Below are 144,179 nucleotides of genomic sequence, written 5' to 3'. Positions count from 1 at the left end.
GATGACATTTGTAGGCTGTGAGCTGAAAGGTCAAACTGAATGCAACTCTTTCCCCCAGTGCTGAGAATTAGTGTGCTTGGAGGGCAGAGCTGGGTAGATTACTTACAAATTGTAATTACATGACAAAAATTATAGTCAGTAACGTAATCTGTTACATTACACATTTTAGTAAGAAAACTTGTTCCATTCATTGTAATTTCAAGTACATTAAACTTTATATTACAGTTTCCCAAACTAGGGTTCGTAAAGGAACTGCAGGTGGGTTGTGAGTTTAATGAAAAGCTGACAATTAATTAAATCATAAAAAAATAAAATTAAAATAAATCATTTTAAAACAAACTCCCCTTTTTTATTTAATTTGAACTCCCTTTCGAGGAAAGTCTCTTCACTTGGCGGCCATATTTGCAACGCAAATATGGGGAATCCTGAAATCTCAAAAACTGCTCGCTGAACTCACATTGTGTCAAATCAGCAACAAAAATCTGAAATTAATTGCCCCATGAATGTTGTTTCTTATACTCAAATAGCGTTTAAAAAGCTTATTTTTCAGGCTAGACCAGGCAATGTGCATGCTGAATCATAACCTGCTTATACTGTGCATGTTGATTGGCAGGTCTAGTCAGGTTTCTGTGGGAAATTTGACTCTTTCATATCGAAGGTGGGACTATTCCTCCATATTGCGTGTTGCAGTTTCTCCCATTCATAAGTATTGGAGTGAACAGTCTTTGTGTTTCTATAGTCTTTGTTTTAAATAAAACACTTACTAAAAAAGATTAAATATTTGTATTTACCTGCATGCCATGTCATCATTAATCAACATCAAAGAAACCGTGAACATGCAAATGTGATACTTAATTATTGAAATATTTATTTTAAAATCTCAGGGGTACTTAAAGCAAATATATTTGGTGAATAAGGTTTAGATGACAAAACGTTTTGGAATGCCTGCATTACATGTATCTAAGAAATAACGTGAATATGTGCATTTTAATTAGTTATAATTAATAATACATGGTTAAACAACCTACAGAGTAATAATTCAAATAAAAATGAATGTGTTCATCAGTAGTTAGCTGATGAAATGTTGAAACCCTTCTTAAACCTGAAATGATTTTTGTAAATCCAGTGGTCAAATGCTGTCGCCACCCGAATATTCGGTAGACTATTTTAGAAAGGAAAATTTAAAAGATGAAAAAGAGAAATTAGGGGGAATCAATGATTTATGAATAATTTATTGCTATTGTGTGAATAATATGTAATCATGTAATCCATAAAGTAACTGTAGTCTGATTACGAGTATTTTAAAATGTAATTTACTCTGATTACAAGTACTTAATTTTTGGAATCTGATTACGTAATCCAGATTACATGTAATCAGTTACTACCCAGCTCTGTTGGAGGGTGACTGAGTGAGTGCATTGGGCCCTTGAAAGACATTTTTGTTTTCTCTCTTTGTTGGACATTTTTGTCAATAGGTATGCTTACATGCTGTAATTTTCATCAGTCTGACTGAATAGGATCTGTAAGATAACATAAAATGTTTAGGAAAAAAGTTCTATCACTAACCCTGAATGAAATCATATGAATTTATTTGAATTAGCCACCAATTTACCAAAATGTAAAATAGTTAAAAATTGCCATGAGATTTTGTTGGTATAATTGGTATAATTTTTAACAAGTATTTATTTAATATTTTGTCTCCTCCACTTTTGTAAGAAGTAAAGCACGTGCAAACAAAGATCTTAGCATAAAAGTGCTCTGGTAAACATTTTTAATCTTTTTCAAAATTGTCAATTATTTTTTGAAGGATTTAAAATTGAAGCACAGTGTTATTGTGTTGAGCACATCTCATTGAAGCTTTGAACATGTGATCAGGAGACAGTAATAGAGGTTTCTCTTTAAAACTGTAGCTCAAAGGACCAGATGTTTTAGTTAACATTGTGTTTAGAGCTATTATTTTAAATATTTGTTATGTTTTGATTGAGCTTTTTTACTCACCAAATTGCATTTATTTTATTAAATATACAGTTAAAAAGTAATATTGAGAAATATGAATAATTGTAATGTAATTTTGGGAATCGAAGGCTTACTTAAGAGGCCTAATTATTGTCTGCTCCTCTGGCAAAAAGAAAAAAAAAATCAGTGTCTACTATATTCTCGAATGAGTAGGAATAGTCCTTATCTAAAGATGATTCTGTGCTTAAAAGATTAAGCACGTTGAAGCAGTGAGGAGTATGACATTCTTACTAACAGAGAGCCAAAAGAATCAAACAATGCTAGTATGAGAATGAGGATAAAATAGGAAAACTGCTCACTTGACAAATGCGCAGAGAAAATTCTGTTCTTGATTCTTTCTTTTTTTCAGATCTTTTGGAGTTTATACAGTTTTAAAGATTATAGCAGAATCTACAGGACAGAAATCAGTGTGAACACTTTCCATTTTACTTGACAAAGATGGAAAGATGAGATTCTCTTTCCATATTATTGTTTGATCATGTTTTATTTTATATTAGTTTTAGACTCTCTGAACAAAGTTCTTCTTGGTGTAGAGGCATAGATGTGTGTAGAGGTGTAGATGGACTCACCTCCAGATTTGTTTGGAAAGGGAACATTCTACAGGTTAAGCTGAAATCTCAGCACAGGCCATTCTGTAAAAGAGGGCTGCAGTTCCCCAATTTCTGTTTATTTTACTGTGCAGTCCAGATAAGAGCTGGATGGATTTGGCAAGCAGAATATGCTGACTCTCCTGTATGGCAACGCTTAGAAGAATCGCAAATTGAAGGTGTCCTTCTTACTGCTGCACCATTTATTCCCCTGAGTTACTGAGTAGAAAGCTACTGCCAATCCATTATTATTACTTGTAAGGTTTGGACAGATATCAAGAAAAAGTTCAATTGTAAGCAAATTCTGTTTACAGTAGATCTATCCCATTTGATTCTCATTATATTCTTTACCACCTGCTCTTACAGATGGAATAAATCAAGCGGTTTTATCTCATACCTACATAGAAAAACAGAACAACTTTTATTTTTATTTTTATTTTCGTATTCGTTTTGGTTATTTTTTTTAGTTACACTCTAAAAAATGCTGGGTTAAAAACAACCCAAGTTGGGTTAAGTATGGACAAACCCAGTGATTGGATTGTTTTGACCCCCCAATTGGGTTAAATGTTTGGCCCAACTTGGGTAGTTATATTTAACTCCACTGTTGTTTAAAATTACTATATTTCTTGCTTCAAATAAACCCACAATAGGTTGGAAATTCATATTCATTAATGTTTAACAAATGAACATATTAGAAATAATAATTAAATAATAATTGTTTATTAAATTGCTTACTAATAAGTGTTCACTTTTTGATTACTACTGAAGCCTTTAGTAATTATCAGATTTTTAATTTCCACAGTATTCTGGGCTCAGCTAGAGTCGTTTTTAAACAATAGTTTAAAAAATAGTATGGGAGAGAAGGTTCTTGAATGCCTCTAGATATGTTTTTCCATGTAATTGTAAAATCGTAGTAAAGAATAGTACAGTAGTTATAATGCTCCAATAATAACAAAAGCTTGGCTCTCCAGTTGTTTTAGTGTTTTTGTTAGTTTTTCTTGTTTTTTGTTTGTCAAACACGATCAGTTTCACCAGGGAAGAACTGCTGAACATTCGGCAGAACACACCACAAAATCTCCAACATGTTTTCAATTATTCGGATGTTTTGCTGAACATAGTAGTCGGCAGAGCTGCAGTGCTCTTTAGACGCTTTGGGACGCGCAGACGGGGGAAGTGAGCCGGCGCGCTCATGAAGCTCAGACAGCGTGGATTTTGAATGCCTTTGCCTAGCATCCATTTGGCGAATCTCCGCTCTCTACCCAACAAAACGGACAAACTCCTTTTGCTTTCCCGGTTAAACAAGGACTTTTCAAACTCTGCTGCTCTGTGTTTCACAGAAACCTGGCTGAATGACGCCATCATGGACAGCGCGATTCATCTTCCTAACTTCACGCTGATCAGAGCAGATCACGACGCGGAATCAATGGGGAAATCGCACGGTGGCGGGACATGCTTCTACATCAATGAAAGGTGGTTTACAGATGTAACAGTGTTAAAGAAGATGTGCTGTTCAGATCTAGAAATGCTTTTCATCAACTGTAAACCTTTCTATTCTACTCGTTCATTCTCGTGAGTGTCTACATTCCACCGCAAGCGCACGTGAGCTCAGGTTTACAGAAACTCGCTGATCTGATCACAGACACAGAACAACAATCCCCAGACTCTGTTTTAATCTTTCTAGGGGACTTTAATAAGGCAAATCTCTCCCGTGAACTGCCAAAATACAGACAGCATATTACATGTCCCACCAGAGACAGTAATATACTGGATCACTGTTACACAACAATAAAGGATGCATATCACTCTGTCCCACGGGCAGCTTTAGGACTCTGTGATCACTGTTTGGTTCATCTTATTCCGACCTACAGGCAGAAACTGAAAACAACTAAACCTGTATTAAGGAAACATAGTGGGTTTTACAAGCCTGTTTCGACCTTACTGATTGGAGTGTTTTTGAAGCTGCTGCAAATGATCTGGATGAGCTCACAGAGACTGTAACATTTTATATCAGTTTCTGAATGGATATGTGCATTCCTACCAAGACTCATCTAACTTACAACAACAACAAACCATGGTTCACTGCAAAACTCAGACAGCACCGTCAGGCCAAAGAAGATGCTTATAGGAATAGGGACAGAGTCTTGTATAAACAGGCCAAATACACACTGGAAAAGGAGATCAGAGTGGCAAATTATTCCGGTAAGCTAAGGAATTATTCCGATAAGCTAAGGATCCAATTATCTTCCAGTGACATGGCTTCAGTGTGGAAAGGTCTGAAATACATTACCAATTACAAGACACCATCCCCCAGCACTGTGGAGAATCAACAACTGGCAGATGATCTGAATGAGTTCTACTGCAGGTTTGAAAAAACACCATTCACACCTCCTGCAAACCCCCTTCCCCCCCTCCTGCACTGCAGATAAGAGAAGATGACGTGCGCCAGGTCTTCAAAAAAAAACAAGAGAAGGAAGGCACCAGGCCCAGACGGTGTGACACCAGCTTGTCTGAAATCCTGTGCTGACCAGCTGGCCCCCATCTCACGCAGATCTTCAACAGATCACTGGAGCACTGGAGTGTGAAGTCCCTTCATGCTTCAAATGCTCCACCATCATCCCCGTCCCAAAGAAACCCAAGATAACAGGACTTAACGACTACAGACCTGTGGCTCTAACATCTGTGGTCATGAAGTAATTTGAAAAACTGGTTTTGGCTTATCTGAAGGACAACACTGGACCCCCTGCAGTTTGCCTACAGAGCAAAAAGGTCTGTGGATGATGCAGTCAACATGGGACTGCATTACATACTGCAATACCTGAACAGACCAGGGATTTATGTGAGGATCCTGTTTGTGGACTTAAGCTCGGCCTTTAACACTATCATTCCAAACCTCCTCCTGCCCAAACTAACTCAGCTCTCCGTCCCCACCTCTGTCTGTCAGTGGATCAACAGCTTCCTGACAGGCAGGCAGCAGCTAGTGAGGCTGGGAAAATACACATCCAGCACCCGTACGATCAGCACTGGAGCGCCTCAGGGCTGTGTTCTCTCCCCACTGCTCTTCTCCCTGCACATCTAAAGACCCCTTTGTAAAGCTCCTGAAGTTTGCAGATGACACCACACTGATCGGAGGTTCGACCTGCCACAGGAGCTGCTGAAACAGTTCTACTCTGCCATCATTGAATCCGTCCTCTGCTCTTCATTAACTGTCTGGTTCAGCTCAGCTACAAAATCTGACCTCAGAAGACTACGGACAGTAGTCCGGACTGCTGAGCGAATCATTGGTACAACCCTCCCCAGTCTCCAAGAACTGTACTCATCCAGAGTGAGCAAAAGGGTTGGCAAAATCACTCTGGACCCCTCACATCCAGCACACTCCCTCTTTGAACTGTTGCCATCTGGTCGACGGTACAGAGCTCTGAGCACCAGAACGACCAGACACAGAAACAGTTTCTTCCCTCAGGCAATCCATCTCATGAACATTTGAACTCTTAACAATAAACATGAAACACACAACACTATCATACTTTTTATTTTTTATTTAACACACATACTTATTACATTCCAAAATTCGCACTTAACATACCTGTACATACTGAATTTTCCATATTGTATATTTGCACATTATTGTTATTATTATTATTATTATTATTATTTAAAATTATTATCTGTGTCCTGTCCTGTCGCTGTCATTCTGTCGCACTGTGGAGCATCTGTCACTAAAACAAATTCCTTGTATGTGCAAACATACCTGGCAATAAAGCTAATTCTGATTCTGATTCTGATATTACATCTGAATGTGGATTTGCTGCCATTTGTTGCAACCACAGAGATTACAACTCTGATGTGGCATCAAATTTTGCTTTGCGAAAGCAGGAATGCATCAACAGGGCAACAAAACAAGCCCGACAGCCCAGCTCAAACCGAAAACCTCTGTAGCATTTTCAATTAAAAACTTGAAGAGCAGCCAGCTTGCAATGATTCCATTAGCACCAGCTCTGGCATGAAAATGCCATGAATGTGGCCTGGCATGATTACATTGGTGCTGTTGTATTAAAAATAGTTATATCACAATGAAGCTACGGGGTGCGTGAATCATTAAACTGAAGTTAGTCTTGCGTGTGTCTAAAGAAAACTCTACAGCTTCCTGCTGTTTTCATATTCATCGTTGTCATTATGACGGAGTGTAATTGCTTGAGATAGAACAGCAGATTTGCTTTGCTCCAGGCCCACACACTTGCACACTGGGCTTGCGTGACTCACTCAGGCATCCAGAGGTGAGGAGAAGGTCTTGTGGGGTCAGAGGAAAAGCTCGGCAGGCATGCCGCTGTGGGATTTAAGCGTAACACAGGCTTTGGGTCATTACTGCTCTAAATGAATGACTTCTTATGTGTGTGCTTGGAGGGAGTGTATTTTACTTAATTAAAGCGATGTTTGTGTGTATGTCATTATGCTTTGGGATTCTTATGTGTGCTGTCCCTTTAAGCTAATGTATCTGGGCTTCTTAGATGAGACTAAAGGGTTGAACTAGGGTCACAGGGCTTGTGTGGTCACATGTTTCCTATTTAGGGAGAATAAAAGCCAAGCCTTGATTGGCGAGAGACTGAGCTGGAGGCAAAGTATCTGTCTGATTTGTGGACAAGGTGAGGGGGCATCATTTTATCTCAGAATTGTGGGACAAAACTGTGAGGCCTGTGTATGTGATGCTACTTTGAGTGTGTGATGTTTTTAACAAAGAAAAAAGTGATTTAAGCATCTTTTATTTTTTATACTCTGTGTATTTGTTTTAGCTTATATCTTAGTTTTTGCCTAGTAAGTATCACAAGTGGAACTGCACAATTTGGCCAACAATTCATATGCGATTAAATGTCATATATTGCATATTGAAATATGATGTGCAAAATTTTTTATGAATTAAATGCCAATTTGATGATAATAATATTAATATTAATGAATTCAGTTATTATTATTTATTATACAAATACAATATTCTTATGTATAAAATATTTTATTATATAATAAATATATCTTTCATAATTAGTGGTTGGCTGATGTAGATTTTTTTATTATTTATTTATTTAATATTATTTTATTATTATTAATATTGCACCATTATATAAAATATTCCATTATTTAATTTAAAGATAGTAAAAACACATGCATAACAATTGCTGAAATTACATTTATATTTATTTTACACAATATTTACTAATAATTAGAAATTGTTTTTGAATAATTAAATATGAAAAAAATGTAAACTTGACAAAATATATCTGTAAAATAAAAAGTTCTATTTAGATGGCAACTGCTTGATTTTTTTAAATATGAATAAAAAGTAAGTAAACACTGTAACCAAAAATGTACTCAGTAATCTAAGCCTGTCTACTGGGAATCTTTTTTTTTTTTTTTTAAATAAAAACATGCAGTAGAGTGAACATGACATGGGGTCTAACTGCAGCATTAATTTGAAATAAAATATTTAAAGTTTGAGGGAACTTTTTGACCTCGTGTGTGTCCAGAGACAGAACTCTCCTGTCCAAATCCAATTTACAGAGAAAGGGTGCTCAGGTGCTGGAATTTTCAGCGCAGTCAAAATAAAAGTCCCATTTCTGACACATTGGCCAAACAGAAAAACCTATTGACGATGCCGATAATAAAAAATGACAAATGTAAGCCAATATATATATGGGCCTTGGATGGATGGATGGATGGATGGATCGATCAGGAAATATAGATTATATAGAGTATTTTCAGCATTTTCACTTACAATGTGGCATTTTCACTTATAATGTGAACAGGCAAATTGCTTGTCACCAAAATCTTGTTGCATCGAATCGTTTGGACAGAGTATTTGTTCAGTTGTAGTGAAGATCCCACAGGCTTGGCCTCCTTCTGAAGAAATAAAAGTAGTAATTTTTATGCAGAGGCTGTAGAGGAAGGTTGTCTGTGTGCGCCAGCAGTGATGATGTGCTGGAAGGCTTTGCGTCAGTGAGGTGCCAGTCTGCATGCCCACTCGGTGGCCACCACCGGCACTGCGCTCTCTTACTTATCTCTAACTGCTGGAAAACCAATCTCATTCAGGCTCTACAGTTATTTATGTGTCCACAGTCGTACTTACCCGAGCATAGCACCTTGTAATGGAATTATCCATGTATACCTTGGTACAGTATGATTACCATATTTATATGTCATGATATTTAAAAGGTACCCTCAAGGAGTTGAGTTTTGGCTGGTTGTCATGGTCTAATTCATCCCTTTTGGTAAATGTCAAAATAAATGTATAATGACAGTTTTACTTTCCCAAAAACATACACGTAGGCTATCGTTAGTATTTATTTATTTTTTAGCAAGAATGCAAACAATCAATAATTACAGTAAAGATGTTCATTTGTATTTCTTTTTCAAATAAATGCCTTTCTTTTTAACCGTTTCATCAAAGAATTCAGATAAAAATGTAGATTGAGTATAATATTAATAATATTAGGCAAACCAAACTGTTTTCAGCATTGATAATAATAAGAAATGTTCCTTGAGCACCAAATCAGCATATGTGACCCTGCACCATAAAACCAGTCTTAAGTGTCAATTTTTCGAAATTAAGATTTATACATAATTTGAAAGCTGAATAAATAAGCTTTCATTGATGTATGGTTTGTTAGGATCAGACAATATTTGATCAGATAATAGTTGTCCAAATGAAGTTCTTAGCAATGCATATTACTAATCAAAAATGAAGTTTTGATATATTTACAGTAATAAATTGACAAAATATCTTCATGGAACATGATCTTTACTTAATATCCTAATGATTTTGGCATAAAAGAAAAATGGATAATTTTGACCCATACAATGTATTTTTTGGCTATTACTACAAATATACCCCAGCGACTTAAGACTGGTTTTGTGCTCCAGGGTCACATTAGAATGATTCCTGAAGGATCATGTGACACTGAAGACTAGAGTAAGGAACATAGGAACAAATTACATTTTAAAATATATTAAAATAGAAGACAGTTATTGTAAATTGTAATAATATTTCACAATATTACTGTCTAGTGTATTTTTAATCAAATAAGTGCAGCCTTGATGAGCATAAGAGACTTTCAAAAATATTAAATTTTATTGTATGAATGTTTTACCAGTGGTGTTTTTGGAAGGCCTTTACAATTATTAAATGCGCTTAAAATCCTTTTCGTATTCAAAAAGCATGAAACCATATCCAAAAACAATTATGATACCATGGTACCTTTTTTTTTTCCTCTGCTAGTTTTGACTTTTAGCAGTTCTCATTCTTTTAACTAAATGAAAAATTGCATTCTTCTGGTATAAATCTCCACTGAAAATGTATTTAAATACTTCAGTCTTTGGCATTGTTTTTGAGCTTCAGTGTGGAGGCTGTATGTCCTTGTGTAACAGCGTTTGTGAGATTTGTCTGCTGGCTGAATGACTCTGTTGTAGCCAGTGCAGTGCTCTCGTGAGCCACTCTAGTGACTGCTCTCCATGAGAGGCCTCCATTTTCATCCTCATGCCGTTTTAGCTGAGAGGCCCATTGATCCTGAAATCACAGAGCACTTCCCTCTGGAGAGGTCGTGGGCTGTCTCTCTTTACACCTGTCATTGGTGCATGCTGACCATTTCACCATTAAACTGATTGAATTTTCAATATTTAAATAAGCTCTATTATGAATAGAGCTAACACTACTAGTGGAGTTATTATATCCTGTAAATAATAGTATTTTTAATATATTTACATCTCTGTGTCTTGTCCTCTCATCCCATTTTGTCCTGCTCTTTCCTCAGCTCTTTCAATATCTTTCAAAATCTTTCCGATTCTGCTTATCGATTTCGATTATTATCGATTCCCAGTTTCAGTTTTAATGTGGTTAAAAAAAAATGAAGTCAAACATTTAGATATCAAACATATTTATTCTAACTCTCATTTCTGCTGAATACCATGAACAAAAATCAGCCAGCTACATAAAATCTAGTTTAAGAGCTGTTTGTGTGCAAAATAGAGCTGCATGGTTCTGGATAATTTGAGGCACTTTTTTTAATGAAGGTTACAGTTCTCTCACAATTCTCAAGAAAAAACATTAGACAACTAAACAACATTTACGAATGGAACGCTTCAGTGACTCAAGATTAACTTGTTTCATTACTCAATGAATCAGAATGATTCATGAATGATTCAAAGACAAATACATTTTAACAGCCCCTTTGTGGGAAAAAATAAAAAAAAATGACACAGGAATTAATAGGTGGAATTGAAATTGAAATTTTACAACAAGTATCTGATTCCTCACCATATGTATCAGATTCCAGAATTGGAATTTATATTCGATTCCCAACCCTATCCTTAACCCATTCCACCTTCTCTCAGTCCTTGATCACTTCTTTTTCTTCTGCTCATCTTTTTCCAGGGTCTGTGATTTCACACGTGGCCCAGTTAATCCACAGAATGTCATGATAGTGTTTAGTAAATTGCATTTCCTGAGCTTTGTGCATTAGTACTTATCCAGCGGTTATCAATATGATTATATTTGACAGCATACCATGTGCTTTTAAGGATATAGTGTACCTCTTGCTTTACGGTTAACCAGAATCTTGGATACAAACAATTATATGTTATTACAAATATGCAAATATTAATACAATTTAAAATAACTGTTTTCTATTTCAATATATTTATAAATGTAGTTTATTCCTGTGAATTTTCAGCAGCCATTACTCCAGTCTTCAGAGTCACATGATCCTTCAGAAATCATCTAATATGCAGAGAGTGAGTGTGTGTGTGTACAAACCCAGAATTGTAGCATTTCTAGTAATGAAATAGCAATGAAACAGTGCTAATGAGCAACTAGAAGGCATACTACTACAGATCCAGCCACCTCACTATCTGACTGACTGCATGCTTCTTTGCAAATGATTCAGGTAAAATGATTTCTCTCTCCCTCTCGCACACATGCGTACTGTAGTTAGCTATAGCCTGCTGAAAAGTGAAGAACAAAGCACATGCAACTCTATCAGTGGTCCTCAGTGATGTGTTGATTGTGTTTAGGTTTCAAATTTGGGTTCACACCAGTGTCATTGTGTCTGTGCTGCTTGTTTGAGATCCCATTGTTGTAGCTCATTGTACATTATGAAATTCCACATTCAGTACTATGTAAATATCAGTGTGAATATACAAGTATCAATACTGCAAAGTAAACCACTTAGTAAGCAGATGAGCCAGTAGAGGTATTGCTGCTTTCCGTCTGTCTTTCATCTGTGTCACATGATCAGGCTAGGTGTCAGATGAACTGTGCAGTGCTGTGAGATCTGAGCTGCTTCACTGCAGACGCCTGGAATGAGGTTCAGAAAACATGGGTGAGGCCTTACGCAAATGCTTATTTACTTAATATGCACAAGGAGACAGAGACTGTATCTGTTACCATTGACTGTGTTTCTAAGGACATGAGTTTCACTGTGAAACTGCTTTGACTTAGCCTTGCTTTTTAGTAGCACTAGAATTACATGCTGACTGGCATGACATAGCAAAATTGCCTCAACTAGGATAAGTTTGAGAGCGACTTTGTTTTCTTGACCGATGGCTGACGGGGGAGTGTTCCGGGAAGCCCGTTTTTTTTTTTTATATATTTTGTGACGCTAGTAGCTGAAGGGCGAAGTAAATAAAAACTAAAAATAAGTATATACAGTACTGTGCAAAAGTCTTATGCCATTAGTATTTTTGCTACAAAAAAATGGTTTTAATGTTTTTTTATTTCTTTTTTTGCCGTAGTGTGTCTATAGGAAATATCAGTTTACATTTCCAAACATCCCTTTTGCCATTAATTGTAGTAATCCAGTGAGATTTTTGTACGTCTGTATGCACAGGGTTTCTTAAAGCGTCTTTGAGAGGTTTAAACAGTTCTTTTTGTTTTATTTTATGATTTTTTTTTTCTGATTCTGTAATCTCATACGGACTGAATGATGGTGAGATCAGGTCTCTGTGTGGAGCGCTGGCTGTTGTCAGACTCCTTGTGCATACAAAAATATCACTGGATTGTTAAATGTAAATGTAAATTCCTACTCGTACACTACAGCAAAAGATAGAAATAACTGGCTTAAAACCCTTTTTTGTTAGTGAAAATACTACTATTTTAAATATATATATATATATATATATATATATATATATATATATATATATATATATATATATATATATATATATATATATGGGTAGTTGACAAATAAAAATTGGACTGTGTCTAATGGTGTGGCACAGCAAAAATGTAGAAAAAAAAACAACTTAACATACAAATGAGAAAAATGTATCTTCATTCTTAGAGTTAGAAATGGCATGAGAGAGGTTGATCTTCAATGTTAGAGGTTGTTTTTTTTTTTTTTTACATTTTTGCTGTCACACCATAGGACATAGGACTGATACGTCAACTACCCATATATATATATATATATATATATATATATATATATATATATAATTCAGGGAGGGAGGTACTTCAAAATAATTGAATGAATGAGTAAATGTTTAAATACGTAGCAGACAGTGTTATTTTACTAGTTTTTGTTCATATTTTGATTTTGAATACACTTTCGTTTTTATTGAATTTGTTAAATATTTAATTTTTTTTTTTAATTTTTTCAAATTGTTTATTATTATTTTTACATGTCCACATAGATTTAATACATTTTTAGTTTTTCGATTATTTAGTTTTGCTGATTTTACAAATAATTAACCTAAACAAAAATTTAAAAAAATGTTGCCTTGGCAATAAAGTTAGTTTTTTTTTTTTGTTTGTTTGTTTTTTTTTATTATTATTTAAGTAATTTTTTTTATTATTTAGTTGTAATGTTATGTTATGTATTGTAGTTTAGTAGTAATGAAAAGTTTTATCATTTTAATGATAATAACCCTGATACAAATAAGTATTTACATACTGAATGAATGAATGAATGAATGAACGAACATGAAAACGGTAAGGTGATTTAATTAATTAATTTATTCATTATTTATTAATGTATTTTTTCAGTGGTGTATGAACAGAGTCATTCCTATCCAGCTTTGTTTATAAGTATCTCTAATGTATTTGATTCCCTGATTCTTGATTTCAGCTTCAGTTCCTAAGTACAGATATAATCTGTTTTTAGCTGTAAAATTTCAAACAAATTAGCCTTTGAGTAAAAAGCCCCACAGATCTGTACAGATGATGCATGTTGCCAGAGTTCTGCTGCCTGTAAAGTGAGGCGTGATACAACTCCAATGAGCCCTGGCAGCTGTTTCGAATGCCGTTTCTCTTTCACTCTCCCTCTCTGTCTCTCTCTCTGACCTACTGCACACTCCTCCCCTTCCACTCACAGACTAGCACAATAAAATGACAAACTAATTAACTTTAAAAATCAGCTATCTTGTGCTCTCAGGTTGCTGTTGCTAAGTTTTATTCAGCGCACTATATGCAACATATAGAAAAGATTACATTTTATGACCTCATCTCATCTGTTCCCTAGAAACATTTCATTGCCCAAGTGGCAATATTAAAGGGATAGTCCACCAAAAATTGAAAATTCTGTCATCATTTACTCACCCTTATGTCGATCAAAACATGCATGACTTTATTCTGAGGAACACAAAAGAAGATATTTTGAAGAATTTTTGTAACCAAACAGTTTTGATTCCCTTTGACATGTAATTTTTTTCCCCTCAATTGAAGTCAATGCTAACCGGGATTGTTTAGCTGCCATCATTCTTCAAAATATCTTCTTCTGTGTTCCACAGAAATTATATAGGTTTTGAATGACATGAGAGTGAGTAAATGATGACAGAATCTTCATTTTTGTGTAAACTATCCCTTTAAGGCTTCAATCAGTGCTGGTTTTAAAACAACAGTAGCTATGTTCACAATTCCCCCTCTGAATTTCTAAATGAGTTTGACTGCTGTGTGAAGAACAGCAATCTGAGCTGCTCTAAAAGTGAACATATTGCATTAGCATGGGTTAGTCAGTTGCCAGGTAGCCTGAGGCGGTGCCATATATCAGTGAGACTGGCTGCTCAGGTTCCTGGCCTCTCCAGCGCTCAGTGTTCCCACCACGTCCCTGCTTTGATATTACTTCACACAGCGGCCCGCATCACAGTAATGGATGTAGACTCATTCATTATCTCCATCAATCACAGGCGCTTACACACAGGAGCTGGGTGTAAGAAGAGCCTCTAGTATGGGGACTGAGAATAGCAGACAATTGAATTAGGCTAAGCTCTATATGCGGCCCGTCAAGACAGTAATTCTCCTGTATTAGTGAGGCAGGAGGGCAAAGGTCATCTCGAGAAGATCTGCGGCTGCTGAAGATGTATTTTTTGGTGGTGTAGCATTGAAATGCTGAGATACTGAAATAAGTTTAATGTGCTTTTTTTTTTGGTCAAGGACATTATGAGAGGTTGTTTATGCATGTGAGTGTATTCCACTGTATACTGTACTGTATGCTAATATATTCCTCCATAGTAAATAGTTTGTTTGTGCCTGAGGCACTGGACTGTGTAAGTGTGATCTGTATGCAAAGTAACATCAGCACTTTATTATTATGTATGAAAAGACTATAATCACTTGATGGCAGGAAAGTAAAGTTCAAACACACATTTTAACCACTAGGTCAAACTATATTCAATTACTAAAACAATATATTCATATATTAATATAGACAACAAGAGTTCTTTAATCTGCAAACACTTCCTTGCGGGGGTGTTTTTAAATCAAATTTGATTTAATTTGATTTTGCTTAATGTATTTTAATGTAATGTAATTTAATGATTTTAATTCAGTTCAATTTCATTAAAATAAAACAAAACAAAAATAAATCATTTTATTTTACTTTATTTTTTCCATCATTTTTGGTGATGTCCAAATTGAAATTAATTTGAAATATCTGACACATGCAAATATCTGTGATTGAGACATTTCTTAGTGAATAAATTACATTAAGTACACATCTGCTCCTGCCACTATTAATATTTGTGGTGTGGTTTTAATAACTGATGATCTGAAAATGTGACCATTAATAATAGTAGTTGAACATCAACTACTGTGGTATTGTACACTGTAAAAAGACATTTCAAAGTTGTAAATAAAACAAGATTTTTGGAGTATGTTATACAAGAAATATAGAATTGCTTTTGCTGACTTTTTTAATGAACCTATTTGCTTATGAAAAGCTGATTTTATCTATTATTTCAGTATTTCTGCTTTAGAAATTCACATTTGATTCTGTTACTTGCCATTTCTTTGTTAATATTTATTACATTTATTTAATTTCTGAGTGAAAATTGTTAAATAAAAAGTATTTTAATATCAACATGGAATATATTATAGTTTTGTTGGTATTGTTTTGTTCCATATGCCTTAAAGCGATAGTTTACCTAAAAATGCAAATTCTGTTATCACTCACCCTCCACTTATTCTAAATTTATATCTCTTTATACTGCTGAACACAAAATAAAATATTCTGAAGAATGCTTGTAACCAAACAGTTGACAGTAGCCATGGACTTCCATAGTATTTCTTATTTTTTTTTCCCCATACTGTGGAAGTCAATGGCTACCGTCATCTTTTTGGTTACCAACATTATTCAAAATATCTTAATTTGTGTTCAAGTGTTCAAAGAAACCCATACAGTTTTAAAACAACTTGAGGGTGAGTAAATTATGACAGAATTTAAATTTTTAAGGTTCAGCCTTGAAATTATCCAGTACACAGTGGTAGTTATTCAATTGAGAGGTTGTTTAAGGACTTAATCTGTGTATGTTTCACTTTAAGAGGAAGTGTTCTCTCTATAATAACTCTGGATCACCTATGGGATCTATAGAGAGGGTACAGGGCAGAAATCCTCCATAAATTCAGTTCAGCTGGTGAATCAAGACAGCGCTTCCCACTCATTACGTCTCACACTCAGCCGACAGTTTACCCGTTTGTGTTACGGAGTTTCATCAAAGATAACATCTAATGATCAAAGCCAATGATGCTCATCTCTGTGAATAATGATGCAGAGGAAACAGCTTGTCTTGAGCTGCATCCGGAGGCTCAGGAAGAGCCCACTTAATCATACAAATGCTCAGTTGATTTTGTGTGTGTATGTGTGTGTGTGTGTGTTATCTCATGATACATCCATGGCTCTCTCTAATGCTTTGACGACTGCTACTGTGGAGGATCTCATAAAGAGTTCAATATGCAAATGTGGGGGGGAAATCATAATATTGATCTGATATCTCCCCATGGAGCTCATAAAGGGCTCTTTGGAGTCTCAGTTAAATGACATGACAGAGTGCTATCCTTGAAGTGCTGTGAAGAATTTTTATTTTGAAGGGTGGTTTGATATTAAACTTGTCAGAGATGAGAAACGAAAGCCTTTGTGTTCTCCATGGCAACAAAAATCTGTGGTTTACTTGATTATAAATTAGTGAAAAGCATCACGTTCTTTCAAGGCAGCAAGATTGTGTTTAGATGCATAATCTCAATCCCAAAGTGTTACTGAATTTAATTCAGATAAACAGATTTTATGTTGTAGATAGGGTACACATGAGCTTTTGTGCATTTATTTTTGAAAATGTTATACTTTACAAGAACTGTTAAGTTCAAAATTCAGAACTTTCATTGAAACATGAAACATGAAAATCATTTTGTTTAGCAGTATTTTGTCTTGTTTTCCTGTAAAATATCTAAACATCCTTGAAGCAAAATTACTTTTTAGTCGTAACTAATAAAATAACAGATTTTAGTGAGGTTTATGCTTAAAACATTTTGCTAATGTAATAAAATTAATTTATTAATTACAGTACCTCTTGAATCTTAATTATTTTTATTTTATTTTACACAAATTAATTTACTGGTACACAAGATCAAAAAAAGTAATTATGAAAATATAGTCAGTCCAAAATATTCCATTACGAGCGTCATCCTTATACCTATCTGGTCTCATGGCATAAACGTACCTGGGGGCACTTTTTAGCAAGACGCGAAATACGTACCAATAAGTAGACTACATAACACTGCAGTTTCCAAAAGAAATGAACACTAGAGGCAGTAAAACTCCGATGCCTTTTATTCATTTTCACACAAATTTACAGAGTTTGGATTAATAAAGTGTAATTTTCACACAATTACTTGAAGAATATCATGTTATGACTTCAAAACAATAGTAATGCTGGGAGATTTGAAAACTGATGCTTTTGAACGTTAACATCGCACATATCCTGCTTCATATCAATGGGTTTTCATGGACGGTAGGTTTGTTCAGTAGCTCACGGAGTATGGAGATGTACTTGAGAGGTGAGGAGCTCCGGTCTGACAAAACAGTTCAAAATCTGCATATAAGGAAGTTCAAATAGCATGGTTGCATCAACAAATGCGTTTTTATTTCAGTTTTGCATTTTGCAGTTTTGTTTAGGGTTGGGTTTGGTGTATGGCCTATTTCCAACACGATATTGTTTTATTGTTTTATTAGGATCCCCATTAGCGGCCCATTTAATGGCAGCTAATCTTCCTGGGGTCCTCTTTAAAATATTCACAACATAAAATTACACAAAACAATAACAACACAAATTACAATCAAGAGAATTCAAACATTGCAATTACATTCAGAATATTACCAAGTGAAAGAATATGACCATTTCCAGCTTTCACGAGGTCATTTGCAGCATTTGCTGGGTTATTGTCCTCTTAAATTTGTATTTGTTCTGAATTCTGCGTGATGAGACAGAGAGTCGATTCCAAATAGATATTGCTCTGTAAAGTGATGTGCGTTTCAAAACATTTGTCCTGGGAAGCGGAAGTTTTATGTCACCACCTAGTGCCTGCCTGGTGGCATATAGGTGTCCACTTCCTATAAAAACAAGCTGCTCAGAGAGAAACTGTGGCTGTTTCATAAATACTGCATTCCACAATATTAAAGTTAATCGTAATTTGATTTTGTCGTCAACTGTGAGCCAAGAAAGGCGTGTATGCATCAGGGCCACGTTAGTCTTAAGAGAGCACTGGAGGACAGTCCTCGCTGCCCTATTTTGTGCCACTTGAAGCTTATGAAGATCTTTTTGTGATGCAGACGACCATATAATTGGACAGTTTTCTAAATGGCACAGAACAAGAGACTGGACAACTTGTTTAGCAATGGACATAGGAATATATGAGATACATTTTCTGGACATTGCAATACCATTCCCCATTTTAACTATCATTCCATCAATATGAGCTGACCAAGACAAGTAAGAATCCAAGGTGACGCCCAGTAACCTGGATTGCATCACTTGTCTTAGCTGCAGCCCATTGACTGACAAGTTCAGAGAGGGCTGGGTAGTTAGTTTTGATCTTTTCCAGAATATCATAGATGTTGATTTGTCTACATTTAAAACTAATTTGTTATCTTTTACCCACTTGCTTATATTCTGCAAGTCATGATTTAATAAATTTGAGACATCATGAGGAGTTTTTGCAGAACAGTACAATAGAGCATTCATTTTTAGCATGGGCCCCGGATATTTGAATTCTGAACCGCCGCAATACGTTCCTGAAGCAACGAAATAAAAACACAGCAATACGTACCTATATCAACATAATAAAAACGTGCCAGGGTTTACGTACTGAACCCATGTTTTAGCGCCACTCAGTGGACATTGGTCTTTGAAACTGGCGAAACGTGCAGTAAGGAATGTAAAAAGTGCTCGCTAAATAGTGCCCCCAGGTATGTTTATGCCATGAGACCAGGTTGCCTTATACAGTAAATTCACACACTTTACACATTTTATTATCTAATCTATATGCTATATGTGACTCTTATTTTAATTTGAGGTTATAAAGGTTTATACGTTTAACAAAGAAAAATCTAAATCCTTGTCTATTGCCTGCTCCCTGCCTTTTTTAACAAATTCTGGGTGGTGTGAAATATGTTTAATTTATTATTTCCCATGCATATTTCCATGGGCAACATCTGGCTGTCTGTAAATGCACTTTATATTTGTTTAGTCGTGTTTGTTTACAAGCCTGTCTTTTGTCTGCTAGCCTTTAAAAAGTGTGTCAGGAAGAATCCTCTGCTAGTTCTCTCTTACCCCGTGTTTTTGAAGTGCCTTTGCCTTCAACCCTCTCTTTCTGTCTTCATCTCGGATAATAAACACGCAACTACTTCTAATGAGAATCATAAAGCCTCTCCCATTTTATTCTTCTCTTGCTCAAATTAGGTAGCGGTATATTTTCTGGCTTTGTGAACGTCCCTGTTGGTACTCTTGCTAAATTTAATAACCTCAGTTCTGTTTCTCTTTATCCCCGTCAGGCTGGTGTGGAGTTTTGTAACAAAAGGATTCCTGTGTGCACTGGAATATATCAGCTGAAAATGAGGAACTGTTGAGCGTGAGTATGATTTCATATGTTCCCCAAATATCGTGTGTTATATTATGAGCTTTGTGGAAATCCGCCTGGTTTGCTAATGCTGTTTGTTTGGTATTATTCAGATTAACCTCATTCTTGACCTGATTGTAATATGCATAATAATAATTTAATTAGATGGGACATTGTTTAATATGCTCCCTGTTGTTTGGTGTGTTATTGTGGACAACATGGAAGGACACAAAGTTGTCCGTGAGAAGCCACAGACAGATGGGGTAGCACACACACCTACGCTCACACACACTCATCTCTTGTCAAGGAAAACACAGTCTGGTTAATAGATGAGGACAGGAGGATTAGGCTTTCACGTGGTTCATGGTTGATATTCTGCTGCTCTTAAACATGCTATATATTTTTAAATCAGTCATTTATCTTGTTTTTCAGAAAATATTTCCAAACATCCTAAAAGTTAACTTTTTAAGAAAATTTGCATTAAAATGTTAGTTCACTCAAAAATGAAAATTCTGTCATTAATTACTCACCCTTGTGTCGTTCTAAACCAGTAAGACGTGCTTAAAAATTTGACATGGAAGAGAAGTCTTTATTTTTGTTTTCTTTGTGCACAAAAAGTATTCTCGTAGCTTCATAAAATTAAGGTTGAAACACTGATGTCGCATGAACTGTACTACCTTTCTGGGCCTTGAACATGGTAGATCCGTTGCTGTCTATGCAGGTTCAGAAAGCTCTCAGTTTTCATCAATAATATCTTAATTTGATGAAAGTCTTACGGGTTTGGAACAACATGAGGATGAGAAATTATTGACTTTTTAATACTTTAAATGAACCCCCCCATTCTCATATAAGGACTGTTGTACCACTGTTTTTTGTACTTAATGCCTGGACAAAGTATTAAAATACATTTTAATACATAAAAACATGCACAGTCATTGTATTTACAACAGAGGTCTTCAACCCTGCTCCTGGGGACCCACGCTCCTGGAGAGTTTATTTACATCCGGCTTCAGCACACCTGCCTGCAATTTTCAAACAGTCTTGAGGAGCTTGATTGGCCGCTTCAGGTGTGTTTGATTAGGGTTGTAGCTAAACTCTTCAGGATAGTGGGTCCCCAGGAACAGGATTGAAGACCTCTGATTTACAATATAAATTTGACTTCTTTATATAAATTAGCAGAATAAGTGAGCGTCATGTCATTGACACTTAACACAGTTTTGCTCCTCAAGTAAAAATTGCATCTTGTTTAAGGTTGTTTAGATTAGGGTTAATGTTTTTACCAGAAATCAACAACAACCTATTATGACATTTCAGACGTTCACAAATGACTTCCAGGTGTCGTAGCTTTAGCTAGCAGCTAAACGCAGTGCTTTCAGATAGAGATCGACCGATATATCGATTTACCGATATTTTCCCGATATTTAAGCATTTTTCCATAATCGAATATCGGTTTTGTAATATCGGATTCCCCGATAAACAGAATTGTTTTCAGAATTGCGCGCAGGATCGCAATTGCAGCGCATCTGAGGGGAGACGAGACAGCAACGGCGTGCAGGTACTTGATTTGCTGTAGTTAGTAAACTATTTAATATTACAGGCATTAATGCACAAATTAGATGTATTACATAAATGCCTGATATATAGTTTAAATGCAACTTGGCTCTAAGAAATATGATAAATAAGATACTCTGTCAAGCCCTGTCCCTATAAAGATAGGCTATAACTTTGCCTGAAATAACACAGCCATGAATTAGCACATGCTGAATTTAATTCTCTCTGTGGTCTATTAGTCTCGTGAAGTCGGAGTCACATAGATAATCCGTCAAGTCCTCTCCCAATAAAGACGTAACTTTGCATGAATTAAATAATACAGCCATGAATGATTGCATGTTGGAAAGAAAAGCATTGAATGTAATTCTCTCTCTGTTGTCTATATGCTCATCATTAGTCTCGTGAAGCCGCTTTCATATTGCAGTTCACTCAGCGGGTTGATGCTCAAGAAATGCTCAGCACGGCCACCGCATGTAACTTTTAACAAGATTCACTTTTTTGAAGCACCCTAAATTGTATTAACACTTACTATATAACCATTATTTCGTTTATAAACATCTAAATTAATACAACTCTATGGAAATTAATTATTTATTATCTCCGCGATCGATCGCAGTTTGAGTAGCCTATAGTTCTGTGTAAAGGCATTGATAAACCGCGCTGTCAGCAGCATAATTTAGAGCATGCCAGTTGAGAAATGCAATAAAATACAATGCTTGTTATATTCCAATATTCCAGAGAATATTATTCCGTGAATTAACATTATCCAGTGAATTATTCTTCACTCTTTATCCTATTAAACAGCTTATAAACCTACTAAAACTGTAGTTAAAAATGAAGTTGATATGACTCCTTTCCTTTATTTTCTCCATTTGAAAACATTAGACTTTCTATGTTCATTTTGCTTACTGCTAATATTAGTGTTGCTGCTAAAGCTTTTTATAAATAAAATGTTTTTTATTGTTGTAATACGAAGATTAAATTTAACATGACAGGGCTCTAGACTGCGACCAAAATGGTAATTGTTTGCGAGTTAAAATTTGACGTGGTCGCATTTGTAGGAGTGCCAGGTCTGCGCTACTCCAAAGCGTCTGCTTCATACAGCGCGCGCTGCCAGCCGCAGCACATTATAGCAGGAGTCAGATTTCACTGATCACGTGAAGAGAGGTGCTTTCAGCACGAGCGCTTAGTGGGTAGAGCCTGGTTTATACTCGCCGCGTCAGCACGAGCGTGAAGGTGTGCGTCGCGGATGGAGCGCAACGGATGGATTTGTTTTCAAACTAAAGTAAAAGACCGCTTCTTAAACCAGAGAAGGTGAACGTGGTGGTATTCTTGTAGAAAAAACATGCAAGTCCTGTCAGCTACAGCCAGTTTAGTTTTACTTTTCTTTTTGTTTTCATTTTGAGAAGCTTGTTATCTTTGCTGTTTACCTCAGGTTATGCTATGGAGGCTTTCCTTAATTAAAAAAAATATATATTAATATGTATTTGCTTCCTCAGAGTTTGCTAAACATTCTGTAATATACTAGGTATATAGTACAGCATGTGGTGTGTCCTATGCCATGCCTCGTCTTATTCGTTTTTGTTGATAAATGTTATGTAAGAGTTTGTCATTGTCAACGTACTGTTTTATTGTTGTTGCGCTTTTTAATTAAGAATAACAATGAATCCATCTTTTGTTTTAGTCTTAAAAAGTTAAAGGTGTATAGATATAAGCAAAACAGACAATTATCTTTTCTTGTAAAATGTGACACCAAGATCGCAAATTTGAAAGTAAAAAGCGCACGAAAAAAGGAATTCCTGTTCACAAAATTTAAATCACAAATAATACAGATGAAAAAGAACGAGTTGAATGTTGAAAACGTTCGTTACCATATAACTATAAACTATGATAAAAGTTCATCAGCATGCATTGATTAATCAAATGTTGTAGCAAAAACAAAAAACAAATTGCAACCAAATTATGTGCTCGTGCGCAAAAGTGAGATCAGTGGGAAGAATGAGTCTAGAGCCCTGCATGAAAGACTGCTAATTCTCAAAACATGTTTTGTTAAGATGACTGAAAGGAGGAAAAACCAAAGTGAAGTATGGACTTACTTCACGCAGTCATTTATTTACTTTATAACAGTAAATAAATATCGGTTCTGCATATCGGTTATCGGACACATAGACATGCAAATAATTGGTATCGGTTATAAAAAATCAATATCGGTCGATCACTACTTTTAGACACATAGCAGGTGCAGTTATAGCGAGTATGGAGGAACCATGAGCCACCCTTATGTTTCTCCCAAGGCTGTGGCTCCTGTGAATCAGCAGTGTACTTGGATTAACTGTCCTGCACAGGACTATCATCTGATACTGCAGCTCCAGCACTCCACACACAGTCTGCAGGTTCACTGGATGAGAATGATGGCTGTTAAGTTATCTAGGAGTACTCTGTAGAGGACTAATCTGACACACACTTCTGGAGTGCTGCAGCCCGGCCGCTTTCATTAGGACAGAACTGTTTGCTGCACAGGAACACCAGTTAAATGGAGGCAGTGACACGGCCTAATTTAATCACACTCATGTGCTGCATGAATGTTCAATCTACAGCTGCCATAACGTAAGCAAAACAATATTTCCACTGCGTAGTAGGTCTGCAGTGTTTGATAAGATGTGATTTGATTTTAAACACTTATTTAGTTTTTCTCTTCTAAAGTGCTTTTGAAATCTATGGGAATGGATGTTGAAATATGGAAGAGCATATGAATCATTCCTTCTGAATTTGTATTTTCAGTGCGGTTGTAACAGCATGTACCCAGTGCTAAAAGGAACATTGGAAATGAGAGGTTGTTAAACTTGCAACCATCGATTGACTAGATCATCCATACATTTTAATAAACATTAGAATCCCACGCAGAGTGACACATAATGATGGGAACACTTAGGAATAAATGTGGATCTAAAAAGAAACATAATTTAGTCCACAACAGCGTCTGAGTATAAGTCGATCTGAAGAGCAGTACTTGATGACTAATCTAGAATGACGTCCATTGACTGCGAGGTGACAGTCATGAACCAAGGAAGTTTTTTTTTTTCTGACTTTTTTTAAATTAATTTATTTATTTTTTTGCTGCTGAGGGAGAACAGAGGACTAAGATTGGTTTTCTTGATCTGAAATCAGTATTGTTATTTTCTTTTAGGTCATGACATTATGAGTTATACAACAGAGTTAAACAGCTACAACAAGAACATATGAATGTAAAATGTAGGTGGGGCGGCATAGTGTTAACCTTTTCAACTTGGCTCATGAATATTAATTATGATATGTAACATGCCTAGTAGTCCTAACTGTTTTTTTAGAGAAGAATTCCTCATAACTTTAGTGGTTATGCTTCTACTCATTTACTTTCATCAATTACTCATGTTTGAGTTGTTCCAAACCTGTATGAGGTTTTTGTAACAATATTTTTTTGTTTGTAAAAATTAATAATATAATATATTTTTTAAAGTTTTAACTTTAATTAATTAATTAATAATAATGCTAAAATTTATAATGGTTGCTTGTTCATTGCATGTTATTTAGTTTGGTAAAATTAAAGTTGTGAGTATAAAGTTGTAAAGTGTGAGGCAACAGAAGTAGCTAGAAACCTTTCTTCTGTGTTGTGAATAAAACAGGTTATCAAAAAAAAAAAAAAAAAATTAGTATGGTGACTTGGTGGACTTTAAGAAAGTGTGGTTTTAAGTGGACTAAATGATTTGAAAAGTGTGGCATGTCACTAGTCTGTCCTTTTACTAGAGACTGAGAAGTGTCTTTTTTAATTAAAATTACAGGGTCCAAAAAAAAAAAACATATGCATGGATGAATCGTTCAGTAAGATCAATAACATGCATTTAGAAAGCAGAATTTGTATTTCACACTGACCTTAAAAAGGTTTTTGGCACCAGCGAGCATGTCACAGCAGAAGGTGAAACACGTGGTGGGAGATGCACTTTATCAGAATGGTGGCTCTGTGTTGCCCGTGGCGAGAGCTCTGCTAATTAAATTTTCAGTTTAATATCTCCATATTTCCCCTCTTTTTCTATGTTCTGCTCCCCATTTAAAACAGCTTTATCTGATGAGAGCATGAGCTGAAAAAGTTGAAAAAAGAGGGATTTTTTGCCAGTTTTTCTTAGTGACACATCCTGAATCACACAGGAGCGATAAGGAAATGTGAGACACATTTGTGACCCTCATTTTTAAAACGGCAGCAATGCACTGATGGGGATATGATGCTCACGCTGAGTACAGATGACGCATTGTAGTGCAAATCCCACTACTGCATCAAAATGACAGATGATTCAATCATTATTTCTTCTTGAAGAAGAAAATCACTGTATACTCAAATATAGAAATAACGTGCTGTCATTGGCTTCCATCTTTGTTTGTGTCTCTTTTGAACTTTTAAGTTTTGATTTACTTTTTTTTCATATGTATGTGTGTCTTATGTAAATGCACTAGAAGGTGATTAGCCTTTCTTGTTGGATCGGAGAACTTTACGTAATGTAAAGCATGACATTATGAAGTGTATGTAGTGCATGTAACTCCAGGATATGCTGTTGATACACTTAATGGTGATTATAGATATCTTCATGCTAACATTTCTCTTCAGGCAGTAGTTATTCAGCATGCTCTCAGCACAGAGTGACTACAAAACCCCATCAGCTGCCTCAGGTAGGCAAATTAATTGTTGTCCCAAGATACCTTGCTTTGGCCATATTCAAAGGCAGCATCGCATGTATCTTAAATGGAGAAGGCAATTCCAGAATGAATTAAGTTAAGCAATTTAAGATGGTGGATATGAGAGAGAAAATACTTAATCACTTAACAAATTATGTTATATGATTCACGTTTTCTTTTTTTTTAATTTTGACAAAAAAAAAAAAATGAAAAGATGTCATTTTATTAGTGCTTAGACAAAATGTTGCATATTTCTTTGTGAAATTGAAATGTCATATAACAAAACTAAATTGAAATTTTTTTAATTTAATGGCAAATTTTTGTTAAAACAAACCTCAAAACAAATAAATAAATAAGCAACACAAATAAAATAATTTTCTTTACATTTAAACTTTGAGGCAACCACTGTATTTTAATCATAATCCAAGCAAAGATGCAGCATGAGCAGTTTTTAATCTAAATTAGATTGTATAATTTCAAAATTGGAGCAAAAACAGAATGGCCCGACTTTAGTTTTGTGAAACTATGCTACATTAAACATATCTGCATGAAACAAAAACAGTAGACAGGCTGAATGAGAACTGCAAATCCACTCTCTGCCAGCAGGTAGCGCTTTTGGAACAGAGGAAATATAGTGTTTCCCTGGTTGCCTTTGTAAACAAAGCAGCGCTGTGCTTATAAACACTACTTTAATATGCATTCTACAGTGGCAAGATGAAAAGAAAATAGCATCTACACTTTTCTAAAGACAGTCAGTAACCCTCAGAGAAACATTTATATAAACTCCCACCCCCAATTGTATCACGATTCACATTATATCTCAAACATATTTGTAGGGCTGTCGCGATTCGTCGATTTTAGAAAAAAAAAATTAAAAATCGCAGACTTCATTTTGCTCGCGTCGACTAACCGGCAAAATACCAGAAGTGGCGCATTTCACGGACGAGAACCCCATAAAACTAATTTTTTGACTATTTTCCCAGGCTGCATGATATATTAAACCCATTTAAAAATTATTAAGCATAATTGTGAATTCACAAACGCTATGATTTAATTAAATAATTATATGCGATGCAGTTCACACAGTATATGCGCTTTAATTATTTACATGCGTGTAGGTTAAGTTCGTGCATCTCACAGTGGCTCTGTTCACAGTAGCTCCACAGAAACTGTTATCATTTACATGTGGAGCATCTCAAACTCATCTCTGCATGATGTTGTGAGTTTGTGTTTATTATAACGTTCATCTGGGAAAGCATCAGATTTGTAAGGTAAATCATTTATAAATCTACACAAACACGGGAGAATACATTGCGATTTCAAAATAAAAGCTCAAACCCTCACTCTGAGTTTACACGGTTTGATGTCCACATATTCATGTAATTACAGCGGCTGTAGCCTTTCTGTCCTAAAGAAATGGACAAATATTAAAGATTAAGTGTATGTTTGAATTAAATGGTGCTTGGTCAATATTAAACGGTAATGTGTAAAAATAATCGTCAGGCCGTCGGCGCCTCCTGCAGGCCTTTGTTGTAATGCGTAATCTACATTATTTCTATTGTTTATAGTACATTATGTATTTTAACAGTTTTGTTCAGTAAAGCCATATGATTTCTTGCTTTTGATACTTTATTTGAACTAATTATTATTGCATCATTGCTATTATATATGTATTTTAAGTCATTTTAAAAGCTATTGTTCACTTAAATCCATTTTTATTACCACAAAAAAAAAATATTATAAGGGCCCTATGAAATCAGTTTTATTTCCAAATTCAGTTTTAAAAATTGTATTAATCAAAAAGCTTGTCTAATTAATTGAGTTTTACAGTTTTATCTGTACCAAATTCTGTTTTCCATTATTTCTGGATTCCATTTTAATTGTTCCATTAAATTTTAATAATAAAAAGCATCTCCAATTAATTGATTTTATATAAAAAAAAATACATATTTGTATTGATTTTCAACTGGTTTGGGGTGCATCGTTACATCCCTAATAATAATAATAATGTTTCCTGAGCACCAAATCAGCATACTGGAAGGATTTCTGAAGGATCATGTGACACTGAAGACTAGAGTAGTGACGGATGAAAATTCTGCTTTTTCATTGTAGTAAAATTACATTATATATTTTAATTAATATATTTTAAAATATATTCAAGTAGAAACACAATATATTTCACAATATTACTGTTTTACTGTATTTTTAACCCTTTGACGCGTACGATCACACCGGTGTGATCAGTCTTTGCTGGTCCCTGAAGTGTACGGTCTCACCGGTGTGATTAGAAAGTTCAGTGCGTCACGTCATCAACCGCGGAGTTCAAATCTGCTTTCACGCTTTGGCTAGCTCAAAGCCAGATTCGACGTGCTGAGCGCTTGTCCTATTATCACAACTATTCAGTGTTTTCAACCATATAATGCTTATTTTAGGTTTCAGACATTTAAATACACAAGTACTAGCAGATTTGCAAAATACCGCACAAATGTACAGTGGTGTGAAAAAGTGTTGGCCCCCTTCCTTTATTTATTTTATTTTTTTTTGCATGTTTGTCACACTTTAATGTTTCAGATCATCAAACAAATTTAAATATTAATCAAAGATAACACAAGTAAACACAACACGCAGTTTTTAAATGAAGGGTTTTTTTATGAAGGGAAAACAAAATCCAAACCCACATGGCCCTGTGTGGAAAAAGTGCTTGCCCCCTAAACCTAATAACTGGTTGGGCCACCCTTAGCAGCAACAACTGCAATCAAGCATTTGCGATAACTTGCAATGAGTCTGTTACAGCGCTGTGGAGGAATTTTGGCCCACTCATCTTGGCAGAATTGTTGTAATTCAGCCACATTGGAGGGTTTTTGAGCATGAACCGCCTTTTTAAGGTCATGCCACAGAATCTCAATAGGATTCAGGTCAGGACTTTGACTAGGCCACTCCAAAGTCTTCATTTTGTTTTTCTTCAGCCATTCACAGGTGGATTTGCTGGTGTGTTTTGGATCATTGTCCTGCTGCAGAACCCAAGTTCGCTTCAGCTTGAGGTCACAAACAGATGGCCGGACATTGTCCTTCAGGATTTTTTGGTAGACAGCTGAATTCATGGTTCCATTTATCACAGCAAGTCTTCCAGGTCCTGAAGCAGCAAACCAGCCCCAGACCATCACATTACCACCACCATATTTTACTGCTGGTATGATGTTCTTTTTCTGAAATGCTGTGTTACTTTTACGCCAGATGTAATGGGACACACACCTTCCAAAAAGTTCAATATTTGTCTCGTCAGTCTACAGAGTATTTTCCCAAAATTATTGGGGATCATCAAAATGTTTTCTGGCAAAACTGAGACAAGCCTTTATGTTCTTTTTGCTCAGCAGCGGTTTTCGTCTTGGAACTCTGCCATGCAGGCCATTTTTGCCCAGTCTCTTTCTTATGGTGGAGTCATGAACACTGACCTTAACTGAGGCAAGTGAGGCCTGCAGTTCTTTAGATGTTGTTGTGGGGTCTTTTGTGACCTCTTGGTTGAGTCGTCGCTGCGCTCTTGGGGTAATTTTGGTCAGCCGGACACTCCTGAGAAGTTCCATGTTTTATCCATTTGTGGATAATGGCTCTCACTGTGGTTCGCTGGAGCACTTTTTCACACAGGGCCATGTGGGTTTGGATTTTGTTTTCCCTTCATAAAAAAACCCTTCATTTAAAAACTGCGTGGTGTTTACTTGTGTTATCTTTGATTAATATTTAAATTTGTTTGGTGATCTAAAACATTAGAGTGTGACAAACATGCAATAAAATAAAAAATCAGGAAGGGGGCCAACACTTTTTCACACCACTGTATATGCAAAGAAAGAAGGCAGAACTATTATTCTCGCTGTAGTATTGTTGCTGCCGCCGGCGCCATTTCCTGGAGACGCTGTGTTTCATTGTGAAAGTGAAAGTACTTTGTTTGGGCTTCCAAAAGAGGACACAACTAGAAATAAGTGGTTAAGTTGTATTTACAACACTGTTCCAGAACAGTTCAACACAAATATTAGAGTGTGTACAGCGCATTTTACAGAGGACTACTTCCTGAATCTGGGAGTAGCCTGCCAGCTATGCACAAAGGCTGTTTCTATAAAGTGGGGCAATTCCAACAGTCCGACAGTCTGGCGCTTCTGATTCACAGCCTGTAAGTATGTTTTCTTATTTAAAGAATTTGCCACTCACCATTCAAACGTGAGTTTTGAGCAGTGTAGAGTAGTGCTTTTTGCTTATCGTTTCTCCGATCACAAATGCAGACATGGTAATGTTTACGTGGTGCGATGCAACGCGATGTCTAAAAAGACAGTATAAGTCATTATAATCAGTAATTATGGCCCCACTGGATGCAACAAATGCCTCGTTTATAATGGGTTTTATTGTTTTTGTGTCGTCGTGCCGGGACACGGCATTACAATACGGTAAGGGGCGTAACATTTCCGTCTCACGCTTGAGATATTCGGCCAATCACAATGCACTGGATAGCTGGCCAATCAGAGCACGCCTCGCTTCTCAGAACAATGAGCTTTGTAAAAATAGACGCATTTCAGAGAGGCGGAGCATAGAGGAGCAACAATAATGTACAGTATGTGGAAAATAATGTGTTTTTTGAACCTTAAACCACATAAACACATTGCATTACACCAACTACACAAAATAATGTTCTTTTTAGCAACGTCATATGATCCCTTTAAACTCACGTGTGAAAGGGTTAATAAATGCAGCCTTGGTGAGTATAACAAACTTCTATCTTACTGACCCCAAACTTTTGAATGGTAGTAGTGTATATTTTTGTGTGTTCTGTCATCAACCGTTTTGAAATCAATTGTGAGTCAAATCTCTACATGTATGACGCACAGAGTCGCTGCCTATCTAGAGTGTTCCAAACCAGTCACTTATGAAGATCTATTTCAGTTTGGATTCTGTCATAGACGGCAGCTGTGTATGTAGGCAGTAGGTAGCGAAGCAGCTCACTAGGTTTTGTAACAGACTTTTCTTTTTCAAATTTCCTTCCTGCCATACGTATCTTAATGGAAAATTTTGCCTTGTGATGATTCACTCTCATTGTTATATTTTTAATTGTGTGCGTTCACTTCATATTAACGTGGTGCTGTCTTATTAAGCATATCCTGCATCTTAGCATCTCATGTCAGATCTTTTGCTACACGGCACCTTGAATGAAAAATGGTTGCGCACTCGATGAAACCCCGATGAGAAACAATCTTGCAGCAGAAGCTTCCTTTCCCCACCATTACCTCTGACCTACAAACACACGTGGGAGTGAAGCTAGTAGTTACTAGCGTCACTGATTCAGCGCTCACATGTGAGGCACGAGCACTGTGAACACCTCTTTTTCAGAATCGGAAGCTTTATTTGCCAAGTATATGCTTATGTTTTTTGACTTGCATTGCTTACAGAGAAAACCTCTAGACACAATATTGAAATTAAAGTTCTTACCTCAATAAACTCCTAATTACTGGTTATCGATAGTAAATCAGTAGTTGTTGTTGTAGTTTAGGTATTGGTAAGGGATCTAAAATATGGTCATAATAATAAGGCATTAATATGTGCTTTATATGTACTAATAATCAGCCAATATGGTAGTAATATGCATGCTAATAAGCAACTAGTTAATATTGAATAATGTTCCCTAATCTAAAGTGTTACCAAATAATATACACTATTGTTCAAAAGCTTGGCATCATTAAGATTTATTTTTTTGTTGTTGTTGTTCCTTCTCTGATCTAAAGTGAAGACATAATGTCACAAAAGACTTTTTCAAAAAAATGCTTTTCCTTTGAACTTTCTATTGATCAACGAATTCTGAAAAGAATGTTTCATGGATTCCACAAAAATATTAAGCAGCACAAATGTTTCCAACATTGATATTAATAAGAATTGTTTTTGAGCACCAAATCAGCATGTTAGAATATATGTTATACGAAATGTCCCGAAGAGACTACAGAAATCAGAAATCTACAGCTGCACTTAAAGCCAATGACTACCTTTTATGATTTATCAATTTGTCAGGTAGCTGGTTGATGCGGTTGTATCCACATTATTTTTACATTACGTAAAGTGGGGGCTTCCAGTTATTTTGCCGTGCAGTCTGTTAAGATGTTTGATGTTGCAAATTTGTCTTTGTTATCGTATTGATTTAATTTGTAATCGTAATCATATATATTTTATTTATATATTTTATTTATATAATATATATATATATATATATATATATATATATATATATATATATATGTATATATGTTTTTTTTTTTTTTTTTTTAACATACTGGTTTGTAGTTTCACCAGTTTCACCATTTACTGCACTTTGTTAGTCCTCTGGTTATTTACATACACTGGCTAATGAATCAGTGTTCCCACCTTAAAAAGTTACAATGGACAACTTTACAGCTCAGATGATAAAAATGCTTGTGCTGAATTATTCATAATGTGAGCAAAATGTGAGCTTTACATTTCTGCTTTTGAACTGTCCTGAATACTGTGAAAACATAATGAGGCTATTCTCTTTTCCATCATTTAGAAGAACCTTCAGTTCAGTCTGCACACAAAACAAACCTCTTCCAAGAGACGATGACTAAAATTCACAGTTCAAAGGCTTCTTACAGACCTGATTGGCATCAGATTTGAAAGCACTGTTGAATAACACATTCAAAAGACAAATTAGAAATTACAAAACAAATTAAAACAGCAGTTCCTCCCCCAATGAGAAGAGAGCAGAGTGTGAAAGGGCAAATTGATGAGTGTTTCGCAACACTGTTACTGGTGGATTCAACAGAGGGTGGCATTTTAGCACCCTGTGAAGGAAAGTGCTGAAGCTACTGTAGTACAGAGCAGGCCACCTTGTGTGCTCTATATTGGGGGAGCTGACCATGGTGCTGAACTTAGTCTGATGCCTGTGTGAATATAGGAGCTGTCCATGGTGTCACGGACTGTTAGAGATGCAGTAACGTAGTATGGGAAAGGGGGAAAGGGAAAGGGAAGTGGTGTGACCCATACTCGGAATTTGTGCTCTGCATTTAACCCATCCAAGTGTACACACTAGTGAACATACACCCGGAGCAGTGGGCAGCCAATGCTGCGGCACCCGGGGAGCAGTTCGGGGTTCGGTGCCTTGCTCAAGGGTCTCACCTCAGTCGTGGTATTGAGGGTGTAGAGAGTGTTGGTTAGTCACTCCCCCACCTACAATCTCTGCCGGACCTGAGACTCAAACCCACGACCTTCAGGTTACAAGTCCAACTCTCTATCGATTAGGCCACAACTAATGGATATAATTTCTTTGATGAATGTGTCTCATTACATTTTACATTTGTGTAACATGGTTGTCATAAAAGTAGAATTAGCCAAACAAACTCAGACATTTTCAAACATCATTCTCAGTAAAATTAAAACAAGACACTCATGTACATCTAATTTCAACAGCTCTATGTTAGATTTCCCACAAGACTTTACAGTCTTACAGTGCAGTTTGAATCTGTTTATGCAAATTGCATGAACTTTTATCTTCTCCCAAGTCATCCAACTCAAGGCACTAAACATTAACAGAGGACATTTGCATCAGGAAAATGTGAAGAGGGCGCCCGTTTGATATTTGTTTGCTTGTTTCTTTTTACCCTGCTTTGTCTGTGTGTGTATGTGAGAGACAGAGAAGCACATTAATGAAACAGTCATGCCCTGAAGAAAAAAATTCATGGGGGATGCAAGTGGCTAATACCAGCTGCATGTGCTGCAGAAATACTGGCAAGAGATTTTCCCAGCTGAAGACACACTCCCTCATATAACCTGTTGGAGTTTTTATCAGTATGTACTGTCCTTGAACTATGAGAGTCTGATTTTTTATAATTTTCAATTATGGCAGGATTACAAACAAGGCATGTGGGGCACATGCTTCAGGACTCCAGCCTTTATTTTATTTTATTATAATTTTTTTTATTATTATTATTTGAATAAATGTATTTATTTTGCTATCAGGCTAAAATTACAATGTCGGCATGTAGAGTAAATGTAGTTTTGGCAGACTTTTTTCATGTAGTTTTTGTTCTGTTCATAAATGACAACAGTCACTTACCTAAGATGCTCTGCATTTGAAAATCAGATGAGAACTTGCATTATTTTTAAATCAACACTTCTATAGAGTTCTTGAATATTTTTAATTCACCCACATTTTACGTCAAAGCAGTGAATGTCAGACTATCTTGAAAACCTAAAGCAGTTCTTAATAACATACTTTTTTTTTTTTTTTTTTTACTTATGCTTAGTAACTTTAGCAACAAGCAACTTAGGGCTTTGTGAATGTTGTTTTTGGACTCAAAAACCAACCATTTTCTTTTTAACAGGTAGAGATACTTACACAGTATCATTATTGCCGGAAAATATGTTTCACATTGAGGGCGTCATGTGGCATCATGGGTGGGTTGGGTGACATTTGTGCCTCAGGGGCCGATGATCCTTTGATCCAGACCTGTTTGCAGTGATTGACTAAAAAATGTGAAGAGTTATGATATTACAGTGATCTATGGGGACACCTCACTGGCAGTGAGAGGCCCCACCTGACTCGGACTGATGTTACACCTGTAGTCTGTCAGGAAGAGACCTGTCATCTTGTGTTCTTGCAAATCTGTTTAACGACGTGGATTTTAGTGTAGTTTTAACAAGCCCACACTTGAATAAACTGAATCAGTCGGGTTTACTTGATCATTCGAGTCTCCATTGACTTTTAAAACCTAATAGAGCACCACAATTCACATATTACTCATACTTGTTGTGAATCAGTTGGCCATGTTTTGGATTTAAAGGGATAGTTCACCCAAAAATGAAAATTCTGTCATCTATGACTCACCCTTGTGTCGTTCCAAACGTGTAAGACATTAGTTCCTCTTCGGAACACAAATTAAGATATTTTTGATTAAATCCAAGAGTTTTCTGACCCTGTATAGACAACCAAGCAACTACCATGTTCAAGGCCCAGAAAGGTAGTAAAGAAATCATTAAAATTGCCTTTTTTGTATATGTCTTTTGTCCTTCTTCTGGCTATACTATCGAAACGGTGAATATTTTAACATTTTATTCATCCTATTTGCTTCCATCGTAAGTAGCTTACCTCAGTTTAACCCAGATTTTTGAAAGAAAAGCATTGACAAGTGGAAGTAATTCTCCTAAGACATGTCCTGATGAGCTGAAGCCATCAGGATACCTCAAACCTGCCCAACTCTCCCCATCCTCGGCCCAGCAGCCTTTCTCCTCAAAGCACTGCCTGAACACCAGCTGAAAGGAACATTGCAACATAGCAGTGAGTGGATAAAGAAACACACTCTCACTCTCATTGCATCTCCTTTGCTTGCTTCTCTCTCTTCTCCATGTCTCTCCTCTCTCGCTTTCTCTGAAAGAGAGCTCTTTCTCTGTCGCTCTTTTTCTCTCTCTCAAGCCCACGCCTGGTGCAGGCTCAGTTGAATCATGGGATTGAGTGGGTGGGAATGTGCTTCTTTTCTCCCAAAGACACGCAGACATACATACACACTGGAGCACACAAACTCACACACTCTGACGTATCCCAGGCGGACTGGAGGATGCAGCCTGCGGCTCAGCTTTCTGAAATTTCTCCTCCCTTATCTCTTCTTTTCCTTTGCATTTCCTCGTTTTCATGTGCTGATGCATAATGGATTTCTGCATACTGCCCAATGTGTGACATAATGAGCCAGTGCTTGCTAACCTTTTGATTCCATTAAAACTGCGTTACAGATGCTTTTCCTTCCCCCACTCTGTGATTTCTCGTGCACGGCAATTGAAAAGCAGATTGATGTGAGAGTATAAACAGCATTACTCAACATATGGTTTCATCAGGCCAGCCACAACATATGCAATGCAGACACTATGGAATTGTGATTTTGATTAGCCAGTTGTGGCATTCTGCAGTCAGATATTTGGTGTAATGACGCTAAAGTGTAGATTTGCCTGTTGTCCCTGGCAACAAATTTCACTCCAGAGTCTTTCTTCCAGCACACTAAAATAATTTCAGCTCAAATCAATATTTCATGCCCATTTTATTTATAAAAGTTGCAGTGTATTAAGCACCGTCTGCTTTGTATTTGCGTCCTGATGATCTTTGTAAAAATTACCATCACTAAAATCATCAGATTTAAATTACAATTAAAGATTGTCTCTTTGTGTATTCAGATCATCCTGGGGAGTTCATATTTATGTTTTCTAACCGAAAAGCCCTAAACTTGGAAAATGATCTTTCAGGCATAACTTGAATGATTTGAAGTGAAAATGAAGCTTATAGTGAAATGCCCTTCTGTCTCAGTTAGGGGTCAAAATGTGGCTAGTTAGCATGGTTATGTTAGTCCCTGCTGGTATATTGTATACCATCTGGGCCCAAAAAACATCGTTATCAGTCAATCATTCAAAAGTAGCCATGCATTTTGTCTAAAGAAACTGTCAGACTTAACACCAGCATGAAAAGACCACTTTAGTATGAATTTCAATGCCTGGATTGTTTATGCTTGTTTGATTCTAGTCTAGTCTGATTCTAGAGAAGCTGTTTGACTAAAAGTCTAGCTGGATAAAGTAGATAAGCTAAGCTTGGTAGGCAGTGGCACACAAGGTTGATTTTGTATATATGCATGCAAAAATGTAGAAATAAATCAGGGAAGACATAGGTTGGCAGACTGGCATTTGGCCTAGAGTTATTTTCTGTCTGTGAATGGTATAGCAGACAAAGCGTGGGTCAGTCCCACTGTTTGATTAGCCTGCACCCAAATAGCCTTTATCAATACTTACCTGCTTGCTGACTGAACACCTGAGGCTTCCTTTTTGAGTTTGGAGTTACATGGACTTCCTTCTGGAGATACTGTAACATCAAAGCCACATTGTGGAGGAACAGCCCTAGAAACACCTTTAAATGATATGTATATGTTAAAGACTTTTTGGTATGTATGTTGGTAATATTGTTTTAGTAACTTAGAGGATAGATGCTGGAAAAAAAAAACTTGAAAAATCTTTCTTTTGACATGACGTCTTTTCTTTACTTGTGAAAGCTCAAACTTGAGTTCTCAGTTGATTGGCTAGAGAGGGGTCTTTGTGGTCTGTATTTCCCAGGATGTAATCGGCTTGATTGAAAGAAAAAATGGAGTAGTGTCACGAATGTTGGGCCTGGGGAGAATGCTTAAGCCCTGTGGGACAAGCGGCTAATCAGTGGAGGATGTGTGTTGACAGATAACATCTGCACTGACTTTAAACATCTCTCATGTGGACCTCACTTCAATTTTGTCAGATAAAATGGCTTACAGTTAATATGATAAAACACAACCAGGCCTTTCTCATTGCTAAATCTACACCCTAATGCTTCTTTTATTGTTTTCCACTTTTCATTTGCCTTCTGATATCAATATATAAAGTGTAAAAAAATATAAAGTGGCTAAAGATGTGTTTCAGGGTCAAATGAAAAGAAGAGAAGATATGACAAGCCTTGACTTCCTGTGTTAAATTTCTGTTGTAATACATTTAAATTTATTTGCTTGAAGTTGGTCACTTCTTCATTCAAAAATCTAGAAAAAGTCTACAATCAATATGGGGGGGGGGGCAAATAGAGTATACTGACAATATATTCACAATAAATTATCTCTGTATTTTGCATCTATGCTTCTTTTAATGGCTTTAAATTTACTCTATATTAAGATTCTGGTTGTCATAGTATATTTGGGAAGCAAAGTACTTTTGTACGTGTTTTGTACTTTTATTATCACTAAGAAACTGAGTTTATTTTATGTAAACAACATATTGCAAAGAGTAATGTAATGAAGTAATGTGCCAAACATTCAGTAACACAATGGGAGCATTGATACTACTCAGATAAGAGTCAAGTCAACAATGCAGTACAGTATGTACAATGCTTATCCTGAATGGCTTCACAACTCAAGTGCTTACATTTAAAGGATGGAACCCACCAGAAAAATACCACGCCGTTGGGGTTTTTGTCCTGATTTAGCAACATAATCTCTCTTATCACTCCACATAGTTGCTTAGAAATCCAATCCAATAGCTTTTTAATTAACCTCATTCAAATTAGGGCTGGGCGATTAATCGAAATCGACATTCAGAACCTATAATCGATCAAATTTTTCCAGGTCGATTATTTCGATTACTTTCCCTTTAAAACACTACCGCGTGTGGAGTCACGTGACCCCGCTCCCTTACATTACGTTATCCCGCCGACATGTCGAGCATGAAGAGCTTAATCACTGAGACAACTGAGCAACAAGAGCAGCTTATACCAAAGAAAAACGCAGTCTCTGTCATTTGGACACATTTTGGCTTCAGTAAGGATGACATCGAACAAAATGAAGTCAGATGTAGACACTGTAGAAAAACAGTTTCGACGTCCAAAGGTAACACCACCAATTTGTTTCAACACTTGGAGCACAATCACGTTACTGAATATGAAGAAGAGTTATTTTATTTAGAAGAGATACTGCTTATAAAACATTGAAAATAATTTATTTTGTTTCCAAAAGTGCAAGTTATTTATTTTTACTTTTTTTATAAGAACAAAGTGACTGTTCGTTTTAGGCAATGTGTGCTTTAATTTCAGTTGTTTAACATTGATGTTCAATAAATAATCATAGATAGTAGATAGTGTGTGTTTCCTTCAATTATTTTAAAATCAAGTAATGCACCCTTCATTCAAAAATCTCTCACTTGTAATATGTGAGCATATTTACTGTGCAAAACTTGTCAGTGAACTATGAGGGCAAAAAAATAAAATAATCGTTCATTAATCGTAATCGAGTTAAAATGTTCAATTAATCGAGATTTTGATTTTAGGCCAAATCGCCCAGCCCTAATTCAAATTCTTGCTCTATCATTAAAAGGTCATTTGGCAGTCTGAAAACCCAGTGGTATGCCCTTTCCTTTTGTACGTTCACACTGCTTAGGAGAGCTCATCGCTTACTACACTAAACAAAGGGCGACGTTATGGAGCCGTATTAAACAATTAAAGTCAGATGACCATAATGACCTGCAATTCAGAGAATGTATAATTGTAAACGTGTTGCAGATGAATTTGTACCTGACACTGCATTGTGATAATTTAAAAGCCTCATATTACATACATAATGCAGTTTTTTCATTTATATCATAAGTATGATCAATAAATAATTAGCTAAGTAAACATTTAAGTTACCCCTGTTAAAATTGGACTAGATTGAATAAGAACAGTTAATTAAATACATTAAATAATTAAGAATTAAACACAAAGGGGTACATCTGTGAATTAAAGGGGTAATTGGTGAATTAAATATGGTAAAACAGAGCTATGAACAGGGTTATTCTATGAAACTTTCCTTTTTCAGTTTGATGAAAAGTGCCATCTCAAGCAAAAGTTGTAATATAATTATAACTTCAAAAAAGTCACAGGGTTGTACATTACGTTAGAGCTTTAATTACTCACCCCAGTCATGTACTTTTTCCTTTGTGCTTGACAGCAGCTTAATCACAAATTATTATTATTGTGTCGTGCATATCAGTTCTGTGCTATAGCACAGAGTGCATTGTTGATATTAAATAGTTAACTATATAGAGAATTCAACTGTTGAAAAGGAAATATAAAAAAAAAAAAACTACTAAACAAATAATAAATATAGTTCTATATAAGGAATAGTGGGCATACTTAGACATGACTTAAAAGAACGTTTAAAAAACCTTTTACACATTAACAATTAATGCATTCTAGAAGTGCGCTGTGTAGTAAATGCCATACAGAATAGTAAATAAAAATCCATCCATCCTTCTTCAACTGAATTGATCCCAAACAGCTTACAGAAGAAATTTAGTTTTTACTTTTAAGTACCTTTACTATATTAATTTGTCTAATTATAACCCCCTCAAAATAATAAAGACATACACTACAAAATAAATCTGAAAGCTGAACTGAAGTCATCAACCCTATCCTACAGTTGCTTTCTGTATATCCTCTAAACACAACACCTTGTTTCCCACAGCTGCTACTGTCCTTGTGATGGAATCCTTGCAATGCAATTTTCCGGATAACTTGTTTTAATCAGCTAATGCCAATGTTTTGCAGACATGACATTGAAACCGTTCAGCTATAAAGGAAAGGACTCTTATTTATAACTCTACCATTTTTACATAATTACCTCTGTATACTTTTTCACTGCAGTTTCATTCAATACTTGGGAAAGATTTGAATTTGACAATCATTTGCATGTAGTGTATAGTATTTCGTAGTTATGTGTGTGAATTTATTTCTGTTACAGCTTTCTCAGATTTAACCGTCCTTTAGAGGTCAATTAATAAAAATCAATTGAATTTTAATGTTAAATGTTGTTTTGCTAGTTCATTGGTGTTTTAACAGATGTCAGTGCCTGGTACATTTCATGGAGTCATGCCCAGGCTGTTTTTAAAAGGAGCAGAAATGTTTTGTAGAAGGACTGCAGCAATTTATATTAAAACCATCTGTTACCATGGTGACATTCACCCCTCATCTTTTGAGATATTTCTGGAACAGAACATATTTGTGCACATACACACTGAATTCAGAACTAAACACAACCACGCAGTATATGACTCAACTGTATGGATTCTGTTGATATTTGTCTGTCCCTATTTAAGTTTAGAAACTTGACCTGTGAACATAAAAGGGTAATGTCCTGCACTGTCATACAGTATATCAGGGTTTATTCAAGGTCACATGGAGCACAACTATCCAGTGAGAGTCAATATGAAAGGCTTAAAATACCCACATGACGTAGTAAAACCTAGTCAGATTATTGTCACGGTGCACACACAAGGAGAATACAGGAACACTCGGACAAGGATGTAAACTCAAAATAACAGTCTTCAATCAAATCCAAACAAGGCAGGGCATGACAAGGCAAGGCTGACACAGACAGGAACACCGGGGAGTAACAAGTAGACCAGACAAAGTCAAACTGAATGGGCAGGACTATAAATACACAGGATAATCATAGATAATTAGACAAACACAGCTGGACAAGAATTAACTAATAATCACATTAAGCAAGGACAGGAAACAAACCAAATATGCACACAAGAGGCGGGAACACATGACACACAGGACAGAGGTCTGACAATTATAAGCAAGGTCTAATGTGTAATTTCACACTTTAAAAAAGATTTGTGAGATAACCTTAAAGTGTGCTTCTTGTGGTAACGTCTAAATTAATTGGTGTTATGTCAAAAATATTTAATAGGGCTGGGTAAAAAAAAATATTTTTTTGATTTTAATCTATTTTCATTTTAACAAAACAATATTGATTCTTAAATCCCAAGAACCGATTAGTCTAGCCTGTTTTCAGTTAATGAACTGAACATTGTAGCGCCCATCGCATCGCAAATTCTTAACATTTTATTACAGTATTCAAACTGTAAATGCTGTTTTGGCACTGTTCAATGTGGCGTGTCAGATTGCTATAGCAAATCAGTTCAAGAGAAGCGGCAGGGCGAAGAACTGCACTTGAACTCCTCCGCTTTAATACCAATTTCAGCACAAAATACATGAATTAACATCTGTTGGTATGTTAAAAGAACAAGTACCGAAATCTATATCCTATCTCATGTAATTGTTCAATCAGTGATTCAGCTGCGGAAATGTGTATATATATTGTAAACAATGTCACATGATGCCACATTTAGCTGTCACATATTTGGTGACCATAAACTCGTTAGTCAGCTAGAAAAATTAACTCTAGAGTGGAGCATTTTGCTAAATGTATGTACCATATAACTTATTCATTATAACTTTTACTGTTCTTCAAGATTTAATTTGTTTGAATAAAAACATCAATTTTTATAACAGCCATCATTTAAATGTTTGTTTCAAAAAACAAATTGGAGTAAAAATATAATTGTGATTGTAAATGTATTATTATAAAAACTTAATTGAGTGTTATTTAAGCATTTGTATATACTGTAAATCAGTTAATTTTAACCTTCAATATTATAGTAATGTAGTACCAAATGACTCCTTTATATTTTACATTAGTTACATTAGCACTAGTTGAGAGATTTGTTTTGAGAAAATCTGGCATGTACTGTACCTGATATTGATATTGAATTGATTCTAATCGAATCGGAAATCGAATCAAAAGCTTGTGAGTCAGAATCTAATAAAATCATTAAATTTGGGCCAAATCCCAGACCTACTATTTAATATGACTGAAGCAAACTGACTACATTAGTTTACACAAATGAATAGTTAGCCTGATATTTTAAGAGTCAAATAAGGCAGAAATAGCTCATTAATGCAATTAAAATTGTGCCATGATGTACAACTGACATGTTGTTCCAAACCTGTATGACTTTATTTCTTCTGAGAAACGCATAAGACATTTTCTACAATAAACTGGTCACACTTTTGTTTTTTGTTTTTTATGAAATCTCAATGAATGAAGACTGGAACTTTTAAGCTTCTAAGGGGATGCAGAAGCACTATAAAAGTATCAAAGGTCAACAACAAGACTTGTGCACTATATTCCAATTATAGCTATACAATAGCTTTGTCAGCCTGACATTTAAAGGGATAGTTCACAAAATGATTTTACTGACCCTCGTGTTGTTCCATATCCGTATGACTTTCTCTCTCTTCTGTGGAACATAGAAGATATTTTGAGAAATGTCTCAATAATGGAAGTCAATGGTCACCAAACATTTTTGGCTACCAACATTCTTCCAAATATTTTATTTTGTGTTCTGCAAGCAGGTTTGTAACAACATGAGGGTGAGTAAAAGATGGTGGAATTGACATTTTTGGGGTAAACTATACCTTGGCTCATTTTTGCTGACAATCTTGTTCTCCATTGAATAATTAAGTCAGTGAGTCTTTGGGGATTAATAATTATTTAGATTCAAATATAATCTCTGGCAAATTTGTTCACAAAGAGGACATTACAGCTTCTCATGTGATTCTAAATTGTTTCTTTTTTCCGTTATGATACATTTTTGGTCATTTACTTGTATAAAATTATTGCATGTCTTCAGAAGTCTAATAAGTTTGAAGCTTGACTGTTCCAGTCCTCATTGACTTTCGTTACAAAGAAATTAGTGACCAGAATATTCTTTATAAATGTTGTACTTTTAAAAAGCCCTCCAAAATTGTGCACAGTGGAAAAAACATTAGTGATATATCTATAAAATTATTCCATCAGAATACATGGCTACTTTTGAATAAGCGTCAATGGATACACTTGATCTGTCAGCGGGTGCTAAGATTGCAATGCTAACCTGACCCGTTAAATGCATCTGAGCTCTTCGAAGATCCATTAAGCATGATTCACAAAATAAATTTTACAATATAAACGACCCACAAGCGAATCCATAGTCTACAGAGTCATATCCGGTAATGACACATGACCTTTCCCATCTTAAGAAATGCAGGCCCATGAAAATGAGATCCTCCTGACAGCTAATGAAAATTACACCCCTTCTCCTCTCTCTCTCCTCTATCTCATTCCCTCTGCTTCTCTGATTCCTGCGTGGGAAGAGAGGAAATCTATTCAAGTTGAGTTTATTTTTGGCTCGCAGGAAGTCTGCAAACAGAGGCTCTTGAGTCACCAAATGCACAATAGGCCTTTGCATCGATTCAGTAGCTCTGCCATCCTCACTACAGCTAAAGCTGTGCCAACTAATTACACAAGTCTTGATACAACTACAGCCGCTTCTAAAACCCTCTTCTCTTGGCACAATAACTCAGGATAACCCAGACGTACAATGCGATTTGTCAGAAGGTTCATAGATTATGAACCTTTTTTTTTCATGCATTATCATTGATCATAACTAATGCGTTTGTTCTCATAGGCTATTCCGTTAATGTCAGATGAGTATTGTGTTATGAACAAATCAAATTTCAGTCTATTATCCTGGTCCTTAGTATGCTATCAATCACACTGCCTCCAGCGGTATACCACCGGTCTGGGATCAATATCGCTCTAGCCCACATCTTTACCGGCTCATCATTCTCTGCATGGGGACACGAGTGTGTGACTATACTGAGTGTGTGTGAGCATGTACTGTAAGTCCATGTTGGTCATCTTTATATTGGTATGTGCACCTCCATCCGTCTGTAAGTGATAAATGAGAAATCGAGGACAGTCAAGGCTCCAGTTCCCTGCTGAGATTGGGGGTTTTGAAGGCCATAGGCGCCCAAGTCTGTCAGCCGATGGGATAGAGAGATGGGTGGATGGAGACAAAAGTAGCTGGTAAGGAACAGAAGGGGTCACAGATCTTTCTGGGGTTTGACTCAGGAAGTCAGGAGAGAAGTGGTGATGGATCACATCTTCTGAAGTGGAACAGAGAGGGAAATATTAGCACTGTGCTTTCAGTCATTTTTTTCAACAGAGATTTGACCTATTGTACAGTATGTCTATACAGCACTTCTTTTGGAGGATTTCTTGTGTCAAGAATGTTATGAATGCAGGTCTGAATTTTTTATGCAAAGTTGTAATTATTCCCTCACTGGTAAGTTGCTTGAAAAATGGAGAAAAACGTGTTGGCTCTCCATACGCTTGTGGATGCCCACAACCACAGCAAATCAGGGGGAAAACACTCCCAATTCATCATAGTAATCCCATTCTGTCACAACTGCTGTCTGTACGAGAGCTCAGAGTCAGCTGTGATTTCAAGCATCACCAAGATACAAGAAACTGTTTGGAGTAACAGTTCAGAACTGTAGTCGTCTTATTCTATGATCAGGACATGTGAAAATGAATCAAAGTGCTAATTAATTTGCAAAAAAAAAGTGTTGTGAATTGTGCGTACAGTATATTGTATATATGTATATTTCAACAAGTATGACCTTTGAATGTGGTCATAACTGTGTATCTTGCTCTACTTTTCAAGTATGTATATATTTTTGGGTTTTTTTCCATCTGTTCAGCCACTGTGTGGCGACCCTTTTCCCTCAGAGACTAATTATTCATGCTGTGTAACCTCTCTCGTTAATACTCACGAAAAAGACAGATGGACATTGCCCATGCAAGACTGCAGCAATTAAATATACTTTTTGTCACCCATAAATATATGGCCCAACACACATTCCAGCACAACGTCTGTGCTTATGCTTAACCAGCATATAAAAGTCAGTGGAATCAGATTTCCATGTTAAAGTAGTATTGTGATTCCAATAATTCAATAAACTCCTAATTATTAATTGGCTGCCCACTGCTCCGGGTGTGTGTTCACGGTGTGTGTTTGTGTGTGTTTGTGTGTGTGTGTGTGTGTGTGTGTGTGTGCATTTGTTCACTACTCACTGCTGTGTGTGTGCACTTGGATGGGTTAAACGCAGAGCACTAATTTCGAGTATGGGTCACCATACTTGACAATACGTCACGACTTTACTTTACTAATAGTTAGTATGGTAGTTGTTAAATTTAGGTATGGACTAGGTTTAAGTCAGGGGTGTCCAAACTCGTTCCTGGAGGGCCGTTGTCCTGCAGAGTTTAGCTCCAACCCTAATTAAACACACCTGAAGCAGCTAATCAAGGTCTTACTAGGCGTACTAGAAGATTCCTTGCAGGTGTGTTGAGGCAAGTTGGAGCTAAACTCTGCAGGACACCGGCCCTCCAGGAACGAGTTTGACAGCTCTGGTTTAAGTTATCTAAAATATGGTCATGCAGAATAATGCATTACTATGGGTTTATAAGTACTCATAAATAGCCAATATGCTTGTAATATGCATGCTAATAAGCAACTAGTTAATACTGAGAATTGGTCCCTATAAGTGTTACATTACATGAAACAAAAGTATTATATAACACACATTGTTTCGTGAAAGCTGAAAGCCAGCCAATTTTGATCTGGTGAAATACACTGTGTACACATTAGTATGTCGTTCTTCAAAACTCTGTAATGTTCATCTTTAAAGCCAGTGATGTAGCCACCAAAAAAAGAAAAAAAGCTGATATTGCGATTTGACACTGTAAAGTGTGACACATATAATGACGTAGTACTGGGACACAGTAGAGATTCACAATCTATTCTCAAGATAACTTTACTAATTCTTTGAGTGATCTCATATTTTTGTATATTTATTTTTACATTGCATTACATTTTTTACACTGCACTGGGAAAAACAACACTGAGGGAGCAATGAATTGGCGTCACAGTCTTATGAATGGTAGTAGAGGATTCACCAGTATTAGGGGAAGGTGGGTGGCAGGTGTTAGTCTCCGTTAGAAAGCTTTTACAGGGAATCACATCATGGCCAATCCACACTCCACCGGTCACAATGACATATTTGTGCATTATTTCCCTTGCAGACGGAATATAATTCCAAGGTGTGAGCCGCAGGAGCTGTTAAGTTTTTCTCATTTGGCATCTCTCCATAGACGACTGAGGGGAATGGCTTTATCAAGATGCATATGACATTAATATGTCAGTTTTATATGCACTGTAAAATGAGGGCACACGTAATGGCTTGGTCCACAAAGTGCTTTCCTGTCATCTGTGAATGTTTACGGCAGGTATAATACATTAGTTCACTATTGTCAGAGTTTATATAATATTGTGCTAATTAATAACTGCCAATTGGAGAGTTGTTTCTCATCAAGGCTAACGCAATGGCACACTTGTACTGCTCTAGTGTCACAATAAAACAGTGTTTTTATTTACTGGCTTCATTATCAAAGTCATCGATATCAAACTCAGAACTGAGTGCTGAATGCAGTGAGTTAATCTGTGGTATGCATTATATAATTATATCAATCAATCAATCAAACTTTATTTATAAATCACTTTAAAAACACCAAAGTGGACCAAAGTACTGTACAGAAAAATAAAACTCATACAAGACATAAAATAAAACTAAAACACATTAAGAGACCATAGAAAAACTAAAATAAATAACCAAATATCAACATCAGGTGTCAAAGGCCAAGGAGAAAAGATGTGTTTTTAGAGACGATTTAAATAAAGACAATGAAGAGGCCTGCCTAATGGGTAGAGGCAAATCATTCCACAATTTAGGAGCTGCCACAGCAAAGGCACTATCCCCTCTAAGCTTATGCTTTGTTTTGGCACATTAAGGAACAGCGGATCAGCTGACCTGAGAGAACGGGTGGGCATGTAAGGGTGTAGCAGCTCAGAAATGTAAAGCCCATTTAGGGGTTTAAAAACAAATAGAAAATTTTTAAATTGAATCCTAAAATGTACGGGCAACCAGTGAAGTGATAATATATTATAATTAATAATATATAATACCAGTGCGGTATTATATTTTATAATTAATAAATTATTTATATAATTAAATATATGTATACATATTTACACGCTTGGGAATTTTATAGAAATTAAAGGTGTGTTCACGCCATATCGTAATTACCGTAATTACGATATACCAACTTGTAAAAGGTGTTCACGTCCTCGTAGAACTCGTAATTTCAATTTGTGAACTGGGAGCTTTCTGAGAGCTACAGCTTGTACCATATTACCGCTGCACCTCACGCGGAACTAGTGAAAAATGGCGGCGCTTGCAAAGAAAGCTATTACTGTTCAAAAAAAGGGAAAATAGATACATATATAGATACTATAATGTACTAAAATATAAAAACATTATGTAAGTGTTCATACTGTTATTATTTTGTTGTTCTCAACATTCTTTCACTCGGGTTCATTTTGTTGACTGTCGATATATAAACGGATAATCCCCAGTCCGAGGACGTGAACAGCATGGAGTTGAACGTAGTGTTCAACTCAAACATAGTTGACGTAGTATTATGCTGCGTTCACGCCATATCGTAATTACGTGATGTGTTGTCATCTCGGAATTACTGTAATTATGATATGGCGTGAACACAGCATAATACTACGTCAAGTCGTGTAATGCTACAAATGATTTATATTTCATGCTATTTTTTAGCTTTCTATTCATCAAAGTATACTCAAAAAACTTATCAATTTCCTCAAAAAATATTAAGCATTGATGATAACAAGAAATGTCTCTTGAGCACCAAATCAGCATATTAGAATGATTTCTGGAGGATCATGTAACACTGAAAACTGGAGTAAAGGCTGCTAAAATAAGTTTTAAAATGTATTATATAAAACAGTTATTTAAAATTGTATTGCTATTTTACAATATTAATCCAAAATTCTGTCATGAAACTCAGATGGCACAGTCCGATAGGTCAAACTCAATCTGACATAATGACATCATCACATGGCGCAGCTGATTGTTCTTTTTTATCAGCAGCCAATGAGCTCACTGCTCAACATTCAAATACTTGGCTAGTGCTCTAGCAGTTGCAGTGTGCTTCAGAAACCCTCCACCTTCCCCAGCTCCACCTGCTACAGGGTGATTCATGTATACTAGGGGGGTTATTATTATATGTGCAGCAGCAGTATTTATTACATGCCCACAGCAGCATGTCTGTGAATGTATTGGCAGTAGCAAGTCTCAGTACTTGCTCTGCCACAGCAGCAGCAGCGTAGCAGATCTGTTCTACCAAGACCAAACACATTAACATTGCCATTTAAGTTACCATGCCAATCCCTCCAAGAGTTGTCACATAACTTTTAACTGTAATTTTGAAAAAAAAAAAAAAAAAAAAAAAAAAAAAAAAAAAAAAAAATATATATATATATATATATATATATATATATATATATATATATATATATATATATATATATATATATATATATATATATATATATATATATATATATAATATACATACATACACACACACACACATATATATATATATATATATATATAGATAATGTGTATGTATGTATATAATATGTATGTGTGTATATATGTGTGTGTGTGTATGTGTATATATGTATGTATGTATGTGTATATATATATATATATATATAGTGCCCTCCATAAGTATTGGAGCAGTAAAGACAAAATTACTCTGTTGGCTGTTGAGTAAAGACATTTGCAAATATGATTAAAAGATGTACAGTATATGAGACAAAACTACAGAATGTCACATTTTATTATTAGCCGTTTCAACACATATATGTTTTACCAAATAAAAAGAACAGCACTTTTAGAGTTCATCCCACTCATTGATGTGAGCATAAGTATTGGGATAGTTGAACATAAGGCAGATATAAAAGATTAAAAGCTATTATTTAGTTGCAGATCCCTTGCGCACAATCACAGCAGTGAGTCTGTAAGCCATAGACATCACCAGACTCTTGGTCTCATCTGTTGAAATGCTTTTCCCAGCCTTTAATGCAGCCAATTCCAATTGTTGCTTGTTTTGGGGAGTTTCTGCCTTTACTCTCCACTTCAGCTGGTGAAATTCATGTTTAAATCGGATTTAAATCTGGAGATTGACTTGGGAAATCTAAGACTTTCCATTTCTTTTCCCTTATAAATTCCTTGACTGAACTAGCAGGGTGTTTTGGGTCATTGTCCTGATGCACTTCCCAATGAATCTGGTAGCATTTTCTTGAATATTGGTAGGCAAGCTGGTTTTGTACCCTTCCAAATTCATTCTGCTACTGTCATCATACATTAAGTCATCAGTAAAGTTGAGAGGGCCTGTTCCAGAGACAGCCATACATGCCCATACCATGACACCACCTCCACCATGCTTTACAGATGAGGCTGTATGCTTGGGATCATTTGCAGTTCCCTTTTTTCTCCACATTTTTGCTTTCCCATCACTTAGATAAAGGTTCATCTTTGTCTCATCGGTCCATAAACACAGCTCCAAAACTCTTCTGGCTCACCTTTGTGCTTTTTTGTAAACTCTAATCTTGCCTTTCTATTTTTGGTGCTGGTCAGAGGTTTGCATCTTGCTGTGTAGCATCTGTAATTCTGTGTCAAAGTCTCCTGAGGACAGTAAATTGTCAGAGCATCACCTCAGCTTTCTGGAAGTTGTTAGTGATTTTACAGACACGTCCTTTAGGGTTCATTTTCACAGCTTTTATGATTTGTCTGTCATCAACTACTGTTGTTTTCTCAGCCGATCAGGTCATTGTTGGTTGCTGGTGTCGATGGTGGTTTTCAAACTCTTGATTTCTCCATGCCCTTTGTTTTTGCTAGAGCTCTAACTGACTTCCTCTTTTCGTTTAGCATCCAAATTGCTTGCTTTTCTCTCAAAGTCAGCTCCCTCATCTTCATCCTGGTTTGTGTGTGTCATCATCGAATGCAAGATTCAGAATGCAGAAGTAATGGATATACATAACTGATACGACACATTCCCTGCTTTTAATATCTGAAGAATTAATGCAACAGGACACAGCTGATCACTTAGAAAGATCTGTGAGGCAACTGTTCCAATACTTGTGCTCACATCAATGAGTGGGATGAACTCTAAAAGTGCTGTTCTTTTTATTTGGTAAAACATGTATGTGTTGAAATGGCTAATAATAAAATGTGACACTGTAGTTTTGTCTCATATCCATCCTTTAATTATATTTGTAAATGTCTTGACTCCACAGCCAACAGAGCAATTTTGTCTTTACTGTTCCAATACTTTTGGAGGGCACTGTATATATATTCCAATACTGTATATATATATATATATATATATATATATATATATATATTCCAATACTTTTGGAGGGCACACTATACGGAATACGGAAAGTATTCAGACCCCCTTAAATTTTTCACTCTTTGTTATATTGCAGCCATTTGCTAAAATAATTTAAGTTCGTTTTTTCCCTCATTAATGTTCACACAGCACCCCATATTGACAGAAAAACACAGAATCGTTGACATTTTTGCAGATTTATTAAAAAAGAAAAACTGAAATATCACATGGTCCTAAGTATTCAGACCCTTTGCTCAGTATTTAGTAGAAGCACCCTTTTGATCTAATACAGCCATGAGTCTTTTGGGGTAAGATGCAACAAGTTTTTCACACCTGGATTTGGGGATCCTCTGCCATTCCTCCTTGCAGATCCTCATCAGTTCTGTCAGGTTGGATGGTAAACGTTGGTGGACAGCCATTTTTAGGTCTCTCCAGAGATGCTCAATTGGCTTTAAGTCAGGGCTCTGGCTGGGCCATTCAAGAACAGTCACGGAGTTATTGTGAAGCCACTCCTTCGTTATTTTAGCTGTGTGCTTAGGGTCATTGTCTTGTTGGAAGGTAAACCTTCGGCCCAGTCTGAGGTCCTGAGCACTCTGGAGAAGGTTTTCGTCCAGGATATCCCTGTACTTGGCCGCATTCATCTTTCCTTCGATTGCAACCAGTCGTCCTGTCCCTGCAGCTGAAAAACACCCCCACAGCATGATGCTGCCACCACCATGCTTCACTGTTGGGACTGTATTGGACAGGTGATGAGCAGTGCCTGGTTTTCTCCACACATACCGCTTAGAATTAAGGCCAAAAAGTTCTATCTTGGTCTCATCAGACCAGAGAATCAGAGGCTTCCGTAACTTTCTCCCATCTCCCGACTGCATCTCTGGAGGTTAGCCACAGTGATATTTTGGTTCTTCTTTACCTCTCTCACCAAGGCTCTTCTCCCCCGATAGCTCAGTTTGGCCGGACGGCCAGCTCTAAGAAGGGTTCTGGTCGTCCCAAACGTCATCCATTTAAGGATTATGGATGCCACTGTGCTCTTAGGAACCTTTAGTACAGCAGACATTTTTTTGTAACCTTGGCCAGATCTGTGCCTTCCACAATTCTGTCTCTGAACTCTTCAGGCAGTTCCTTTTGACCTCATGATTCTCATTTGCTCTGACATGCACTGTGAGCTGTAAGGTCTTATATAGACAGGTGTGTGGCTTTCCTAATCAAGTCCAGTCAGTATAATCAAACACAGCTGGACTCAAATGAAGGTGTAGAACCATCTCAAGGATGATCAGAAGAAATGGACAGCACCGGAGTTAAATATATGAGTGTCACAGCAAAGGGTCTGAATACTTAGGACCATGTGATATTTCAGTTTTTCTTTTTTAATAAATCTTCAAAAATGTCAACAATTCTGTGTTTTTCTGTCAATATGGGGTGCTGTGTGTACATTAATGAGGAAAAAAATGAACTTAAATGATTTTAGCAAATGGCTGCAATATAACAAAGAGTGAAAAATTTAAGGGGGTCTGAATACTTTCCGTACCCACTGTATATTGAAAGTGACGCATTCATTTATCCCACACACTGTGAACACACACCCGGAGCAGTGATTTATGTTGCGGCGCACGGGAGCAGTTGGGGGTTCGGTGCCTTGCTCAGGGGCACCTCGGTCATGGTATTGAGGGTAGAGAGAGCGATGGTTATTCACTCCCACCACCGACAATCCCTGCTGGTCCTGAGACTCGAACCCACGACCTTTGGGTTACGAGTCTGACTCTGTAACCTTTAGGCCACGACTTCCCCATATATATATATATATATATATATATATATGTATATATATATGTATGTGTATGTGTATATATATATGTATGTGTATATTATGAGGTGCCAAACAGGAAATAATTATATAAGAATCTGAATATATAGATATACGTCTGAATATATAAATGTAAATTGTGAATATATAGAAGTAAACCTGAATATATAGTTATAAGTCTGAATATATAGAAGTCTGAATATATATAGAAGTAAATCTGAATATATAAATGTAAATTGCGAATATATATTTATAAGTCTGAATATATAGAAGTAAATCTGAATATATAAATGTAAATTGCGAATATATATTTATAAGTCTGAATGTATAGAAGTAAATCTGAATATATAGCAGTAAATTGCGAATATATAGAAGTAAATCTGAATATATAAATGTAAATTGCGAATATATAGAAGTAAATGTGAATTTATAGCAGTAAATTGCGAATATATAGAAGTAAATCTGAATTTATAGTAGTAAATTGCGAATATATAGAAGTAAATCTGAATATATAAATGTAAATTGTGAATATAAAGTTATAGTTATGGATATATAAGTGTAAATTGTGTGTGTATATATTAGTAAATCAGAATATATAAATGCAAATCTGAATATATGTTTATTGTCTACATCTAAATAAATATATCTTTATTATCAGGCATGTCAAAAGACTATGGAAGCCCGTTTCCGCCAATGAATAAAAAATAAAACAAGGTAATTGCGACTTTTTATCTCGCAAATTCTGAGATATAAACTCGCAATTCTGACTTTATAACTCGCAATTCTTAGATATAAACTCGCAATTCTGACTTTATAACTCGCAATTCTGAGATATAAACTCGCAATTCTGACTTTATAACTCGCAATTCTGAGATATAAACTCGCAATCCTGACTTTATAACTCGCAATTCTGAGATATAAACTTGCATTTCTGACTTTTTTTCTCAGAATTCTGACTTTTTTTCCTCGCAATTCTGACTTTTTTTCTCACAATTGCGAGTTTATATCTCACAACTCTGACTTTCTCGCACCATAGCAAACCACTCTCCGTGTAAGGCTTTTGGACGCGGTTGGACAGTACCATTACTGCCGGGCTTTCAGACACAACATTCTTAATTTCTTTAAAGTTCTGAGTTTGAGGCAGCTTCTATCACGTTATTTTAATAACAGCTGTCAAGTAAAGCGCGTATTATTGTAACACGAGAGTGGATATATATGAATGCACGCAGGTGGATTTCCTTCACTTTCCATAAAGCCCGCTTTCATCTCTATGTTCTTGCTATAGAATTATCTTATCTCCTGTATTTAATGTTGTAAGATATCAAGCAAGACATCCCCAATGAAAATTATAAATAAATTATAAATAAATGAAAATTATTTAGTCAATTATATATGAAGAGTTCAGATGCAAAAGCTTAAATGCCATCTGAAATTCTCTTCTAAAATTAGTATTTTTCATTTATATTCAATTATTTTAATTTAACCCTCTGATGGTTTAGATCTCTGTACCCTATAGTTTTTTTGGGGGGTCTCCAGAGACCCCAGACAATAACATTTAATTTTGTAACAAGATAATAGTTTTTTTTTTTTTAAATGTAATTTTACTCTGTTTGTTAATGTTTTTACTCAACATTTATGCAGTTTTTGGAGGATTTATGATATCTTTTAAATTTCTATAAATAAATAAATATTTAAATTACAAATTTACAAAAAAACAGCATTTGATGTAAAATTCACTTTATAAAAGGCCCAGATTTCTAACTTTCATTCATGGGGATAACATGGATCATTTTAAATGATTTAATGTAACATTTATACCCATTTTTTTGGAAAATGCAGTTTTAAAATAAAGAAAATCACTTTAACCACTAGATGGCCATAGAGCTCCACTATATGCTATTTGCTATTTGAGAGACATGAAAGATATCTTTTCACAAGTTGGATTCAGTTGGATTCATATCTAAATATTATAAAATCACAATTATAACAAAAATAAAATATTTTTTGTCAAAGTTTAGTATTTTTTGTACTGAAAACCCCCCAGTTTTTCAATAATGTTACATTATGATTAGAATCAAACTAATAGAATGATTAGAGTCTTAAGATTTTATCATTTATTTCAATTATCTATTTTTGTGCCACTTTTTTTGTGCCAATTCTGTCGATGTGTTCTGCGTTGTTTCTGATTTTGATGATGAATTTTGTCTATTTTGATTGCGGGGTCTCCAGAGACCCCGAAAGCCACGAGTGTCACAAATTTTGTCACGCTAACATAAAAACAGATATCATTCCAATTATTATTTTTTTGTAGATCTAGAAAGTGTTGAGAGCCATAGAAGGTTTCATACCATTTGGACAAAGGGAACATTTTTTAAAAATTGAGCAAAAGTCATTTGGGGTAAAAAAAGACCCCGTAAACAATCAGAGGGTTTTAATGACAATGAAAAGAACCTGTACCTGAGAAAAATGCTCATTTTAGAATAACATTTCAGATGGCACTTAGAGGCTTTTGCATCTGAACTCTTCATATATAATTGACTAAATAATAATAATAATAATAAAAAAAAACTTATTTCAAATTAATGAATCCTTAATTTATTTATAATTTTCATTGGGGATGTCTTGCTTGATATCTTACAACATTAAATACAGGAGATAAGATAATTCTATAGCAAGAACATAGAGATGAAAGCGGGCTTTATGGAAAGTGAAGGAAATCCACCTGCGTGCATTCATATATATCCACTCTAGTGTTACAATAATACGCGCTTTACTTGACAGCTGTTATTAAAATAACGTGATAGAAGCTGCCTCAAACTCAGAACTTTAAAGAAATTAAGAATGTTGTGTCTGAAAGCCCGGCAGTAATGGTACTGTCCAACCGCGTCCAAAAGCCTTACACGGAGAGTGGTTTGCTATGGTGCGAGAAAGTCAGAGTTGTGAGATATAAACTCGCAATTGTGAGAAAAAAAGTCAGAATTGCGAGGAAAAAAAGTCAGAATTCTGAGAAAAAAAGTCAGAAATGCGAGTTTATATCTCAGAATTGCGAGTTATAAAGTCAGGATTGCGAGTTTATATCTCAGAATTGCGAGTTATAAAGTCAGAATTGCGAGTTTATATCTCAGAATTGCGAGTTATAAAGTCAGAATTGCGAGTTTATATCTCAGAATTGCGAGTTATAAAGTCAGGATTGCGAGTTTATATCTCAGAATTGCGAGTTATAAAGTCAGGATTGCGAGTTTATATCTCAGAATTGCGAGTTATAAAGTCAGAATTGCGAGATAAAAAGTCGCAATTACCTTGTTTTATTTTTTATTCATTGGCGGAAACGGGCTTCCATAGTCTTTTGACATGCCTGATAATAAAGATATATTTATTTAGATGTAGACAATAAACATATATTCAGATTTGCATTTATATATTCTGATTTACTAATATATACACACACAATTTACACTTATATATCCATAACTATAACTTTATATTCACAATTTACATTTATATATTCAGATTTACTTCTATATATTCGCAATTTACTTCTATAAATTCAGATTTACTTCTATATATTCGCAATTTACTGCTATAAATTCAGATTTACTTCTATATATTCGCAATTTACTGCTATAAATTCAGATTTACTTCTATATATTCGCAATTTACATTTATATATTCAGATTTACTTCTATATATTCGCAATTTACTACTATAAATTCAGATTTACTTCTATATATTCGCAATTTACTGCTATAAATTCAGATTTACTTCTATATATTCGCAATTTACATTTATATATTCAGATTTACTTCTATATATTCGCAATTTACTACTATAAATTCAGATTTACTTCTATATATTCGCAATTTACTGCTATAAATTCAGATTTACTTCTATATATTCGCAATTTACATTTATATATTCAGATTTACTTCTATATATTCGCAATTTACTGCTATATATTCAGATTTACTTCTATACATTCAGACTTATAAATATATATTCGCAATTTACATTTATATATTCAGATTTACTTCTATATATTCAGACTTATAAATATATATTCGCAATTTACATTTATATATTCAGATTTACTTCTATATATATTCAGACTTACTTCTATATATTCGGACTTATAACTATATATTCAGACTTACTTCTATATATTCGGACTTATAACTATATATTCAGGTTTACTTCTATATATTCGGACTTATAACTATATATTCAGGTTTACTTCTATATATTCGGACTTATAACTATATATTCAGGTTTACTTCTATATATTCACAATTTACATTTATATATTCAGACGTATATCTATATATTCAGATTCTTATATAATTATTTCCTGTTTGGCACCTCATAGTATATATATATATGTATATATATATACACATATATATATATATATATATATATATATATATATATACACATACATATATATATATATATATGTATGTGTATATATATATGTATATATATATATGTATGTGTGTGTGTGTGTATATATATGTGTGTGTATGTATGTATGTATGTATGTATGTATGTATGTATGTATGTATCTGGAAATAGTTATGTATACAGTTTGAGCTATAGATGATGTGTATCTGGTTGATGCCTGTTGTTATGAATAGGATAGGTGATGTTAACACGACAGTGAAGGACATTCACAGCACCAGTGTGAACCCCAGTGCTTCAATTGGCTGTCTAAAGATTTGCTGTAAATGAGCTCCTCTCTTCCTGTTTGTGTATGTGTGATATGAGTGTGTGGCATGTAGGTGTTTGAGATCTGTGGCTTTGCACTCCAAGCTGCAACAGCCCCCTCCCATTAGACTGTCACAAGGCCCAATAATAACCTCTCTAATAACAGGGTTGGCTCTCTCTCGCTCTCTCTGCTCCTCTCTTTCTCTCTGTCGTGGAACAATTGTTCTTCTTCATATCCAACGTCACGCAATTAGTGTGGCTGAAAGAGGATATGCTAACCATCTGCAGTTAGCCACATTTGGCTGTATGCCTTACAAAAAGACCAAAATTGGGATTACGATGTAGTTCACATGAGGGATTCAGTCACATCACCTATCTGACGAAGGGGTTTATCCCAGCTAATTTTTGCTTACAATAGATATCCTTACGGATAAAAAGGACAATCAGTCTTGATTTTTGTGAACTTAGTTCAAGCAATTACTGAGTGTGAGCTTTCCAAGAGGAGCCTTTATGAAAGCCTGGGCTCTGACAACATCTGAAAAGACATCGGTATAAAAAGGAAATTGAGATTTTCTCAAATCAGAGGCTCTAGGAGTAATGATCAGGCTTCACGCTGAAATAGTGCCCCAGTAGATGTAGCGCTGCCCCTGTGTCCCATTAGGCTCAACTCAACTCAACTATTTTATATCGTCTATCTATCATCTGAATCTTAGCTTTCTTCCCCTTCCTGTAAGAAGAACAGAAAAGTATGTCAAGACTTCTCAGCCTTGAATAATCCTTTCAAGTACTGTCAGACAAAAAAAGCCTGACTGTTGCTGGGTAATGTCAAACACAGATGTTCATTGAACTAACAGGGTATTTGATCAGATCAGCTCTGCTTGGTTAGGTTTGAGTACATATTATTTTGTGCAAAGTGGTTGTGGTTCCACTTTGCAAAGGACAAGACCTTTTATTGAACTGTTTGCTGCTGGTGAAGGGGTTAAAGGGATAGTTCACCCAAAAATGACAATTCACCCTCATGTCGTTCCAAACCCGTAAGACTTTAGTTTATCTTCGGAACACAAATTAAGATATTTTACATTAAACCAGAGAGCATTCTGACCCTCCAGACAGAAAGGACACGTTCAAGGCCCAGAAAGGTACTAAGGACAGTATTCTTGTATCTTCATAAAATTAAGGTTGAACCACTGATATCACATGGACGACGTCCTTACTACCTTGCTGGGCCTTGAACGTGGTAGATCCGTTGCTGTATGGAGGGTCAGAAAGCTCTTGGATTTGATCAAAAATATCTTAATTTGTGTTCTGAAGTTGAAAGCAGGTCTTACAGGTTTGGAACGACATGAGGGTGAGTAATTACCAACAAAATTTAAATTTTTGGGTGAACTATCCCTTTAATGAATACTACGAGTGTCCAAGATAAATAAAAGGAAAAATCTTTAAAAACATTACATTCATGTTGATTTCATATGATTTATATGAAACTTAACTTTTACTTGATTTAATTAATAAATAAATATTATTATGTTTTGGGGGAGTCACACCACATTTTGATATTATTCATGGAATTTTAATTCAGAATTTAATTCAGAGATCAGGGAAAATTCAAGTCATTATGTCTGAATTATATTTTTAAATAAAGATCTAGGCAAAAAAAGAAATAGTATCCTATTATTGACCCACATAGCCAAAAAACATGAGAACATTCGCACAGAATGCTCACGGTCAATTATGTCTTTCTATGTATTCCCTGCAGACCGTCAGGTCACTTTGGAGCCGTACTGTGCGTGGATGCCTCTGACCCTCGCTGGATGATTCCATCTCTGTGATGAAAGGCTTATCCAGCAGCCGCAGCCACCACCACGTGGTGACCTGTGACCCCTCTTTTGACTCCATGGGTCACCACTTGGACCAGAAGCCCTACCTCATCAGCCAGATCGACAACCCCCACCAGGTCGACCACTCTTACTACTCCCAGAGAAGCCCCTACCAGCCCGACTGCGTGGTGCCTTACGGGACCTTCCCCCGCCGACACTACAGCTCTCAGCACGAGCTGAAGGATGAGACCGCTGTGGTTCCCTACACCGGGGGAGGGGTTTCAACCAACAAGGGCCAACAGCGTCTCCCCGTCGCCCTTTTGGATCAGTTCGACCGGCAACTCCCAGTGCCTCGGGACGGCTATCACACGCTGCAATACAAGCGTGCCGCTGCAGCCTTGGAGCAACGGAGCGACAGCCCTGGCCGAATCCGTCACCTGGTGCACTCAGTTCAGAAGCTCTTCACCAAGTCCCACTCACTAGAGGGCCCACACCATGGTCACGCCCACGGCAAGGGCAGCATCAACGGAGGCAAAGCCAGCCCTGACGGAGAACCCCCTGCTATTCGGCACCGCAAGCGCAGCAAAAGCCGGGAGCGCTGCAAGTCGGCTGAACCCAAGAACAGGACACCACCTTCTGGCTACTGGAGCTCGGATGAATTGGAACGCGAGGCCTGCCTGTTTCACCATGGACCACCGGGTGTCATGACCATGGGCCGTCACCCGGATAAGTCACAGTCGCAGTACTTCTTGGAAGCCTACAACACCATCAATGACCAGGCACTTAAAAACTCCCGCAGCAGCAATGATTTGGGCAAGTGCTCGACGTGCACGAGCATCCCGCTGAGCGTGGACGCTTCACAGCTCGTGAAGAAGAGCTCGTGGTCGTCCTCTCTCACGGTGAGCAGAGCACGTCAAGTCTACCAGAAGGCCTCGGTAAATGTAGATAAGGCTCTAGTGAAAGCAGAGGCTTGTCAGCAGGAGCGCTCATGCCAATTCTTGCAGGTATGCAAATTGCCTTTCGATTCTCCCCTACACCCACATGCTCACCTAACCCACCTCCACCTTTCCACCACCCCTCCTCTTCCTCCTCCACCACTGGAGAGAGCCTCCAGTTTTGATTTGAGTTCTGCCGAGAAGTAAGTGCAACCCACTAGCTGCCTTACTTTCTGTTTAGCTGACAAGCATCTGTTTGGATCCATTTGATCTCTGACTAGTATTATTTCCCTCTCTAAACCTAAAAATCTAATTTTTTACCAATATTTTTACTAAGTTCTTATTTTGTTGGGTTCTGTGTGAGTTTGTATGTGTGTGTGTGTGTGTGTGTTGTGTGTCTGTGTCTGTGTAGGTGGTGGGATTGGATGGAGCAGACTGGATGAGCGCTGTTCTTGTGGATGTGTATGAAGAGGATAGACTCCATCCTTAAATGGTGTCATGAACCGTTAAATCCTAGTTTAGCATACCGTTTGCAGATTAGCCTGCTTGCTTGACCTTAGTCTTGCGTAGCCAGACCTTCTGACTGACCGCTGGCATGGCGTTATTTTACTGCCAAATGACGAGAGCGCTCAAACTTTGTCTTGTGCACTCGCACATCTCTCCGTGCTCTTGCGCTAGATATTAATTCTTTTCACACCTGGATTAAACGTCAAAAGTTATCAACCAATCAGATTTTTCTACGACTGACCCGATGAAAATACTAGGCCTAAGAGAAGAGGGAACTGATCCTGGAATTTCTCTACAATTTAATAATATTTAGTCATATCAAATTTATATTAGAAATGGCTAGGAATTGGGTGCTTGGATGATTTATATATAAAAAAAAAAAAATAGTTTGTCTAATCGTTTGGTCAAACCCCTCTGAGCGATTTATCTAAACGAACAAACAAACAAAAAAGTATATGATTCTTAAAGTTCCTGTGGCCATACGTGTATTGTGTACTTGGGTTGAAATAAATAAATATACATATATATATATATATATACATACATACATACATATCTTCTGATTTAAGACAGAACTAGGGTCAGGTGCACTATTTCCTAAATAGCCTACTTAAGATGTGGAGACCAAATATAACATTATAATGAATTGATTATATTTGTGATAACATCGCTACATTAGATTCTATGGGTTTAATGCATTTGCAGACCATGTCATTACCATAACTGTCATATAACTATATTCACTGTTTTAGATGAGAGTGCCATTGAATGTGTTGCTAATATGAAGAGTTTTCATTAAAAGAAAATCTAGCTAAAATCAGAACTAAAAAAAAAAAAAGGATTTAAAAAAAATAAACAAACAGATAAATAAAAAAAAACTCCCAATAAATGTCCAAACAATGATTCTGTCAGAGCATTTAGTGTGTTATGATATCATCGTTTACAACTATTTTTGCATCTGATGTTGTTTGATAGGATTTGTTACTTACTATTGCCAACAACTGAGAATTAATTGCAATGATTTTAAATTCAGTTGAGATATCTGACATAATATGACATAACACTGAGCTTTTATATGAAGTCTTTAGAGGCATGGGCTGTTTTTAGATAAATCGAGGGGTTTGACCAACCATAGTTGGACAGAGGTCATTTATACAAATCATCCAAGCACCTAATTTCTAGCCATTTCAAATATACATTTGATTAACACTGTTAAATATTATTAAACTGGAAAGAAATTAAAGATCCTTCTTTGATTGTCAAAATATTTCACAGAAAAGAACAAAATACAAACATAAAAGATATAAAGTAAATCAAAGTAGCCTACAATAACCAGTGTGTTAAACCAAAAATGCAACAATTAAAAAAATCAAGGAAAGGCTCTAATGAAGAAATCTGTTTCAAGATATTTTTTAAAAGTGCATGATGATAACTTTTGACAATGTTTAATTCAGGTGCGAAAATAATTAATCTTCATATATATATATATATATTTATTTCATCCCAAGTACAAAAAACATGTATGGCCTCATGAACTTTAAGAATCATATACTTTTTTGTTTGTTTGTTTACATAAATCGCTCAGAGGGGTTTGACCAAACGATTAGACAAACTAGGTTGTTTTTTTTATATAAAAATCATCCAAGCACCCGATTCCTAGCGATTTCTAATATACATTTGATATGATTAAATATTATTAAATTGTAAAAACATTCCAGGATCAGTTCCCTCTTCACTTAGGCCTGGTATTTTCATCGGGTCAGTCGTAGAACAATTTGATTGGTTGATAACTTTTGACGTTTAATCCAGGTGTGAAAAGAATGAATATCTAGAGCAAGAGCACGGAGAGATGTGCGAGTGCACAGGACAAAGTTTGAGCACGCACACACACACTTGAGCGAGAGGAGAGACACGTTCTGAGTGCGCACACTCTCTCTGCGCGAGAGCAGCTTATATCCAAGAACCTGTGTCCGGTTTTGTGCGAGAGCAAAGGTAATCCGCGTTATATTAATCTAGTTTCGCGCTACAGAAATGCGCTCTCAACATTTGGCAGTAAAATAACGCTATAGCTGATGGTCTGGGAACTTTGGCCGCTTTGAATGGCCAAGGCCCATCCAAGAGGCCATATGACTGACAGGTAAAGCAACCAATCACGTTTCATTTTGTTCCGCGTCATGTTTAGGGGTGTGGAAATGTCGCCACAATAACAGACCTGTGTGTAAAACTCTCGGACATATAAACTTAAAAATTTTCACATACTTTTGAAAATCCAGCGTTTAGTTGATCCTGACAAGCGCTCATTATAAACACAACGGCTTTCTTCTTTCGTGAGAGGGTTTTTGTTTCCAGGCGGAACATTAAAGAACGCGACACACACGTCTCCTGGAAATCTTGTATAATTCAACCAATCCGATGACGACTTCGAAACTCCTGAAGTGTTTCCAGATAAGAGTGCCATATGCATCAGACGTTCAGCCAACGGTCCGTGAGCGTGATGTCTGAGGTTGAGAGTAGCTTAGCCTGCACTCTATGCAACTGATCTGTGCAAAATTCAGAAGTAAAGAACTGGCTCCCTTTCCATTCATGAGTGTGAATTTAAATTCCACAGGAAGTTGAATTAGAATGACAAGAAGAGCAATTCACTCTAAAATGCAATTCAAAGAAACCATGGACCAAAAAGCTATTTTACTAAAGCTGACTTTTTTTGGTCAAAAATGAACAAAATTTTGTTTTGAGTATATAAGACATCATTGTTCAAAACTGTCTCCTTACCTTACCTCGATTCACACAATAATGATTTTTAATGTGAGGTGTTGTGTCCGATTTCACAGGGAATTAATGTCATTTGTCATTTCGATGCATGGTTATGTCACGTCTGTAAACAGAAAGAAGACCAGGCTACTATATGACGTGTGTGGTTGAAGCGTTATTACAACAGCTGCTTAGTTTTTTAGTCCTTTTAGTATGATTTCACTTTTTTTTACTTTAGTTAGTATGTAATGTTGCTGTTTTAGCTTAAACAACATCTGCAATATACGATGCAAAGGGAGAGATAATTTATTTAACAGAATTCGTTTTAAGGCCTACAACAAACAGCTGGTAGGGACTAGTACCAGCTTTACATAAAAGTCACATAAACCCTGCCCCCGGTAACATGCAACAAAGGGTTATGGTAAGAGGCGTGACATTTTCCGGACAACATACACCAGGCCATTTTAAACACCCTGTTTCCCACCACGATTCAAATTCACTTTTATTTCTGTTCAAATTAAATTCGGATTCAGAATTTAAATTGGGATTTTAAAAGGCATTATAGGTTTTATATGATTTTTGCTTTATCGGGCATTACAAACGACTGCACCCTGGAGTCACCAGCAAATATTCGTGACAGTGGTCCTATAATCTGATTGGAAAAGAATACCTGCCAAAACACACTGTGCTGACACTCTTCACAACAGCACTCTAGCTCTTTTGCTATTGTTTGAGATGTCGGTTTGAGAAGACTGTTTTTTTTGTGTATAATTGTTACATTCTCAGTACTTTTGTCTCTACTGGGCATGTATCAATTATTAGAATGACGGTTAATATTAAGCACTGTGTCAGAAATAAACAACACATTAGTTAGTGTGAGAGAGAACTCACTGTATCTCATATTATTTAAAAGTTTTCCTATTCCTTTTGTACGTAAGGCTGCACAGTCCTCATAGTCCAAGCGAATCACAACACACTTCATAGAACCAGGAAGTCAAGAGACCATTTTTAGAAGAACAGAAGCAGTGTAGAATGAAGGTAAAATATTTGAAAAATAATGAATAAAAAAAAAAATACAAAAACAAGCATGAACACGTTACAGTGCACCCCATAAACACAATCAAGCCTTCAAAAATAACTGATTGACCACCCCTTTAAGTAACTTTTTATGTTTCAAACAGAGATGGCGATATAGAGGCAAAAGTTATATACTGCAGATTTAAAGGGGTCATATGACGTTGCTAAAAAGAACATTATTTTGTGTATTTGGTGTAATGCAATGTGTTTATGCGGTTTAAGGTTAAAAAAACATTATTTTCCACATACTGTACATTATTGCTGCTCCTCTATGCTCCGCCTTTCTGAAATGCATTGATTTTTAAAAAGCTCATCATTCTGAGAAGCGAGGCGTGCTCTGATTGGCCAGCTATCCAGTGCGTTGTGATTGGCAGAATACCTCAAGTGTGAGACCGAAATGTTACTCCCCTTACCGTATTGTGATGTCGTGTCCCGGCGCGACGACACAAAAACAATAAAATCCATTATAAACTAAGCATTTGTTGCATCCAGTGGGGACATAATTACTGATTATAATGACTTATACTGTCTTTTTACTCGCCGCGTTGCATCGCGCCACTTAAACATTACCATGTCTGCATTTGTGATCTGAGAAACGACAAACAACAAGCACTACTCTACACAGCTCAACACTCGCGTTTGAATAGTCAGTAGCAGAAACGTACTTACAGGCTGTGAGTCAGAAGCGTCAGACTGTCCTTGCAAAGTTGGAATTGCTCCACGTTGCTGGTGCAAGCCAGCATTGTAAGCTACTCTTCCAGGTTTAAGAAATAGTCCTCTGTGAAATGCGCTGCACAGTACACACACTCTAATATTTGGGTCGAACTGTTCTGGAACAGTGTTGTAAATGCAACTTAACCACTGATTTCTAGTTGTGTCCTCTTTTGGAAGTCCAAACAAAGTACTTTCACTTTCACAATGAACCACAGCGTCTCCGGGACATGGCACCGGCGGCAGCAACAATACTACAGCGAGAATAATAGTTCTGCCTTCTTTCTTTGCGTAATCATTTGGGCGGTGTTTTACAAATCTTCCCACACCGTGACGTAGACATGTGGGGGCGTGTTTGAATGAGCCGTTTTAGGGGGGCATGGCAGAGTCTTAACTTTTATAAAGAATATCTCTTTGGTTTTGAGACTTTAGTCTTTGCAACTTCAGGGATCTTATCTATGTACAATCAGCTTGTAACACTCCAAAGAGAAAGGAAAACTTGAAATCGCATCATATGACCCCTTTAAATATGTTCAAATGTAGAACTATATATTAAATATATGTAACTGAATGCGTATTTATTTTGGGGGCATTTTAAACACCCTGTTTGCCACCACAATTCACATTTCAATTCTATTCAGTTCTTTTAATTATGTTCAAATTAAATTAGAATTCAGAATTTAAATTAGAATTTTAAAAGGCATTATAGGTTTTATAAGATTTTTGCTTAATCAGGCATTACAAACGACTGCACCCTGGAGTCACCAGCAAATATTCGTGACAGTGGTCCTATAATCTGATTGGAAAAGAATACCTGCCAAAACACACTGTGCTGACACTCTTCACAACAGCACTCTAGCTCTTTTGCTATTGTTTGAGATGTCGGTTTGAGAAGACCTTTTTTTTGTGTATAATTGTTACATTCTCAGTACTTTTGTCTCTACTGGGCATGTATCAATTATTAGAATGACGGTTAATATTAAGCACTGTGTCAGAAATAAACAACACATTAGTTAGTGTGAGAGAGAACTCACTGTTTCTCATATTATTTAAAGTTTTTCCTATTCCTTTTGTACGTAAGGCTGCACAGTCCTCATAGTCCAAGTGAACAGACAAATGAGGTAACCCGTTACGTTATACATGCATTAAACAAGCAAACTAGAGAAGATCTTAAGACCACCTGCAGTGGACTGTGAATCAGAGTTTGCACGTGGGCAGCCACATACTAATTCAGAGGCTAAATTAAGCTGGCAGGATGTCTCACATGTTCTCTATCATGCTCTGTCAATACAAAGAATAATTGGCATCTTTCTTCAGGGCTAAATCTGGACACCAGTTGCCATAGTAACCGTGAGTGACAGGGCATTGCACTGTGTTGTTCTTGTTCTAAAGGTTTGTGGAAAGATGCTTTAGATATTCAGCAAGTTGTGATCTGCTGTCGATATCAAGTTAGAATTATGATGTTGATGTTGTAGACTTTGTAGACCACAAAACCAGTCTTAAGTCGCTGGGGTATATTTGTAGCAATAGCCAAAAATACATTGTTTGGGTAAAAAAAATTTTTTATGCCAAAAATCATTAGGATATTAAGTAATGATCATGTTCCATGAAGATATTTTGTAAATTTCTTACTGTAAATATATCAAAATTTCCTTTTTGATTAGTAATATGCATTGCTAAGAACTTCATTTGGACAGCTTTAAAGGCGATTTTCTCAATATTTAGATTTTTTTGCACCCTCAGATTCCAGATTTTCAAATAGTTTTATCTCTGCCAAATATTGTCCGATCCTAACAAACCATATATCAATGGAAAGTTAATTTATTCATTTATTTTGTAGGATGGTGGTTAGTAGAGTTTTGTGATTGTTCTGTTAAAAATTGTGATTGGGAATTTTCTTTCTGTCTTTCTTTCTTTCTTTCTTTCTTTCTTTCTTTCTTTCTTAAATAAAACTCCATGTTTGATTGTTTTTTGTGTGTTTTTTGTACTTCATGTATCAGTATGACATATAATAATGAAATGAAATAATAAAATTATTATTATTGTAATTCTTATTATATAAAATATTAAACAAATGCTGTTGTAAAAAAATAGAGTATTTAAGAAAAATAACAAAATAAAACTATAATAATAAATTAATATTATACTAAGAACTAATATATATATATATATATATATATATATACAGTGCCCTCCATAAGTATTGGAACAGTAAAGACAAAATTGCTCTGTTGGCTGTGGAGTAAAGACATTTGCAAATATGATTAAAAGATTAATATAAGACAAAACTACAGAATGTCACATTTTATTATTAGCCTTTTCAACACATACATGTTTTACCAAATAAAAAGAACAGCACTTTTAGAGTTCATCCCACTCATTGATGTGAGCATAAGTATTGGGACAGTTGAACATAAGGCAGATATAAAAGATTAAAAGCTATTATTTAGTTGCAGATCCCTTGCGCACAATCACAGCAGTGAGTCTGTGACCCATAGACATCACCAGACTCTTGGTCTCATCTGTTGAAATGCTTTTCCCAGCCTTTAATGCAGCCAATTCCAATTGTTGCTTGTTTTGGGGAGTTTCTGCCTTTACTCTCCTCTTCAGCTGGTGAAATTCATGTTCAATCGGATTTAAATCTGGAGATTGACTTGGGCAATCTAAGACTTTCCATTTCTTTTCCCTTATAAATTCCTTGACTGAATTGGCAGGGTGTTTTGGGTCATTGTCCTGATGCAATATGCAATATGAAGCACTTCCCAATGAATCTGGTGGCATTTTCCTGAATATTGGTAGGCAAGCTGGTTTTGTACCCTTCCAAATTCATTTTGCTACTGTCATCATACATTAAGTCATCAGTAAAGTTGAGAGGGCCTGTTCCAGAGACAGCCATGCATGCCCGTACCATGACACCACCTCCACCATGCTTTACAGATGAGGCTGTATGCTTGGGATCATTTGCAGTTCCCTTTTTTTCTCCACATTTTTGCTTTCCCATCACTTAGATAAAGGTTCATCTTTGTCTCATCGGTCCATAAACACAGCTCCAAAACTCTTCTGGCTCACCTTTGTGCTTTTTTGCAAACTCTAATCTTGCCTTTCTATTTTTGGTGCTGGTCAGAGGTTTGCATCTTGCTGTGTAGCATCTGTAATTCTGTGTCAAAGTCTCCTGAGGACAGTAGATTGTCAGAGCATCACCTCAGCTTTCTGGAAGTTTTAGGATTCATTTTCCTACAGCTTTTATGATTTGTCTGTCATGAACTACTGTTGTTTTCTCAGCCGATCAGGTTGTTGTTGGTTGCTGGTGTCGCTGGTGGTTTCCAAACTGTTGATTTCTCCATGCCCTTTGTTTTTGCTAGAGCTATAACTGACTTTCTCTTTTCTTTTAGCATCCAAATTGCTTGCTTTTCTCTCAAAGTTAGCTCCCTCATCTTCATCGTGGTTTGTGTGTGTCATCATCGAATGCAAGATTCAGAATGCAGAAGTAATGGATATAACTGATATGACACATTCCCTGCTTTTAATATCTGAAGAATTAATGCAACAGGACACAGCTGATCACTTAGATAGACCTATGAGGCAACTGTTCCAATACTTATGCTCACATCAATGAGTGGGATGAACTGTAAAAGTGCTGTTCTTTTTATTTGGTAAAACATGTATGTTTTGAAACAGCTAATAATAATAGTTTGGAGGGCACTGTATATATATATATATATATATATATATATATATATATATATATATATATATATATATATATATATATAATTTTTTTTTTACATATTTTGTATATTAGCACTGTAAAATTAAATGTGCATTAAATCTGACACAAGGCACTCTGAGACACTGAAGACACTAAATCATGTGCTGCACGTGTAAAATAACTCCGTGTCATGCTTCGTTTTGAAACACATAACACATATATTAATGTCATTTAAAATGGATAATTGCCATATGAAAAAAGGCATTTATGTTATTTTGATTAATCACACAGCCCTCGGCGGCTACGATAGCCTCGTTGGCTGTCCTGAGTTTGAGTCCTGGCTCGCAGACCTTTTCCGATCCCGTCCCCCTCTCTCTCTCCCCCACCCCCCACTTCGCTTCCTGTTCACTTACTGTCCTATCGAAATAAAGGCATAGAAAACACTTTAAAAAGCCACACAGCCCTCATCTGGAGAAAGCTCCAGCTGGCAGTCAACATTGCTTACTGCACTTTTAAAAATGTGCTATGGGGCTAGAATAAGCACCTAAAGATATAAACTGAAATTCTGTTAATGGAAGCTCTCATGTGGTACACAGTCTTTCATCCCTTGAAATGATGAAGTGAGGCCCAGTCTGCTGTGAGGACTGAGAGTCTTGTACCCAGGTCTGCTCATCAGGATTTATCCTCATTTTCTGCTCATCAGACTCGACTTGACTAAAGGCTTGTGTGGGTGTTGGTGGTATCTTTGAAGGAAGTTTTTGTGTTTGTCGGGTCTGTGAGCGCGTGTGTGGGCAAAGAACCGGTGTTACTGGAGTCATTCTTCCTCTGACTGCCTTTTATACACTTCCTGACATCAAGGCCAGCCGTTTCCCCAGTAACGCAAGCTCTGTGCTGATTCATATAATCACAGTGAAATTCTTTAAAGTGGGATTTTCTCTCGATGTCAGCTGAGAATCTCTTTCCAAACCTTAAAATGAACCTCCATGCAGAGTGATGCATGCAGCATACCGGCCTGCCACACAGCTGTGCTATTTTTGCATGCTCACATTCTGACACTTCAAATTGATATTTGATTTTTGCATAGAAGCAGTGTTCGAATTTAGCAGGGCTGAATTTTCCCAGATGCACATAATAATAATAATAAAAAAAAATAATAATAATAATAATTGATGATTGCACATTCCGCTTCTCTAAGAAAGACCTAAATTATTTGCAATTATTTCCCTGAAATACTGTGTTTTATAGTGAATTAGTGATTTTAGTTTTTTCATTAATTAATTTAATTACTTTTCCATTTTTATGAGTTATTTAAACAATGGAACTAATACTGTGGTTCCTTGTTGTTATATGATAAGATTACCACAAAGGATTACTGATTTTTGTGAATGTAAGCTCATGCAATTAAAATTCATTATTAGAGTGTATATGTATGTGCTGAACAATCACATTTATAACAAACTGGCAGGTATTTTGGCAACTGGAGTTTACAATGAGTTCAGCCCTTCTTTCAGGTCAAATAATCAAGTGAAACCAACTAAAACTAAAATGATGCCAAGTGAGGCCTTGTTTCTACATCTACTGGCATAGAGTTGTACTTGTGCTTGATTAATTTAAAAAAGGAATAATTTAGCTATGTAATATTGGAAATTGAGCCTTGGTCATTGAGCATACATTTTATAGTGAGACGTCCTAACTAATAAGCATTTTTCAATATACACACACACACACACACACATTATATATACGCTCACCTAAAGGATTATTAGGAACACCATACTAATACTGTGTTTGACCCCCTTTCGCCTTCAGAACTGCCTTAATTCTACGTGGCATTGATTCAACAAGGTGCTGAAAGCATTCTTTAGAAATGTTGGCCCATATTGATAGGATAGCATCTTGCAGTTGATGGAGATTTGTGGGATGCACATCCAGGGCACGAAGCTCCCGTTCCACCACATCCCAAAGATGCTCTATTGCGTTGAGATCTGGTGACTGTGGGGGCCATTTTAGTACAGTGAACTCATTGTCATGTTCAAGAAACCAATTTGAAATGATTCGAGCTTTGTGACATGGTGCATTATCCTGCTGGAAGTAGCCATCAGAGGATGGGTACATGGTGGTCATAAAGGGATGGACATGGTCAGAAACAATGCTCAGGTAGGCCGTGGCATTTAAACGATGCCCAATTGGCACTAAGGGGCCTAAAGTGTGCCAAGAAAACATCCCCCACACCATTACACCACCACCACCAGCCTGCACAGTGGTAACAAGGCATGATGGATCCATGTTCTCATTCTGTTTACGCCAAATTCTGACTCTACCATCTGAATGTCTCAACAGAAATCGAGACTCATCAGACCAGGCAACATTTTTCCAGTCTTCAACCGTCCAATTTTGGTGAGCTCGTGCAAATTGTAGCCTCTTTTTCCTATTTGTAGTGGAGATGAGTGGTACCCGGTGGGGTCTTCTGCTGTTGTAGCCCATCCGTCTCAAGGTTGTGCGTGTTGTGGCTTCACAAATTCTTTGCTGCATACCTCGGTTGTAACGAGTGGTTATTTCAGTCAAAGTTGCTCTTCTATCAGCTTGAATCAGTCGGCCCATTCTCCTCTGACCTCTAGCATCAACAAGGCATTTTCGCCCACAGGACTGCCGCATACTGGATGTTTTTCCCTTTTCACACCATTCTTTGTAAACCCTAGAAATGGTTGTGCGTGAAAATCCCAGTAACTGAGCAGATTGTGAAATCCGGCCCGTCTGGCACCAACAACCATGCCACGCTCAAAATTGCTTAAATCACCTTTCTTTCCCATTCTGACATTCAGTTTGGAGTTCAGGAGATTGTCTTGACCAGGACCACACCCCTAAATGCATTGAAGCAACTGCCATGTGATTGGTTGATTAGATAATTGCATTAATGAGAAATTGAACAGGTGTTCCTAATAATCCTTTAGGTGAGTGTAGATTAAATAGATTTTTTTTATATATATTTTTAAGTATTTTAGTTTATTTAGTGTTATGTAGTGGTTTCATACAATTCACATTTTACTGTATATTTTATTACATCAGACATGCTTTTATGTAGTCTTAATGAGCATTTGTCAAGGCTTTATTACAATTAGATTGTTAGCATTTGATTATCGTAAAACCAAGTAGTTGAAAATGAAAGCTTTTCCCTTTTGTCAGACTGAGTTGTTCCTCTCTCTTTTGAAACCGCAGTCCAACTTCTCATGCTTTCAGAGAGTCCTATTGATGAGAGTTTGCCCTGGGAGAGCTGCACTGAGACAGATGCTTAACTACCCAGGGTGGCGTCGTTAGTGTAATCATGCAAGCTCACACCGGCAGCCTCATTAATTATCTCTGCCAGCTCAAAGAGAGGAAGTGGAGATCAGGATGTGTGTGCGTGTATGTATGTATGTATGTATAGGTGATTTGTGGAGCTGAGAGCACGGGAGGCAGTTTGGACGGTGACATGCACCTTTCGGAAGAGGTTCATGACACAGTGTCACCTCTGACCCCGCAGGTCCCTCAAGATGAGTGGGGAGGCTTTCCACTGGGGAAAGATGAGGATATCCCGTGCAGACGCATGCGCAGCGGGAGTTACGTGAAAGCCATGGCGGAGGATGACAGCGGAGACTCGGACGGCAGCCCTAAACCCTCGCCCAAGATGCAGGCACGACGGGCCAGCTACCTCAAAGCCACCCAGCCATCACTCACAGAGATGACCACTCTAAAGTAAGTTCTAAGATTTAGATCCATTGTGTTGTTTGTATTAATATTTGCAGTGTAAAAGTTTAACACAAACACTAGTTTTTAATTCGAACCATGGTTGTTGTTAACTAAAACCATTTGTTACTTTAAATAAATATTAACTGAAATAAAATATAAAAAAATTTAAGTTAAACTTTAACTTTAAACTTTATTTTAGCTGCTTGCCAAGGTTCTAGTTATTTTATTTATAAAGCACATTTAAAACAGTTACAAGACTGACCAAAGTGCTGTACAACATAATGATCAAAGGTAAAAACACATTCAAACAACATCAAGGCATTTCCAAGGCACCAAGGCATTATTTATCATTTTATTTTAGCTTCACTTGAATTACTAAAGTAAGTAAAACTTAAATAAAACTTGCTATGAGGGGAAAAAAAATGATACACAATGACAGAAATGAAAAAACACAACAAATTAGACCTTTAACTGGGTTATAAAAACAAACAAAATATAAAAATACAAATTAATTCAAAATTTTGATAAGACTGTACTAAATAAAAAAAAAACTAAATAGTCACTAAAATAACACTGTGTTGATCGTTTGCCATGTACAGAATCATGTATCATGCAGGCCCATTTGTGCAATTAATTTTTCAATTGATATACCTAGTGTTTCATGTTTTGGAAAGTATTAAATGAATAAATTATATATGTAATGATTCTTTACTGTAGAATCATTGTCTTTACTGTATAGTCAGTTTTATTTGTTTATTTTTTTTATGTTTTTTTTTTTTGGCAGTACGAACACTATTGAAAATTGTTGGAAAAATGAGCTAAATGAAAGGGGACGCATATGTAATAGCCAATATTTTAAACTTGTACATTATCTAGGTAATTGCCCACCTTTTTCTTCTATAAAAAAGGCAGCTCAGTCATGACATCCGGTTTAGACCTTCCGTTCTCAACTGCAGTACTTCTCTGAGAAGCTGTGACAAATTGGCTATTTTCAGATAATTAACTACTGAATTGATCAGTGACCATGTGCTGCAATTTCATCTAGTTATGACTGATTCAAGAGAAGCTTTGTAATGATTCATTTTAACCAGTTTGGAAGTCTAACTAAATTTCACTCTTGAGTTATTGATTTAACTCAATCTTTTGAACGAGCTGAATTGATTAGTTGAGTGAATGACTTGCTGAATCAAAAGACATCATGCTAGGTGATGTTTCACCTGAAAGCTGATCCCATAACAAGGAATATTTGTTGTGGAAATGGGACAAAAAGACTATTAACAAATATTATTCGACAATAACCAATAAGCAAAAGATGTATGATATCCTATTGTATTGATTTTTGGACCAGTAGAATCAATTATCCAACCTTCCAGCACCTTCAAAATAAAAACATCTGGAATGCATTGATGGTAGTTATTATATTACATTTACATTTACATTTATTCATTTAGCTGACGCTTTTATCCAAAGCGACTTACAATTGCTATATATGTCAGAGGTCGCACGCCTCTGGAGCAACTAGGGGTTAAGTGTCTTGCTCAGGGACACATTGGTGTCTCACAGTGGATTCGAACCCGGGTCTCTCACACCAAAGGCATGTGTCTTATCCACTGCGCCATCACCACCCCTTTTTATTATATTATTTGAATTGATTGGGTAATTGATTATTGATTTTCAAGTTATATTCTAGATTATTTTTTTTTTATTCCATAGAGTTCCACAATTATGAACCCTTTAACCATGTTCTTCTGCGTTGGTATCCAAAGCTTGGCATCTCTTAAAGAATGACTGTGCTTTAGCCACGTAATAGTCATCCAGCTGGCCATCTAACAGCTCGAAATCCTCTGCCTGTCCAATCTCCATTTTAAAGCGCACCAGTGCTGTAGTCAACACCTTTAACACCTGCCAAGCATGCAGATCTGTTACCATGTAGCTTTAGAGAGTGATGAGTTTATTAACTGTCTGTTTTATCTGCTGTGCTGCACTCATCTCCCCATGGAGAGGTGCAGGGAAAGTCTGTTTTTCTAGTCAAGATATTAATTTATCTGGGACTCAGATCTCTGTTGTTTCGGTTTCTCATTTATTTCAGCAGTTTTTATGATAAGACATGTCAATTTAGTCAGGCTTTTGTCATTTTCCTGTGCTGCCCATGAAAAAATTATGATATATTTTTTTCTTCTGAAATTAAAATAAGACATTAAAAATAAAATCAAAATGAGAAAAACACAACCAAATAACTAGAAAAAAAAGAACAAAAAACTAATAGAAAATATTGATAAAAACTATAATAGCATATTGCAGCATTGTGTTTCCATTACAGATTTCCGCAAAACTTTTGCAATTTTGTCGCAATGCGCCGCAGACGTGCGCAGAGTAAATTATTCAAGCATTAATGGCAAGGAAAGCCCCTTATACTTGAGTGACCACGTAGGAGGTGTTTCTTGGAGGTTATCCACCTTTTTCTTGCCGAATAAATGGGTGTAGCCATTTGTAAATTCTATGGGTCTAGCTTCCGGTCTCATCCGTACTAGCTATTTTTAGCTTTACAAAACAGTTTGTTTTGCTGCTTGATATTGAAAATTGGTGTGCCTTACGACATTATTCTAATGTATTATCTTAATTATGAACACACTGATTTGTAGTGCAAACAATTGTATTGTTTACTGCACATTGTTATTCTTCTCGTTATTTACCTGTAGCGGCTAATGAACCTGAAGTCTCGCCCATAGGCTTACTTTCACGCTGAAGAAAAAGGTGGATAGTATATTTAAGAATGGTCATGTGAATTTTACATATGCAAGTGACCTGTAAATATGAAAAAAAAAAACTGTTTCCATTGCAGTTTTGAGAAATATTCCTTTTTCAAATTGCCTAAAAAACCACCTCATATGAGTGTGAACTTTTTTGCGATATATGGGAGTTTTTGTGAAATTGCTTCCATTGTGTGTATTTTTAATTTGCAGTTTCAATTTGCACAATTTGAAGGGCAATGGAAATGCACCTAATGAGAGGTGCAGGCAAAGTTTTTTTTTTTTTTTTTTTTTTTTGTCAAGATATTAATTTGTCTGAGACTTGCATCTCTGTTTTAGTTTTTCATTTATTTCAGCGTTTTTATGATAAAATTTTACAGAGTATAAAACTTCCACGCATATGGAGTTTTTTGTCTTCTCACTGTTCTCTCTCTTTGAGCGAACAAAAATGCTTTGATGCAAATGAATGGAGTCCAGTAATTTTCTCTATTTTGCTATTTTTATTGCTTTTTTATGTATTACTATTTTTATGCAGTAAATTGCTTTGTTAGGAAAGCATTTGCTAAGAACATGAATGTGATATAGAAAAGCTTTTGCCTTCTAGGTCGGTGCGCAATTCAAATTAATCATGTCTTTGCGATTCAAATTGAAAATCCATCAGCAGTCTATCCAGAGGGGCGTCAAAGACTCGCTGTTGTATAAATTAAATAATATCAAATGACTGTCATTGGATTTGAGAGATATTACATTTAATTTAAAGTTGAAACAAAACATTAACCTCAAACTTAGCATTTGTGCCCTTTGACTACCACTCAGAACTGTTTTCTTTGTGTTCTTCCTTTGGTTTCGTCCAGCTCTGAGCTCAGATTGATTGGGTTGGACTGTTGTACATCCATGCCCTGCTTCCCCATGGGCACCTGACTCCTGTTCATGTAGGTCACCAGGATTTTCTGTTACTGCTGAGTAATGAGTGGCTAATCAGCCAGGGTTCAGCGCTGCACTAATTACCAACCTGCTGTATGACTTGGGGCTCCTAGCACAGCTTGACGGGCAGAACCCATAAAGGATCCACACGGACACATTGAAGGGTGCGAGATTAGATGGTCAGGCAGACATACTTCCCACAGCGGAGATATCAGTCAGCGTCTCCACAGTAACACAACACCATTATTCCTGCCGGTCAGGAGCCGAGTGCGGATTTAATTAAGGGAGCACAATATGCCACGCCACTGCAGTGGCAAAGGTACAAGTAATTACTCTAATTAGCCCAGAGACTTCCTTAAAAGCTCTTGCGTTGTAAAACACACTCCCATGCCAGTTGACTGAGGTCTTGTAAGCAGCAGGAGCTCGTCAGTTATTCTGAGCATTAATTGACTTTACAGGTTCTCCTCTGATATATTTAGCAGGCGAAATATGCAATATGACTGCATCATTGTGGGTTTTAAAGAGTCCAGCACATTGTGGCACATGCGAGTACAGCGTGTGTGTGTGTGTGTGTGTGTGTGTGTGTGTGAGCTGAGGATGGTCTATGTTTAGGTAAGTCATTGTGGGGTTGCCATAGTAACAGATTTGTGCTGTAATACGTCTAAAGAGGTTGCCTCAAATGGTCTGTAGGAGTTCATTAAATCAATTGTTTGTTCTCATTATTGTATCTGTTCTCATTTCCTGAATCTTTCTGAAGTCTAATGTGCAGTGATAATTTTTTGTAAAACTTTTTTGACAAAGATCCAATCAATTTAGTATTTCATTTCATAATTTGTTTACATTTTTAATCACAAAAGTCACATCTAATTTTAGTATATATGACATTTTAATATTTAATTTTTCAATTTAAGTAAAGCCTATTTTATGATCTTTTTCATGATTTTTTTTTTTTTACCTCTGTAAGGCTTATGTAAACTTTTGACAACAACTGTATAAACACTAATGTGCAGTGATAATTTTCACTTTTTTGTTTAGTCATGGCAAGTGACAAATATCCAGTATTTTATTTTAGTTTAGTTTTTAGATTTTAGTTGACAAAAAAAACATTTCAGTTGATGAAAGTGCAAATTTAAATAAAATTTTCAAAATAAGAGGGAATATAGTGTATTTATATATATATATATATATATATATATATATATATATATATATAATATATACACACACACACACACACACACACACATATATATAAATTGTATACTATCTTAAAATCTATACTTATGATACACATTGTTCATCTCATTTTCATCAGTGGTGAAACCAAAAGTCCTTTGTTAATATTTTCCTCAGTAATTTCGTTGAGATTAACACTGTCTGACATGTAGGATTGACAAAACAGCAGTGTAATTTCTTTGCTTCAATTTCAGATTGATATCTGCTCAAGCTCTACGAAAGTGCTCCTATTCCTCCCTAAGCACAGTGGAAAGCCCAGACAAGGATTGGAGGATTTTCAGATTTGTAATACTGTTCTGGCATTATGAACGCTCATAAATATTTCATCTTGTGGAATTTCCTCAATCCCACATTTTGATGGTTTTATCTGTTTATTGACTAAGAAAAGCTTCAAATGCCAGTGTTACATCTGCATGTGCAAGGGAGGTTTGTCTGCTTTAGAGTACAGTCGCAATCCTTCCAACCAACTAATGCCCTGATTACATGCCAGGGGACAGTGCTTTGACCTTTAACTTTGTCTGTTTATGATTAATAATACTAAGTGAGTGTTTGATGTCTATATTTATCGTGCTCATTCTTTATATTAAGTAGGAGTTCGGCTGCTTATTTTATAGCTCAGAAGACCGAATAACTCACATGTACGTTAGTCATCAGATACAATTCCGTATCTTTGTGAAGCATGAAAATAGACAGTCTTAGATGCCTCGGGGAGCTGTCACTGCAGCAGAAAGTACGTGAGGCACAGCGCTGCATTGTGAATGGCTGACGTAATTAACAACCGCACAGCGACCAATCCGTCGAGATGACTGCAACAACGAGGCGGAAACTTATCGGCTTATTCTGCAACGATGACGTCATGCATAACCAGTTCCCCAAAGCCAGGTTCACCATGGGGGATGCGGCCCCCCTGAGCGCTTCTTGTGAAGTTTAGCATTCTGTTCTCCAGTAGTGTAGAGAGATGCCCTGGGGTGTTTTGGACCGTACCGCTCCGTGAGGAGTTGCTGTGTTCACTTATGTATGTGTGAAGCCATGCAGATGGAGGGTGGGAGATCTACGTCAATGCTGGAGCTTCCACTAATTCCCATACTGCTGATGCAGATGCAAGGTGTCTGCCTGTCAGCAAAGTGTCAGCGCGAGCGTCAGGCATGTGTGTGCTGGGCTGCGTGGGCGGCCTTAAGTGAGTTTAGCTGTTTCTCTCCTTGCCTGTGTGCTGCACTCACCCCACCTGCTTTATGCCTGAGTGACCTGATGGAGCCGTCCCTTTATCTATTTAAAGAGCCACTTCCATAATGTATGCTGTTGTGCACTTGACACATGCAGAGGTCTTGCATGAGCGTTTGATTTGCTCACAGCCCCCCCATGAGCACTGATGAACGGACCTTGACGATGAGTGTGGCATCTAAATGCTTTTAATACTCGTGACGTCAAAGAACATGCTACACGTTTGATTGGTGGAAATTATATGTGGCTCTCAGTTTGCATCATGCCATCCAGAGAAGAATGACCAGAGTGCCATCATTTATTTAAACGTGTGTTTTTGCCAAAAAAAAGATCCTTATATTTTATTGTCATTCAACAATGTGTTTACATGGAGGGAATTTGCACACTACATTGTGTGTATCTAACCTATCTAATATGCATAAAATTTATTATTATTATTATTATTACCTTTTTTTTCAGATATTTTGTTTCTTTTGTTATAACAGGTATAACAAATATAAATGTAATACAATTCTTGCAAAAGATGTGCTTACACAGACGTTTTAGGGATACCATAAATGTAACCCAATAACTGGTCCCAATAATATATTAATTAAATCAATATTTTTTAAATATTAATTTATTAATGTTTTGTAAAATCAAAATAAAAAAATATATTTGAAAAAATATATTTTCAATAAAAATTATTATTGTTGTTGTTGTTTATCCATCTATTTATCTATCTACACACACATATTATTAATTATGATTATTAGTTACTAACTAAAATGATTTTTAATTAATAGATATATACAATCATGGCCAAAAATATCGGCGCCCTTGGTAAATATGATCAAAAAGACTGTGAAAATTAATCTGCATGGTTAATCTTTTTGATCTTTTATTTAAAAAATTCACAAAAATCTAACCTTTCATTGGATAATAAGAATTTAAAATGGGGGGAAATATCATTATGAAATAAATGTTTTTCTCTAATACACATTGGCCACAATTAGCGGCACCCTTTTATTCAATACTTTTTGAAACCTCCATTTGCCAGTTTAACAGCTCTAAATTTTCTCCTATAATGCCTGATGAGGTTAGAGAACGCCTGGCAAGAGATCAGAGACCATTCCTTCATCCAGAATCACTCCAGATCCTTCAGATTCACAGCTCCATAACGGTGCTTCTTCTCTTCAGTTCACCTCATTCATTTTCTACAGAGTTCAGGTCAGAGGACTGGAACGACCATAGCAGAAGCTTGGTTTTGTGCTCAATTACCCATTTTTGTGTTGTTTTTGAGGTTTGTGTTTGGATTATTGTCTGGTTGGAAGATTCAAACATGGCCCATTATAAGATTTCTAACAGAGTCAGTCACTTGTTGATTTTGTATCTGTTGGTATTTGATAGAATGCATGATGCCATGTGTCTAAACACGATGTCCAGGACCTCCAGCAGAAATATAGGCCCACAACATCAAATATACAGCAGTATATTTCATTGTACACATGGGGCACGTTTTATCCCTGTGTTGACCAAACCCATCTTGAGTGTTTGCTGCTAAAAAGCTAATTTTTTTAGTTTCATCTGACCATAGAAGCCAGTCCCATTTGAAGTTCCAGTCGTGTCTGATAACTGAATATGCTGGAGTTTGTTTTTGGATGAGCTAGGAGAATTTTTCTTGAAACCCTCCCAAACACCATGTGGTGATGTAGGTGCTGTTTGACAATTTTTTTTTTAAGGTTTTCTGACCCAGAGACTCAACTATTTTCTGCAATTCTCCAGCTGTGGTCCTTGGAGAGTCTTTAGCCACTCAAACTCTCCTTCTCACCATGCATTAAGACGATATAGACACACGTCCTCTTCCAGGCAGTTTCGTAATATTTTATGTTGATTGGAAATTCTTAATTATTGCCCTGATGGTGGAAATGGGAATTTTCACTGCTCTAGCTCTTTTCTTAAAGCCACTTCACTAATTTGTGAAGCTCAATCTTGTGAAGCTCAGTTATCTTTTGCTGCACATCAGAAATATATTCTTTGGTTTTTGTCATTGTGGTGGATGATTAAGTGAATTTCGGCTTTGTTTTCCCTCCTATTTATATTTCTGTGAAACAGGAAGCCATGGCTGCATAATTTCATGTTCATAATCACCCTGGAGTGCTCAAAATTGTGATTATGAATGGGAATAAACTTCAGAAATATTTTACTCAGAAGAATTTCTAGGGGTGCCAATAATTGTGCCCAACGTGTATTTTAGAAAAACATTTATTTCATAATGATATTTTCCCCATTTTAAATTCTTATTAGCCAATGAAATGTTCCAATTACAAATGTGTTGGTATTCACGTGCTTATTGTTTTTGTTTGCACTGCAGCAACACAAAAAAACAGTAAAAGAAAAGTTAAACTTGATAAAATTTCACACAGAACTCAAAAATGGACTGTACAAAATTATTGGCACCTTGTCAAAATTGTAAGAAATAATTCCTTTTCAAGCATGTGATGCTCCTGTAATTTGTATTTAGACACACCTGTGGCAAGTAACAGGTGTGGGCAATGTAGTAATCACACTTGCAGCCAGTTAAAATGGAGAAAAGTTGACTCAACCTTTGAGTTGTTTGTCACACTTGAGCATGGAGAAAAGAAAGAAGTGTAAACCGTTGTCTGTGGATTTGAGAGAAAAAAATTGTTGAAAAATATGGACAATCTCAAGGCTACAAGTACATCTCCAGAGATCATAATGTTCCTGTGTCCACTGTGCACAATATCATCAAGAGGTTTACAGCCCATGGCACTGTAGCTAACCTCCCTGGACGTGGACAGAAGAGCAAAATTAATGAAAAATTACAACAAAGGATTGTTCGAATGGTGGATAAAGAACCCTGATTAACTTCCAAACAAATTCAAGCTGATCTACAGACACGGGGTACAACAGTGTCAGCTCGCACTATCCATCACATCTGAATGAAAAGGGACGCTATGGTAGGAGACCCAGGAGGACACCACTGCTGACACAAAGGCATAAAAAAGCAAGACTGGAGTTTGCCAAGACTTATGTGACAAAACCACATTCCTTCTGGGAGAACGTACTGTGGACAGTTGAGACAAAAGTAGAGCTTTTTGGTAAAGGACATCATCACATTTGACCTACAGTCAAACATGGTGGAGGTTAAAAGATGTTTGGGGGTTGATTTGCTGCTTCTGGCACTGGATGCCTTGACTGTGTGAACGGTATCATGAAATCTGATGATTGCCAAAGAATTTTGGGGCGCAACATAGGGGCCAGTGTCAGAAAGCTGCGTCTCCACCAGAGGTCATGGGTCTTCCAGCAGGACAATGACCCGAAACACACTTCAAAAAGCACTCAGAAATGGTTACAAATAAAGCTCTAGAGAGTTCTGAAATAGCCTGCAATGAGTCCAGATTTGAATCCCACAGAACACCTGTGGAGAGATCTCAAAACAGCAGTTGGGAGAAGGCATCCTTCAAAACTGAATGACCTGGAGCAGTTTGCAAAAGAGTGGTCCAAAATTCCAGTAGAGAGGTGTAAGAAACTCATTCATGGTTACAAGAAGCGATTGATTTAAATTATTTTTTCCAAAGGGGGTGCTACCAGAGTGCTACACCTTAAGTTAAGGGTGCCAATAATTTGGTCCAGTGCATTTTTTGGGATCTGTGTGGAATTGTATCAGATTTGACTTTTCTTCTGTTTTTTTTTTTGTGTTGTTCCAATGAAAAAAAAATAAATAAACATGCGAGTACCAAAGCATTTACAACTGCAACAAGTTTCTGAGAGAAGGGTTGCATTTTCTAAAAGAATTGCAAGGGTGCCGATATTTTTGGCCATGACTGTATATAGGGAAGTACTAAATTTTTCTCTTTCAGCAAATAAATAAATATTTCTTGTTTTCTCCTCCATGCACAGTATCTCTACAGAACACTCTCCAAAGCTGCAGATCCGGAGTCACAGCTACTTGCGGGCGGTGAGTGAAGTCTCCATCAATAGGAGCCTGGACACACTGGACCCCAAAGCTCTGCTAGCCTCTCCCCAATACCGCTCACGCAACGAGAGCTACATGAGGGCTATGAGCACCATCAGCCAGGTTTGTGCTCACCCCCAAACACACCGTCATAGCGGGGTGCAGGGGGAGGAAGGTCAAACTCGGTCTAGATTAGTCCAACAAGTCCAGTTAAAAACCATGAAACCGACCTGCGATTCATCCACCGGTGAGATGAATTTGGGCCATCACCATAAACATTGTTCAATCACAGATGTATACGTCTAACCAACTAACATGCTCCATGTTTCGTAGAACTGGGATGGCATTCATCAGACCAGTTACTCATCCGTCTTAGGCACACTTAGTCCCCAAGCACTGATTTTTCATGCTAATTACAAAATGGCAAGCATTACATCATTGTCATTTGGCGCCAACGTTGACTCTGAGACGGCATGTGCTCTTTGATGGAAGACCAAAAAAACAAAATAAACAAGGAATATTAGCATTAGAAATGCTTCAGACCTTCCTTTGAAGACTTTGTAGATGGCGCATGACTCTAAACTTCATAGTTAGTAAATAAGAACATACCCATCTAGCTCTCATGAGTGCTTGGGACAGAGTTTCAAGCTGTAGATCTTGTCCAAAACATCCACCCTTCCTACAATCCTCTTTCCACACTTCTACCTTTATCGCATCTTCATTAAACCCCCGCTCTCGTCCACCCTCGGTTTCTGTTACGATCAACACTAATGAACATGTTGATTCTGGCACTGTCTCGCTGTCTTCCACCTTGTCAATAAACCTCACTTGATTTCCTCCCTGCTGGTGTGGCATGCACCTTCATTTACCCTGTGAAACTGTCCTTCAAGCATCACTGTTTATTTTTTTTTGACTCTTCCTCCTCTTGCCACTAACTTGTGTTTCTCACCTGCACCTAATGACATCTCTGCAGTCTCTGGCTCTGTTTTTCCCTTTTTCTTTTGATTCTTCACCCCTATTAAGTACAGTGCCCCATGGAAAGTGGGTCTTGAGGCTCATTGGACGGCTCTTTCACCCTGACCTCTTGTTTGTTTCTCTTGACCGTTCTTTTCTAATTTTCATTTCTTGTCTTTTCTTTCTCTCTGTATCCCTCCTCTCTTCTCTGCCTGCAGGTGAGTGAGGTTGAGGTTAACGGGCAGATCGAGGCAGTGTGTGAGAGTATGTTCAGTGAAATGGAGTCACAGGCAGTGGACGCCCTGGACCTGCCCGTGCCCGGGTGCTTCCGCATGAGGAGTCACAGTTATGTGCGTGCCATCGACCAGGGCTGCTCGCAGGACGACGACGAGCCTTTGCTCCCAGCCTCTCCCCCGAGGACCACCACTACTGTCAGAACCATCCAGAGCAGTACAGGTCAGCCTTCAAATACATTATAATTTTGTTGTTCTGTCTATCCATCTGTTGTCCTATTGTTCATTCTGTTCTATCTATCGTCTAGCAGCGCACTCTAGCAGTTAGGGGTGGGCAATATACCAAAAATGTATTGTTTGCATGCATTTTTAAGCATTCCGGTTTTAAAGACAAGTAATTAAGTCGTTGAAACACAATCAGTAGTGAACAGTGAAGGAAAACTCATTTAGCTATATGTGCGCACTGTCTCTGAACGCTGTCAGAGAGTTCTTGAACATGGTGCTCATAGAGCACGGGAGTATTGAGTTATTTTTTCCACTTTTTAGCCCTTGAATGGTTAAAAACACATACTTATTGGTGTCAAAATGCCCGTCTTTGTAGAGATTTAGGTCTTAAGTAAAAGCAAACAGCTAAGAAATAAAACGCGTGTAACAGTATATTGGAGCCGGGTAGCTCTTAAAGTGACAGCAGTTTAATATTTCTTCAATCATGTTAATCAAACAAAAGACCGAAAACATGTCACTGCTCTTGACTAAATCACTTTTGTAACTTCAATAAGAAGAAATATTTAATTTACACAGTGAAGAATATGCAGCGTTTTACATCACTTTATACAATGTAGCATTTCTTATTAATTTTTTTCCACTGTCATTTTTTTTTTTTATCCTATTGCTTGTAATTAGTTTCTTATTCTTAATTAATCGCTGACTGTTTACGTGTCTTCAGTTGGCTTGAGTATTTTTTTATTTATTCTAGTATTAATTTTGTGATATTGACACTGGTGACAATAATTATGAAATTTCCATGGTATCAAATATTTGAATATCATAAAGACCTTATTTAAAGCAAAAATAACTGTATCATGATATATATTGTTACTGTGAAATAAAATTAATCATATTGTGAAACAAGATTTTGGTCATAGCGCCCACCCCTACTAGCAGTATATAAAACTCTCTTTCGTGTATCAAGGAGGTTGCCAGAGGAAGAATCAATATTATTTTGTTGTCTTTTCTGTGGGTCACAACATGTTTATCCTCAGAAGCCCTGACAGGATGTGGCTGGTTTGCTTATTATTAGCAATGCAAGGCAATAACAGTGGTAATTGGAAACTGAATGATTGAGTAAATTTGATTGATTGAATCTGATGTATAGAGGAAGAGTAAATCATTGCATGTGCTCTGAAAGTAGCCTGTCATTTTATAGAGGAGCATATGAAATAGAAAATTGAGTTTTGAGAATTGAAATTATACACTTGTACATGTAATTGCTCAGCATCCAAGCTGAGATTTGAAAATATATTGTAATATTTCAAGTGACCAACAGTGATCCAGATGTCAGGCAGGATGTGTGAACTCAGTGTGACCTGTGTCTGTTTTTGCTCTGGGCTTTCCTTTCATCTGAAACCCCAGTGATCACTAATCCATCCCCAGCATCAGAACCCAGTTTGATTTCATCACAGTTGACATCTTCATAAAATTGTGCCCACAGTGTCTTGAAAATGCAAGGCTTTTGTTTACTATTGAACTAAATCTATTGGTGTAGCCTGTCTTTTCTTATAAATATTTTGCACTAGTTTGAATGTGATTTGTAAAGACCTTTTGCGCCTTTAGCCCCCGTTGTACCCTATTCTGCTTCATAGTTACTACTGTTCCAAAATGCTTTCACTTTCACCACTTACTGTTTACCATGGAATATCTAGCAGTGATGAAATTTTACACAGACTTATTTCAACGGTGGCATCCTATGACAGTACCACACTTGAATTCACTGAGCTCTCTAGAACGACCCATTTTTTCACAAATGTTTTTAAATGGCTATGAAATACTGTGTGTATAATGAAAAATTTATAGAGAAGGTCAGGTACAGAACAGTAAAATGTTGATAGAAGCATTATCTTATAAGAAACCGATCATCACTGGACACTACAAATCACCAATTCTTACTGAAAATGAATGACTTCTGATTGCTGTGACGCTGCAGGTTGCTGTCACTGTGAACAGGGTTTAAGTTTGACAGAGTCTGATGGAGTTTTCACATTGACAGTTTGTTTGGAAAAGCCCAAGTATGTAATACTTGTAAAAAAATTAAATGAGAGATTACCCACAACGCTGCAAACTATAAATCAGGATGCTCTGAGACCTGTCTGATGTCGTAATCCTTATTGGAAGTTGCATTCCCTCTATATGGTGATTGAGACAGTGCTGCAGTCTCTCTCTGCACTAGTAATGCATATTTGAGTGCGGTGTTCTCCACTCGTCTTCCTACTGTTCTCCAAATGCCTGTGGCTAGTCAGAGAGCCAACATATGGCCACCAGCCTCAGTGCATTTATGGAGAGAAGACTGGCTGAGAGAGAGGAAAGTGAAAAAAAAGTTTCTTAGAATCCTATAGATAACCCTTAGGGTCTGACGGTAGTGCTCACGTCACCTGTGGGTCGGTATAATGGAGTGGAAGTGATGGGCCTTTGAACTGCATCTGAGTCACAGCTTCAGTTATAACCATTAGCATGGTGCTCCTATCGGAGTGGAGCAAAACACCAGGGAATACAGCCTGTCAGAACTGACAAACTGTTATTTTTTTTTTATTGATAAGCAGCCAGACCATGTTTACAGGGAGATTTTAAAAAATAATTAGAGGCAGCGTGATCTAAAGGGTTTGGCCCTTAGATCAATACAGAGGCAGTCTCACCCAGTGTTATCCACACAAGAACGCAAGCAACCAGGATCCTTCAAAAACATTTTATGACTGTTGACTGTTTACAAATTGATAAAATATATAAATAATGTAATACCAATTGAGTATTTGTCAATGTAAGCATTTCTTCAAATATTTAAGTAATTGTTCAAGGAAAGTAAACTGTTTAATATTAAACATTTATAAAAAAAAAATAGTTAGAACCGTAATAGAAATGTAAAACTAAAAGTAACAAACAAAGATAAATTAAGTAAATGCATGAATTTTTTGGTTATATTCAGCTGCATATTTTATTATTAACTGATTGTTTACATTTATACCTTGGCAAGATTTTGATGAATTTTAGTATTTACTTGGTACTAAATGCTACATTTGACATCCTTAATTTAAAGCAAACTAAGCAAACAATGGAAAATAACTGGCTTGTATATATTGTGTTGAGATGATATAACTGTCCACTTATGTTTCAGCCAGCTGCTGAAAGATGTGTGATGTGGATAATTAGAGATAGTGTGTTCCTCTACATGGGCTGCACCTGCCAGCCAGAGGCAGATGTAGTTTGGCAGGGCTGTGGCATCTGCCATTTGTTTAAACTTCACGCGCTGACAAAACTCAGAAGGGAGCAGGAGCCTGATGTGATGCCTTGGCTGGGGTGACTCTGGCAAGAGATGTGACAGACATGACCTGACCTTCTATCTGTGCCTGACATTGATTTGAGAATGAGAATTGCTATGCGTTTGAGTGGTGTTTGTCAAAGTCGGTATGTACCCAACACCAAATGTGTTTGCGTGGTCTTGAATTGCTTTTTGCAAACAGTAATATGTGAAGCAGGACATTCAACCACAAAAATAGAGAGAGTGTTTTAAGGCAATTCACGCAAAGAACAATAATTCTTAAAATAACTATAACAACTACTTTAGCGTCCACACCAATGCATGTAACCTTCTGTCTGTTGTAAGCATGCACTGCAATTGCATTTGTCGCTTTAAAGTGCTCAACATTAAAAAGCTTGAGATCTTTAATGTTTGGTGGATTGTTATTAGTCATCACCTTTAATATGAATGGGCCTTTGCATAGAAAAATAAAGCCAGAATGAATGCGGGTTAGCTGCAACAGTCACTAAATAGTGATTTGGTGGTAAGGTAAAGGAATAGTTCACCCACAATGGAAATAATTTTTTTATATATATATATCACCGTTATGTCTTTACAAACTTGTATGACCTTTTATTGAAGGATGTTTCAACATGAAATGAAAGTTACAGGGGTTCAGTGTTATGTTCAACCCCCAATGACTTTCGTTGTATGGACAAAAAACACAGACACTTTTTAAATCATCTTCTTTGTTCCACAATGAAAAGAAATTCATGCAGGTTTGGACCGACAGGAGGGTGAGTGAATGATCCTGTATCACTGAGCTGTAGATACCGTGTCCTGTCATCCCCGTCCAGTGTGGGTCCTTCCAGATGTCCTCGCCACAGAGACCCGACCAGACGAATTATGAGATGGCTAATTGAGAGAGCTGTCAGGGTTGACATTGAGAGGGCACCTACCTTCCCTTCAGAACACCAGTGCGCGTTCAGACGAACAGAGCGGCACCATCTGCCTGGTACGCAGCAGGCCCTTATCACACGCCGCAACACTACCTTTGGGGTAGTGCGCAAAGTCTTTGAAGTGGAGTGTAGTGAAGTTTAGGATTTTTACACTTTATTGTTTATGTTCAAAATGTTCCACTGAAGCTGTTATTCATGTTTATTTTATCATAATAACATGCAGTTTTTGATAAATTGTTAATGGTTTGGCTTTGCTGTGTATTTGTCTCTTAGTACAACTAATTAGCAAACCATTAGTGTGCAATATCTCATCCTCACCACAGGGGGCAGACAATGAGTCAGAAAACATAATGAGTCTTGTTCTCGGGAGCATGCTCACATGTTAAACGAGTCCTGAATGAATGTGATGGGCAATTTCTTCCATTAATGTCACCCATTCCCCAGTATTATTTTAATTTTGTGCCTCTTGTGCCTGAATTTGCAGCCTTTACAGAAAAAGTTAACCCACAAATGAAAATTTTGTCGTCATTTACTCACCCTCATGTCGTTCCAAACCTGTTTCTTTCTTATGTCGATCACAAAAAAATGTATTTTGAAGAACCAAACAGTTGTCGGTTCCCATTGACTTCTATAGTAGATAAAGAAATATAATGGAAGTCAATGGGGACATCAACTGTTTGATTTACCAGCATTCTTTAAAATATCGTTTATGTTAAACATACGAAAGAAGTTTGAGAAAACTGGAGGTGGCCCATTCAAACCAGCACAGATTCGGCTACATAAGGGGCTTAAACTATCACCTTGTTGTGATGTTGGGTTCCCGAATCGATGTTGTAGAGGCTCCAAGTTGAAATTTTAAGGCATACCTGATGCCACTTCCAGACAAAAAAGCGACGACAGCTGTGGTAAAACGAGCGGACTGGACAGAAACGATTGTCAAAAATGCTCGCATTTGCAGCACACACTTCCAGAGATGGACTGGCCATTGGGAGCACCGGGAGAATGGCAGCCAATTTGGCCCGCTGTCCTTTTTGTTGTTGTTGTTGCCTGCCGAATGTACTAAAGTGATTATTTCCGAATTCGCCATTCAATAATAATAATAAAAAATTATTTTAAAATTATTTAAAATAATAAATCATGAATCGGTTAGACTTGACTTTTACCATACCATGGTTAACTTTCCTTATAGGACAAAACATGACCCATGATAATGCAAAAACATGTTCAGTGTTAAGATTTTTTCTATAAAGATATATTCAGGAAGTAGCTATTATTGTACCAATTTTGATATTTAGGTAAGCTAAAATAACATATGGTTCTAATATAATACTTAATTTTTTTCTGAAATAAAAGTATATACAGTATATGCACACAAATTATAATGATGTGGTTGTTTTGCAACAAGGTGGAGATCTGTTGATCAAAAAACATTTTTGAAAAAAGTAAACACACATAAGGGACAGAGAGATGTCAGGGAAAATGAAGAGACTAAAACGGAAAATGGAAGTTCAAGTGATAACATTATTTTGCACGGCCTCAGCCTAGAGATTAAAATTTTTGCATATGATGATGATGATGGTCATACAAAAAATATTGCTGTCCATGGTTTCAAATTATGTGGGTTTATGGGATGGCCTGGATGAGTGTGAGATTTCCCGGCCTGATATTTTGTCCCAGTCCGCCCCTGCACACTTCTTATCAGAAAAGGTTAAATAAGGTATTGTCTTTTGTTGTTATGGGCGCGTCTAAAGATTTCTTATGCATCTCACTATGTCGTGTATGAAATAATGTCTGTGTGCATGTGTATAAAACAACAAACTGACGATTTATATGCTTAATCATATGTAATTGTATACATTGTTGTGATTAATTGTGGCTTGGAATAATAATGTAGCTGTAAAAATAGTTGCCTACTGAAATTGAAATATACATCTTCATGACTAGATAGACATGGTGAGTTTGTCTTAACTATACATGTTTTAGATGTGAGTCACTCAACTGAAGGGAATCCTGTCAGATCGTCCATGCTTTGAGTAAAAGCGTGTGCGGGTCAGCCAATCTGGTTTCGTCCATTAAAGTTAACCTTTTCAAATAACAATCGCGGTCCCGGACAGTGCAGCTATACCTTACATATGTAGGTAAAATCTGAATTTCTCCAGTTATTATTAAAAACAAGCTAAACAGACTTCAGAGCTAGCGTTAGTGAAGCGGTCAGTGGAATCTTTCTGCCTCCACCTAAGCTCCACCCACAGAAAAACATCACAATATTTACTAACAGAAAAAGGGTCTATAAAATTATAATTAACCCTCTGATGCTGTTTGGTCATTTTAGACCGAAAAAAAAAATGTTTCGAATATTAAAAAATCGCTACTTCATCAGAATGGTATGAAACTTGGTGACTTTTATGGCAGTTGCTATGTGACCACAAAAATCGTGGACTTCATTTGAAAAAGCTAAATGGCCGTAAAAAAATAGTCATACTTGTTGTTCACGGTCAGAAATGACCGCCATTGGAAATGAAGGGGAAATACGCAAAAATACGAATATACAGAGATTCTTTTGTGAATACAATCTACAAATCATTCACGATGCACAAAAAGAGTGCACAGCAATAAAAGGGTGACACTCTAAAATACTGAGAGTGCAAAATAGATACATAGGACATTTTGCTCTATTTTGTTTGGGTTTGGGAAATAGAAATAAAATAAATTATATTGCCTATCCCCTCAGGATACCTGGAATCAGTGTTACAAGTACCCCAGGCACATCGTTTTCCATTTTTGAAGCATAAACCCCATAAAATCGATCTTCGGGTCTTCTAATGTTTCTCTATGGCGCTGAAATCTAAAGATGTCCGAGTTCCGCTCTGTCATTGGCTAGTCTGCGTTCGAGGGGAGGGGCTTACATCAGTCAATTGGTGGCAACAAGTCATTGGCTGCATCCGAAAACTTAGGCAGCGGAGCGGAACTTTGGAGCGGACCTGACCTAAATTTCACTGCTGGTTATACCCTGTATAATTGTGTATGTGACAAATAAAAATCTTGAATCTTGAGCTGGCTTGCTGCCTTATGAGGCAATGACTTTGCAGGCAGCGTTTTTGCACGAAAGCACCTCACAAAACTGATTTCGGACAGGCTTCTGAGGCAGGGTTGGAGCTAAACTGCAGGAAAGTGGATCTTGCGAGCCAGATTTGAGTATCACTGTTATAACTCAACCATCACGGAATGGAACGCACAGGATTGTGGGATGTCAAAGGCTGCGAAGGATACATCTATGCTGCCTTCAAAAATTGATCAGATGAAGGTATCTCATGAGACAGGAAGTGAAGCTAACTTTGGATTCGGACGTGCCTTGATGCCTTCCTACCTTAGAATGTGTCCTCCGAAGGCAGCAGTTTTCAGTTTTCGGTTGCAGCCATTGTTTTTTAAATGAATGAGTCATTGATTCACTCATTCAAGCAATTTGTTCAAAACAGAATGAAGCAAGTGACTTGCTAATTTTGGAACTGCGTACTAAAATACTATTCTTGCCATTTTTGCCATAGAAAGATATGCTGAAAATAGTAAGAGTATGCTAGTATACAGTTTTCAACTTAGCAACTGTCTTTGAATAACTCAAATGTTTCATTAAAAAACACTGACTTATTCAGGAACAAAACACCTCTGTTGATCAGAGATGCAATGATTAGCGAAATAGAGCAAAACAGTCCATGCTTGGAATATCATGTCTAAAATTTATGTGACTTAAAATTAACTTAACTAATTTTAAATTAAAATTAATTATTCTTTGTATATTATTTTATAAAGTATAAAATAGTGATCTTTAAAGGAGGTCAAATTAGTATCTGTCTCAAGTCTGTGCCAGCACATGGACATGTTATTTCAAAACTGGACTGTGCAACCTAAAACCGGACCGATGGCCACCCTAGTCAGCACACAGATTCAGTTATCTGAACTTGTTGCTTTGTATCAGTAAGGTTAAAACATTAAAACCCGGAGCATGTGTGTGTTTACACAGTGGTGTGTCCTTCTTAAGTATTAAAGCGAGCCTGAGCTGTACAACACAAGTGGAGGTTCTGACCCCCAACATGCAGAGATTGAGCAAGAGAGGTGGTGAAGTGAAAGGCAGGAAGTTTAGAGAAGCAGCCAGGGGTTAGATGTTGACAGGTGGGCTGTTGCAGTGTGGAGCATTTGTTTGCACAACGTTGTACCTTTTTGTAAGGCTGACTGCACAGTGCGCTCCGGTGATGCTTTAGCTGTGACGTCCCTCAGGCTGCAACTACAAAATCCTCCCACTGTCTCTAAACTGTGTTCCTGGCCCGGCAGCAACTATCATTTAGACTCATAGTCAAAGGATGGAGGCTATTTTAGAGCTGTTCTCAGTCTGTGTATGGCAGGAAAATATCACAGCTGGGACTGGATCTTTGGGACTGATGATCAATGTTCCCTTTGAACTACACAAGTTTGTGGCCTCGCAGCTCTCATGCAGACAGAGAAAAAAATATTAGACTTAAAATGTGTGGAAATATTAGCCAGATGCATATTCAATCAGAGTTAAATGTTTGGGCAGTGTTTCATCTGTAGTTCATCCGCATGTCCATTGATTTTCAGCATTAAACATGAAGCTGTGGGAAAACTTTGCACTGGAAATTTGCAGCGTTGGTTATTATAAGGACTATTACAGGTGCTGGTCATAAAATTAGAATATCATGAAAAAGTTGATTTATTTCAGTAATACCATTCAAAAAGTGAAACTTGTATATTAGATTCATTCATTACACACATACTGATATATTTCAAATGTTTATTTCCTTTAATTTTGATGATTATAACTGACAACTAATGAAAGTCCCAAATTCAGTATCTCAGAAAATTAGAATATCAATTAAGACCAATGCAAAAAAAATTATTTTTAGAAATGTTGGCCAACTGAAAAGTATGAACATGAAAAGTATGAGCATGTACAGCACTCAATATTTAGTTGGAGCTCCTTTGGCCTGGATTACTGCAGCAATGCGGCGTGGCATGGAGTCGATCAGTCTGTGGCACTGCTCAGGTGTTATGAGAGCCCATGTTGCTCTGATAGTGGCCTTCAGCTCTTCTGAATTGTTGGGTCTGGCGTATTGCATGTTCCTCTTCACAATACCCCATAGGTTTTCTATGGGGTTAAGGTCAGGCGAGTTTGCTGGCCAATCAAGAACAGGGAGACCATGGTCCTTAAACCAGGTACTGGTAGCTTTGGCAGTGTGTGCAGGTGCCAAGTCCTGTTGGAAAATGAAATCTGCATCTCCATAAAGTTGGTCAGCAGCAGGAAGCATGAAGTGCTCTAAAACTTCCTGGTAGACAGCTGCGTTGACCCTGGACCTCAGAAAACACAATGGACCAACACCAGCAGATGACATGGCACCCCAAACCATCAATGACTGTGGAAACTTTACACTGGACCTCAAGCAACGTGGATTATGTGCCTCTCCATTCTTCCTCCAGACTCTGGGACCTTGATTTCCAAAGGAAATGCTAAATTTGCTTTCATCAGAGAACATAACTTTGGACCACTCAGCAGCAGTCCAGTCAAGACGCTTCTGACGCGGTCTCTTGTTCAAGAGTGGCTTGACACAAGGAATGCGACAGCTGAAACCCATGTCTTGCATACGTCTGTGCGTGGTGGTTCTTGAAGCACTGACTCCAGCTGCAGTCCACTCTTTGTGAATCTCCCCCACATTTTTGAATGTTTTTTTTTTTTCACAATCCTCTCTCCAGGGTGCAGTTATCCCTATTGCTTGTACACTTTTTTCTACCACATCTTGTCCTTCCCTTCGCCTCTCTATTAATGTGCTTGGACACAGCTCTGTGAACAGCCAGCCTCTTTAGCAATGACCTTTTGCGTCTTGCCCTCCTTGTTCAAGGTGTCAATGGTCGTCTTTTGGACAACTGTCAAGTCAGCAGTCTTCCCCATGATTGTGTATCCTACAGAACTAGACTGAGAGACCATTTAAAGGCTTTTGCAGGTGTTTTGAGTTAATTAGCTGATTAGAGTGTGGCACCAGGGGTCTTCAATATTGAACATTTTCACAATATTCTAATTTTCTGAGCTACTGAATTTGGGACTTTCATTAGTTGTCAGTTATAATCGTCAAAATTAAAGGAAATAAACATTTGAAATATATCAGTCTGTGTGTAATGCATGAATCTAATATACAAGTTTCACTTTTTGAATGGTATTACTGAAATAAATAAACTTTTTCATGATATTCTAATTTTATGACCAGCACCTGTATAAGGAATACTAAAACAGTTCAGTTCATAGCAGCACCAAATATTTATTCATTAATAAATTAATTAAAAAAATTATTCATCTTTGACTTCACAATTACTACTATTTTATATAATTTTGACATTATGTGTCCTATTTGTGACTGTATATTGAATAGTTTACAGTTTATTGTACAATGTTGTGTCTCAAAATGTGACTTTAAGTCTCACAATTGTGACAGTATTCCACTGTGTTATTATTTAATTAATGTGATTTATTTATTTATTACTTAAATGTGAAAACACAGGCCATGCATAATTTTATTTGTATTTATACTCATTAGATCATGACTTTGGCGCTGTTTCCACCTGGTATTCAGATGCATTTTCTGTGATTGAATCACAAGTGGTCACTGAAGACACCTTTTATTAGTATGCAATTTAAATGTGTCTCTTGTGACCACTTGAGATCAGCCCCTGCTCATTTCATTACACTCTACAGCACTTTCACTTTTTGAATGAATGAAGCCATGTTACGCTGCTTACAAGTGAGCGGGAAAGGAAGTAAATGCAAAGAATATGGGTAGCAAAAACCATTTTGATTGTAATCCAAGCGATCCATGTGTTTCGGTACAATATGAAATTTGAATCTATTATTTTGGCGCGTTTTCTCAAAACAGGTCGCATATAGTGATTGTGTTTTATGTCAGTGTGTGGCAAGTATTCATCTGTTTGAGCCCATTAGACCAGCAGGCCTGTTGGAAGTAGTCAAAATTGGACAAACTCAAAATATTTTAATTCCGGTTTACAACTGTATTTAGTGAAAATACATCATAATATCAGGTGTAAACAGGCCCTTAGTTATTATATTTTATTTATGTTGAAAAAACATTTATCTTGACAAAAAAAGTTATCAAATTATCTTAAATAATAAAAGGTCTCTGTACTCAGCAATACAGTATAACTAGTATTCTGGCTCAGTTAACCTGATTATATTATTTTGGCCTATATTTTACCTTCATGTTTTTGTATACAATGAAATACTGATAAACCCGTAAATGGTTAATGTTAAGACAATAATGCTAAGACAATAAATAAGTGAAATGTTTTGCATTAGGTATTTTAATATAATCAAATTTCTTAGTGAAACATGGCACAGGGAACACTCCACAATTCAGGTACATGGGGTGTTTCGGTTCAGGTTCAGGTGGCAATGGGTTTCTGCACAAATTGGAAAAAGCATAGCTGATGATATGCTTGCCTGTTATTCCTAAACTCCCTTTTCTCTGGTTGAGTTGAGCATGGAATCCAGCAAAGTGTGTGTGTGTGTGTGTGTGTGTGTGGACGTGTGTGTGGACGTGTGTGTGTGGACGTGTGTGTGTGGACGTGTGTGAGGGGTGAAGTGTGATTGTACATGACATGCATGTAATACTGGTGCGGGCTGAGCTCGAGGCTGAGATATGGATGGGATAATACTGCTGCTGGAGAAGAAGGCCCGTCACAGTCACTCTTAGTTGATGCCTGACTCATACACACACACTAAACATTTTCACAAGTACAGCAGTGGGAAGCGAGCATTTATCAGTGGAAGCTGTGACGACGCTCTGCCACATTATTCCACATTTTCAGACTGGAGAGTCGCTGCTTGGATAGCTTTGTCAGCTTCTTGTTATCTGCCTTGGTTGAGGAAATTATTCTCCATTCTTTTCCTTCATTCTTTTGTCATTACTTTGTAGATATTTTACTTTATTGCTGACAAAATGATTGAGTGTGGGTTTTAAGTACAAATACCTTTGCATATTCATGCACACATTCACAGTGAAAGTCATTTGCAGGGGTGTGGACAGTGGGTCTAATCAGGCTTTATTTGAATGTGAAACATGGTCAATCATGCACTTTCTTGTTTAGCATTTGCCTTGCTTTCAACATTACGTCTAGTAAACAACTTGCAGATATTCTGTGTAAAACTGCTTTTTAAACTATTTATTGTGAGTCCTATACATTTATGTTTGAACTGAATTAAATGTGTTTATCCTAAGATTTATACATCTAACATCCTTAGAGGGTAAAAAATATGGATGTTTATTTAAATATAGGCCATATAAAATTGTATTTAAATTTATTTAATTTATTAAAAAAGTTATATATTACATTCTTAATTTTAAGTATAATGTATAATTATATATATATATATATAATCATTTATTTGTTTTTATTACAATGATAATTTAATACAGTACCATTCTGGAAATGAAACATCTATATTAGTAATATTATCTTTATTTATAGAATAGAATGTTTATATTAATATTGATAATAATTAATATACATGTATAATAATAGCATAATATAATAGTATATAATATAAATTTATGTTCATATAAATGGTAGTGCTGTCAAACGATGAATCGCATCCAGAATAAAAGTTTGTTTACATAATATATGCATGTGTACTGTGTATATTTATTTTGTGTATATATAAATATAAACACATGCATGTATATATTTAAGAAAAATGTTATGTTTATATATTAAATATATATATAATATAAAATATAATTATATAAATGTATATACATGTAAATATTTTAAAAATATATACCGAATGTTTGCATATTTACATATACATAATAAATAAACACTACACATAAATATATTATGTAAACAAAAACTTTTTGTATGCGATTAATCACGATTAATCATTTGACAGCACTAATAAATTGATACATGGAGAAAAAAAAAAAAAAAAAAAAAAAAAAAAAATATATATATATATATATATATATATATATATATATATATATACAGTCCAACCAGAAAGCCCTTGCCATTTTTTTTCATCAAATGTCCTGATAAAAAATACATCATGTTATGGAAATAAACAAGTTCCTTGCCATGTTCAAGGACAGTATTAAATGCCAAAAGGACAATAAAGTACCGTAAAAGTAAGACTATATGCACTATATTCCAATTCTTCTAAGGCCATGCAATAGCTTTGATGAAAATGATTTGCGGGGTGACATTAGTGACTCACACTCGACAACTGATGTGACCGACATACATACCACACGTACATCTACATTATCCTTTGCACATATATTCTGCAGCTTTTAGCTTTTAGTTTAGTCTGCACACGGTGTTTATCGTAGGATTATCAGCAGTGTGTAATGGGTTTGTGCAGTAGACGTCAGAACACTGAAAAGATTTATGCATTGTAATGCCTTGTAGAGCAGGATACACACACAAAATAATTTCAAGACAGCATATTCCTTAGCAGGAGTTAAGACTTCCACTCCCAGCATCTGCATTTGACTGGCTGGCCGATTTCCTGCCCTAAATATCCTTATCTCAGGAGACCTCTAAAACCCAGGATAAATTTGAGGGAACATCTGAAATGGATTTAGAACAGAACCTTCAATGTTTTTCCTGACCGGTTTACCATAAATAAAAGTTGGCAGAACAAAGAAAATCAGACCTTTTATAAAGTATTTCAAAAAGGACAAATAATAATTGTTGCTGCTATTAAAAGCAATATATACAATATATATATATATATATATATATATATATATATATATATAGACAGTATATATTAAGGTTGTATTTAATGTCATTTAGTGAAGTGACATACTGCCAAGTATGGTGACCCATACTCGGAATTCGTGCTCTGCATTTAACCCATCCAACGTGCACACACACAGCAGTGAACACACACTCACCGTGAACATACACCCGGAGCAGTGGGCGGCCATTTATGCTGCGGCGCCCGGGGAGCAGTTGGGGGTTCGGTGCCTTGCTCAAGGGCACCTCAGTCGTGGTATTGAGGGTGGAGAGAGCGCTGGACATTCACTCCCCCCACCTACAATCCCTGCCGGCCTGAGACTCGAACCCGCAACCTTTGGATTACGAGTCCGACTCTAACCATTAGGCCACGACTTCCCCGTGTAAGCTTGCTGTGTTATTGGAATCTATGGTATTGTTGTAATCTCTTGATGTCTAATTTTTCTCGATCACTATTGTTTAGTTTCACATGCTTGGTGTGATTATTTAGAATTTAGGATCTTTTAATCTATGCCTTAACCGCGTAATAGATAAAATAGATATATGTACTTTGGGTATGCAAAATACTTGGTGTTTGATTTTGAATGAAAGCTAGTTGCGTCAACGATAATTTGGTGTGGATGAAAGTTGATTTTTCTCCTCATAATGTATGATTAAAACACTTATAGGAGTCTGCTAGGATATATTCTTCATTTTATGAAATGATTCAGCAAAGGATTTACGCACAGAAAACTGAGCCGGGCGGGGCTCCGCCCTATAGGCACAATCTGATTGGAAGAAACCTCCCGTGGGTGGACACCAAATAGGGCCGTTTAAATGGTCACAGAAGCATTGCGTGCTACTTGCTCACGCACTGTTTGAAACTTCGGCTCCTCATCTGATCTCGCTGTTAAGCGCTCTCAGCCATACACCATCTGGCGAGGATCCACACATGCCTTCAAAGTTCTGACCAAAGAAACTTTAACACCTGAGGCCGAACTAATTGCAAGAAGGCATCCCCAGTGACATCACGCAATGACGACTTCAGCAGCCAATCCGCACCCGGGGTTCCCTCAACCAGGAAAGGAACAAAACAACTCAGAGCAAGTAATCAAATAATTCTGCTGGAAACTGGTTGCATTCATCTTCCGTTGGCCACGAATAAGATAAACGAAATTGTTAAAGACATACTGCATTTAACGATTCGCTGGACGAGTCGTTAAAACCTTAGAAATTTGTGTCAGTTTTGTCAATCAGTTTTGATTGATATCATATCAATATCGAATCTTAAGAATAAATTCCCTAAAAGCTAAATTAAAATAAGGGCTAATCCTTACAGCATTGTGTTTAAGCTTTTACCCCCAGACCGTGATAATCTGCAGGTCACCCTCATAACCCTAATATCTTCTGTGTGGACTCCAGCTTGACACAGTTGCCACAGTCATTACATAAAAACTGTCACTGTTACTCTTTGTATGTCATTTTACTATGCTAAACACAAAGCAAAAAAAGCCACTAGAATAGTGTGTGAGTGGTTGTCGGACAAAGTTTTGCCCTGGGACCCACAGTTTGGATGGCACTTGACCTTTCTTCTTTTATGGTTCTGTCTGTGTACTTTTTTAGCCAGCCGGCTTGTGTTAATTGCCTCTCGTGGGGCAAAACGACAGCCAGCACTCTCTTGAGCTCTCTCTTTTTCCTCTCAGGTCTCATCTGGGAAGAATTAGACCGCATTAAACACTTTGGCAGCTTGAGATATGGGAATAAAACCCAGAGATTCCTGTCCAGACCGGATGGCTTCTTTGTGGTCTTAAAAATCACTCAGGATTATGCTGATTAGCCGAGCATATACGACTCTGTCCTTGAAAAAGATTCAACATTAGGGGATGTTAAGGGCACTCGATGTGCATGTGGATACTTGCGATTATGGATGTGGAGTATAGTTTGTTATGATGTTTCTGTATGGCTGAAGGACCATTCGCCTGAGGAAATGGAGGTGGGTTAATTCTGTCGGTTTGTCATCTGAAACAACCCTGTCAGGGTGTTTAAGAACATGAACGTGCAGAGAGCTTCCTGTCATTGTAGGACAGACGAGTCGGCGGGCTCAAATTGATTTGTCTGCGACCGTATCGTTCACCTTGTCCTCTGAGCTCAGGGTCAGAGCGTTGCAGACACAATACAAATGCGTCAGTGACAGGAGGTAAAGGTTTAAATGCTTAAACGCACATTTTATCATCTTTCACCCAGTCTACAGTGATACGCACTGATGTCTGTTTACTCCAACTAAAAGCAATAATAAAGTAAAACTATTAAAATCTATTAAAATAATAAGCTGCTGCTATTTAAGTATCAGATATCGGTGTTCCAACACCAGCACATAAAGAGTTTTATCAGAAACATCTGTTCCTGTTCTTTTCGAACAGTTAAATCCCAAGTTGATCACATCTCACATTTTGAAGGCTTTTCAAACAGGCTCTATATGATGTCTGTAAAACACAACCTTATAAGGAATGAGGTCTGTAAGCACCCAGGCTGACAGGCCAGAGGAGACGCTAATGACTTGAGCAGCGCCTGGATGTGTGGGTGTGTTTACCCTGTTTATCAGCAGGAGTGCTAACTCAGCCCATCTCTTCCCTTTACATTTACATTTTAGTCATTTAGCTGACACTTTCCATTAGAATAGATGAGGGATTAGTAAGGAAAGTATTGAGCGTGGGAGCAGGATTCCTGTGTCTTCCTCAGAAGGGTGCTTGATGGCTCAGGTTAGATTGGTATCTGGCATACAGTAGCAAGTGTCCCTGTAACCTTTATATAATTGTATTTAATAAAGGTTGATCTTATTTTTAAGGATCATTTATTTAATTACATGTGGCTCTGGTTGGGTTGAGAAAATAAAGAATAGCTTGTGCCACTGCTGGCTATGTTATATTGCAGTGATCTGGACAATAATATACCTGAAAAGGAGCTATTAAATTTCAAATACAAGGTAATATGTTAAAATCAAGAGCCAGTTTTTGTTTGATTAGCTCACTTTTTTATTTAGATAGGATGCATTAACATGATCAAAATGTAGCAAGGTTTCCACAAATATATTAAGCAGCGCTGCTTGATAAAACATTGATATAATGTTATAAATAATAATAATAAGAAGAAGAATAATAATAAAAGTTTCTTGAGCACCAAATCATGTGACACTGCAGACTGGAGTAATGATGCTGAAAATTCCACTTTGCCGCCACAGAAATAAGTAAAATTTTAAATATATATTTAAAAAATATATATTATTAAATTGTAATAATATTTCACAGTTTTCACTATAAAATAAGAGCAGTCTTGTTCAGCATAAGAATTTTTTTTCAAAAACATTAAAAGAATCTTACAGACAGTGTATGTTTCATAATATCTGTTTATATAATATTGATGGCAAAAAACAGTAAATGTAGAGCCAGTGTCTGGCATTTCTCTCCATATTTAGTTTTTTCTTCACAGCTCAAGGACTAGCAGGACAGTCACTAGTGTGGGACTTCTGTGTTGTCATTGGCTTCAGAGTCACATGATTTTTATGATTCAGATGATTGGCTCAAAATAATGTGTACCCACATGCAAAGATAGCAATGAGCAATTTACGTACTTCTAATGGGTCTTTTAACTTCCTTTGAGATGTGTTCTGCTTTCTCCAGGTGTTACAGGGAAACAATTAGAAACAACATTCGAACTGCTAAGCTCCGGCCAATTCCAGAACCCCTGTTTCATGCTAATTACATTCTGTCTTCTAATTACCTCACGTGACAAACCCTAACCACAATGACCAACCTTAAACTCTCAAAACATTCTTGTCTTACTCTTTCCCAGTTATTGTGGCATCAACTATTAGGACGCTTTTGAAAGTAATTGTCAAACACTCCTGTGAACATCTGTTTTTGTATACCAACAACAAACGCCAAAGATAAAGACACAATCAGCAGCAGTCTCACAGGTAATTATACAAAAACAATCACGCTTTACAACAATGCAGCTTTAGTGATCCCCTGTATCACTACAAACCCAGGTGGACCATGAAAAGAGCGAGTTGATTAGAGAAGGAGGGGGTGAAATTTAGAGGAGAGGATGCCTGTATGACAGAAATCTCTAGAGCTGGAGCAGCATCTGATCTACAGGCCGTTATTTTAGCAGCGCACACTGGAGCTCCAGAACACAAGTTTGTCCTCAACTTACCAGCTAGACATCGTGGGATCAAACTAAGCATTTGTTTTGGCTGTAGTCGTGTGTGAACCTCTGCGTGGATGCAGAGTGTATGTATGTGAAAAAATGAGGATGTGAGAGATGGAGATTAAGTCTGAAGAAGCAATTGTGTGTACATGTGCTCTTTGATACACTGTGGCTCAGGGGAGATGAATTCAGCTATTCAAACACATACCATGGCTTTCTTCGTGTAACTGCTTGTCAAAGAAGCAAACAAGAACGAGCGCCATGCCAAAGAAAATGTGATAGACTGTTCCTGTGAGCAACACGGTTTTATCTTACAGAGATTTAAAAGGTAATTCAAGATGAGAACTTTTTAAGCCAAATGTCAAGCTTTGGTAAATAATAATTCTAATTATTCTTAGTCATTTATGACAGAAAGTGGAAATTGAGATACAAAGTCAAAATTGTGTTGACACAAAAATTCTAATCATAATTATGAGGTGAGAAGCCATTATTTGTTAAAAACTAAATTATAATTATGAGATAATTATGACATGAAAAACATTCATGATGACGAAAAGACACTTTTTGTCAATTGCTAATTTTTATATCTTTGTATCTCATAATTTCACATTTTATCTCATAATAATGACTTTATATGTTATAATTATGATTTGCCAAGTCATAGTTTTCTATGCTTATGTGGCAGAAGTGGGCCTCCATAGGAACTTTTGAATGCCTGTAAATGAGTGTATGGTGTCATTGCCTACGTGTTATTCAGCATGAATGATATCATATAAGCATGAATAGCTTATACAAAAGAATATGATGCTTTTATACAGTATATTGACTGTTTTAAACGTGTGTAACGTCTCAAAGATCCCAAGGCCATTTTAATAGCTTTAATAAGATTTGAGATTAAGAGCCATCACGGTGATACTTTATTAGATTCTCTCATACGAATTTATTATAAACAATAACATTATTCAAACATTCTCTATGAAAAATGTTACTTTATGTTTGGGGCTCAGAGACTCAGATTTTTTTTACATTGTATTGTTTTAGCATGTTGTTTTTATTTAGTCAGATATAATTATTAAATGTATGAATTATTTTTTTTATTTAATATAATAATGTACTGCAAGTGTAATTATAATTTAATTAGAGTTTTCTAATTTGTTTATAATAAATAATCATTTTGGAACATAAAAACAGTGGCAAAAAGTCACTCTCCACAGAAAGAAGCCGCTGAATATGTAGGGAGAGAAAAACCAAAGAGTGTGAAAATGAGGAAGTGAAATCAGAGAGGACATTAACAGCTGGTCTCTGTCTCGCTCTGGATTGCCCCCCTGTGGATGTTTCAGAATTTAAATAATAAGGAAAATATATGCTTTGCTCACACAGACTCTCTCACTGTTTATCTCACAACACACACCTCTATCTGCCGCTTCATGCAGCCATCGATTAGTGATTTCATGTTAGTCTGGGTTGTGAGGGGTTGTTGCGCTCTTTGAAGGGAAATGCTGGAGGAAATGAGTCAGTGCTCCACCAGCACTGTGTCAAGCAGTAGCACTTCAAGATAACACTTTCAATGTCAACAGATGGCCCACTGATATAATGGGATTCTTCCATAAGTATGTTAATAAGTGAATATTTAATCATGCTCTCTGTCCGAAGGACTTCAAATAAAATTAAAATGAATGCAATAAATATTATAGCATGGTGGCCACTGCTGGGCAAATAATATTGTGCAAAGGTCATAAGCGTGGATATTTATCATCAATAATACTTTTAAATTGTATTTTATATATAATTAACTATTAATTACCATTGCCACTATTATTATTATCTCCATTAATTATATATATTTACTTTCTTTGATGTTGGATTTTTGAAATGTCATTTTAGAAGTTACAAATAAACAATCAGAATAAAGTAGGAAATTTATTATAACTTGAAATTCTGGGGGGATAAATTATATTGAATTGTATTTATTTATTTTATTTTAAGTCATTGCTGCATTTGTATTTATTTCAATATTAGTGAGACTTTAATTTAGGATGTTGCAGGTTTAGCAGATGGCAGTGGTCTGGTAAAGAGATGGTAAAGCAGCTCACATTGCTTCACATCGGAAACATGCAGAATTTGCTCTTCCATCTTGGGTCCCATCTGTTGCTGGATCACAGTGGCATTTGGGCTTGACCTGAAAAAAGTTTGCAAGACAAATCTCATGCAAATCCATGGTTTATGAAAGGGCTTTTTTACCGCCAGATTCAAGGTGGTGGCAAAGGCAAAAGATTAGCACACAGAGTCATGTTGGAAGCGTGGTCTGTTCTGAGTTTTATCTCTCATTCCCCATGACTCTAGCAAAACACTCCTGGCCTCTTTAATGTGCTTAGCTGTGTGTGTTGAAGCAAACTTAAAAACTGCCAGCATAACGGTGGGCGGCGTTGACTTTTCACTCAAGTAATGGCAAGTTACTGCAAGATAGGCATTCACAATGCGTAAGATTTTCACACAGAAGTCCACAAGTCTGATTTTAAGTTCAGAGGCTCTTCTGTAATCATGTCAGCCATCACAATTATCTGGTTTGCTAGTATCTTGCTGTAACTGCTTCATGCAGTAGTTGGGGTTAAGATTTTAAACAAAGGATTTGAATTACTTATGCACACACTTACACTACCATTCAAAATAAAAGATAAGATTGATTGATTGATTGATTGATTGATTGATTGATTGATTGATTGATTGATTGATTGATTGATTGACAAAAAATCCATTGTTTTATTCAGCAAGAATACATTAAATTGATTGAATGTGTGTGTGTGTGTACATATATATATATATATATATATATATATATATATATATATATATATATATATATATATATATATATATATATATATATATATATATATATATATATATATATATATATATATATATATATACACACACATACATACAGTGTTGGGAGGGTTACTTTGGAAATATAAAGTATAGGTTACAGATTACAAGTTACCCTGCTTGAAATGTAATAAGTAGTGTAACTTTTCAATTAATGTAATGTAACTGATTACTTTTTGATTACTTTTCTAATTTCTAATGTTTTCAACTGTTAATCATTTTCAAACATGTTAACCAGGCAGGGTTAACCTTACAGTAGAACTCAACACTGATTACTGCCAGGCTTTCAAAATCCTTCATCACTTGAATTAAGATTATAATATTTTAATTTTAAAGGAGACATTGCATTAAAAATATCTTTATTTGCATATAAATGCGTCTTAGCAGTGTGTGGACACAACCACCCTACAATGATAGAAATTCACTCCTTTTTTTTAATCCCCCCAAAACCTAAACAGTCTCAATTATCAAGACATTTTGATTGTGGAGTGAATAACCACCGCTCTCTTTCACTTTAAATACCACGTCTGAGGTGACACCCTTGAGCAAGGCGCCAAACCCCCAACTGCTCCCCGGGCGCTGCAGCAATATGGCTGCCCACTGCTCCGGGTGTATCTGTGTGTGTGTGTGTGTGTGTGTGTGTGTGTTCACTGCAGTGTGTGTGCACTTTGGATGGGTTAAATGCAGAGCACAAATTCTGAGTATGGGTCGCTATACTTGGCCACACGTCACTTCACTTCACTAAATTTGTTTGTGCCTGGTTGCGCAAACCATTTTACTCCAGACTGTTTTCTGAATGAGGGACAATTCAAGGCAGGCTTTGTTAAAAAGTTAAAACTCAAGGTTGGATCACTTCCACAGAAGAGAGGGACGGGGTGAGCAGTGCTCATTAGCATGTAAAGAGATATGCACCAAAACGAGTTGCTGTGAAAAGAGCTGTTTTTGGCAAGGTAAAAAGGGTGTTGTTTTACATGACCACTGAGACCATTTCAAGAAGACCCTTATGAATCATATAACCTTGTGGAAAATGGGCATCCGATGTCCCCTTTGAAGCACAGCCACCACAAAAGGTTAAATACAGATTTAAAATCATAACAAGAAATATTTTAATAGCTATGATACTGTTTTTGTCAAATCTTTGCATAGCTATGACAGGAAACACTGGATCTAACAATGCCTAAAAAAAAGTTAATCTTAAACAAAAAAAAACAATATATATATATAAATGTGTGTGTGTGTGTGTGTGTGTGTGTGTGTGTGTGTGTGTGTGTGTGTGTGTGTGTATAGAATAAATGCTTTGTTATATTCTTTATTCATAAAAAACATTATAATAAGAAATGTTTCAAATAAGCATGTTAGAATGATTTCTGAAAGATCACGTGACACTGAAGACTGGCATAATAGCTGCTGAAAATTCACCTTTACCATTAAGTTTATATTCAATTTTAAGATATTTTAAATAGAAAACAGTTATTTGAAATTGTAACATTTCACATTACAATATTACAGTTTTTTATGTATTTTTGATCAAATAAATGCTGACTTGGTGGCCATAAGAGACTTTTTCAAAAATTTCAAATTTATAGGAAAGAAAAAATAGTAATAGAAATCTTTTGCAACATTATAAATGTCCTTTCTCTAATTTTGTTTAATATGCATTAAAAGTAATGGATAATGATTAATAATTTATTTCTCTCTCAAAAAAAAGTAGTGTATCTAACACTGTTAATCTGTGCTGTTAGCATCCAGTGATTCAGGGCTGAGACCATCATAGACATTGAGAATGCCCACGATATTCAAATTAGTGGTCAATAGTGATTTTAGTTTTTTTGGAGACAGTATTTCCATTTGGAAATAGTAAATGTATCCTGAATCTTAATATAAAAGTTTTTTGTCCTTATATCTGTTTCCATTCTAATCTTTTACTGTTTACCGTTAACATACTTTTTTCATGCATCCGTATTTGTAAGTTCAAGTGGATAAAAGTATCTGATAAATGAATAAGTGTACTTTTCTCTCTGCAGTATCATCATGTATCACCACCTACAAGAAGACTCCTCCGCCGGTACCTCCTCGCACCTCCACCAAGCCCTTCATCTCCATCACGGCCCAGAGCAGCACTGAGTCTGCGCAGGACGCTTACATGGACGGTCCCGGGACGCGGGGCGAGCCCGTCCTCCACTCTGGCCTGAGCAATTCCACCGAGAGCATTGACAGCATGAAAGCGCTGACGGCAGCCATCGAGGCAGCCAACGCTCAGATCCACGGCCCTGCCAGTCAACACGTCAGCAACAGCACCATCACCATCAGCACTACCCCTCCCTCTCCACTGCCCATGCCAATGCCTGTGCCCTTCCCCATACCGGCCCTGGAAGACGTCCGCAGGGATGTGCTCAGGAAGAGCAGGTGCCTTTCTATTGGCATCCAGGTGAGTGAGATTCAGTGTTGTTTTCATTGTTTATTCATCTCCTCAATGCTGCTGAGATGTTCCTGCTGGCTATTAGAACAAGATTTAGTTGTAATATCCACTATAATGTGTTTATCAGGTGTTTGTACACTTTTCACAAGCTGGTCTTTTTATTTCTGTATACAAACCCACACAGGGTGAGTTGGAGATTTGTTTACTTCTCCCTGAGGTAGATGATTCTTCAAATGACTATGGAGGTGGCTGGTTTACTGTGTGATGTGTTTAAACAGGTGGATGGGCCTGAGGACCAGGAACTGGAGGACCAGTCCAAGTTTCAGTCAGTGGGGATTCAGGTTGAAGAAGAGCACGGGTGAGTCTGTGTGTGTGTGTGTTTGTGTGTGTTTGTGTGCTCTAAAACAACTGTTTCAGGAACAAATAGCACCCCAGAGTCACTTTCACTTTAGTAATACTATGAAATATTATTACTATTTAAAATAGCTTTTTTATTTAAGTATATATAAAATGTAATTTTTTCCTGTGTTGGCAAAACTGAATTTTCTTTAGCCACAGTATCCTTCAGAAATCATTCTAATATACTGATTTGGTGCTTAAGAAACATTTCTTATTATTATCGATTTTAAAACAGCTGCTTGATATTTTTGTGGAAACCATGATTTTTTTGATGAGCATGTTGAACAGCGTTTATTTGAAATAGAAATCTTTTGTAACATTATTTTACTTTACTCTCATTTTGTTTAATATGCATCCTTGATAAATAAATGTACTAAAGTAATTTCTCTCTCAAAAATAAAAAAAGTGTATCTAACAGTAAATCTGTGCTGTTTGTTAAATTAGCATCCAGTGATTCAGGGCTGAAACAATCATAGACATTTAGGATTCCCACAATATTCATATTAGTGGTCAATGTTGATTTTAACATGAAAAAATAAAATATTTTACATTTGGCCATTCTTTTATATTTGGCTACACCTTTTCAGTTATGGGTCATTATGTTGACTGGTACATCAACAGTTTACAAAAAATCCAAAATTACCAATAACAAGTCCAGACATCATCTGCTCCTTGTGTCCGTTATTGCTCCATTTCCTCTCAATTAATTATCTTGGTCTGTATCTGATCTGTGTGTTTTATCAAATTGCTTCAATCTACAGATGAATGCAGTGGTTCAAAGTTCATACTGTTGCTTTCTGAAAAGTATTGTTTATCCTCTTCACGCTGCATATGTTGAGAGAGTGCATTAAAATCAAGGATTAAGAAACTCTGTATTATGGAGACACTTTCACTTTATTAAACTTATTGAGTAGGGACAGGATTATCCTAGAGCGCTAAAGCTGGCACACCATGGCTCTTCTCAAAACTGCCTAGCTAGACAGTATTTTTAGGCACCATAGGCGTGCTCCTGATGTCGCAAATTGTAGACAACAGATTATGCGGCCTAATTTTTGCCTAAATTTGAAGTGCCACTACATGTTTTTTTTTGGGGGGGGGTTCGATAAGGCAATCCTGCAGTTCATTGTGACAAGCTTAGCAAAACAGTTTAATCAGAAACGATGAAACAAAACTAAAGGAGAGTTTAAATGTTTATTATTTCATTACTGAAAAGTGTTGACAGTAAATCAGCTTTAAAAGATGCATTATTGTATGCAATTTTCATGTTTGCTACATCATTTCATTACATTATCTCTACCTATATGCGTTAAATGAGTCTCTTTTGCAGGTCATGAGTGCTGCAATTTGCCTGCCAAATAAATGTCTGTTAATGATGTTTGTGCCAACAACCTGTGACTACTGCTTATGAGTCATATAAGAGTACTTGGACGTGATAATGAATTTTTTTTTTAAATCTTTCCTTTTTTAATAAAATAAAATATAGCAAATTTAATGCAAACAAATGTAATAAAATCATTTTCATGGTTTTATTTTAAGAATGGATAATAATGATAATGGTTTATGTCCTCAAAATATCTAAATTAATATTTAGATTAATCATTTAAACCATTTTCTCCATAGAAGTGTGTGTGGTCATTATATCTATGAGTTGCGATTTATCAAAAAAAAAATTTGTTGTTGTTAACAACTGTTTATTGAATTTTATTCTGTGGAACAGTAGTACAAAACAGCAGCTGTACAAATTTAGAACCCAACCCATCTCACGCCCTAAAAAAATATATAAATAAAATAAATTATAAAATATATTAATTAATATTAATAGATAAACAAATAACAATAAAATAATTTTTACAAAGATTTTAGAAAAGAAGACACAACATTAAAAGCTGAATGCCATGAATTAACAGTTTTCACGTTAGATCCATGTATACGAGAAGTAGAGAGTTCCATTGAGATTCCAACGGTTGATTAGCACTTTTTTTGCTGCTGTGAGAGCAGCTAACAGTAAAGATCTTTGTTTGGATGGACAAGGTGAAGTCCCAAAAGTCATTCATGAAAAAATGGCGTGGAGTCAAACATATCTCAGTACCCAACAATGATAGGTCCTGTGAGAGTCCAAAAAGGTGAGAGAGAGGGGCACTCCCCCCAAAAAATGCCTTGGGAACAGAGATTACACTTAGGAGAAGACGACAGATTCATAAAAAACTTTTCGTTGGAGTCAAGTAAACCCTATGCAGCAATTTCCAATGAATCATTTGGTGATTAGGGTTTTTAGAAGACAATTTAAACATACCCCATACCTGATCGGAAGATAAAACATGCACATCCTCATTAAGATCCTTAGCCCAATAATAGGTTTGTATGAATGCTCAAGAAGAAAGAGATAGATGACTGAAGCAGAGGAGGGAGATTCCTCAGAAGGAAGGATTAGTTTGCGCAAAGCTGAACAGGCAGTCGAGACTTCCAAGGCACCCCATATGCCCGTAGGGCCGATCTAATATGCAAAAACATAAAAAAGGAGGTGCCTGGCAGATTATATTGAGTTTTAAGATTCTGGAAGGATTTTAAAACACTGTCATCATAGATATCTCCCAGAGTGTTTACTTTATTATGAGTCTATTGCGGACAATGAAATGGAGTACTGCCTGACAAAAGGTTATTATTGTGGAAAATAGGTGAATGCCTATGTCCTTTTGTAACTAGTTGTGAACGTCTTTCAACATCCCTCCATGTGGAGAGGAGATGGGTTACAATGGGACCAAACCGAGATTTACTCTGCCTAAGCGGAACTCACGAAAAAACAAGATGCTTCAATTTATACGGATAAACAATAGATTCCTCAATTGTTCTCCAAGACACAGAAGCATCAGGATCAAACCAAACTGCTAAAGGGTGGAGGGAAAAGGCTTGAACATTCAGTCTAAAATTAGGGAAAGAAAGACCTCCATGTAATCCACATCGTTGTAAGGTAGTCAGTTTAATACGAGGACGTATCCCATCCCATATATACCGTTAAACACATGCATCTAGTTTATTCCAGTAGCCAACCGGTGGAGCGAGAAGAATCATGGAAGAAAAGAAATTAATACGTGGGAGAACATTCATTTTAATCACCGATATACAGGCCTGAAAAGAAGAAGGAAGACGAGACCAATTTTCCAAATCTGAGATGAGAAATTTGGCTAGAATACTATTATAGTTTTTTGAGACGATTTCATGCAGGGAAGGAAAAACATCTATCCCCAAGAACTTAAAATTTTGAACCAATGGAATAGATATAGAAAGGTACATGGAATCAATTTTAGAATTGAGCGGAAGTAAACATTACTTACTCCAATTAATTTTAAACCCAGAGAGAGATCCAAAATGGTCAAATAAATTCAACACATGAGGAATAGAATGTGACGGCTTCTCCAAAAGCAATAAGATATCATCAGCAAACAAAGAAATATGATGATGAGTATTCCGTATATTTATGGGAGAAATAGTTTCAGATTGTCGGACCGCTTGAGCTAAGGGTTCCAAGGATAGGGCAAATAACAGAGAAAGCGGGCAACTCTGACGAGTACCTCGATGTATAAAGAATGGGTTAGAGTGAACAGCACCTGTGAGAACAGTGGCTGCTGGATTGGCATACAGAACATTTATCATATTTAGGAAACTCGATCCCAGACCCAGATGCTATAGAACCGTCCATAAATAGTTCCATTCTAGCTGGTCGAAAGCTTTCATCACATCTAGAGATAATACTGCGCAAGGGGAGGACAAACTATTCTTTGAATTAATAATATGATATAATCAGTGGCGTGCGGTGGTGTTTTAAAATGAGGCAGTTATGTATTTTATATATATATATATATATATATATATATATATATATATATATATATATATATATATATATATATATATAAATTAATGTCCCTGTTACACTTAATGTTTACACTAAGTGCAAATAGCTATTCTGTTTACACAGCTAGATTTGCCACAATTAATACTACTTGCAACCAGTGGCAATTATCTGCACCTCAGTATTGTAGTACATTATAACAGTATGCAGTAATATGTTGAGTGTAAATGATCATTTTAAGTCCAAGTATTAAATGGATGTCACCTTATTGGGACAATAAATCCCTCCCTACACCTACCCTAACCCTACCCGATAATTTAAGTAAAATGTTTAGATTATTTCCTTCATTATTATTGAAAATACCTGCCTTTCCGACGTGATATTTGATTTGAAAAGGTAGGGGGGAAGGTTCTGCAAAACGCGAATTCGATTGCGCCAAACACGATTGCAACACGTACTTCACGATCTGCGCCACTGCAGCTGTTTTGCGACAACAGTCGCTTGTAATGTTTTGTAATCAAACGTTGGTGGGGAGAGTTGGTGTAAACAGCAGCGGCCAACAAGGCGGGCTCATAGGGCTATATGCACTTGTAAATAGACACTCCGTTTTTTATTTGTGAACTGATGCTCAACTGTTTCTTTTTTAATAGTCAACTTATTTTCGGGTCATTGTCAAAAAAGCCCTGTCACAAATATTGTCACAGGCACGAAGATACATCTTTAATCATTTCATCAAGAAGAATGAAATCTGACCTCAGAAGACTACAGAGGGTAGTTCGGACTGCTGAGCGAATCATTAGTACGACCCTCCCCAGTCTCCAAGAATTGTACTCATCCAGAGTGAGCAAAAGGGCTGGCAAAATCACTCTGGACCCCTCACATCCAGCACACTCCCTCTTTGAACTGTTGCCATCTGGTCGACGCTACAGAGCTCTGAGCACCAGAACGACCAGACACAGGAACAGTTTCTTCCCTCAGGCAATCCATCTCATGAACACTTGAACTCTTAACAATAAACATGAAACACACAACACTATCATACTTTTTATTTTTATTTAACACACATACTTATTACATTTCAAATTTGCACCTAACATACCTGTACATATCGAATTGTCTATTTTCTATATTGTGTTTGTACTATTTGGCACATTGTCCGTTTTTGTATATTAGTACATTATTTTATTTTTAATTTTACATTTTTTTACTATCTGTGTCCTGTCCTGTTGCTGTTATTCTGTCGCACTGTGGAGCTACTGTCACTAAAACAAATTTCCTCGTATGTGCAAACATACCTGGCAGTAAAGCTAATTCTGATTCTGATTCTGATGACTGACAAAGTCATCACGTTTTCAAGCCATTTCATGTTTTATTTTGACGTGACACAAAGCAGTGATATCTAAGCAGGAGAGTTGTTTACTTACTTTATAATTAGTCAATCACGCCATCATTTTCTTCATTCAGACAGAGAGCTCGCACGAAAACAAGAGGCGGGATTTATCGCATGAACCAATCACATCCAATCATAACCGATCATATCCAATCATAGCACGATGGAGGCATTGCCTCCTCTTACGTGATCTTCCCCCATTCATCTCAATGAGCCTCCAGAAAAGTCACCGCACGCTTTGGGGTCTCTGTTGTAAGTCTATGGACTGAAGGGAGGCAACCCTCTGCTGTAACTTTACCTGCGGGTGTTGCTGTTGGACAGTGTTATTTTATAAATTCGAGTGACTTATAGACTTTTAATGTCATATTTAGTCATATTTTTGCTGTTTTATTTTTGTAATATCGATTATTTTCTCATCCAATTTTGAGGCCTCCCTTGCCTCCTCGGAGGAAACGCCCCTGGATATAACATGCATAAGTTATCCGATGCTGACCGAGATTTAATGAATTCTGTTTGGTCATGATGAACTAGCCTATTCATAAATTCCTCTAGACAACGAGATAGTACTTTAGCATATAATTTAACATCAGTCCCTATCAAAGAAAGTGACCGGTAACTAGAACAGGAAGTCAGATCTTTATCTTTTTTTAACAAGAGAGAAATAACAGCTATATTAATAGATAGGTGAAATGAGTAACTGAAAAATGTATGATATCTAACATGAGGGGGCCTAAATCCGACCAAAAAGTAGTATACAATTCGATTGGAAGGCCATCTGTGCCTGGGGATTTCCTCTTGTTCATAGATCTAATTGCTGACTCCAGCTCCTGAAGAGTGATCGGTTCGCCCAGGTATTCTGAATCTGAATCTGATAGCCTAGGTAAATCAAGGTTGGACAGAAAAGATGCAAAAGAGTCAGGGTCACCATCAGCAGAAGTAGTATAGAGGTTAGAGTAAAAAGAGTGAAAGGCCATATTAATATCTTTTGGGTCTGTCATAATGAGCCCAGATTGGGATTTCAATGCTGAAATATTAGCAAACTTTTCATCGTTGCGTAATCTTAGGGGGTGGCTTGGTCTACTCCCTTGAAAATAATAATTCTGCCTGGATCTTTGGATCAGGAATTCTGCCCTGGATCTCAGTAATGAATTGAGTTCGGACCTAACCGCCATGATTTTACTGAGTGTATTATCTGAGAAACAACGCTGATTATCTCTAATCAGATTCTGGAGCTGTGATTCCAGTTCAACTATCTTTTTGTGTCTGTTTTTCTGAAGGAAAGAGGCATATGAAATTGAGTTATTCCTTATAAAAACTTTAACTGCATTCCAAAGTGTTCGAGGATCATCCATTGAACCTTGGTTAATTTCAATAAACTCAGCAAATTTATTTCTAAATTGACTGCAAAAGTTTTCATCCTTTAACAATTTAGGGTTAAATCGCCATCTAATGGCACGAGATGGCCGAGGGATCAAAGATAATCTGCACAAATTTCCATCATGATCCGACAAAGATAAGGAATAGATATCGGCATCACGAACAGCTGAAGATAAAGAAGTAGAAATGAAAATATAGTAAATTCGCAAATAGGATTTATGAGTAGCAGAAAAGAAAGTGAAAGATTTAGCAGAAGGATTTAATAAACGCCAACTATCCACCAACGAGGATGAGGTTACACATTGCTGAAGTTTGTCAGATCACAAAGCTTGAGAGTGTGATTCCTTTGGTCCAGATCTATCTAGGATATGCGACATTACAGAATTCGTATCTGCACCCAATACAATTTCAAAATCTGAAAACGTCAAGAGATAGGTTGACAAAACAAAAGTAGGGTCAGGAGTACAAGGGGCATAAACTGAGAGAAATACAATATTCCTATTCTCCACTATGTTTTTATATGTGTTATTCTACCATCTGTATCACCACCTTTATCTAAAATAGTAATATTTAAAGTCCTCCGGACCAATAGTAGTCAATATTAAATATCAATATTAAAACCTTGGTCTTAGTATCCGAAGATGAGTGAGATGCCACTTCATAAAACTTATTATTACACAGGTATATCCTCCTCTTTCAAATGGGATTCTTAACACTATATCAATCTTTCTTCTTCGCAAAAAATCTAGAAAACCTGTATGTTTGTGAGGGCCATTTAGTAAACTGAATTACTGTATAATAAGACAAATTACAAGTTGAGTCTACCATTAAACCACCCCCCACCCTCCCCGTTACCATTCAAAAAAACATAAACACATTCCCATGAATTATGGCAGATCAAACCAAGAACAAACCTTGATCTGCCAGCACCCTTTAATATGGTCTGTGGCATCAACAAAAACCTGCACATTACTGTAGCACCAACATTTGGCCCCATAGTCACATATTGACTAGGTAGTATTTCTATTTAAAAAAAATAATAATAATAAAAAAAGAGAAGAGAGATAAATAATACAAATAAAATATCATAATCAGTAAGCGATACTGTATACACAATGAACTATGATTCATCGCCGTCAACTTAGTTCTTAGAATGTCCTCAAAGTGTGTAACAGTGTTTGCCATCTTGTCCATCATATCACTTGAGTTCGTTGGCTTGGATTTCTTCTTAATCGGAAAAGCCGATGGAGACAACTCCTGCTGTTTATGACTGCATGCCATCAGGTAAAGCACCACCAATGAATAAAACTTAAAACAAAACGAAAAAATCAGCAAAACGAGGCCAAACGTACGGGGCTCTACTCGAGTGTGACTAGGTTCATGAGCATGTCACGTGACTCTCGACATTTGAATTAAATCTTTCTTTCTTTTCTTTTTTTTCTTGGGCTCAGTCACCGGCGGTTCAAGCGCTCAAACAGCGTGACGGCAGCGGTGCAGGCTGATCTAGACACTCCGGAGTACACACCAGCTGAATCTCCTGTCACAGATTTCCCCTCCTCGGCCTGCCTGTCACGGCAGTACTCACGTGATGCCGCCACCTCCACCGTCAGCATCCAGGGCTCAGGGAATCACTACCACGCCTGCACCTCAGATGACTATGAGGACGTTGGCTTTGATCCCTCCATCCTGCCTCCACCTGACCCTTGGATCGATAGCGTGACGGAAGATCCCTTGGAAGTCGTGGGCCGCTCGGTGTGTCAGCGTGACGGCCGCTGGTTCCTGAAGCTGCTGCAGGCAGAGACTGAACGTATGGAGGGCTGGTGCAGGCAGATGGAGCACGAAGAGAAGGAGAACAAACTACCTGATGAAAGTTAGTGTCTGATTTACCCATAATGAAATCTTCTATTAGGTAAACCATCTTTAAAGAAAGTAAAATACCTTTTTTTTAACATTCTAGTTATTTTTGTATGTTCTGTGTGTTCTTTTAGTGCTTTTTAAGCTGTATTAATTTACAGAAAATTAAAAATTTATGATTGATGCAGAATTTTTTGCTGAAATGGCACATGCAAGTCTTTATTGAATTAATCTCACCTGCATTGAAGTAATCTGCCCCCTGCTGGACGTCCTGGTCCTCACAGTGTTTTCCTGACTTCAAGCCTATCTCTGTAGGCTCTCCTACTTTTAATAACCATAATAGATCTTAAAATATATTTTTTTTTCAAGTCTCAGAAGGAGCATAATTCTACTTTTCTATTGCTCTAAGGCTGTTACGCGTGTATCTGATGCTCACCTGTTTGTTTTTGTGTGTGATGTTCAGTCCTGGGGAAGATCCGCAGTGCAGTGGGAAGCGCACAGCTGCTGATGTCCCAGAAGTTTCAGCAGTTCAGGGAACTGTGCGAGGAAAATCTGGTGAGTACCAATAGGAATGATATAGTAAACGTTTATTTGACCGAATCAACTTATACTGTCAATTGAAGCAGCATTGAACTGACTTGAGGTGAATAATACACTGTTTACAACTGTTTATAGCTGATTTGAACTTGTTTTGAAATTGATGAACTTTACAGTGTTATTGAACTGAACTGAAGCAACTTGAGCTAAATAATGATGCTGTTGTCTTTTTAGTGCTGCTTTACAGCAGAATTTAAATTATTTAGTCTTTATTTGAGGAAGTTTCCCATAATTGCTATTTTCCTGTTTATTACTGAAAGAGTCTGTATTGTAAAAAAGTGCTATCTAGGTGACTTGACTGCGGTTCAGAACTTTGGGGTCAGTAAGAGTTTTCTTTTTAAAGAAATTAATGCTTTTATTCAGCAAGGATGCATTCAATTGATCAAAAGTGACAGTCAAGACATTTATAATGAAACAATAGATTTCTCTTTTTTTAAATGCTGTTCTTTTGAACTTTCAATTTATCAAATTCATCAAAAAAGACTGACTGCTACAAATTCACCTTTGTAATCACATAAATAAATTACATTTTAAAATATATATTAACAAAAATAGAAAAACTTGTTTTAAATTGTAATATTTCACAATATAACTTTATTACTGCATTTTTATTCAAATACATGCAAGCTGCAAAAACATTTAGAAAATTTAGCTTTTGAACAGTAGTGTATCTTCAAGGCTGTGAATCTTTGAAAAAGAATGGAACTGTGGGTTCCTGTGCACCTTTCCAAGCACAATCCCAGGATGGACACACCAGCTCCAAAGAAAACCGATCCATCAGGGCTTTTCAGATGTTTAGACAGCACAGCTAATTCTTATAGTTCCACTTTTGTTCCCTCTCTTGGCTCAACAGAACCCAAACGCTCACCCACGACCAGTGGCTCAAGATCTTGCAGGGTTCTGGGACATGCTTCAACTTTCCATTGAGAATATCAGTTTAAAGTTCGATGAGCTTCACCAGCTCAAAGCCAACAACTGGAGACCCCTCGATCCCCCCGAGAGAAAGGTACAACAAACTTGCAGAATCAGTACAGATTCATTGACAGAAGCTAGCTGCCTGATCGCTGGGCAACGTTGCTTTTTTTTCTCATTCATGTGCATGGTCTGTTGCTTCTGTATTGTGATATTATGCATTCAAGGGTGGGCACTGGCAATAACAAATCTCCAAAATCCACAATATTATTCAATATATTTGCCTCCGGAAGTGTTGCTGTTGCCTCCCTGTGGCTCATGTCGGTCTGTTGGTCTAATGTGACTGTGAATGTTTCACTCACTCTTAATTTCCTGACATCCTCTTCATGTTTGCTTTGTTTGTTTGTTTGTTTGTTTGACAGTGAGCTGTTTTCAGAAGTCATTGCATCCGGCACGCACCATGGGGGCAGCGGCCCCCAACCTCTCACGCCGGCCGGGCCGCTCTCTTACCACACGCAGTCAGCCGCGGAAGCGTTAGCGCCGCTCTTTAACGCTAGCCGCGGCTGGCCTTAGCGCTGTCTGTGTGCAGGTGTGCCATATTGCTGTCTCGGCTCGTCTTTCTCCGCCCGCCACGGTGGCTAACTGACTGTTTGTCGTCCCTGTTCAGGAGAGAAGGCTGCCTCCCCCAGTGCCAAAGAAACCCCCGAAAGGCCACCCTCCCCTGGCCAGAGATCGCTCGCTGGAAAGCACCGAGAAGCAGCGTCAGGAGGCTCGCAAGCGTTTGATGGCGGCCAAACGAGCCGCTTCGGTACGACAGAACTCGGCCACAGAGAGCGCAGACAGCATCGAGATCTATATACCTGAGGCCCAGACCAGATTATGAAACTGCCAAACGCCAAAACGCACTCACACATGAACGCCCAAGTGCAGAAATCCGCCGTGAGCACAACACGTCACAGATCTATATTTGCCTAATACTAAGATCACTGTATATTAGGAGCGACATACACCAGCACCATGATAGCACAGTAGTAGGAACTTGACCTTTCATTACTAAAACAAATGACATCCAAGATAGATCTACGTCATATTTCTATAACCCTAAGACTTCAGGACAAATGACTTGTTTGATTTTACACAAATTAAACCAAGGCTGTTTTTTGTTTTATTTCAGGGTTTCTGAAAGTCAGTACATCCTGAACGTCCTGTGTTGGAAATGATCGAAGGACTTTTTTCAGTATGAATATTCAGATTTTTCCTTTGAGAAGCAGCACTGCATAAAACATTATATACACTACCGATCTCTTATGCTCACCAAGGCTGCATTTGTTGGAAAAATTCCTCTTATTATCAATGTTGAAAACAGTTTTTGAAGATTTCTTTGATGAATTGAAAGTTTAAAAAGCAGCATTTATTTGAAATTGAATCTTTTGTAACACTACAGATGACTTAACTCTCACTTTGGATCAATTTAAGGCATCCTTGCTGAATACAAATATTAATTTATTTCAGAAAAAAAGAAGAAAATAAAAAATGACTTTTTTTTTCGTCCTTGAATACTGGATAATGTTTTCACTTGTTTTAAAGATGTTTATACTTGAAATCTGGTGAAACATTATGTCTTATGCATTCTTGCTTCTGAATTCATCTTGTTTCAAAGATTTCTATATATTTTTACTAGAAAATATGACAAAAATTATCATCTCATCAAGAATATGACTTTTGCTGTGTGTAATTAATTATATACTGCCAGATATATTTCATGACCATTTTTTTAGATTACAGCAGAACTGTCCCTCACGGCCTTGCTTTAATTTGTGTCAAATTAAATATTTCTTCCCTGAATAATCACTATTTGGAGCTCAGCCATTTTATATATACCCTTTTTCATTTTTATGCATGTGTGGTTACATACAGTTTGTTTGTAAACACATATAGACACGGTTACACATGCACACGTGCATAACAACCTCTCTCGGAGCCATCGGCTGACCTTCGTTCACAGTGTAGATAAATATGAGCATATACACACGTAAATACTTTATCATTTAACAGTTCTACACAGACTTATCACAAATAATAAACATAAGCGCATTCACTCTTGAGTGGAACAGGCTGGGTGTTTGTAATATAATCTGTCTGGACCTTTTTCCTTAAGAGTTGATGGAATGTTATAGCAGGTTTAATGTTTTACTTCTGCAGTCGTTCCATCTGTCTTTCTCTTTCACACACTGTCTTAATCTGATGATCTAAAGAGATGTGATCATAGTGAATTATGTTCCTAGCCATGTGAAGTAGGTAAACCCTCTCTCTCAGTCCCTCTTACCATCTAGGAAATACAGTATGCTGTTTTTGTTTTTCTCAGATTTCTGTCCCGCTTCTATCCCTGCCTTCTCTCTTCTTTTTTTTGTGTTTTGTTGTACAATTGGAAAATGATGACCACATAACAGGGTATTTTAAGCTAAAAGCAATACTCATAAGAAATTCTAATATTACAACATTATTTTGATGAAGCGATTCTGTCAAACTGATTCATTGCTAATGAAAAGATGCCTTCACTATTCTGAAGCCATTTCTGTTTCTTGCCATTCTGATGCTTGCTATTGTGAACGCTTCTCAATGGCCACTCTTGAACAGTTCTTCTTATTTTAAATCCTCTTTAGTCATACATGGGACATTTAGGCACATTATTATATTCTTTAGTGTATAAAATACAAATAAACTTACTAATCATTTTTCTAACATAGATTTGGGGCCTTTATGTAGACAAGTAGAGGTACTTCAATGAGACGACTGCAAAAAAGTGACACTAGAAGGGGAGTTTTAATAAAATGCAAGCTTTTCATCATTGTTCACAAGATTATGTCTTTCCAGTAGCAATTTCAGTGACTTAATTTAATGTGTTTTAATACTGTGTTGGGGCACAGGGGGAAGTTTTTTGTAAGCTTAGTGCTCAAAAGGGTTGTGACTCTGAGAGGACCGTGTGACTCTGCCTGATCGGCCGTGTCAGGTGAGCTAAACTAGCGTTAAACTCTCAGGAAAAGACAGAGGTGAAATGAGTGCAGCAAATTCAGGGTCTCCCAGTGGTGATGTTTTTGTGAGCGTGTTTGCGTGTTCACTGCACACAGGTGTGAGTCTGTTTGTGTTTTAAAGAATGTATGTCTCTTTATGCTAAATAGGTGTGTATGTGAGCCTGTGTGCATCGTGTGTGTGTGCGTGCGAGTCTATAAAAGTGCTTCCTGATTTTATTGGTTAACTCAATCTTTGAATTTTTTCTGTTGGTTGAAGTCAAGTAGCCTCATGAACTCGTGTACAGTATCAAAGCCCCTTGTTCTTATTTCAGTCTATATTGTTTGTACAAGAAAACAATGATGAGGATGTTCCTGTAAGCATGCAGACACAATATGAGTCCTATAGATATTTATCTGATTTATACTATTATTTATTTATGTACTTATTTATTTGTCTTATCTATTTAGGGTTTATTTTATACGATTTTGATTCTGTTTAGTGATCTGTCATGCCACCCTCATATTGTGAATATGTTTTACTGTATGTATAACATTATATGTGCATACATACAATGAACAAAGAATAAATTCTTGAAACTTTATTTGTCTTGACATGTATTACAAAATAGCACAACAAGCAATATTGTCCTGGTCGGAAGATATTTATTAAATATTATGAATTTAATACCGTATTCATATAAGAAACACTGGGTTTATAATTTAAAAAAATTAATTGTCAATTTTGCTGTCTTACAAAATATTACTGTTCAGGTGGCTTTTACGGGAACATTGGATATTGCTCATCATATTCATGAGATGGGGGATTTTAAGAGACTAGTGGGATTCTTTACCGGTAAGCAACTTTCTTGCTGGATGGACTGCATGCGTGGAGAAAGAAGGGTGCTTGCAAAGCTAGTCTTCATTATTCCTCAAATCGTCTGTGCATAACTCATTCAAGTATGATAACTTTATGCGGCTTACTGAGGAAAACTGTGTTATGAATTTTGTATGTGATCAGGCCATATACAATTCACATACAATTTGCAATGTAATGTCAAATTGTGATGCAATTCCACTTAGTTCTTGAGATGTAGCCTAATACGACAGTGCTATCTTCCAACACTAGGCGTCACTGAGGATCCAGCAACAAAGCACTTGTTGTTCTTGCAAGCATATATTGCTGCAGGCTGGAAACCTCCAAGTGGGAGAGACTTATGCCGAAAGTAGGTTGGGACAACTCCAAGAGGGAGGGTAGGTTTAGGGTTGGGTTTGGTGTAGGGCATATTAACAAGGCCCAACCCATTTGGAGCTTGCTCCGATCTCCGTTTACACCTATCTCCTCTTATGCACCTTGCAACGCCCACACATACAGTACAGCACTATGCTAAGGTATTGTTTAAATGAGCATTTATTTGATAGTTAAACATAATTAGGACCCCTTTTGAAAACGATCGCACGAATCATCTTGCAATTGTTGACTGTTTCCCAAAAGTAGGCTATCATTAGGTAAGCAATGTCTACCTGAATGAATATCTTGTTCTAAGGCTCATTAGGTCACCTGCAAGAAAACCGCAAATTGAAAAATGAAAAGATTAAATATTTCTGACAACACCGCAAGCGTCCTTGTCACTTCCAGGAAACGCACGAATGCGGCTTTAGTGCAAAGGGAAAATAATAATAATAAGGTTGCATGACACAAAGGCAACATTTCAATAGGCTACTTGTAGAACTGAATGCGATTTGAATATTATGCGCGTTCATATTACCTAAGTGTAAACCAAGTACAAGGCACGTTTGGTTTTTACCGAGGTTGATTTGCTGGACGCTATAAAACAAACACCTCACTAATCTGAAACAGCCTGCGGGCAGCCATGTTTTCAGATTAACACAGATAGACGAATCAATTAGTCTAGGATGTAGTGAATCAATAATCTTCTTAATCTCCGCGAGGATAAACGTAATAATAACTATGTAACACTTTTATAGGTGCTGTTTATGCTTTTGAGGGGATTATGATTAGCCTACGCTTCCAACTATACATTCCCCAGTTCCAGATCCGTGAAATTGATGCTTTTAATCTAGGATCAAATATAAATCTTCCTTTAATGGGTTTAATCGAAGTTTTCAGTCGGATAAAATATCTTTGGGACAGTATAGGCTGCACTGAGATGCTGAGTCTGTTTCTACTGATAGGCTAATGAAGAATAAACCATTGCCTTTCTGAACACATTAAGGGACAATGCATCCCCTGTGATGTGACACTTAAGAAAGAACGCTATATTTGTTCATCCCTGTGAATGCAGGAATCCCTCCACACCCCACGACTGCCGTTCTAATTTGTCCGGCAAGCTGGAGAACGAGCGCTCGGTGCGCTGTTGCTGCTCCTGTTGCTCTGGCGCATGTGGCTGGATTCCCAGGGATCCCCAGTGCTCTGCAGCTTGCGCTCCTAACATCTATGACCCTCAAAGAGGCCGTGAAAACGCAAGGCTCCTGTAGTCAATAGTTGTCTACCAGTCAACCTTTTTGAATACCAGGTCAATAAATGTAAAGTGCGCAAACAATAAAAGCCACTTGACAGGCGCGTCGACAAAGTGTGGTGCCTTTTATCGTTTTACATTACCCAACACGTCAGGACCAATTCCACTCACATCGCGCGGCTTTTGTTTCAACAATTGTTGGCTATTTTTTTCCTGAAAAAATAGATTTTTTAAATGGCCCACGAAGTGTCTTTCAGGAAAGCCAAGTCAAAATGATGTCTTCTAAAACATTGTTGGTTCAAGAGGTTTGGTGCACCTACTATCAAACCCATATTACCTTGTTAAGTAGCCCAATTATTGTCATTGATTGATTCATTTAATCTGCCTTTATATCTAATCCTTTCTCTAATCCTGTTTGACACAAGAGATTAAACGGATTAGCAGCGATTTCCACTGTATTTAGAATTAAATCAACTTTCCTCTCGTTAATCCAAACTGTTTCTAAAGCATCTGTAACATAATAATAATAATAATAATAATAATGTTTAAATTATGTTAATGTTTTAATAATTATTGTTAATAATATTATTATTATTTTATTTATTTTTTTCTAGCTTTTGACGTGTCTTTTCCTGCTGCTTGCAGTCTTTCCTCGCCTCGTGGACTCTAATGTACCATGACCTGAAATAAGAAGTCTCATTTATAATGCTCATCGTTGTGATATCTGTTCAAAAATCCATGTGTTGCTATTCCCATGCCAGCCCAAGGTCTGCAGCCGCGGCCGCTGAGATATGTGACATTGCTTAATTGATAGCAAAGGTGACGGTCACGGTCCTGTTTGTGCTTAATGGCTCAATGACTCGCTTTGCTGAACAACCGGTGGGCGTTCAGGTGCCACTTGTGTCGCTCCACAGTGTACTACAGGTGCACCATTCCAATTATTGGGCAGTTTATATGCGCGTTATGCACTTGAACGTGAACTTTGTGCTCTTGGGTAAATAGTCGTTAAGTGACATTTCTTATTTATGTTATGACAAACAAAATCATTACGCTATTCATTGAAATTGAAATGCACGCAATATTGAAATGGTTTCTGGTGTGTTTGCACCTCATCAATTTTGAAACTTTCAAGCAATAAATTAATTAAATTAACAGTCTTCTTACAAAAAAAGGCATTTATCAACACCTTTTTTAATATTCTAAATGCGCGTTTTAGCATACAAACTACGGCTGCTCTGTTCATTCAGTGCCGGCAGTGGGTCTCTTTGAGTGCAGAGCGCGCAAGTGGTGTGATTCCCACGGATTGTCCCTCGCGTTGCAGCTTGCAGCGGGGTGCAACAACCATACACTCACCAGACCCTTTTTTTCCCTTTTACTAACAAAGTGACCCCCTCCATCTTTATTTGAATAGCAGAGAATAAGGGTTGTTTATGGGCTCTAACCAGTTAGCATCTCAGGTACCGGCATAATTTGTTGTGAGGTGTCTTACAAACCTCCTCATTGGCGACCACTGTGAGGCACACTGCTCTTAATGCCAGTACCAGCCCCCTACATAATAAAACCATACCCGCTGCTTGTCGTTTCTCCGCTGGTATATTTATTCTTGTTTGTTATTCAAGCACGTGTATAATGATGTCTTGTGTTAAAAGAAAACGTTAAAGCACCACTTTATAGGACAAAACTCCTTTTCCAAAATTCTATGGGAATTTGTCGGTCAAACGCGTGGCGCTCCCTGCTACTCTCAACTGCAACTCTACAATAATTATTTTAAATGCAATTTAGTTGGTATTCATAATAAATCTATTTTAAAGTTTAAAAATAATTTCAGGAAAATTAACATTGAGGTTTGAATGCAAGATTTACCTACGTTTTCCTGCATTTTTTTTTTTCTTTTACGGGGATTTATAGCAAATTTATAGCTGATCCATTGTTCTCTCACTTTTTAAAATTTATAAATGTACAAACATGTCATCTTTTTCCATAATATTAATGGACACAATATCCTAAATGCTCAGCTGTGGCGATACCATATACTTTTCAAAATATGTACACTTTAATATGCACTTTTAAAGTACTATTATGTACCTTTAAACTTTTATTATTTACCATATATGGATAAACAGGGTGCTTTTATATCCAGTACCGCTTTTTTCATGAAAAGCCGCTCATTGGCTTGTGAAACCTTCTATATAATCTATATAATTTATCGATATATATATATAGCCTCATAACTAATAATTTGGCAGATGTCTTTCAAATATCGCTTCAGGTACAATTCAGTGAGCGACATTTTTATGTTTGTTTTGCCATTCAATTTTTTTTTTTTTCCCGTCTGTTCAAGACCACGTATTGTTATAGATTGTTTGTTTAGGGTGACTATAGGTTGTTCGCATTGAAAGCTGCAAACGCCCCCGCTTTAGCGCTGAAGCGCTTGCCTTATTCTTTTGATTGTTTCTTGGACAGGCTAGTGTCCACTGCTTCGATACAAACGTGCGGCCTGGCATCCTACAGCCCGTGATTGATGAGAGACCTATTCTTTACCCTTTCTGCCTCTTAAATGACAGCTCCTTTCACTGACATCACTCATACACAAATGTTTGTGCTGTATTGTATGGACCTCGTGGACAACCAATGGGGCTTAACCATAGCTGCACGTCTTGATAATTAAGAGGCTGATGGAAGGGGCTTCCCGCACGCGAATGGTAAGCGCTTGAGTTGTTACCTGCTTTAAGAGGAGCCTCAAGGTGACAGGGTCAACAGTAGGCTCTCTGACCCCTTAATTACATGTGATAACTGGGTGCACTTTAACCAGTAAACGTTAATGGTAGAAAGACAAATGAAAGGACAAAAGCTAACATTTAAGCGTCAATAATTAAGAGAGCGCAGTATGTCCTTTAACTGCTGTTACGTGTCTGTAACTGAGGGAACTGAGAAATTAGCCAATTCATACAATAACTGTAACACTTTTGGAAAATTCATAGATTTTCAGAATAAAAAAAATGTACAAAAGCTGTCACTTTTTGTGGCACTGGGCACTGGGGTACCTTTTCCAATGGAAAGCTGCATGTTTGTACCATATTTACCCTAAACGGGTGCATACTTAAAGGTAGGCTACATCTTAAAAATAAAGGTTCTTGGCATGTATGGTTTCATGAAGTACCTTTAACATCAATGGAACATTTTCATTGCACAAAATGCAAAAACAAGAAATGTTCACTGAAAGGTTCTTTGGGGAACCCAAAATTGTTCTATAATATATGCAAAAACCTCCTTTTGGAACCTTTATTTTTCATACATGTACATTTTAATACCCAGTGACAGCTTTTGCACTTTTTTTCTGAGAGTACATGATGACATGCATATTAATTATATTTTAAGGAAATTAATTTAGTAATTTAATTTAGTGTGCTGTAAAATCACACATTTCTGTCATTTAGGTCGAATAAAGTGTATGTACACGATATAAAATTATTTAAAAACAATAATATAAGAATAAATTTATTTATTCTGGTCATTCATTAAGGTTCGACTGCGACACTGACGGAGACACTATTTCTGATACAGTTGTCAATATAGGCAGTCGCTTTGTCGACAATTTAGGAGCATGTCCAGTCTCGGTGTTTTGGACTCAGGGGGCGTGTACTGGGGGGTGGCCTGTAAACAGGCCTTATCCTAAGGTGAGCTGCCTCAGCTGCGGGCGCTGGGGATGCTTGGCGCTGATTGGTTGGCGCTTACGGTCAAAGGCACGCGACTATGGATGTAGTTATAAGAGTCCTCGCGTGCCGCCTTTCAAACTGAACTAACTCTTGAGCATCAAGAGGAAAGATCGAAGAGTCGGCGATTGTTGTTACTGGGCAACACCAACACAGCACATAAAAATGGACACTGTGTTGGATCCATTCACAGGCTTAGACTCCTTCTCCTCCCCTTATTTCGACGACGATGACTTCTTCACGGACCACTCGTCGAGGGACCACTTGGACACAGACGACTTTTTGGATGAGGACGTCGATTTCCTCACCAATCAAATCCAAGAATATTATAAGGACAGTCGGATATCACAGGACGGCGATTATTGTGACGCTGGCAACTTCTCTTTTTCCTCGTCGTCTTCGACTTTCTCGTACGGATGCGCTGACAGCACCTCGGAACTGTCCCCCAGAGACGGTCCCTTGCTGAAGAGGCGGAGGCGCATGAGATCCGAAGCGGAGATGCAACAGTTGCGCCAAGCTGCCAACGTCCGGGAGCGACGGAGGATGCAGTCCATTAACGATGCTTTCGAGGGACTGCGATCTCACATTCCTACTCTACCATACGAGAAGAGACTTTCGAAAGTTGACACTTTACGTCTGGCAATCGGCTACATAAACTTCCTTGCAGAACTTGTGCAGTCCGACATGCCGATCCGGAACCCACACAGTGATACTTTAAACCAACCTAAAAAAGTAATCATTTGCCACAGAGGAACAAGTATGTATATCATTATTGTATTATTTCATTATTATTATTATTATTATTACTAAACAACTCTCGCCCGTTTTTTCCAGGATCCCCATCTCCAAATGACCCAGACTACGGTTTGCCTCCTCTCGCCGGACACTCTCTGTCATGGACTGATGAGAAGCAGTTAAAAGATCAGAACATCATTAGGACAGCGAAAGTCTGGACACCAGAGGACCCACGAAAGTTGCACTTAAAATCATCCATCAACAACATTGAGAATGAACCCCCCTTTAACTTTATTTCCTAAGGCAGTGCCATTTTTATTCTGTATACACATTGTGTACAACTGAATTGTATGGATATATCCATGATTTGTTTATTTGTAATGTATTATTGTTACTATCTGTGTTTAAGCTTTTTAGTCTGAATTGAAGATAAGGCCACTGGCAATCATTTTGTGTCGTATTTAATTGTTTAATTGTGCTGTAATATATTTTTCTAATTTAATACGGATTTTATGTCAAACAAAACCTATTTTTATACAAACCAAACACGAAAATCGTCTATATTTATACTGATATGATGACTCAATAAATTTGTCTAATATCTCACTCTCATGTGTTCGAATCTTTCATTGAACCCACAACAGGCCTATATAAAACAATTCACCATATGGCATTACTATTGTTTGTTTGTTTCCTCAAAGCTTAACAATAGTTGAAAATATCAAAATGAAATGAATTTAGGTAAACATGCATCACATGGTATATAGCTATAATTCGAATTGTACAGCAGTATAGCGTCAATATATGACCATGTATCTTGTAGACAGGCCATCTTTTATTCTGTGCCTATGAATAGATTCAAATCGTGCAATTAACTGTAACTAAAACGTGATTTCTGAATAGATACTTTAATGTGAGGTGTGAAGCCCTGGATATAGAGTAGAACGACAGCTGAAAGATGTCACTATTTATCATTATGGAAATCTGACGGACCCTTGCTGTGTCTCTGACAGTTTGGGTGAAAAATAAATAAATAACGAAACAGGAGAGGAAGGAGTATGTTTTAAAGTGTGGCTCCAAATTGGTAAAAGAGCCATGAAGTTTCCTTTGCCTTGGGCAGTTGGCCTGGGTACACTGCAGGTGCTCCAAGGCTAAATTTTCCCGTGGTATCCACTTGTGTTCTATGTACCCAGTTGTCTCTACGTCAGCTCTCGCAGTTATTAAGAGGTAGCCCAAACACATGCCCATGTCCACATGTCCAAAGTAAACTCATGAAGAGCGACTGGAAGCTAATATCATGGATAGACTGAGACTGGAATCACAGGTATTTATTTAATAATCATTTAACAATTTAATGTTTTTTATGGCTTGTTCATTATATCACATTATCCATACATTGTGTACGATCATATCATTAGTGAAAATTGTTATTAAATGATTGTATTTTTGTTATTAACTAACGTTTATTGCTTACCAATGTATTTATTTCCCCATTTTGTTAGTTGTTATCAAGTAAGTTTATTATGCGGAGATGACTATTTAATTAGTGTCAACAATATTTCGCAAACTCCATTGTGAACGTCCCTAATGAATTAAATGAAATCTTAACTGATCGACATAATCCAACCTTTCCATGTATTAGCGCCTCATTAAATGCGTTGATTTCTGCTATCCAGGGCGCAGGACTAAAACCATGTAATCCCATTATGCTCATTAGAAAGTCAAGTGTTACCAAATCAGACTTAACTAAGATAAAGGACCCCAGACGTCTCATGGCGATTTCAACTATTTGCCCGTGGTAACATTTCAATTTGATTAGGGGAAGACAAAAAATGCTGCTATCATTGTATTTGGGCACCTCACGCGTGAAAGAGAATGTTTGAAAACAGGCACAGTACAAAACCCTTAAAGCATCTTTTTAAAGAGCGCCGATGGAGCGGAAGAAAAATGCTGATGCACTGGATCTTTTCAGGTTTCTGTTTTGTCACTTAGGGGTTTTGGCTTGGCAAAGCTTAAAAGGCGACCATTTATTGCTTGTCAGGTTTATTCCCGTTATTAGCCTATGTGTTCCAACGTCCCACAGACTCTTTCGGGAAGCCCGTGACTGTGGATGCCCGTGGGTAGATAATGATGTTGCGCGGAACACGAATTAGAATAGCCTACTTGTTGCGCAAGTCATTACGCTACAGGGCGATCTCATGCTGTTTTTGCGCAGTCGTGGAGATTTCATTAAAAACAAGCTACAAACAAACAGAATTCAATAACTATAAAAATGTGATTTTCAATTAGCGTTTATCAAAGTTTAGTAGTCATGTTCTGCGTGCGTTAAAGCAGACATATTTTGCGCAGTGAAATTCTAGCAAAATAAATCTGCTGTCGCAGTCATAAGTTTTTGAGCCCCATGTAGTCCAAACCTAATTATTAAAGAAAGTGAAACGATTACGCACGGTTTATAGCTATCAGTGTCAGCAATCTTAGGATGCGCACTAAGCTGGGAACGACGCCTATCAAGATTCTCATAAACGTTAAATCTGCTCATATTCGGATTATCCCCTGCAAAAATATGGAGGATAAGACTGAAAATCTTTGAGTCTAGCGCATTTTCATTAGTGCATGGCAACGGTGGCATCGGGGTGCCAGCTGCCAGCTTGAACAAACACCAGTTGATTCCCCTGTACCCAAACTCTTAAAAGCCTACTAAATCCCCCATGTCCGAGTCGCGTCCCGGGGGTACTACAGTGTGATCCTCAATGTAACAAATATATCACTAATTATTTGTCCAAAAATATTACCTCGGGAGGGCACAGGCTAACAGGTGCTGGAGAAAGCCAGACTCATCACGCACCCCGGGTAGGGGGAATTTGTTGCCAAAGTGCAGGCTGTCCAGGCGCCCTTAGTTTTACACAGTGCTGAGTCTGCAGATAATTGCCATGATATCTTTATTGCTAGGACTTTAACATCTCCGTCCCTGTCGAGTTTCTCCTCGATGCACCTGGTATTTCAAACTTGTTCTTTTTGTGCGCCTGGGTCCTGGACAGCAGCTGCTTAAAACAAGCAAAGAGGGAGGCCCGTCTCCGTCTACAACGTCTCCAAGACGTGTTGGCATGGTTGTCTTGTCTTTAATGTACCATTAGCCTTTGTCTTGACACAATATGGGAACAGTAAAGCATGACGTGTGTTATAATAAAACACATTTTCAATGATCCACCCGGATTTAAGGCGCCAACGCGAGCCAGCCGACAGTATTGTTTTGTCCTCCAAGTCCCACGGGCAATAGACGCATTGCTGTGTCTTGATCAAGCCATTAAATTTATGTCCACCAATTTTTCACGTGCAGAAAAAAGGATCTGAGCGCTGCCTTCTAAGCACATTGATTTCCCCGCCGTCACCTGGCGCTCGGTTTTGAGGGAAGGGTAATGCGAGGCGCTTCGTAAAGTGACTCCGTTTACATAAGGCCCTCACCATCCTGCTCCATTGTTTCGTCTTGTTAATAACTCATTACCCGGTTTTAACAAATCCTCCATTGCATATGTTTGGTGTCTCCATATTTTGATCCGTACGATTAAGCAGATGTTACGATTGAAAACTGAAAAGTCCAAGGCTACTCATGTCTGAAAGGAGAAGAGCGGTCTCCGCGCGGGCCTAACAAAGAGCCTTGGAGATCTTCAGAGAGACATTTACGACCAATAAACAGACTTCAACCTGCTCTATTTCAGCCATTGTGTCGTTCTTGAATAATTAAGGTTAATAAGAATAGGTTTGTATACTTTGAATGCCAGGACCACAGGTGCGGGGTGACATGATGAATGATGTGCCTGATTTTTGCCAAGCTTGAGAGCCCTTCTCTTGGACTTTCAAGCTGATAGAAAATATTGTCATTTCTTTAATTCACAGCATTACTTTCATTCAGGACAAAGCCGGGTGATTAAAAGCTTATGTTGTAATGAAACACACTACGTGGTGGCTGCGCTGCCTCAGAAAAGAAAGAGCGAGTCAATGCCCGGGCGCGCTTGGGTTTGTGCGCACGTAGTCTGCTCCATCTAAATCAAATAAAGGGAACCTTTCCAACTTTTAAAAGACCACGTTTTACCTTTATTATGGCCTTTAAGACCGTATCCATTAAGCATATGGTGCGAAAGCAGCAGCCTTTGTACTGACGAAGCTCTCGACAGAGCAACCGGTGTCTACTGGAAACAAGTGCACAAAAGCGCGCACGCGTGCAGGACTTTTAAGAAAAAGGAAATATTGTTCAATTGCGCATAAAAGGAGAGAACGACCGCCTTAGACAGCACCTCATTCTCCTTTGCAACAAAAGACGCCAGTTACCTCCAAAAAATGCACTTATGCCATGACATTGGACCTTGGAAAATAAAATATCACCAAGGCAAGCTGGGGTTTTGCGCACGGGATGCCCGACTAACAAGAGCGAAATGGGTAGCTGGCAGAGTTTGCTCGTCTGAAGGTGGCCTCCCCCTTTTCACCCCAAAGCTTGAATCCACTTGCAGCACAAGACTTGCCTAAAGATTTTTATTTTCTTGGCTCACTTTTTTCTGTGAGGCTTCTTAATGCACTTAATGTGCTCCTTTAGAAATATTTAGATGAAAGTGCTCTGTTTTACAGTATCTCATTAAACAATATTCTTTATAAATGACTAAAATGATAACCTAGTAAGCTAAATTATTTTTTTTACCTTGTAATTAACAGCCCATCTATGCAAAGTAAAATTATACATCTACTTAAACATTTAAAAAGCATTACAATCTCAAATATTATTATTAATATCTGAAGATCGTGTTTACCATCATTTTTTATTAATAGTTGTGTACATTATGACGACATCACGATGGTTTATAGATGCACAGCAATACAATGAATGTTAGACTACTGGTATTTTTCCAAGTCACGGTCAAAGCAAACTTCAAGAAGATTTGCGCAAAAAAAAAGCCAAATGGTTACTTTAGAAGCCATAGCTGACCGTACAAATCTCGCATTTGCCTATAGTAGTGGTAATTTAGTCAGAAAAGAAAAAAAAATCGTTGAACTTTAAACTCATAACACAAAGTTCACGACTAGCCACAATAGTATCTCTGGTGCTTTATAATAACAATTCAGATTGGTCGCCCTACACCAGGGACAGCTGGCTTTGCTTGGCCATGGAACCCCATACCACCCTTGGTGGACCATACACAACGACACTGACCTTACGGCGGGGGAAGCCAAAATGTGCCTTTGACTGAATTAGCCTCAAAGACGTCTTGCTATGATCTTTGTTCGTCACAGAATGGACTGAATATTGTTCTTAATACGAGAGGCATTGTATCCAGCTTTTGCGTGCCCCATATGAAATATTACTGCTCCTTTATTCAAACTCTCGTATTTCAAGGCAGGCATGTAGTTACCGTATGCGGTTTTGTGTCAGTGCTAAGATATCCAGACCCTGCCTGTCACTTCATTTCAATGCCTGGATGCCATACTTTTATTAATGTTTTCTGCTTTGTTCGAGACAATGGCCAAGGGAATGCACATACTCTCATAGTTCTTCAAGGAATAAGGGCTTAGAAACTTGAAGAATTCGGTCAACATATCAGTACTCTCAATTCCGCAAGGCATGCAACAGTTCCATAAATAAATGATCGAATCGTGCAAATTATGCAATTGCTATATGTTAGTAATTTTCGTATCATAATTTTAAAGCAGTTTTTTTTACATGACAAAAATGAAAAGTAATATTTGGCTTAAAAAGGTTATATTTTATTCACTGGTTGCACTTTTCTACTTTTCTACTTTCCTAATTTTCCAAAAGAGCCAGCGTTCTGCCTATGAGAAGGGAACAGCTTCGCGTTGATAATTGATCCAGTTTTTTCTACCTTTCGCAAAGAGACAGAAAAGTCGGGCTAAAATGTGATAAATTACAAATATGCAAATTTCATTCAGTGGCGTTTGTAAGTGTGTCTATCTGAAAGTGAATAAGGCCTTGCAGTCAGTCTGCGCGCACTCGGGGAGCTCGGGACCCCAGGGCGCGGATCAAAGCGCCCCATTCTTTTTCATCCCCGGTATTCTCCCACAAACGATTTCGATACAATATGTTTCCATGATGCACGTCATGTGCCTGGGACGCAGAACTCGTTGCATCTTTGCTCAATGCGTCGACCGCCTTTTGTTCTACAGGATGGACTTGAGAGGGTTTTCCCCCTAGTTGCCAGGTTTCTAAAGTGTAAAAGCATGCATCATTTTTCACCAGGTCTCGTTTTAATATTCACAAAAGGAAATCTATGAAAACAGACCTTTCAGTTGTTCGCTGGCATGAACCTCACTGCCGTCCAACTGATTTCTCCTATTATAAGCATTTCTCAGTGGGGAGGTATTTGTAACACAAATGCAGCTGTAACACACACACACACACAAAATAACATATTATGAGTAAAGACGTCTTAGGTTTATGTAATTAATGCATCATTTCTCAAAACAATGAATAAAAATATATATGATCTCTTGCTCTTCCAATAACAATCATCTGAGAATAAAAATGAGCAATATTATTATAATTAATTGCTTAAATTATTATTATTTCTTTTTTCTTTTTTTTTAGCATCTCAGTACCCTTGGAAACACCAGCACTCCAAAAAACGTAAATTCTCCACCCCTCAATTGTTTTCCAGCTTTGAATGAATTTATAGCTGTGGCACAGAGGAAGCAAAAGCGTAAAACAGCAACTCAGTGCAACTTGACCATAAGTTTAGAGTGTTTGGCTGAAATGGCCTTGAGCCAGAGCTGGGAAAGCTTCCAGGCCAGACTCCCATTAACCCTCTATGGTGAAACTCTGCTGGAATCCAACACACCAGCCATCGCCATTTATCCACCAACTAATGAAACTAATTAATTTCTGGAGTTCAGCTAAAATTCCACTTTGTTGTTTTACAACCTTAGCCTGAAACCATGTGAAAGTAGCAAACATCTTTAGTGCGATACCCCCTCCTGAGATTGTTTTAGCTAATGATATATATCTGACATCTTATAGTAGTTTCTATGGTAACAGGGCTGCAAGCAGTTCGGACCATGCTGGTCTGTTCAGTAGCACAGCAGTATGGTAAATTTGTTTTGTGACTCTGGCAATGGACCAGTTAGAGGAAGATTACAAGGAATTAGGCCATAATCACATAATCCCTGAGAAAAGGGTCACGGCACAGTGATCAGGCTGATCAAGTCATAACCCAATAACCATCCGTTGTATATGACAGATAGTTAAAGGAGAAATTGGTAATTGATTCTAAGCTTGTCCCTAAGGGTCAGTGGGGTCTGGAGAGACCAGAATTCGGAGAACAGCTCTGCAGGGGTTTGCCACAGAGCGACACTGTTTATACAGAACACTACAGCTACCAGCAAAACCACTCTGTTCTACAGATTGAGAAAGTCAGTGGTACTGTTTATCACTTCATACTAAAGCTTACAGTAAATTTACTGTGTTTGATTTTTTTAAAGCACATGTAAAATGTAAAAGTAGAGCCCATTTCTTATGATCATTTATTCTGTACAGTGTGAAGAAGTGAAATGAAGACCGAGCGAAAGCGATGGGGGCAGAGCAAGACTAAAGACTGAAATGGTTTCGAGAGCCAAGATCTTATTGTTCAGCTTCACAGCCATTGAGATCGCCTCCAAAGCTGTGCATTCCGCTGGTTTTGTGCTGTATGCGGCATGCGGAAAGCGAAAGACCATTCTTGGAGCAGTCTTTACTGTGGCAGAAGAATGCATACAGTTACTCATGTCTGCACCTCTCCAACAGCATTCAGGCTTAAGAGCTGCAGTAGACTGAGCCCATTCACAGCACAGTCAATTACAGTCAGTTAAAGTCACGATAGCCTTTGTTTTCTCTTAATGGGAGCTCTGTGTGGCTTCACTATGGGAGAAATCTAATGAATTTACTTAAAGAGATTTGAAGATTTCTCTTTGTTTTGCTTGAAAGCATGCCAAGCGAGTTCAAACGCACTGTACAGTGATATCTTCACTGACAAAATGAACTGACTTTTCTTCCAAATAGTAATTGCTGTACATATGCTTTGTAAACCATGTAAACTATTAACACACAATTAAAACAATGTGGTTATTGATGCACAAATATATATTTTTAATAAATCTCATCACCATATTGCATAATCTCTTTGACTGCTCCTCAACTCCATTATTTTATTTCTGATTTATAAATAAGTTTCATACCATCATCAAGTTTTGAAATGACAAAAACAAGCTGTGCACAGACGAAGCCATTTCATGTTTTAAATGTGATTTGAACTTCAAAAACCTATGGTGGTTGCCTCTTGAAAAGGGAGAAAGAACTCCAGTTTATACTTCTTCATCTTTCTCATCTGCCACGCTCAACTTGGGATCTGCAGTTACATAAAACACTCAATTAGCAAAAAGCTTCACAATGCCAAGAAAATCAAAATGAATCTTTTACATGTAATAAACATCTAAAATACACCAAACAAGTTGGCTTTCACAAAAAAAGTCCAAAATGAATAGTTTTATTTTAAATTAAATCAAGGTAGTGCATAGTATTCAGTCATATAACTGAATATCACTAGTAAATCATACATTTCATTCATATTAGAGAACTTATAAATTGTGATGCACAAACTGTGGTTTTAACCATCCCAAGTCATTTTTTGTACCAATCAAGTGAATGTGAGTACTGCCCATGGGAGGGGCAACATGACATTTCCCTGGCCGATTCAAAACAGGTCATGGACCCTCCATAGACACCAAGGCGGTGGGAGGGAGAACTTAACCACACCGTGTAACCGAATCAAACCAGTGGTTACCCCTTTTCAGCCCACTGGAATAGCCATAACAATACCATTCACTTTGCAGCAGAGAAGACATGCTCCTTTGAGACTGACTGAGAGGCGTTTTATCAACTGCGGGGCTTTGTAGCCTTTTAGAGAAAAAAAAACAAAAAAAAAAAACAGAGAGGGAGAAACAGAAAGTTCATTTTGAAAGTTGTTTATTTTTCCTAACACATATTATTTGATTTCATTGGGTGTGGCTCTAAATTTAAGGTAAAAAGAGTCTTAATAATGGCAGATGACAGAATATGCAGTTTTACGTGCAGAAAAATCGTCAAGCTCAGGAATGCCCTAGTGCTGACCTAGGCCTTTCAGGTTGCTTGAACACATCAGAATTGCCATTGTTGCGGTTGATTAATTGAGTCTGATAAGTTACCATGAATGAAGATTGTTATAGTGTTTAATGTGGTGGGCCTGGGTTTGTAAATGCCTCTTTCAAATAGTTCTGCAGAAAAGCATATGGGCCAGACGTATTCATGAACAAAATGAAAAAAAAGGCAAAATTTATTATAGTTGTGTCCAAGCAGTCTTGTATTCTTCTTTTGATCATTTGCCGAATGACTTTGAAGCCATGCACTTGCCATATTAAAAAGGGGACATTTAAATCTTTTAGAAAAAAAGTGAAATTTTACCATGCTGCTTAAGTTTGACTCTTTTTGACAGTGTTCGCAATGTGGTTAAAAAGTTTAATATTTAGTATATTAAGCATTTAATTAAAATAAAAATTTGAATATTTTTCCTTAGTCAAACATATTGGCATTTTTATCTGATTATTTTTAGAAGACAATATTCAAATTTAGGAATAAAGCTCAGCTAACAAGTCCGCTCACCAGACAAACAGGCAGCCTTAGCTTATATGTACAACCAAGAGCTTGTAAAAGTGCGTTTGCCATAAAAGCTTGAAATTATTCACACCAACTTAGATTGGTGACACACTGAATAAACATAATCTGCTGTGTGACAACAATGTTTGCCAACTCTTTCCAAGTGTCAAGACCCTCAGTAGCTGGTGCCTTATCTCCAGTGTCTCAATTATTGGGTGTCAGTGGTGATGTATGGACCGGATTCCCGTGGTTTAGACAGGGGCCAGCTAGCAGTTGTAGAGGTCACTGGCCAGGCCCTCTGGACAGAGGACCAGTGACCCTCTTCATGCTGACCCACTATAAACTACTGCAATGGCCTGTAGACATCTCTATCCACCCAGAGCAAGGCTGCAAGTACAAGGCTTTTCTCAAGTACTTAAGCAAATATGCAGAGGGTTAGACATGATGTAAAAGCCAAATACAATAAAAACAATAATACTGAGAAATATTTTTACAATTTAAAATAAATGTTTTCTATTTAATATATTTTCATAAGTAATTTATTCCTATGATAGCAACATTTTACTAATTTAATTTAAGAATTTACTCAATGCCACATGATCCTTCATTCTAATATGCAGATTTTGTGCTCAAGAAAACTCTCTTTTGAGCAATTTAATAAAATAATAATCAAAATTAAATAATTCAAAAATTAATAAAATATAAAAGTGTATATATTACAATATCACATTCATTCTAAGTGTATAGATATATGCACTGCAGAAAGAAGAACCAATGCAAAACCAATGACACTCATCTATTGTCTAAGATTACTGGCCTGTTGAAATCCACCGACAGGATAGCAGTGTAATCTGGGCAGATTGATTAGTTAGCTTCTGTGCATCAGATATTTGTGTCTGAGAGCTTCCATATTGACAGAGGGTATTAAGTCTTTCAGTTATCTGGCCAAGTCATGCCTGCTAAACTCATTAACCTAGATCCCAATCATCAGAAAGTCAATAATAGGCAAAAGAGAGATTAAAAAGTATCTGAGGCAAGACAACTCTCTCCATTATTTCTCATTCCTACTCCTCATGTGTCACTGCCAATATATGTTTGGTCAAATCAATATCTTTGAACACGTTATGAACATGTTTTTTGATGTGGTGAATTTGAGGACAGGTTAAATTAGATGTTTTAGTTATTGGTCTGTGTTGTTATGTCTTTCAGGTGGTCATGCACTAACCTAATCCAGGAAGAGCATCTGCTCCTCTCTCACTCTGTAGGCTGATGTCCATCTTCTGCTGGCCTCCAGCACCTATACGTGGCTTATATCAGATGGACATTTAAGCTTCAAGTCCATCACACCAAAACCAGAACAGTTGTCAGTTGAAAGGTTTCTTACCAAAGGAGCCATATTACTATAGCCCAGCCTGTTAAAAGTACTGTCTGCTGGACTCTTCTGCCGTGGTGAGCAAGAAGCATCTATCTGCAAGAAAAAGACATCTGAAATGTCTCCAGTTTTCATACACATGTTGGTTTTACTCTATTTGTGAGGAAATACAGAGGTCATGATACTTGCTAAACTCCAACCCAAACTCTAAATCATGAAAACCTTTTATAAAAATGTTGAATAACATTTTAGTTTAGGAACCAATTCTCACCGGCTTATTAACATGCATATTACTAGTATATTGTCTGTTTATTAGTACTTATAAAGCACATATTCTGCATGACCACATTTAAGATACCTTAACCCTACCCCATACCTAAACTTGCTTACTAACTATTAATAATCAGCAAATTAGGAATTTGTCCCATAACTAAAGTGTGACCAAATTTGGTCCTGACACAAACACGCATATTTACTTCGCCAATCTAAATGCAGAAATATCGTAGACCTCTGTTGTTTTACAGTTGATCATAAATATGACATACAAATCAAAATTCACACCCTAACAGAAAACTTTGCACATTTACAATTAAAAAAATACATTTATTTGCTATATTTACATTTTCATTTTACATCACCAGATGTCCCCAAATGGAGGATTTGTCAGATTTAGCTAACTTCTTGGGACAAATTTATCCCCATAAATTAGAGTGAAGTAACTCATACATGTACTGTATGCACACAATAATTCAAAAGTTTGGATTTCTGTAAGCTTTTAAAAAAATAAAACTTTTATTCAATGTTACAAAAATTACTCTTTCAATTAAATGCTGTTCTTTTGAATTTCTATTCATTAAATAATCTTTAAAAAAGCCATTGCAGTTTCCACAAAAATATTAATCAGCAACTTAGGCATTGATAATCATAAGAAATATTACTTGAGCACCAAATAAGCATTATGATTTCTAAAGGATCATGTGACTTAAAACTGGAGCAATGGCTGCTTAAAATTCAGCTTTGCCATCACAGGAATAAATTACATTTTGAAATATATTAAAACAGAAAAACAGTTATTTTATATTACAATAATGTTTCACAATATTATACTGTTTTAACTCTATTTGTTACCAAACAGATGCAGCCTTGGTGAGCATAAGAGATTTCTTTCATAAACAGTAAAAAAAAAAAAACTTCAAACTTTTAAATGTAATATACATGATACAAATACTATATATATAGTGGTAAACATTGGGTATATGTCCTTTTTTAAGGCTTTCTAAGCTGTTTTCATGTGTATTATTTGTGTAATAAATGACATCCGGCACAGGCAGGCCTCAACGAGGTGATTTGAGTTGCGTTTGTCCTCCTGGTAAATGGGGTGTGGGGTGCAGCGCAAAACAAAAACAAAACTTATGCATATTCATCAGCCCTCACAAATTGAGGCCAGAGATGAGGGGCTTAATGTGCGTGCACCTGTTAAAGTCTGTTCTGGGTTAACCTCTACTGTATATGTGCTCTGTGTGTGTGCGGGACAGGCCACAGGTGCAGATTTCATTAACAGCTTTAATTCATCAGTGATTAAAGCTCCTGCCCTCTTTCAGTGTGGTAAGATCAGCTTTGATGAAGAAAAAGACATGTTTTGGTGTAAATATCATGGAAGGGCATATTTATTCAAATTGGACAAAACTGTAGCACTCTCAGAGAAGGGACTGACCGCAAAGCTGACTGAGGCATTGTGCAGAATGGCTTCCTGCCGCTGCAATGTCTGCCGCAAGAACATCTCATCCTTGATGGCATGGAAACTTAAGAGAGAAATAGTCAATGTAGAAGAGCTCATGGAGTCAGTTGAAAAAGCAATTAGAGTTGTGGTGTACCTCTGTCTTAAAATCTCAAACTTCTTTTCCCACACCTGATTGGACATGCACAATTGCTTGCTGAGCCTGATAACATTAAGAAACGATAAGATCAACAGAGGGCATTGGAAAGAAGAAGTATTTTATTTTACCTTTCAATCTCCTTTTTCTGCATTGCTTCAGTGTGTCTAAGTTCTTTATTTTTTTGAGCCAACTCTGTATCCCCAGCAAGCTGAAGGAAAAATAAAGCTAAGATTCAGATATGTTTATGTATGCATGTAGTTCCACTTGAACAAAGTGAAGGGTACCTCCATGGTTGTAGTTTCTGCTGGCTTCTGCTTCTCAAGCTTCTTTCCAATGGCAGCTTTCTGACAACAGGAGAATCACAAAACACATCCTAAAATTTCAATGATGCCTTACTGTATAGAATTTGTATGGCAATAAAGGAATACTAATAAAATTCTACTTTTGCTTCCTTGTGTTTTCATTACTGTACAATCCAAAAATTACAAATCTGTCATCATTTACTCATCCTCATGTTGTTCTAAACCTGTATTAGTTATGTGTTCTATTTAACGTAAAAGAAGATATTTTGAGAGATGTCTCAGTGTTTTTTTGGCCATATAATGAATGTCAATAGGGTCCAAATATCATCTTTTGTGTTTCAAAGAAGAAAGAAAGTTTAAATCACTGAATCTGGGAACAAGTTTCATGTGCCGGTTTCATTGTGGAATGCCGGTCCACCTCAGCTGAGAAGAAAGGAAGTAGCTTTGGAGCTTTATCTGTTTTTCCAATGGTGATTTAAATGGAGAGCCATATTCTGTGTCATTATATCAATCCGTCGCTCACAAAGGGTCATTTTAACACCAAATGTCCACTTTGTGTGGCATGTCCAATCAAGGCCTGACACAGCTTTGTGGAATGTCATGTTGGCTGATTGAGTGCATACGTTCAGAGCAGTGTTAAGGTCAGGTCACCTCAGGTCAGCTCGGACATCCACTTTTCCACCCATGTTCCCCCAAAAAGGCCTAACAGAACGTGGGATTCCCTTTTTAAGTGTCTCTTAGTAAGAGTGGGTGCAGAGTGTGTTGTTAGTCTAACCCAACACAGAAAGGATGTCAGTCTACCCTTTTTTTTCATTCTAACCAAAGAAAACAAAGCATGGGAGAAAGAAAGTTTCCTTGCCAGATTGTTCAAAGAGCCATTGTGTGCAAAAAGGAGTAGGTGTTGATTTGTGACAATATGATAGTGAGTTGTGTAAGGCCTCTGAAGTACTCTGCTTTGAGAACAGACACTAATGAAGGCATGCTACACTTCAGTCTGTTTCCTTGCTAGTTTGATGGATGCACGTTTACAGTTTAGACCTAGAATACAGATCATTCAACTGACGAACAACCTTGTGAGATGTTTTGATAGATTCCATGTACACTTGTAGAAAAGTTTATCTTGAATTGTATGAAATATCTTAATGAAGAACAGTATTATTGTGAAAAAATTATTCAATATAAGATAGCTGTTTCTATTTTAATATATTTTTAAAATGTAATTTATTCTTGTGATGGCAAAGCTTAATTTTCTGCAATCAATACTCCAGTCTTCAGTCACATGATCCTTCAGAAATCATTCTAATATGCTGATTTGGTGCTCAACGATCATGTATTATTATTATCAATGTTGAAAACAGTTGCTTAATACTTTTGTGGAAAGTGTGATACTTTTTTTCAGGATTCTCTGATGAATAGAAAGTTTAAAAACAGCATGTTTTATCTTTATTTAAAATGTATTTGTTTACTGTTTTATTAAAGAAATAGATTTATTTTGTCACATTATAAATCCCTTGAAAGTCACTTTTGATTAATTTAATATATTGTTGTTGAATAAACATATTAATATATCAAATACATTTTTTACTGACCCTAAATGTTTGAAAGTTATTGTGTAATTGGATAAGAAAATTTGTTCTAAAATGACCTGATTTTGAAATATAGTATTTCTAATAATTCAAGCACAGACCCTACGTTTATAGATCTTTGTCAAGATTGTTTGCCAAACTGTTTGCGCATTGTACATAAGTTTGAGTCAGTGTCTATAGAGGGCCAGGCACGTGCCAGTTAAGATCGAGGCTTGGGCGTTATAAAAAGATAAGAGTTCCACACATTTCCATAATAACTAGCCTCTACAGTGGCCAAGCTCATTGTAAGGGTGCCCTTTATGAAGTGGACTTTAAACCGGGCTCATTGTCCACTTCTATTCAGCTGTACCCCATCACCCACTCCAGCCTGTCACTGTGTTGTGTCAGCTGCATGCCACATTCCACCCTCTGCTAGGCGCTGAGCGCCTCCTCGGCCGCCTCTGTGCGGTCACCATGTTGACAGAGTCATCGTACTGACCCCCCCTCCACTCTAACCTCACCCTTCCCATCCAACAGAGCCTTAACAAGCAATGAACAAGCAAATAAAAAAAGGGGAAGCATATGTAAGAAGCCTGGATGTTTTGGCCACTTTTAGGATCAGCTTCATAAGCTAATATCATATAGCGTGTTCATTAAAAGGTATGTAAGATTAGCACTGGATATAGCATTATATAAAAATTTCAATGTATGCAATAAATGTAATATCGCATGCTACATTATAATATATAATAATTATAAGAAAAATAATACATATAAATACTGTATAATATATAAAATAGCAACATATGTTTTACAACTTAAAATAGCTGTTTTCGATTTTTTATATATTTTAAAATGTAATTTATTTATGTTATGGCAAGGCTGATTTTGTCAATGTTATCAATGCTGAAAACAGTTGTTCCACTTTAGATTTTTTTTTTTCTGGAAACTGTGATACATATACATATATTTTTTTCAGAATATTTTGATGAACAGAAGGTTCAAAAGAAATTTCTTTCCCATCACTTCTGATCAATTTAATGCATCCTTTTGGAATTGAAAAAAATAAATAAAATTCTTACTGAACCTAAACTTTTGAAAGATAGTATTTGGGTGCGAAAAACATTATCAAATAAAATTATACTGACAGAAGTGTACATAAACATAAATAGCTTGAATTGTGAATTTAGCAAGGTTATAATTCACATCTGTGACAGAATTTTTTTTGATGTGTTTTCCATGAAAAAAGAAAAAGATCTGCACTTCCATCCATCACTCAGGGCTGTTAATGAATGCATTTCACTGTTGGTACGGGTTGAATTTTAACTGCAGACTCATGGCTAAAATCGATATAACTTGGACACTGCGTGTGCACCTTATCCTCTGTCTTTGTTTTAGGACACTGATGTCTGGGGTAATGGAAAGACCGTCCACTGGTCAAGGGTTCAAGACCTCCAAACATCCTGAGACAGATAGGACTTATGTCAAGTCCGTGCCGTAACTGAGCA

At 36.9% G+C, this 144,179-nt stretch overlaps 3 protein-coding genes across 4 annotated transcripts in view; 2 read left to right on the top strand and 1 right to left on the bottom strand.

Moving 5' to 3' along the window:
- Positions 1-59,125: 59,125 nt before the first annotated feature.
- LOC306880885 (disks large-associated protein 1) lies at positions 59,126-118,838 on the top strand (the record flags this gene model as incomplete). 2 transcript variants are annotated; one of them, XM_079434687.1, is made up of 10 exons in its annotated part: positions 59,126-60,013; positions 72,325-72,536; positions 82,565-82,742; positions 83,792-84,029; positions 107,182-107,585; positions 107,855-107,934; positions 116,044-116,462; positions 116,910-117,001; positions 117,897-118,049; positions 118,623-118,838. In XM_079434687.1, the coding sequence occupies 10 exons, from the start codon at positions 59,126-59,128 to the stop codon at positions 118,836-118,838; spliced, it is 2,880 nt and encodes a 959-aa protein (XP_079290813.1). The 2 variants fall into 2 exon arrangements, with proteins under 2 accessions (XP_079290813.1, XP_079290812.1); XM_079434686.1 differs by having other exon boundaries at positions 59,126-60,118.
- An 8,483-nt stretch (positions 118,839-127,321) lies between these two features.
- LOC306881966 (pancreas transcription factor 1 subunit alpha-like) lies at positions 127,322-128,193 on the top strand (the record flags this gene model as incomplete). The annotated part of the gene is made up of 2 exons (XM_079436364.1): positions 127,322-127,913; positions 127,991-128,193. The coding sequence occupies 2 exons, from the start codon at positions 127,322-127,324 to the stop codon at positions 128,191-128,193; spliced, it is 795 nt and encodes a 264-aa protein (XP_079292490.1).
- Positions 128,194-135,994: 7,801 nt separating this feature from the next.
- LOC306880769 (uncharacterized protein C10orf67, mitochondrial-like) overlaps positions 135,995-144,179 on the bottom strand; it is a 17,308-nt gene continuing 9,123 nt past the window's right edge. The window contains exons 10-16 of the mRNA XM_079434517.1: positions 141,089-141,148; positions 140,933-141,012; positions 140,802-140,867; positions 140,642-140,729; positions 138,940-139,023; positions 138,781-138,862; positions 135,995-136,272 (exon numbers count right to left, since the gene is read on the bottom strand). Of these exons, the coding sequence (XP_079290643.1) occupies positions 136,229-136,272; positions 138,781-138,862; positions 138,940-139,023; positions 140,642-140,729; positions 140,802-140,867; positions 140,933-141,012; positions 141,089-141,148 (504 nt within the window). The 3' untranslated portion in view covers positions 135,995-136,228. The remainder of the gene's footprint in view (positions 136,273-138,780; positions 138,863-138,939; positions 139,024-140,641; positions 140,730-140,801; positions 140,868-140,932; positions 141,013-141,088; positions 141,149-144,179) is intronic.

Source organism: Barbus barbus, assembly GCF_936440315.1.
Source record: "Barbus barbus genome assembly, chromosome: 15".
NCBI lineage: Eukaryota > Metazoa > Chordata > Actinopteri > Cypriniformes > Cyprinidae > Barbus > Barbus barbus.
This window is presented reverse-complemented; position numbering and strand designations above follow the sequence as displayed.